This window comes from Diabrotica undecimpunctata, chromosome 6, assembly GCF_040954645.1.
Source record: "Diabrotica undecimpunctata isolate CICGRU chromosome 6, icDiaUnde3, whole genome shotgun sequence".
NCBI lineage: Eukaryota > Metazoa > Arthropoda > Insecta > Coleoptera > Chrysomelidae > Diabrotica > Diabrotica undecimpunctata.
Genome location: NC_092808.1, coordinates 115,247,344 through 115,360,842, shown reverse-complemented (window position 1 = coordinate 115,360,842; position 113,499 = coordinate 115,247,344). Strand labels below are relative to the sequence as shown.

General features: G+C 32.1%; 2 protein-coding genes across 8 annotated transcripts; both read right to left on the bottom strand.

Annotated features, from left to right (window-relative positions):
- Positions 1–16,940: 16,940 nt before the first annotated feature.
- Positions 16,941–70,597, bottom strand: LOC140443774 (uncharacterized). Of its 6 annotated transcripts, none has more exons than XM_072535211.1 (6): positions 69,973–70,595; positions 61,339–61,590; positions 52,582–53,250; positions 51,736–51,816; positions 49,870–50,103; positions 16,941–18,913 (listed from the first exon to the last, which is right to left on the bottom strand). In XM_072535211.1, exons 1-5 carry the CDS (start codon positions 70,109–70,111, stop codon positions 49,943–49,945), a joined length of 1,302 nt encoding a protein of 433 aa, XP_072391312.1. In that variant the 5' UTR covers positions 70,112–70,595; the 3' UTR covers positions 16,941–18,913; positions 49,870–49,942. The 6 variants fall into 6 exon arrangements, with proteins under 6 accessions (XP_072391312.1, XP_072391309.1, XP_072391314.1 ...); XM_072535208.1 differs by lacking the exon at positions 16,941–18,913 and adding an exon at positions 37,737–38,686; XM_072535213.1 differs by lacking the exon at positions 16,941–18,913 and adding an exon at positions 37,737–38,686 and having other exon boundaries at positions 52,750–53,250; positions 69,973–70,594.
- A 6,352-nt stretch (positions 70,598–76,949) lies between these two features.
- Positions 76,950–111,715, bottom strand: LOC140443773 (uncharacterized). 2 transcript variants are annotated; one of them, XM_072535206.1, is made up of 2 exons: positions 111,076–111,715; positions 76,950–78,596 (listed from the first exon to the last, which is right to left on the bottom strand). In XM_072535206.1, the coding sequence occupies exons 1-2, from the start codon at positions 111,212–111,214 to the stop codon at positions 77,698–77,700; spliced, it is 1,038 nt and encodes a 345-aa protein (XP_072391307.1). In that variant the 5' UTR covers positions 111,215–111,715; the 3' UTR covers positions 76,950–77,697. The 2 variants fall into 2 exon arrangements, with proteins under 2 accessions (XP_072391307.1, XP_072391308.1); XM_072535207.1 differs by lacking the exon at positions 76,950–78,596 and adding an exon at positions 80,526–81,830.
- Between the last annotated feature and the right edge of the window lie 1,784 nt (positions 111,716–113,499).

The following is a 113,499-nucleotide window of genomic DNA, read 5'->3' as shown; positions in this document are numbered from 1 at the left end:
TTTTATTTGACGAAAAAAGTCAAATTTTAGGGAATTATAATAGTTATTACATGTCTTTAAAAATAACTAATTATTTTGACGTTTTTAATATTGTTTAAATTAATAATTCCAGATGCATATTTCTCTGTTTCTCAAAGTAAAATCTCATAATATACGGATTAATAGCTTAGTTTTTTATGTAGTGTATTTGTTTGATAGTCAAACAAAGAAATTGGGTTAATTGCAAAATGTAATTTATATTAAAATATTAAATATGCCAAAGATAAATTCATATTAAACATGGAAAGAGTCCCAATTAGATCTATTTTAGTACAAAGCATTAATACTAAGAGTACTACGGTTTATTAGAAATAAATTAAAAAGAGTTACAAAAATATGAAATTTGAATTAATTTAATTTTAATTTCAATTTCAACTTGAAAACAAAGTTGAAATGCAAATTCAAAATGCCCCATAAAAGTATATTGTGACAAAAACTAGAATTTGTGATAAAATATAGAAATCCAAATCCAAAAACACGTGATGTATATGTGTTTAAGCAAGGTAATAGGAGAAAGAGGGAAAGAGGTAAAGAAAAAAAAAGATGAAAATAATATGAAACAATCAGCGGTGCTCTAATTGTTCTGCTGTTGATTAGTTGATTATTTTTCAAAGTTGTTCTACTTCATTTTGTTACTATTCATTCCATACACACACACACACACACATATATATATATATATATATATATATATATATATATATATATATATATATATAAAGTTTGTTTAGCAGAAAATGGTTGACTTTAATTAGTGTGGTCGTAAATATTATTGAATTTATCTGACTTGACCCATTGTTAAGACCGGTCCGGAGCGATAAGCAAACGAGATAGACATAGTTGGTCTTTTGACAATTAACACTGACTAGACAGTACTCCTATAATAAAGCAAAGGATCCACAAAATTTACAATAATTACGACGACAAAAACAAAAAAACGGATGTAAAATATATTGCTTTGCCTTACCTATATACTCGAAATTAATGTTTTCAAATGAGTTTTAAAATAAATAAATCTATTTCAATTGCCAAGAATATAGAAAAACAAACATTAATAATAATTTGTGGTTCTGAAAAGAACCGTTTTTTTTTTAATCGCAACATTTGTAGATTTGATGACAGGATCACTCCACACATAGTTCTGTTTCGCTATCGCTATCCTCTTTTCCTCCTCGCTACACTAAAAATTTTCTTTACTTATTATGTGTCGGACTGAATTTCTCCAACTACTTGGAAGAATATCATTGACACATTTTCTTATTAACTCTACAAAAGTACTACTTAACGTTAGAGAAATATTTTGTGAACTCACGTTAGACTTCAATTTGTGCCACATATGTTCTATGGGATTAAACATACAATAATAGGGTGGAAGCCGCAGCACTGTATGTCCCATTTCCTCTGTCAATATATCACAAACATACTTTTTTTTATAGAAAATGCCTTTAAAACTTCTAAAAGCTCTTGTTTGGTGTAACATTCTTCAAAATACATATCATTCGTCTCCATGTAATTTTGAATTTCCAATTTAGTCCATTACTATCACGCTATTCTAAGAAATGTTTGGCATAAGATTATTTTTGAACCATTCTTCAAAAAGTTCTGCCGTTGTATCTTCATTGTAGTCGACGCAGCAGTCTTTAATATTCTTTGCAGAAAGCCACAGTGCATTTGGAACCCAACCATTTTCTGATCTAGCATGTAAAATCGTTATTCTTTTCCCTTTATTTGACGGAGCTTTTGTCTTGCATTTACCAGAGGAATCAGCAAATCATTTAGGTCGCGTTGAATGTGTGTCAAACCAAGTCTCGTCGAGTTAAATTATCAGACGATTTTCAGAACGGAATTTTCTTATCGAAGTTATATACTCATAATGCCATTTTTGTAATCTATGAGATTCCATAATTACTTGTCTTTTGTCAATTATGCGATATCGAAAGCTCATTCTTTTCAAAATCTTCCATAAGCTGGTGAGGCTACAGCTTTTTTGGGTTTTGTCAACATTGAGCCGTTGCTTCAGAGCTCTTAATGTAGGTATGCGTTACTCTTCGTACATAATACAGACTTCTCGAAGTATCAAGTCCTTATCGGCTTCATCCATACATTTGGTGAAACTGGAATTATTTTTGTTTTTTTCTTCTTGTTTCTATGGGATTTGATGTAATTCTTTTTACTGTGGTCATAGGTATCTTCGTCAATTCGCATATTTCACTCGTAGCTTTTACAATTTGCTTTGCATCTACAGATAAATGTTTCTTCTTTGCCGGAATACTAGAAGAGGCTCCATTATTATTATCCCACAGACGCCACTTAATAATAGAAAACGATTTTTGGAGATTGAGGCATATTTCTATGTGTGAAAATAAGGGGAGGACGACATTTTGTAAAATTAACTTAAATGGCATTATATTTCAAGTAATATAGCATTTGAAAGCTCTTCTATCGCTCAATATGTTCCCAGAATATTGTATGATTCTCGTATTCAATGATGACAGTGTAAAAAGTATGAACCGCTCCCAATATTGCGGTAGTCGTCAGCATATGTCAAAAATATGACGTCATCGACATTTCTCTTAAAATAATATATAGAAAATGATATATCATTTGGATCTTCTATGAGTCAGTATATTTACACATTTTTGTGCGATTTTATTGCTCCGTTTTAAAATGGAGACGATTATATTTTAAATACTCTCTTAAACTGACTTCTAACCAAAGAGTAGCGCTTTCTTGTTTATTGTAGTATACTGAGTGAATTATGAGCTTTCAAATAATGTATCACATGCTATATATTATTTAATAAAAATGTCGATGGCGTTATATTTTTGACAAATTTTAATAAAAAATAAATAAATTCCATTCGAAGGTGAAAAGCTATAAAAATAAATCGATTTTATCCAGCATTTGCTTATAGATATCAAAATAATGGTACAATAACGTAACTGTATTTAATTAAATAATTAATATTTTCCTAAAGAGGCAAAATCGTTCACAATTTTATCTTTTCAAAAAAAATTATTATTTAAGAGCTTTATACTTGCTAAATAAAAGATTATACTACGCCCTTGGTTCTTCGGTTGCCAATGAAATGGCAGTATCTATTCAAATAAGGTATGGATTTTCCAGGTTAGTCTGACCTTATTTCGGTGCAATTCAAATTGAAAACAAGAAATGAGATCGAAGAGTCAGTAACCCCTGGTCTTGGAGAATTAATCACTTCTAGACAAATCTTGTTTATCCAAACAAGGAGTTCGATTCCTGCGATCAAGCGTATACAAGTTTTGGAAAATACTTTTAACCAACAATGCCGTTTTTAGAATATATGCCAAATGGTAAAAAATTGTTTGCAGCAATTATTTAATTTTATAATAAATTTATAATAATTCAAAAGTTCTTTCGAAATGAAACTAGTTAATTTGTGTCACTTTTAATTTATATATTTAACATAAGGATTACTAAATATTTTATAAAAAGAGATAAAACAACTAGTTCTTGGCATGAGCACGGCGGCTACAGACACACATGCAAGCTTGTCCAGCATGCTTGTTCAATATTTTTGTACAAGCACGCTTGAGTGGCTGTAGGGAAATGTGGTGCAAGCTTTGTGATTGTACAAGCTGCTTGAGGATTAAAAGTATCTTAATTATGTATGCTTGAATTAAGCGTGCTTGCAAACGCCTAAGCAAAACGGTACGTGTGTATCCAAGATTTTCAAGCTTGAACAAGTTGGCGTCCGTTTTATTGCTTTGTGGGGTAGCATTTGAGTAATTTTCGTCATGACTAGTGTTCTCAAAAAGGTTAACCGAGAATTATTGGAAGAGTTTATTTAAGAATACCAAAATCAGCCATGTCTTTGGCACGTTAAATCCAAAGATTATCATAACCAACCAATGCAGCATACCAAAAATCTTAGAAAGCAGTTGTTAAAAAAATAAATTTCTTACGGACTAATTATAGAAAAGAAAAGGTCTAAGTCTAGTCTAAGTCTGGTTAGCTAATGTGAGAATAGGTTTCCCATTTTATCAACCATTGTTTACACCACACTGCATGCTTTTTAATTCAGGATTTTCTTTTTTTCACAAGAACAAAAGAGGCCAAAGCAAGCGTATCGTCGTCCAAGCTCGACATATTTTATTAAACTACCTCTATTTTTATCAATCATGCTTATACGTGTGGTGCCAGAGGTAAATTGAGCATACTTGTACAAAAATATTGAACAAACATGTTGGACAAGCTTGCAGTTGTGTCTGTAGCCGGCTTTATATGAAATGACAAACATCGTCATTGTTGTCCTTGGATATACAATCATTTGTGGGTAAGACCTGTTTCAAGTATAGTTTTTGTTTCCATTCCATTCCATTCTGTTCGTCGCCTTTTTTTATTTGGATACTTATTATAAAGAATGATAAAAATAAGTAAGTAATATTACCTTTACATTAGTCAAGAGAGTACTTGTTTCTAGCTGTTAGTGTTGAGACCTTTGTACAAAAATCTTTTATTTTACTCCACTAAGAAGTACTTTTATATTCATTTTTTTTTTCAATCACTTTTGAATTTTTAAACTTTAGAACATTTAGGTAGATAGAACTAAGACAAGAGTTTAATTAAAAATTTATTTACAATTTTGCAGGCAATGACTAAGTAAATAAAAACTTGTTTGGGAAAAAATCGTAGTAACAAAAGTACCTAATATGAATGAATGAATGAATTTTCAAAGATGTGTTAAAACTACATTCAAACGAAGTACAAAATTTAATATTACTTTGGTCTTAGGAATTTTAAATTTTTGCAACATACTTATAAAGTTTTGTTTAACATTGTATGTATTATTGTTTGCTAAAAATATTCTCTCCGTCATTTTTTACGTCTAAATATTTGAGATTTTACGTACCTTATAAGTTCAATTTTAGACGAATAACCATTTCCAGTTAAATGTATTTATAATATAATCGTTTTATATTTAAATAATTATTAAGAGAATACAGTTCCGTTTTGGTCTAGGACTGCACCTCAATCCAAATAGTAAGTAACAACTGTGATAAGCATTTAAGACGACGCTTATACCTACCTCAACTTTCGTTCTTTTTTATTTCCCAACGAACGAGCGTAATATCTTTCAACTATAAATATAAGGGAGAGAAAATCAGACCCTGACAATGAAAAAACATTTCCTAAAGGAATATAGACTCATTTTATTATTCTAAGGGTCAAACAGGGATTCCTTACCCTATTTCTTCCCTCAGCCGAAAAAGAAGTTAAGATATAGTTAGAGATTTAGTTATAGATCCGTAGGATAGACAAAATTAACTTCTTCCCAGGCTAATAGTCCGGTGGTTTACAGTGCAAAAAGGCAAACAGTTACAGTTCCTTAAAAATGTCTGCAATAATACGTAAAATAGATAAAACACTCAAAATTATTGTTTTTATGTGTTTCTTAAAAAGTTTTGCAGACTTTTTAGAAAATTCAAAACCGCTTTTTTCGGCGTCACCGCATCTTATTTTAATGAATGATTTTAACATTTATACGAGTAAACATGGCTAAGTATTGTTGTATAATAATGTGAGTATTATTACTGTTTGTTTATAAATATTAATAAACGTGTTTTTACTATATAATAGCTACCATGATCTAAAACAAAATCAGTTAATGATTCTTTTTCCATATCTGAAAGATATGGAAAACATTTCTGGTTTTGGTACACCTTTGAATTGTTTCTCTAATTTTAAATTTTTTGTACCTGCTTAAGTTGTTCGTTTTACAGTGTGGTTTTATTAATTCGTTTTATATAAAAAACGAAACATTCGTCTATAAATGATCTACAAGAAAAGTAACAACTGTATAAAATATCCTATTGAAATCTATAAAAACGGATTACATATGTTGCATATTCCATGCAACCGTTAATTACTTATAGATAATTAAAGATAGGATACTCAAAAAAGATTAAAATTTAAGTAAGATAAGAGCTGAGATTTAGTTGCAGGCACAAAAAAATATCCATTATCCTACAAAGAAAATTAATCATTATATGTACTGTCTGACAAAATTCACTCTGTATTTGACATGAGCACAAAGAGAATGGAGACCGTGGAACTTGTAAGCGAGACAGGAAACGAATGTACACTCCGTGCAGGTATTTTACCTTGCGAGACGTTACCAAAAAAGTTCAGAAAATTCGGTTAAAAATATGTTTGCATGAATACATCATTGTAACATTAACATAAAAAAGTGTGTTGTTAAGAATTTTATACTGAGATTAGAATAATGTAAAGTAATTAAGATTTAGAAATCCTTTTAAGGTGGTATTATCCAAATAAGGGTGGTTTTAGCCGCTATATTTGTATGTATTGTATACCCAATCCATATCACCAGCACCATAACTATCACTATCCTCGGATTCGCTGTCACTCTCAAACTCATCGTCGAATTCGTTTTCTGGAAGGTTACTAATTATCTGATCAATTGCTGAACCATTGCTAGTTCCTGACACCTTTGTACATTTTAAACCTCGGTTTATGCATTTTTATAATATTATACAAATCGACCTTTAATATATCATCCGAATAGAGTACATTTTTGCTTCGTAACCAATATTTCATTTCGTCTTTTCGAGATGCAGATGTAGAAGCTTTTTCAGATTGTACATTGTAATACGGTGCATTGTCAATAACAACAAAACTATGCGGTGATAAAGTTTAGTCTCGAGCCATTTCTTGTAATTGGTAAAATTCATGTCGTCGTGAAAATTGCCCGACTTGCTTTTTAACTTAAAAATAAGCGAAGCATTTGGTATGAAACCATTTTCCCATCCAGCGTGAACTAAGACTAGTTGTTGCCCTTTCGACAATAGTTTTCGTAATCGTTTATTACTGTTATCAGTGCAAGCTTTTTGATTAGTGTGGAAAGAATGAATGTATGTTTCATCCATATAAATAATTGGTTGACTCTCCTCACGGTAATGTTTACTCTGTATTAAGAAAATTGTTCTTAGCTCTCGAGTGTTATGTTATGTCGCTTCATAAGTAACTTTAAATTACTTTGAATTTTGCGCTATCAAAAACCCAAAGCATGTGTAAGTGTTGTTTTTTCATGTATATACCAATTGTGAATTTATCTTCGAAATATTCTCGAATTAACATCATCTACCGTACCCAGACTAATACCAATTGCTTGTGCAACCTGTTTGTGTACTTGTGACAAAGGAACTAATGGATCACCACGCTTTGCTTCTAATTTCCATATTCAAAAATCTCAGTCAGACTGTACATTGATTTACAAAATAACGAAACACAAAGGCAGGTATTTATTTTGTTACCAAACTGCATAAAATCCTAAAAAACAAGTTGAAAAACGGATAATATAAAGGATTATTCAAACATCGTCTACCCATAATTACATCGATTAAACAAATTATTAATATGTAATAATGTAAAATCATACCAGCTCGTCATAGCCTACTTCCTGAGGGCTGACGCTTTTATATTCTTCCTTAGTGTAAATTATTAATAAAATTGAAGCTCAGTTGTAGACAAATCGCTTAGAATGGAACAAAAAAACAATTTTAGACCACGCAAATTCAAAACTCATTATATAAAAAAACATTGATATAATTCGTAATGACCAATTGAATTAAATAATTATTTTTTTCTCAAAACATTCAATATATTCAACCATGTTTATAGTAAACATTATAAAATATTTATTAAAAAAAGATGCACTTAAGCTGGAAAATCTGCTATAAGTTCGCTTATACATTTTAGGGAAAATTATCGAAATAATAATTTCCATTGTTATATATTTTCGGTAAAATCCGTAAAATATCTATACAATGAAAAATTTACAATTTTTAATTTTCATTTATATAAGTATATTGTTTATTACATAAGTTTAATTGGTAAACTGACTGACGATACTTTATTTTTATATTTTGCCTAACCCCCCGGACTATCACCACTCCTGACCTCTTAAATGTTAACTTGCACCGAAGCACCAAGCGCACTACTTGCACCATTTTTTGGTTTTTAAGGCACAAGTGATGTTAACGTATGGCTCAGTGGAATATTTTAATGTGATATATAATATATAAAAGTATGAATCCTGCCACAGGACTTCTACAGTGTTTTTTAAGTGTGACGTCATTAAAATCCTTGGTAGACTCCTTAAATCTTATAGCAATTATAATTCTAGTCAATTTCTAGTCAATCCAAGTTAACTTAGTTTAAAAAAGAAGAAACAGAAAGTAATAAAAGAAAATATCAGATGTAACTGATGCAATAATTTTAGAATTGTGAATAGAACTTTGTGATTGGTTGAAGTAAAGAGACACAATCAAATTATTTACCATATAACCAATCACAAATGTCTGTATAATTTATTTTTATTCTAGTACATACTTATTTTAATTTGTAAAATATTTTAAAAAATAAGGTTATACATTTTATTAGAAATAATATTTTGGTACAAAGTTTAATAAATCTATTTTTTATTTATATTGCGATAAATATATCTTTGTATTTTCTACATATATCATTCTTTGGAATAAGGATTGTAATCCTTGTACAATAGTCTTCCTTTGTTTACTTCCATATGTTTCTATCAGAGACAATTTGCAAATATATGCAAAATGTTTAGTCAAGAGTGTAGGCTTCCACCCTTATTGTATTACACCTCTAATGTACTACTTTTCTTGTCCAAATGTGGTCCATTGTTGGCCTATTTTCCGTGCTTTAATATATACGAGAGTTTCGCAAACACTGCCAAACAAGCCTTTTAAATTCTTTTTTACCATATCTCTAATATTAGGGGTTTGCTGTCTTTCGTATTTTTTATCAAAAAATTGGTAATTTCATTTATTTGTTGGGGCTACTTTATCTGAAGGACAGTCTGCCGTTACTCACCAAGGTCACACTTAAGAGTAAGGGCCTTTCCCCATTTATTAAAGCTGTCAGCACATTTATCACTGCTTGTTCTTATTCTGTTCAGCGTTGTCCACATATTGGGATAGTTCAAAGCCTAGCGGTTTCTAATCGATACAGGTCATTCGTCATTCGGTGTACTTCCTGTGGTTGGTCGCTCTCTAATTGTCATGTCCAGACGTTCGTGAGGCTGAAATGTTTCTGATGTAAGGAGGTGGCCAATAACAGAGGAGCATATCTAGAGTGCAGCCTATTCATTTCGATATTAACCTTGTCATGGTGGATGAATAGTTAATGGTTAGCATGGATTTTTCTATATTCTCTGAGAAGGAAATGATTCTTTGTAATTTCGGCGGTGTACTGTGACTCAGAATGGGAAACCAATAGTTCGGTGTTAGTCTAATAAATTGTATCTGAGAGCATTTACATTGTCTAGTTTAATTGGGTTCCAACAAACTTCGTGTTCGATTGATCTGCTGAGGGATTTTCCTATTGGAACAGGTGTGTTATCGATAGTTGTGATATGGTCTAATGGGCAATTTATATTTATTGGACCGATTTTTTCATATTTATTCGGAGTTTATTAGGGGGAAATGAATAGAGAGTACCTGTGCAAGTTATGGGAAACTACGGAAAACTAATCTTCTCGTTACGGAACAGATTCTAGGATGATCAAAATACTTGTTCATGACCAAGAGTGTTCAGCAAAATGGTAACAAGGAATCGAACTGTTGGTTCTTTGAGGTAGCAGACTCTTACTGGAATTAATCTTACATATGTTATAGAACAAGACTAATGGTTAATAAGTCTCATCATCAATCAGCCAATCCCGTCCACTGCTGGACATAGGCCTCCCTCAGTTCTTTCCAGTGTTCTCTACACTGGGCCGCTTGTAGCCAGTTTCCCGCTACTCTTTTTATGTCGTCGGTCCATCTAGTCGTCCTCGGCTTCTTTTATAATTTCTGGGCCTCCATTCCATAATTCGTCTTGTCCATCGTCCATCTTGTGTTCTGGCTAAGTGTCCTGCCCAGTTCCACTTAAGTCTCGTGGTTCTTTCGATGACGTCTTGAACTCCTGATCTTTGCCTGATTTGTCGGTTTGTTATGTGGTCTCGGAGGCTCACATTCAGCATTGCACGTTCCATGGCTCGTTGTGTAACTCTTAGTTTATTCGCAGATTTCTGCGTGAGTGTTAAAGTCTCTGCTCCATAAGTTTGTACAGGCAAAACACATTGGTTATAAACTTTTCGCTTGAGACACATGGGAATTGAACTTTTTAGAATATGGCTTAGTTTGCCAAATGCTGCCCATGTCAGGCCTATTCGCCTCTGTATTTCATTTGTTTGATTGTCTCTGTTTATTTTGATCTCGTGTCCCAGATATTTGTAAGTGTCTGTTTGTTGTATGGTATTATTGTCGATAGTTATATTTCCACTCATTACGAGATTTGTCATAAGTTTAGTTTTCTCAAAGTTTATCTTTAATCCTGCTCTTTCAGACAGACTTTTAAGCGAATGTAGCATAGAAACCGTATCCTGTAAGTTATCTGCGATTAATACGGCATCATCTGCAAACCTCAGATGATTTAATCTTTCTCCATCTATATTGATGCCCATATCTTGCCATTGGGTGTTCTTAAATATTGACTCTAGAGCTGCCGTGAACAATTTTGGTGAAATATTGTCTCCTTGTCTTACTCCTCGACCTAAGCTGAATTTTTCTGTGTCTTCGTGTAGTCGTATACTTGATGTAGCGTTCTCGTAGATGTTTTTGATTAGTGACGTGTACCTGTAATCTATTCGGCTTTGATTTAGGGCTTCCAGTACGGTTTCAAACTCTACAGTATCAAAAGCCTTCTCGTAATCGACAAATGCAAGAACCAGTGGTATGTTGTACTCGATGCATTTTTCAATTAAGATCTTTATGGTATGCAAATGGTCATTTGTGCCATATCCTCTCCTAAAGCCTGCCTGTTCTTTGGGCTGATAGAAATCAAGTTTAGGTGTTAGTCTCTTTGTTAAGATTTTCATAAAGAGTTTATACATATGTGTCAAGAGGCTGATGGGTCTATAATTTTCTAATTTAGTAATATCACCTTTTTTGTGTAACAAGACTATCACTGCATTGTTCCAGTCTTTAGGAATCGTACCCGCATGTAAGCATTTATTAAACAGTTCGCTTATTGATTTTAATAGAATTTCTCCTCCTGCTTTTATTGCCTCAATAACGAGTCCATCGTCACCAGGCGATCGATGGTTCTTCATTTCCTTTAAAGCTGATCTTACTTCTGACACAGTAATGGGTAAAAGTATTTCCGATCCCTGATTTAAGTCTCACTCTTTAAAAAATTTTACAAAGAATCATTATATCTTCAGCCACCTGTTTGACTATCTACGTTTAAATAATGCATAAATGTATACAAAGGGGACGCTTTTTATTGATGAGAGTTTTTGTATTTATTACGCCAACATCCTCAGGTTTCTGGCTTTACTTCTAACCCTGTCTAGGTTGTTTTTAGTATAGACATCCCAATTGAAAGTCTGTATTAATCAGACTCTCAATGAGGTTATTGTCGATTAAATGTTGGACCTTTCCCAATAGAGCATTAGGCAGAGTCTTCTGGGGTCTTTTGGCCTGGGTTTTGTAATGGTAAGAAGTATAGTAAAAAGTAAATAAACTGTTTACAAACAATTGTCAAAATTATCCACTTAACTCTTTTAGTTTAATCTTAAATGTTGGACCCTAACACTTTTTTTTCTATAGTAGGTAGAATGTTCTTTAAAGTAGTTTTAATTCTGGACTGTGCATGTTCTAATGATAAATTACGGATCTTACAGTAAAATATTCGATATTTCTTTTCCTAAAAGCTTAATGTAATCACCGTAGTAATGTACAGGATTGAGACATTAACATTGGGAAGCGTTTCAGTCAAGTTCAGAAATATTTACCGGAATATTTTACTTAATCTTCTGGACCTTCTTTCAGACTCAATGTTTTGAAAAATGGATGCTTCATGAAGGTAGTCAAAATAAATAAATCAGATCAAATTTCTCGTTAACCCTTAGTTTATGAACGTATCCAAAAAAAATAGATTTAGTAAATTTTGGGAAAATCTGACGTTTTTCTATATATAATTGTGATATATCTAATGTATTTTTAAATCGATAATTTAGCCGAATTTTAAGGCGTTAAGTTTGATTGTTTAAATTTTTAAAAGTTGTACAACTAATTCATATAAAGTACCTGTAGGGTAGTACCATTTTGAAACTTCTTTTGAACTTTACGCTTATAGTAGATAGATAAATATGTGTTTTCATTTTTATTACCATATAATTCCCCTGTACAATAAAGTAGTTTCAAAATGGAAAAGTATGAATTTAAGGAGTCAGTACTACGGAACCACCTGCACATAATATATGAAAATGTGAAAAAATATATTCTATAAATATAAATATATTTATTTTTTACGTGTTTAGTTCTAAAAAATACTAATTGTTCATATGAATGTTTATATTATAACAAAAAACACAATGCACTGATATCTTTAAATTTTCGTAGGTTTCATTATGAATGTCACAATGCACTAGCGCACAAAACGACGGACTACTTGCGGCTTACACGTTTTCTTCTTTCGAAATGTATTTTCTTCTATTCTTCTAAAACAAATCATTAAAAATCAAAAAAATTGTATTATTACTGAAAGTCTTAAAGTAATTAACGATTTCTAGTTCATAAGTAGATTAGGTAAGATATTACCGAAATAAACAACAACTTAACAAATATTAACGTTTAAAAAACGAACCAGCTTTTTAAAACTTTTGAACAAAAAGCATAATTTGGTATTTAAATTTTGCAATTAAAAGGTTATGTACTACTACATTGAAAAACAATAGAACAAGCGAAGACACTCGAATGTTTGTGAAACTAATAATGATAACTTTTAGTTACTTTTAAAATCAACACTTTATTTTTAGTTGTCTCTTAATGTAAAACTTACATATACTTACGGGAATTAAACTCTAGGTTCCATTGGTTTTACATAATTCGTTTTACTTTGTACAATTGTTGTGCTATTCTACAAAATACTGCTAAAAAAACTAAAAACTGCATAACAGAAACCCGTCTTTTAAATCGCTTTTATGCAAGCGTTTTGGTCGCCTGTCGCGTGGCGACAAAAAATGCTGCGTTCTCTAAGGAATTGTCTTTTGTACCCTTTTATGCATCAATGTCGGTGAGCTGCTCGATACCTGTGTCGCGGCGTTTTCCAAAGTCTGTCGCCCGGAATTAGAGAACGAGTTGCGACAGGCGTTTTATCAGGCGATGAAATCTCTGTGCGATTCATCATCAGATGATTACAAAATCCGTTGTCTTAATTCTTCATGTAGTATATGTGCGTCTGAGGATTTTTGCATTACTTATTTTTATCAATACACACTTCCTTATTGTACGGTACGGTGATCACTGATCTATTTAACAAATTTTGTGTGAAAGCGACACCCGACAAAAAACGCTGAACAAAAGTTCCATTCTGTGTTATCTACAAAAACCGCAATTTTGGTCGCCATATGACACGCGACAAAAAACGCGTGCATAAAAGCGGCCTATATTAAGTAATAAAATGGGAAATATTCGAAATAGTCAAAATATATTCGATCCTTTACTCGGGAGACGTCACCGAGCCTGCTGAATTTCTCTGTATTTTCTAGAAACTTTCTAGCATTTTTCTAATATGTTTTAAATATTTTTATTGCAGAGAATTTAGCTATGACCCTTTTGGTTTTTAATTCATTGAATTATATTATTTTTTAGGATGCATATAAAAAAAGTTACTTGGCTTGAACATACAAAGATGTACCTTAGGTGAAACTTGCAAAATACTGGACAACTAAAGCTTTTTGATAATAATCTCTTCTGAAAACGCATATATGAAATAAAAATGCAATATTTTAAAAGTAAATGTTTATTGTTCACACAATAATATTTGCAAAATTCCGTGTTTATTTTTTGTTGTGCTACAGAAATACTTGCCCAGTACCAGACACATTAAAAATATATTTTTCTAAATATTTTGTGAGTTATTTAAATAGTTTTGAATTTTATTTGCTTACAAATATTCATGTTTCGCAATTTTCATACTTATAAAAAAGTAGATTTTCTTGATCCGTGCACGCCAAGTGCGCCCACCCCTTGCATATAGTGCACTGTAGCCAATATACATTTGTAGTTTCTCCGCAGATGAGACACTCGGTAGTTTCTTCTTCTTTAGTGTTCAGTTCTAAACTTCCACTAATTGGTATCGTTGACGTGAAAGCTGTTTATTCACATCAAGACTCTTCTAGACCTAAACTTTGCAAGTTCCATCCTACAAATTGCTTCAAAAGCTGTTTTGACCAATCACGGAAGGGTTTTATTCACGTCAGATTTTAGCATATTGAACGCTACATTCATTTTAGTTTTATGGACGTCCTCGTTTTGGTGCTTCTCTATGCTGTATCAAATATTCTGTCGGAATTTCTAGAGATTGACAAAGTGCAGTTTAAGTATTCTCAGACATTATTATTGGACATTATACTCTAACCAGGAATTATCCAGTGCCATGTTAAAGCTTATCAACTCCTCCCATATTTTGGTTATACCTCCTAACAGCCGCAGGTTGGAGTACCTGAGGCCATTAGGTGTTTATCAGTAGGCATTATCAATATAATGTTTATGATATTTGTACCATATTTGGTAATTTCTCATTTGTCCTAGACCAACAAAGTTAGATGCAGCAATCACTGGTTTATTATCAAACCATTACGTGATGACAACTCCGTCATTTCTTACAACTGTATTACAAGTACCTCTTCCATCTTTTTTATGTCTTTGTTGGTTTTCAGTGAAGGTTTAGGATATCTGTTTACTCTTACAGTCCTAATAGAAAAACTAGTTTTTGAATTGAGGAACCTTAAGAGATACTAAAATGATTATAAAAGTACAGCCCATGGTTTTTTCTGTGATTCTCTCAGCTAGCTGCATTACTGTTGCAGCTCCTGCATCAAACTGCACATATACATACGTCGTCATCGTTGGACAAATATCCAATGACGTAGTCATCGTTATTTTCTAGATGCGCTTATATTTCTTCCTCAGTAAGTACTTTCTTTTTCTTTTTTACATCTCGAACGACTCATTAAATTTGTATATTAATTCGGCGCAGTTCATACAAAGACAATATAAAATAAGCGATATATAGTAAGGGATATTTATTCCGATGATATGTTGCTAGAATGGTTGACGACAGCAGGCGACAAAGCGGCGTAACCTTGACGATAAAATGTAGCGTCACTCATCACATATGTCTTACTGTATGCAACAACCGACTAGTAAGCTTTCCCTAAACTAACGAAAGAAATTAGAGAACTATCTTCTCTTCTTCCTGTCATGTTCACACCTTGAAATATCACTGATATGAAGCCACCGGCAAGTCAATGGTACGGCTGTAAACCTTATTTATTGGCTTCCTCTAGATTTCAAGTATGTATCTGTGCATATCGTATATTATTTATAACATACTTAGCTTATTCGCTCCGTGCGTGACCATGGTAGGGGTACCTTAAAACGATGTCAGCGTGTGTAGCGGCGAAATACGACAAAATTTGAATCTTTTTCCGCATAAATTTTATCAAAAATGTGTGCAAATACATGTTGCGTATTTCATTGTGCTAATAATAGCAAAAATAGTAAGTGTAGTTTTTATAGGTTCCCAAAGATTACATATAAATTAGAGAAAAGAAAAAGATGGATCCGTGCTATTAATATGAAAAAGTAAATATCACATAACCTCATTCTTATGCAACTGAAATAGGAAATATTTAAATAATTTACCTTAAATGATATTTTATAAGGCTTCAAGCTAACTACAGAGTGCCTGATGACTTTAGCTTTTATATCATACCTTTTACTATTACTGTTTTTAATTATATGCTCTTTCACGTGAAAAACTTGATTTGCCAGTACTAGATTTTTCCTTTTATTTTCCGTTTGGGGTTAAAAAGATATATTATGATGAATTTTGAGAAACCCAGTTTTTAATACTACATTTATTTTGTACATAATCTGAAAAAATATAATTAAAAAGTTAATTATTAATAATTGTCAATTTCGCCTGTATTTAACAATGTCAAACATATGTCATATGTTTAACCTGAAAATTGGTAGGTCCAAAACAGTCAGATGAAGGCGGTAGGTGTCGCGTCAGTCACGCACGGAGCGAATATCGCCTTCGCGAAGAAGCAAAATCAGTGAAATATATGAAATATTTTTTTAAATCTTTTGAACATTATCAGTACTCAGTCTAGTTTAGCATTTTCTGTAGATACGTTGAGATTATCAAATGTTTTTCTCCTTTGTTGATTTTTGTTGACCCATATTTTAATCTATCCATGGTTTCTTTTCAGTTATATTGCACCTGTAGTTTGGTTAATAGCATCTATTGCGATCGATTGCTTGATCTTTTGCTATAAATATATATCTTTCAATATCATATCATTCGTGATTTATGTTTTAATTTGAATTTTTTGGAGGGTGTTTTCTTTATTATATCTAAGTTGTTTCTAGTACATGTATATGCCTGGCCCTGTATGTAAATAACCTAGAATGTAAATCATGTTGATTAATTCTAAATTAAAAACCTTGATTCTTAGTTCTAAATATTTTTTGATTTTGAATGGCATTTGAAAATCTTCCAAACCCCACCTATCTCTTTGTTATTCTTCTGTTTATACTTATGGTTTGGTCACTTTTATCTGCTCTTATAGTTTGTTTTTCTTTGGCTGTTGCAATCAATAATATATCATCAGAAAACCTAACACGGTGTAAATTTTCTCCCTTGACGTAATATATATATATATATATATATATATATATATATATATATATATATATATATATATATATATATATATATATATATATATATAATATCTCAAACTATTTTCTCTGGCATTGAAACATATTTTTAAGTTTATGACTGAGACAATAAAAGAATCTACGTCAAGGGAGAACATGTACCTATATATAATTTATAATATTATATATAATAGGTGAGGTTCGATGTTTTCTATGCTGATAAATATTAAGATGATTGAAAATAAATGCTGATTTCGCATGCTTGCCTCGGTTATTTTGTTTTTTTTTTTGGAATAATTTCTATTTAATCTTTTGGATTCTCCGTTCTTGTCATCTTTTGTTTGAATTTCTCTCATTCGTCCGTTAATTATAAATTTCCTTTCGTTATCGATTCCTATTTGTTCTTTCTGGGTGTTGCTTTTACATTATTCATCTGCTCTTTAATAGTTTTCCACAGGACGTTTACGTTATCAGACTTGGTGATTCTATGTTGTTCATTATTTTCTAAATTTTTGTTTAATTTTTTCTGTACTGTCATACATTGTCATAATTGTATAGTATCGTTTTTCTTTGTTTATCGTGAGGTCTTTGTTTATTTATTAGTTTCCATCTAGCGTGTACTTGTACGACTACAGGATTATGATCAGAATTTACGTCAATTTCTGGATATGTTTTTGCACTGATAATAGCATTGATTGCAAATACTCTGTTTTTATTGTGTTGTGGTAAAGTCCAAGTGTATATTCTGTGGGGATGTAATTTAAACCATGTATTGTTGCTACCATGTTGTGTTGGCAGAATTCAGTCAGTTTCTCTCCTCTGCCATTTCTTACACTCAGTCCAAAGTTTCTAATCAATCCAGAAGCCTTCCATTTACCCAACTTAGCGTTAAAATCCCCTAAAGTCTCGTGTTTATTGATCATTTTAATCGATACTACATGTCTCAATAGATTTAAGATCATTGTCCATAAGTATTGCCGACTTGTTCTTTAGATTGGTTCCCATGGAATTTTGTTTTAAATCGGTTCTTTAATACTTTTGTAATTTATTATAAGTGACATCCACAATGAATCTACGTTCCTGTAGTTGGCTGTATACCATATATTAAAAAATTAATTAAAATCTTTTGTAAAAGGTATATATTTAAATATATACCTTTTACAAAGGATTAAGGAAAGGACTTAAAAAAGAATATTCGGTTTAATATATGTGTACAGCCAGTTTTTATATATATAATTATTGTAATAAATATGTTCCTGTTATTCTGGACATATTTCTCTTTTAATATTCCATGGACAAGAATGGAAAATATTTATATGAACTACACGATTACCTCCAATATTAAGCATTTCCATTGTCACTTCTTCTTTTCCAGGTTCATTATTATTTTTCAATTCTTTAAGACCTTTATTTTGGATTTACTGAATTTAATTTGGACTTCTGAGTTTTTTATTGCTGACTTCCATTTTCAGTACAGCTCGGTGTAGTAGGCGTAATTTTTTTTATAATAAATGAAAAGATAACAACCATACAAGGTATATAAGAAATTGTGAAGTAAAATATAAAATAAAAAATTAACAAAAATTTAATTGTTATTTCCAATTTGGTATTTTTAAAGACGGATATAAATAGAAAATAGCTGCCTTAAATGTCTTAAATTGTACTAGTTTTAAAATTATACTAATAAAAGAACGTGAGTTGACTAAAAAGCATTAAACGCTAAAATGAAAAAAAATGCTAATTGTTTATTGTATATATTATTATAATTTTTTGATCATTTTTCACAGCCAACGGAATCAATAAAATAGAAAATAGTATGCGCAATATCCCAGTAATAAATTACTTCAACGTATTAGATTAGATTATATTTACTTTTATTTACGAAGTAAAAAGAGTATTTAGATACACCAAACCCTTTTTTGTGTAATAAATAACAATGTGTGGAATGAATGAAAACGGATCTGAAAACGTCCATTTCAGCTGACCCACGTAACATCCGCTTCCGATATTTGTCAAGAGATCGAATCCTGTGTCCATTATCGTTGCTTCCGAAACTGCCAACGCAAAAGCTAGAAATAAAAATTGTTTTACCAACTTCAATTTTGACAGTTGTTTATTTCGTGAATATCGTTGAAAAATTGTAAATTCTTAGATTTTTGTGAAAAAGTCCTTTTAAATAAATAAAATAAATACTAATTAATGTCGTATGTAGTCCGCCTCAGAGCAATTTAGATAGTTTCATTGTCGCAACCTAAAATCCCGACCCCTTTTCCTCTCTATCCTGCTCCTTTTTCACCTATGACCCATTAAACGGCTATTTCCAGAGAGGCGAGCCAAGATGGCGTACAAAGTTAACAGATAAATCTATTCTGACGGCCTAAATATTTTTATAAATAGATTTGTTGACTGAACAATAAGCCTGTTAATAGTTTTCCGATAAAAAGTTGGCACGTCAAAAGGCCTCTCGGCTCGCTTTTCCGAAATTTGTCTAAACCCAGTTATTTTGGATTTTGTATGTAAAATCCTTGGAAGTAACGCCCTTTAAATCGTTACTTTTATGGAACATTTCTCTTCAAATAACTGGGCTACTAAAAGAGCTACTACATGTACATGAATATATTTTACTATAGTGTAATTATTAAGATGTAAAAATGATAATACGACGATAGTTAAAAAGAAGGTGCGCTAGAATGATGTGTAGAGTCTCCACAGGGATGTCTCTAAGAGTATGGGGTAACAACTACTATCTATCCTGATACCTATAATATTGTAAACAGTAAACCTGAATATTATAAATGTACAATAAATGCCTCAGCCAATAAAACTGCGTTTCTTTACAATTCCAGTTTTTCCAAAATTAAAATAAAACCACTCAAAATTAAAATAAAACAAAAGCAACCTATAATTGAAGAATTTTGTAGTGAGATTTAAAAGTTAAGCCCTTACTTCATACTGTGTCATATTCGAACCATGTTATATACGCATAGGCGTGGCCACAGCGGATGCCGTGGAACGTGGAACCCACACTAACATTCGAGGACATCGAGGATTGCAAAAATTGAGATCGTTCATTTCTATTAAAGAAACAACTAATCCGTGAACATTTTAAGCCATATTAACCCTTCGGAGGTCACGGTCATAAAGTGTACTGTATAGGACGTGGTGTATCTCAGAGATACATTCGTTTAAGTTTAATGTTTATTTTGAACATAACTAATAAAAAAAGAAACGGATTTAAATTAATTTATTGCGAAGAGAAAAATAAATGCAGTATTAAGAACACAACAAAATAAAAACATGTAATAACTATTATTATTGTTACTAATCTATGGCAAAAATAACCCTAACACATAATTAGATTAAGTAAACTTAATCAGATTCATCAGCGAAAGGATTAGTAAAACGGTTATAACAACTGTTGCAAACAATATTGCTATGCTCAAGACATAAAAATGTGGTACATTTACAATAGTATTTGGACAAACGCGTCGTCTTTGTCGCATAGCAAGAAGAACACCTTTTTCTTTTATTGTCCGTTTTAGCAACATCTGGATCTGCCCCACTGGTTGAACATTCCTCCTTATGTTTCTGAAGCTGAAGCTGCAATGGTATGTGAATACCTGTAGTAATATCCGATCGCCGTTTTATTTATTCTGACAATGAATAGTCTACGTCGTATTTTTGAATTCTGACTTAGCAAGTGATTGGACTGTGCGTTGATCCCAGCAACGTTCAAGACGACGTAAAATATCACCATAGGCCACCTAATGCTGTTTCTGGTTACATTATACGAACCAACCATTTGGTCTACAGTGTCAACCCCTGATTTCTTCTGATTGTAATATTTGATTATCTCTGGCTCGGGCGTATCTGAATTTACTACGTCATCGAAGTGCATACTAGATACTAAAATTACGTTTTTTTCCTTCTTCAGCACATGCGATACAAGAGTACAATCTTCACCACAAGCAAAAAAGTTAGATTGAATTGGTCTGTTTGCCGTACTCACTAATTCAGGTGGTAGTTGACGTTTGTTTCTTCTGACTGTCCCTACATATGATAGTCTGTTCTTTTTCAAATCGTTGACGAGAGTTAGATCGGTGAACCAATTATCAGCAGTGATATTTCGTCACGAATTATAGGTAGGTTAAGCTTATGACGTCTTGACCACATCTACTGTTTTATTGCTGACACGAAATTGACCTTCAAGCTGCAGTCCTGCAAAAATTTCCATATTGCCTGTGGAAAATAGCTTAGAATTAACCATAGAAAAATTTTTAATCCCATATTTGTTAGGTTTTAATGGGATATATTGCCTAAATCGCATCTGCCCCGAAAGCTTACGGACATCTCGTCTATAGTTACGTTTTGTCCCATAGAGTATCCTTTTTGGCAAATTTCTACAAATAGTGAAAAGATTTGTCTAACAGCTGACAAGTTATCAATCTTTAGTCGATCCGGTCGAGTTGTCTTGTCATCGAATCTTATATAGTTGTGAATAAATTTGAATCTTTGCATTGACATCGTAAGTCTAAATAATTCAATGCCACTACCATCTGTTGTCCATAAATCTTTCAAATTTGTTTAGCATTTCTTTCTCTGGAATATCTACTTGAAATAAAGTCTACATATTTATTTGTATACCTAATGTAAAATTAAATTTAAAAGTACTTCTGGCACGAAACAGCTTCAGCATTCATATTTAGTTTTTATATTTTTTGCAGTATTCCTTACTAGAGGCAATTGACACAAAATATTTTGTTTCTGTCGCCTAATTTTATTTCCGTAAACTGGCTTTTTTCCCCACGTTGTTACTTTGTCTTTTCCGAAAAAATACTCCCCGTTTTCATATGCGTTCTCTTCGCTCTCCTCACTAGAAGTTGTCTTATTCGCTGTCCGAGTTTTCTGATCGCTCTTCAACATAATCGATTTCGTCCACGCCACTTTCATCTTCAAACTCATTTCTTTCATTTCCATCGTCATAATCGAGAAACATACTCTTCAACATCCTTTGGATTGTCCAACTTATACATCTTTTTCGACATTCTGAATATAATATAGATCACACAACGAAATAAACACGAAAAAATATAGGTTCGATCTGCGAGAACGCGGTATCTGTAAGATACAACTGTTGTTCGGTTACGACATACGTTCACTTCTCAATCGCTAGAAATTACCTGAAAGCCGACGTTGTGTGTTTCCCCACTCCTAAGGTATAAATGTGAAGCTAGTCAGTGCCGTAGAATTATACGATGCACTTCTTTCAAAATATTTATAAAAATGTTTTCAATGTATCTCTCAGATCAGCCGCGACTTCCGGAGGGTTAAATAAACGAGAAATAAAGTTAAAACGTAAAGTTTTTGTAATAATTAAGTTAAAAATTATAAACAAGGTAGATATATCTAATACGGGCCACCACCGCTGATATTTTAAAATTGAACGCGGGGATACAAAATTGTTATATATATAAAAATACAACTTAAGAAGTTTTGATAAACGCGTAACAGTTAAAAAGATCTATTCATTTACAAGGGGACTTTTAATAATTTTTATAGCTCGAATTTTTTTGTTTTTTAATGTGAATAATAATTATTTATATTAAAAAACTAATCAAAAGTAATTTTGCTATATATAATGTTCCATTCGTTTTGTTTCAGCTTTTTAACCGTTTTTTATGAATAATTTTTTAGTAGATTTTAAAACTAAATTGATCTTGACCTTAAATTACTTAGAAAAAATAACACAATTCGCATTTAATGATACACTAAACACACTTCTGTGGCTAGAAGGCAAAAGGGGATAACTCTCATTTGGAACTTTTTCAGTACAGACATTTTTAGTTCATATGGTCTTTTTGTTACCTTATAGACGTAATATTAGTAACGTTTGTATATTTCTAGATCCGACTTACATTCTGTTACATATATTTAAGTGTTTTTTCTTAAATTAATATCTATGTGTCCAATATTTTGATAAATTAAAAAAAATATTTTAGGATATTTATTATTTTTAATTATTTTAAGAAAGCATAAGGAGATAAGTCAAGTTATAGTTGAAATGAACATAAAATCATCTTGGTAAAGAGGGTTATGTAGATTTATACCCTTATGCTCGGTAGTAACTTGGTTAACATTATATGTGCACTGTAGTGTTAACTGCAGTTATTTCTACTTACAAAGGGCAACCACAATAAAGCAAAGAAAATATTTTGTTCTGGATATAGCATTGACAGAACAAGAAATAAAACGTAAATTTTTTCAAAAAGTTTATTAAACATGGCGGTTTCTATAGCAATCTGATGATACGTTTACAAATTAACAATTGATCAAGATGATACTTAGAAAGAGAATTAAAGGCGCATCCTAAACACAAAATAAAAACATATATTCTATATAATACGAACAGAATAGCTTTCGCAGGAAGAAAAAAAAAATTTTGATGAAAACAAATATTTTTCGGAAGCTGTTTCTTTAAAATAATAAACTACACAAATATTTGTTTTAGAATATTTTATTAAAAATCGTCATCACTAAAATAATTATCTATGTCTGGATCTGTGTCAGCAGTATTATCCAGATCTTGTGAATTTCGTGGGATTTGGGCAAGTCCACGATAACATTCTTTTGCACTCTCATCAACTAACATAATAAGCTCTGAAAGATCGCTTACTTCTTTTTCACTTATTTGTCTTGGCTTATCATACAAATTATCTAAAGTAATGTTCTTGATATCGATGAGTGTATCTTTTTTTTTGTCTTATAAAATTTATTTCTTGAAATGGCTGGTATTCCTGAAGCGATGTTTTAAAATTAATAATGCCAAATTCCTTGGTGTATCTTAGCCATTTCATATTTCTCCAGCAAATTTCAGTCTTATTGTCTCTCTTCTTTCTCTTTATTAACATTCCTTTTAGCAGAAAGCATTTCAGAAGGTAAATTAGCAAAACTCTTAAATAAACAAGAAGCAATTTCGTTGGCATGTAAAACACGGTATTAGGTTGTAAGTAAGGAATAGGAAAAACCTGTTGTAAGTCAAATACAAATATTTTTTGAATTTTGCTGTTTATACATTTTAATTTGTCTAATCTCTTTGACTCGTAAGCAGTTTCAAATTCTATATGATGATCTGCTAATAAATTCTCATATTTTTTCCTTGCATCAGCTGTCTTACTGATATTAATATGATTCTGAAAAATATCACAATTGTTACAGGTATCGTTGCTTGGTTTTTTAAACTTTAAGCCTAATTTATCGATTGTTTGAGAGTAAACTTTATAAGAAACCGGTTCAGATGTTATGTCCTGGGTATACATTTGATACATCTTAGCTTTTGTTAATTCTGCTACTAGATACTTTTTACTAGTATGATTTCGTGAGTAGTGAGACTCACAGGCAGGAAATTTTGATATGTGGCTATAGACGAGTTCCATTCTAGATTCGGAAATTTTGTTTTTTGGTTCATGCCTGCCTCTGCTATCAGCCATATTAATACCACAGTTGGATGACATTTTCTTTTTTGTAACAGTTTCTATAAATTTATTACTTTTGTCAAAAATAGCACAAAAACATACCTTGCAGCATTGGATTCTTCCTCCTTGGATTTCTATAAAATATGTAAAACACTTTTCCCTATATTTTTTGAAGGTTTATCAGTATCACTTCTGTTAGTAGTAATCTTCTTGTCAGAAATTTGAATTAATGAGGCAATACAACTTACCCTTCTACCGGAGTTGCCCATTCTCCAGTAATTTTGAAACAGAGATAATCTATGTTCACCAAATATTTTTTTTTACACTTTCTTCTACAATCTCGCAGTGACCGTGACTGCCTAGCTTTATTTCGTTTCCTTTGTCTGTTTCATATCCTTTACCCGTATTTCGTAAAACCTGTCTATTTTTTCTTTTTCCTACTTTTCGTTTCAATATTGCGTGCATTGGTTGGCCATGTTCTTCATTGTTTTCAAAATTTGGTTCATCTGAGCCATTTTTCTCCTGTTCGGTGTCAGAATCACTATGGTGGTCTTCTTGAATGTGATCATAGGCCGGGTCTTTTACGCTGTCGTCTGAGTCAAAATCTTGCTGTATATTTTCTTTTACTAAAAAAAAGTATGGAATGTAGTGATCAATAATCAACAATTATACCACACGTGGAGGAATAATAATTGTTATTTCGAATTGCCATCGTAGTGAACGTTCCTTGATAAAATTTGCGTATGCTCTCTTCACAATCTAGATAAGTACTAACAAAAAACTGATACGAATATGATTTGCGTGGACACCGCATTCTTGCAAAAAGGGATAACTTCGTATATCCTAGCAATACTTTCATATATATTTCTTCTATCACATTCCGGCAAAAGGGGTTATCTTGATTTATTCTCTTTTACTAGCACACATTTCGAATAATTCTCAAGTTAACATGACTTAAATCGTTTTGCTTCTCAGTTAATTTCATAATGTTAGAAAATATGTGCACATATACCATTTTACTAGTAATTACTATTTTGCTCTCCAGAAGATATCTTGAGTTATATCCTTAAAACAGTCGTAACGATTAAATTGTAGCCAAGTTACCCCTTTTTGATCAATAATAATATTTTAATTAGTAAACTTTCACTTAACTCTCTTTACCAAGATTGTGCAGAATCAAAAATGCTGTCGAATGGTATACATAACACTATTTCGCAAAAAATCGACTTATCCCCTTTTGCCTTCCAGCCACAGACTTGTTCTGCGAGATATACCAATTTTATTTCGCATCAACCCATTTCAGAAAAAAAAACGGTAGTAATCTGTCTTGGTGATAGAACGATAAAATTGTCAGATGTAGAATTCAGAGAACAGGCGATAAACAAAGTAAAACACGCACTGTTAAAAAACAATAATTATCCTCACCATATCATACAGAAAATATTTAAATCTAGAATTCACAGACATAAATAAAACTAACTTAAAAATGCAAAAAATAACAATGTAAGAAAACATTAGAGGAATATTATTTCTTTAATTAATCATTAAGGCTAGTTAGTATGATTAATCATTAAGGTGAGTGTAGTTTTAAATTTTGTTCAATATATTGTAATATATGTTGCTTAATTGCCCCGTGTCTGTTTTATAATTTAAAGTTTGTTTATTTTTGTTAATGTGGTACATCTCCAAGACTAACCTACTTTTGTAATTTTCAGTCTGTGTAAAAATACGAGCATTGTTGTAGTCTAACAGATGACCGGTGTTTTTGTAGTGCTCGACTACTGCACAAGTATTTTTTCCTAAGTGGCAATCACTTTTATGCTGTGTGATACGTTGTTTTAGCCACTGCGATGTATGGCCAATATAGCTTTTTTCACATCCTAGACACGGTATTTCATATACCACATTACTCCTGTATAAGGTTGGTACTGTATTTAGTTATATTAATATCGGAAACATCTTTAAATATGGATATGACAGACTGAGTTAGACCGTTAATAAAGGGGAGTTTTTTATATTTGATTGACTCATTGTTAGAGTCATGTTATTTAATTTTTGTCAGTCATTCTGGTGTTCTCATTTGTTAGAGCAACGATTTGCTTCTTCCCAATGATTAATGCTTTTCTTGTTTTCTTATATTTTTTTCTGTTTTGGATTGCATTTTCTACCAGTCTTTCATTGTAGTTCCTTATATCTTCCTTAATATTTTTCAGTATTATCTTACAAAGTTCTATGTATTGTATTCTCTATATGCTAGTACTACTACTTTCATTTCCCTTCTTTGTTTAAGCTTTATTTTGGTTTCATCAGACAGTTCTATGATCATTTTGTTGTTGCGAGCCTCCGATTTTTTTGGTACTAAGGTATTAAGGATGATTTCCATTAATTAAAAGCTTGTTATGTAATCTTTCATCAATTGCCCTTTGGCAGTGATCTGAGTTTTCTTTTGGAATGTTAATAGTTATATCGGTTACTGTTTGTTTTGTTATTAATTGTATTTTTTCTAGTTTCAGATCTAGAACAATTTTTGTTCTGATTAGTATATGATTGCTGCTTATTTGAAATTTATTTATTACACTAAAATCTTTTATTGTAGCAATCTTGTTGGTTAGAATGAAGTCAATTTCATTCTTAGTGGTTCCGTTTGGCGCTACCCAAGTACATTTTCGGTTCGATTTTTTCTTAAGGAATGTATTTGCAATTGGCATGTTTTGGTAGTGTGCAAACTGAACCAGTCTTTCTCCCCTTTCAATTCTCTCACCGGCTCCAACTCCACACTTTTCCATGACTTGTTCCTTGGTGTTCCGCTTTCTTATTTTGGCATTCGCCAATTAAATACTTAAAGTGACTTTTATTGCTATTTAATGCTTCAGTTATATTACTGTAGAGTTGTTTTATTTCTTCGTCAGTATGAGTAATAGTTGGGGCATATATTTTCATAATTTGTATTTTGAATCTCTTTAATTGTTGTTAGGTTAAGCTAGCTACTCTCTTCGAGATACTAGTTATTTGTACTACTCTTCGTTTCCATTTATTGTTGATTGGAAATCCAATCCAATCCAGTAGAATGTGTTTTCTGACGCTAATTCCAATAGCTCTTCATCTTCCCGTCTTACTTTGCTGATTCCTACGAAAACGATTTAGTAAAATCGCTTTATGTTCCTCTGGGCTATCGAAATGAGTAAACGAAAAAAACTCTTATTATATTCATTTATTTTTATTTTTATTTTAAATTTATTACCAATTCTTTCATAATTTTTTCACATTTTTAATGAAATAAATACTTTTTTTATTTTTTAATAAAAACAATTGTCAACTTGTATAAGAAAAACTGTTTTCCAAATTATTCGACAAATGACATACGTAAAGAAAAGCTTGCACTGCAACCATCTCCTGTCGCCATTTTGCTTGATATTAGCACAACTTTTCTAAAAAAAACCTACCTTACAGAGGAAATAACACGTAGTATTAAGACTACATTAATAATCATGAAAATATTTCATATTGTTGGAATTATAAATAAACATTCACGAGGAAAAGAAATTCACTTTGTAATCGATATCAATAAATAAATTAAAACCAACTGATATGGATCAAATTATTAATATACCTACTTATTATTAATAATGAACCACCCTGTACTTGCGTATAATTCAAAATTTCCCCCAAAATTATCTATCTAGAAACGCACTATTACTTATGACCAATAATCGCTGTTCATTTACTAATAGTAGGTAATAGGGATATATCCCAAGGCACAAAGGGACCGCAAGCACGTTTCATAAACTACAATTAAATTAGAGCAGATGTAAATACTCCAACCATGCAACCTGATAATGAAGCCTTTAGGTAGTGATTGTTAATTAGAAAATGACAATAATTGCAGGATTGTTCGAAAATCGAGTTAATGTAACCTCTATTGAGAGACGTTATATAGTGAACATTTTGAAGTTAGCAATCCCTGTGAGGGTATAAGTTATCGCATATGGTGCTTCCATCTACTAGTGAGAACTGAAGATACTCGGATTTATTTAAAGTGCTCTATTTTAAAAACTTACAGGATACGATTGAAAATACACGAAAAATTTTTGAGCTCAAAATATAGAATAAGAGATAGCTGTAAATTAAAAAAGGAATGTGTAGAGTTCTCTAGAGCCAATTTATCCTCTACAAGTTCGGAGAACGGCATTTATTTGATAACACTTCTACTTTTTTTAGATGAGTTTTGGCTGCTTGGTTGTAAAATATACATCCGTAGTCTAAAATTGATCTTATATATGATCTGTACATTTTTAATGAAATATTAGCATCTGCTCCCCAAGTTATGTGACTTACTGTTCGTAATGCATTATAACCTTTTTCAGCTCTTGTTACAACATATTCAATATGATCTTTCCAGCTCAATTTTCTATCTAGTATCATCCCCAAATACTTAAATTTAGGTTGAACTTTAAACTGTAAGTTTTCCATTTTTACTAACTTTGGAAGTTTTTGTTTTCTTGAAAATATGCAAACTTGTGTTTTCTTTACAGATGTTGTTAAATTTAACTGATACAAGTCATCAAGTAAATAATTGTATACTTTATTTATCCTTTTGCAACCATTTTCTACCTCCTCTTGGTGTACGTAAATACATATGTCATCTGCAAACTGTAGGACTTTACCTTGGTTACTATGCTTTTACCTATATCCGAAGTATAAATAGCATATAATATAGGGCTTAGAATACTTCCTTGGGGTATCCCAATGTTTGTTATTCTGAGGCCCACTATTTTGTTGTCAGTTTGAATATACAAAACTCTATTACTGTACAGTTTATAAATTTTCTAGCACAGTATATCTGGGATTCCTATTTTCTTCATTTGGTAATATAGTATTAATAAATTAACATTATCATAGGCATTTTCTACGTCTACAAATGTAGCCACGACTGATTTATTCTTAGAAAATGAGTTATAGACATCCAGTATTAAGTGTGATAAGTTTTCCATTTTTGAGCATGATTTCCTGAATCGAAATTGCATTGTATAGGGTAGAGTTTAAAACAAACTTACTTACTTTGATAAAATCCTTTAATTTAGTAGCTATTTCACCGCAAACCATTGGTATAAACCCAGAAATCGTTGAATTTCCTACTCTATACAATGCCTCCAGAGATTTATATGAATCGCCCGTAGCCAAAAATCTAGAGTTATTTCCAATTTAGTCCTTGCTCCCTTTTTTTTGAATATTGCTTTTCATTTTTAATCAGTTCATCAAATTCATCAGGAAGCATTTTTTAATGGTTTCTGTAACCTTTTACATCTTTCAGTCTCATCTCTCTAAGTAAACAAGCTCTTGCTCCAAGATTTTCTCGCCTACTAATCCAATTTCTCACCCAAATTTTTTTCTTTTGAGTTCCGCTTCGGGTTCATTATTAAATTTCTAACAATATAAGTGGTCATTAGCAATATTTTCTTGTTAATTTCATTTCGAATACCTTTAATGGATCTCCTTTTTTTTTGTTGGAAACTTTGATTTATAAAAGGAAAAAAATACAAAACCAGTATTTTAGTTTTAGATGGAAACCACTCGATTGTTTACTATGTTTATTTTCTGACCAGGAGGAGTAGTTCAAATTTACCGCGCCGTAATGCTTGTTAATGCCGCGGTAGCGGGTAAGTACTCCTCCACAATCCCAGTGGAGGATAGACTTACTTCAGGGATGCGACCCTGCCCTACGCGAGCCTTGATTGTCTCTCAACTCCTATGGAGAGAAATCATGTCCTAAACCCATTCCTACCCAATACCTACTATCCTACCAATTTCCCAAACCAACTCACCAACCCGCCTGGCAAGCGTGGTGTTTAAATGCCAAAACCCCTCAGCATGAATAGACATTCAAGAAAAGGGCCCTCAGTCCCCGGCAGCTCGCTAGTTCCCAACCAAGGTAGTGGTAGGATTCACGGACAGCGGGCAGAGGGTACAAAGAATCTCCGGGATGTAAGAGGCTACCAAGAACGACGAACGCTGCACATAATTACGTATAATGTAAGAACCTTATCCAAAGATGAAAAAATGACGGAACTGGAGGAAGAACTCAGACATGTGAAATGGGATATTATAGGAATTAGCGAAGTCAAAAGAAGAGGTGAAGATCAGGTCAAACTAAAATCAGGCAACATATTCCACTATAATGGGGAAACAGAATCGACAACTGGAGGAGTAGGTTTATTAGTACACAAAAAATTACAGAAAATGATACAGAGCATTGGCTGCATTTCCCCAAGAGTTATGTATATAAATCTAAGACTAAATAAGAGATACAATCTGAAAATAATCCGGGTATACGCCCCCACCAGCGATTACGAAGATGAGATTGTTGAAGCCTTCTATGAGGAAATCGAAAGAGCAAAAAAGCAGGAACCGGCCCATTACAATCTGATAATGGGAGATTTTAACGGGAAACTCGGAAGGAAAAAGGACGAACACGAAGTAGCAATCGGAGATTTTGGAATCGGAGTAAGAAACGAAAGAGGCGAAATACTTACCAACTTTCTACTGCAACACAAACTGTATGCAATGAACACCTTTTTTAAGAAGAAACAGAGTAGAAAATGGACGTGGGTTAGTCCAGATGGAAGAACTAAGAGCGAATATGATTATATAATAACAGACAAAAAGCAAATTATTCAAGATGTCACTGTACTTAATAAACTATCAGTAGGAAGCGACCACAGACCAGTAAGAGCTAGAATAACGATAAACCTACAAAAAGAAAGAGCAAAGATGATAAACAGTGGAAAACGCATAGTTTGGAATTCACCAAATCAGCCAGAAGCGTACATAAAAAATATAGCAGAAACTTTACAGAGTAATAATCCCAAACCTCTAAGTATCGACGATCATAATAAATTAATTACAGACTCGGTTAGAAACGCACAACTCAAATTCTGCAAGAAAAATTACACCAAAAGTGAAAAGATTAGCAAAGACACAAAAGCTCTCATGGAAATACGACGAAACCTAAGCGAGAAAGAAAAGGGAAACAAAGAAGAATATAGAAAACTAAATAAAAGAATTTCAGCGGATATTAGAAGAGATATAAGAAGATATAATACTAATGTAATTACTCAAACAGTAGAAAAGAACAAAGGTTTAAAGATAATGAAAAGAGAACTCACACAAAGTAAAAAAGAAATATACAAGCTAGAAGATAAAGTCGGAAAGGCAACAACAGATAAACAAAACATTCTGAAAATAACTAGAGAGTTTTATAAAGATCTCTATACCAGCCAAAGATCACAAGAAAATTTACCGACACGAGTAAAGACTCTCATAAATCAGGGATCGGAAACACTTTTACCCATTACTGTGTCAGAAGTAAGATCAGCTTTAAAGGAAATGAAGAACCATCGATCGCCTGGTGACGATGGACTCGTTATTGAGGCAATAAAAGCAGGAGGAGAAATTCTATTAAAATCAGTAAGCGAACTGTTTAATAAATGCTTACATGCGGGTACGATTCCTAAAGACTGGAACAATGCAGTGATAGTCTTGTTACACAAAAAAGGTGATATTACTAAATTAGAAAATTATAGACTCATCAGCCTCTTGACACATATGTATAAACTCTTTATGAAAATCTTAACAAAGAGACTAACACCTAAACTAGATTTCTATCAGCCCAAAGAACAGGCAGGCTTTAGGAGAGGATATGGCACAAATGACCATTTGCACACCATAAAGATCTTAATTGAAAAATGCATCGAGTACAACATACCACTGGTTCTTGCATTTGTCGATTACGAGAAGGCTTTTGATACTGTAGAGTTTGAAACCGTACTGGAAGCCCTAAATCAAAGCCGAATAGATTACAGGTACACGTCACTAATCAAAAACATCTACGAGAACGCTACATCAAGTATACGACTACACGAAGACACAGAAAAATTCAGCTTAGGTCGAGGAGTAAGACAAGGAGACAATATTTCACCAAAATTGTTCACGGCAGCTCTAGAGTCAATATTTAAGAACACCCAATGGCAAGATATGGGCATCAATATAGATGGAGAAAGATTAAATCATCTGAGGTTTGCAGATGATGTCGTATTAATCGCAGATAACTTACAGGATACGGTTTCTATGCTACATTCGCTTAAAAGTCTGTCTGAAAGAGCAGGATTAAAGATAAACTTTGAGAAAACTAAACTTATGACAAATCTCGTAATGAGTGGAAATGTAACTATCGACAATAATACCATACAACAAACAGACACTTACAAATATCTGGGACACGAGATTAAAATAAACAGAGACAATCAAACAAATGAAATACAGAGGCGAATAGGCCTGACATGGGCAGCATTTGGCAAACTAAGCCATATTCTAAAAAGTTCAATTCCCATGTGTCTCAAGCGAAAAGTTTATAACCAATGTGTTTTGCCTGTACAAACTTATGGAGCAGAGACTTTAACACTCACGCAGAAATCTGCGAATAAACTAAGAGTTACACAACGAGCCATGGAACGTGCAATGCTGAATGTGAGCCTCCGAGACCACATAACAAACCGACAAATCAGGCAAAGATCAGGAGTTCAAGACGTCATCGAAAGAACCACGAGACTTAAGTGGAACTGGGCAGGACACTTAGCCAGAACACAAGATGGACGATGGACAAGACGAATTATGGAATGGAGGCCCAGAAATTATAAAAGAAGCCGAGGACGACCACCGACTAGATGGACCGACGACATAAAAAGAGTAGCGGGAAACTGGCTACAAGCGGCCCAGTGTAGAGAACACTGGAAAGAACTGAGGGAGGCCTATGTCCAGCAGTGGACGGGATTGGCTGATTGATGATGATGATGAATGCTTGTTTGCAATTGGTCCAACCGCAGGCAAGTTTACTCCACTAAATTATGACATTTTAACACTAATTTATAAAATTAATACATTTACAGACATTAATAAAATTTTAAAATTCAAAATTTATATCGACAATTTTTTGTATTTTCTACGTTATTACTTTAATTTTTAGATTTTTTGTTTGCATTTATATAAAAAACAGTTCCTTTCAGAACTATTTAGCGACGTATTAGTGTTATTAAGATAACAATATGGACTCAATGCCAAGTCACAGAATAATAAACAATCAGAATGCCCACTCTGCTTGAAAAAATAAGTACGCGCATCTCGTTCGCGCAGACGGAATCAGCCATGTTTTAAACGGAACCAGTGCTGTTCAGTGACATTTTATCTGGTGTGCATAGACAAATTAACCCGGTTTAATTTATTTACGGCAACTACAGACATAATGTGCACTATTTTATTGGTACTTTTAGTTGAAGAATAGATTTAAGAAGTTATTTCAAATGTACTAAATTATTAATCTCCAAAAATTCAAATAGTTCTGTCATAACCTGTCACAAATTTGTCAATCTGAGTCTGTGTTTCCGTCTAAAACATGGCGTTCGTGTGCTGAAAAACTTCAAAGGCGGCATCTGAGAGTGGACATTCTGATTGTTATTTATTTTGTGGCCAAGTACTAGTGGTAATTATCCTTCTCTACTCAAAAAACGCCGAGTAGATTTGGGTCATTTATCATCAAATGAAAAACAATGCATTATAAACATGCACAAACAAATAAAAATTGACAATCCTGGAATGTAAATAATAGCCATGGGACCAAAAATAAAACAGGCAACAGGTTGGTTATGCAGAATAGTTATTGTTACAATCAAGACCTACTAAAGTAATGTACTAATTTTAGGTATTGCGAATTCAACTATTTACAGAACAATTAAGGAATATAAACAGACTGGAACAGTGATGAACAAGATGTCCTAAAGAATATGTATGAACATAAGTCTATACTTGTATATTTGAAAAATGGGCAATCCCATAACAACTGGTTATATTCATATACAGCAGCATACAATATTTGTTGTTTAAGTTGATGCGCTGATGAAATATTGTAAAATTCCATTGGATGTTAGATATAATTCAATCACGAATATATCGCTTTCGTATACTTTCCGAACGATGTTCTTCTACAATGTGTTAAATAAACTAAATTTTCAACTTCTTCAAAACAATCGCAATGTTTTTTTATTGTGATTAGAAAAACAAAAAAACATGTATTGGAAAAAATTATTATTCAAACATAAACAAAGTTGTGTTAGAATAAATTACTGGATTACCGCAAGGCCGAGATAATCAACCAAAAAAGAAGAGGTATTTAGTGACTTTTCTAGTAACTTTCTTGGGTGTGAATCTGTCTTTTTAGTTTACTCCTCCTCGTTATAAAACAAACTCATAGCACTGGCATGTGTAAAAATCTACCCTGTTATTTCGCCTTATTAATTTTCTATATACCTATGTAGTAACTTTGTTTTCTCTATAATACTTTGTATATTTTTATGTTTTTAAAAGCTCCAATAAAATCATTTTCTTGTATAAGTGGTTTCCACTTCCACTATATATATACAGGGTGGTCCTTAAGTAATTCTACAAAAGGAAACAGTAAATTCTACACAGCAAATTGCTTTTATAAAATGTTGATATTAAGAAAGATACAGGGTGTTAAAGTGAAAATTTAAAATTTTATTTTTCGCTATAACTTTCATGTTTGTAAACATTTATGTATAAAAATTTACAACTGGGTACTTTTAAATATGAGAAATTATAATTTGATGCACGCTTTGATGTAGCTAATAGAGGACGCCACATATGTGGCATAAATTTGCACTTAACTTCTTTGCTCTTTAAGTTACCTGTATTTGTGATAAAAAATATTAAAGATACATTATTTGAACAAAAAAAGGTATACCTGTTAATGACTTCAAAACTCAACAGTTTTCGAGATAATCAGATTTTACAAATCAGCTGCATAATTCTAATTTAAGGCAATTACTCCAGGCAGCGAAGGAAAATGAAAAATAGACAAAAACATTAATACTTCTGAATTTTTGTATAAAATACCTTTCTTCTTCTTCAAGTTCCGCTCCTATCGGAGATTGGAAATCATTTTGGCAATTATAATTTTGTTGGTTACGCGCCTGAATAGTTCAATTAAACTGCATCCAAACCATTCACGGAGATTGCGTAGCCACGAGATTTTACGTCTTCCTGCCTTTGATTTTTCCCTGCATTATATTATTCCTTAGTAGTTTGTATTCCAAGTATTCCAAGTATTCCAATTTCCTGATTTTTATGGAATTTAAAACTTCGCATTCTTTTCCTAGTTGTTCGAGAACTTGTTCGTTTGTTTTGCGATCCATCCATGATATTTTCAAAATACGTCGGTAACACAACATTTCGAATGCTTCTAGGTTTTTAATGTTGGATTTTTTAAGTGTCCAAGCTTCAACCCCATACAAAAGGGTAGAGAAAATATAACATCGAAGCATTCTTATTCGGAGCGATATATTGATATCGCGATTACAAAAAAGTTTTCTCATTCTATTAAAAGTTGACCGTGCAATTTCAATGCGGCATCTTATTTCTTTTGTCTGATCAGTATCTTCTGTGATCCATGCTCCAAGGTATTTGTACGAAGATATTTGTTCAATTTCTGTATTATCTAGTACTAGCTTAACTTTGATTTTTTGTGCTTTTGTAAATACCATGAACTTGGTTTTCTTTAAATTTATTTTTAGTCCATAATCGTTGCAATATATATTTAGTTGTTCAGCAAGGTGTTGCAGTTCTTCTAGTGTTCCTGCCAGAAGGACGGTGTCGTCAGCATATCTTATGTTATTAAGTGGCTCACCGTTTATTATAAGGCCCTCACTGAAAATACCTTTAACTAAAGTTAATAGTTAACGAAATATTAAATAAAATAAATATATCAGCAGGATAATTAATAATTGGATTTGACAAAATAACAGAATAATAGGATTTGTTACATCAAACATGTCACGTTTTATGTTAAATTAAAGTCATAATCAAAACATTTTGTTTACAAACCAAATTAAGAAATAGTTAAACTAAATAACATAACTTTTTGTCAAAGTAAGTGTTCGATATGTCCACCATTTTTTTGTTAAATCATTTGTCAATATATTCCATAAAAGATCGTCTCATATTAAATAGCATTATTGGTTCTAAAGAAACTGCTGCAGTATTTATTTCTTCCCATAGTTGGTTGCGAATGTTTATGGGATTCTTATAAACACGTTGATTTAATGCACTCCATACACCAAAATCAAGCGGATTAAATTCTGGGCTACGTGGTGGCTATAATGTATAATGAATAAATATATTCTTTTGGCTACATATCCAAATCTTGTGGTATATTGTGGAACTACATCTTATTTGTCGCAGAGGTTAAATAATGTAGTAAACTGTGATGAATCTAACCATTATACTTATATACACACGGAACAACCTATCGATGATATTACTCATTTATATGATTACGTTACAGCTTACGAGTAACTATAATTACATCTCGAACAAATGGAATATTATGATTTACTAACGAACTAATATTATGCTGAACTAAATTGCCTGTGTGTTTACTGTGTAATGAATAATAAGTATTCTTTTGGAATATTTATGAATTAAATAATTATATCAATATATTACCATATTGCCAAGGAATATGGCCACGACCAAATCAACGTTCAGAAAAGTTGTATTTAAGTATGTTCTCACTGCTTTCTCTCTTGAATGTGGAGATATACCATCTTGCATAAACCACATATTTTGGGTTTTCAGCATTTTATAATAGAGAAAAAGTAATACAACGCCAGTATAGAAACTTAAGAAGCGATAGAAAAGGGAAATTGTAAACATAATGACAGCCAACGTCTGAACACGGACACGGCACCTAAAGAAGAAGATGAAGAATTTTTTCTCCAAAAATACATTTAGCAGCCCTAACAAAGCATTTTGTGGTGTACCATTATCATCTTTGAGTTGTTTTAATAAGAATAAACTATGAATTATGCTTATCTACAGATATTCAGTGCTTTACCGCACAAATATTATGCAGCTGGCTTATAAAATGCGATTATCTCGAAAACGGTTGAATTTTGAGGTTACTAACAAGTATACCTTTTCTTTGTAAAAATAATGTATCTTTAATATTTTTTAACACAAATAGAGCTAACTTAAAGAGCAAAAAAGTTAAGCGCAAATTTATGCCACACATGTGACATGTGGCGCCCTCTATGAGTTACATTAAAATATGTACAAAATTATAATTTATTTTACTCAAAAGCATCCAATTGTAAATTTTTGTCTAAAAATATTTACAAACGTAAAGTTATAGCAAAAAATAAAATTTTAAATTTCCATTTTAACACCCTGATTATTTCTTAATATCAACATTTTATTAAAGCAAGTTGGCTTAAATCGTAATATTTTAAAGAGCACAATCTACGGTTTCTGTTGGTACAATTACTTAAGGACCACCCTGTATATATAGTGGAAGTGGTATAGACCCTGTATATATATGTTACGATCAATGTGATAAGTCCGGTCTGTATTAATAATAACCGGTAAATATTAATAATAACCTTAGCAGTTGGTCAATGTGATTAATAATGCGTTTATAATTAGATTAACCGGTTATTATTAATAATATCCTAACATCTCTGGTAAACGTAATAAAAACGCATTTTGGGCTACTGTTTATTTATGAAACTTGGCAATAAAGTTAAACACTTAAACAGAACTTATTAATCAAAAAACCTAACTTAAAAAAGACATGTATTTGGTAACAAACAAGTAAAAATAGACTTGTATTTGGTAACAAAGTTAAAACACTTAAACAACATTTATCAACCAAAAAAACCTATTTAACGATACTTGTATTTGGTAACAAAGTTAAAACAACATTTATCAATTAAAAAAACCTAACTAGACAAGTAAAAACAGTTAAAACACTTAAGGAAAAAGGCGCAAAATGTCTCCTGTCAAAATTTTCAATGTGTTTTAAATGTATTTATTTTTTTGGAACCCTGAGAAAACTAAGAAGTATTTTTAAAAAATTTAAACGCAGAATGAAAGATTACGTTATTACCGAAGGTCTCAAGTCCATCAGAATAAATAAAAAGTTTCTTTTGGATGAAATATTTGCAATTAAAAATAGCTAACTTGCCCAAAGTAGTAGAACTCATCTTCAGTTCTACTAGTTTTTGGATATTTATGGCACTAGCAATATTTTCCAATCTCACTAGTGTATTAAAGTTTTCAGATTTTTCATTAGCTTGCCTTTTTCTCTTTTTGACTGTTGAGTTTTACTTTGTACCATCACTGTATGAAATGAGGAAGCACTTGCTGTAATTGTAGAAATATCCGTTGGCTGTGCTATTGCTGTATCTAGTACTGAAGTTGATTCTGATTGCTCTGCTTCAGATATTCAACAAAAGACTGTTGCAGCTGCAACAAAAAAAGTTTCATATTATAACTTACAATTTTTAAAAGTAATTTTTTATTTTTCACATTCTTATTAAAGAAGAATTTCAGCAAACAGAACATTGTTTGTCGAAATAAATGGAATTTTAAAGGATGTGTTGGAGCAATAGATGGGAAGTATGTAAAAATAATCATGCAAATATAAGCATGTAACGTCATTCTCCCGATGACACTTCAAATTTTTACAACTATAAAAGAAGTAACAGTATAGTACATCTAGCATTAGTTGATGATGATTACTGTTTTTCCTATATTGGCATAGGTTGCAATGGAAGAGTTTTAGATTGAGTATTATTTAAAAGATCAAGTTTGGGACAAGCTTTAGTTATTCCTGACCGATCTGTTATAGTAGGAGATGCAGCTTTCCCATCAAAAACCAATTGCTACACAGCCAACGAAAAGAGAATAGTCTTTAATTATCGGTTAACAAGGGCCAGAAGAATCATGAAAAATTCGTTTGGCATTCTTGCTTTCAAGGTTCGGGATCGTTGAAGCTAGTATATCCCTTTCACTATTATAGGTTAAAAGATGTTATAATTCCTATTGCAATTAAATGTTTTATTTATATGGGATTAGCCACAGTTATGTTGTAATAACAATTATACCATTTTTCAAAGTAAAACACTTGCACGTCACGATTTATACAAAGTGACGTCACTTGTATTTAAAATTTCCAGAACGTCAACCTTAGAGTTCAAATTTTCCTAACACAGCTAATAATATGAAACCCATATGGAACTGCTCGATCTTTCATAGGCGTCAACATGGTGTAATAATCAAAAAAATGTAATCATTATATTGAAAATTTTAGAATTATATTGATTAAATAACCAAAAACATTTGTTATTATTAATAATATAAGTTTTATGAAATAACTTTCAAGTCTAATATTCCACAAAATAATAATTTTAATTAAATAGATTCGACAATTGTACGCAACTGATACCGGAATACTTCAAATTGTATTGACAGTTCAGCATGTGGCAAAAGTGTATAAAGTGTTGCCGCTTTTTTAGAGTAAGAATTTTGTTTGTTTTGATTTCTTACACAATTTGATCATAATATAATATATATATATATATATATATATATATATATATATATATATATATATATATATATAATAAATTGTATTTATAAATACATATTAAATTTAGATTAATAGCTTTAAAAACTAATCATTGTTGTCTATTGTGATTGTGCTATGTCAAAACAAATAAATAGTCTGTAGAAAGCTGATGTAATGTATCAGCCACATACCCAAGGGAAACAACCCCACCCCCAAATGCAATCGTTAATCAGTTAGCCCGGTATGTAACAAGTCAACATAGCAAGAAAATAAAAGAAACAAAATAAGGGGTAGTTAGACTAGAAAAGAATAATTAGAATTAATTAAAAAAAAATCATTATATACTCCAAATTAAATAAAGAATAAATTCGACACAGTTTAACGTATACTTTTCAAATTAAACAAAGAATAACAATTTGACCTAGTTTTGACACAAGCTCCGAAGTTTGACACTTTAGACCTTCGTTGGAAATTACTACATCGAAGCGAGACTCCAACGATAAGAGTTGAGCTGAGTTAAGAGATTTCACATGGCATGATCCATTTTAACACGTGGAGCAGACGGCGCAATCAGCGGCAATTCTAGGGGAAAACGAAGAAGCAACGCTCCACTTCGGACTGTAACAAAATAATTTAGAGTACGCGTTGGCAGTACATGAAAACAAAAAGAAGTTGATCAACGAGGAGTAGAGTGCTGGCAACCGAGCCAGGCAGTAGAGTACTGGCAACCGAGCCAGAGAGTACTGTTCGGGCGACCGGGCAGTCAGTCAGCGGGGGGGGGGGGCGACCTACGGTGTGTTAATCGCTCAGCCGTCTCGGCAGCTCAATTAGCGCGATATCGTGTCCGACGGAAGGTAGAGAGTTAGCAGCGAATTTTCGTCTCTCTTAGTACCGCCATAACGTACAGTGCATTCCAGCGTTCATTCAGACTGTTCCTGAGTTCCAGTTTGGACTACAAGGCGTATTCGTTAGCTAGGGCCTAAGTAGGTACGCTAAGGTAACGAACAATATATACTAACCATTGGGGAAAACAATTAATAGTAGGTTGTCCACCTTTTAACTCCCTTAGTAAAATCTCTTCTCGTCTCCCTTCGCAAAATTTGATAACCAATACTAGCTCTCTTGTATATCTTGTTGTATTAGTTGTAGATTTACAACTTTGCAACTTCCGAAGCAACAAATAAGGATAGAAACATTTAGAAAACGCCATTTTAAAGGTTTTTATATGACATAAAAGTTTCTTTTCTTCTAAAATTTGTTTAAAATGCTTCACTTTTTGCTGATAGACGAAAAAAGCAAAAATTTTCCGTTTTTTGACTTTAATTTGTTAATAACTAATTAAGTCCAAAAAATCGGCTGCAGGAAACATATAGGTTTTTGTTACAGAGGTCCATACTACTCAAAACAACTATCGTTTGCCTGGCCGGACGAGTGTCATGAAAAAATGCTTATTTCCCTGCGCTAAATAGTTGACATTTTAAAAATTCCTCACTTACTAACTATTCTGATGTTTTGGCAAAGCTGTGGGGTTCTGACGTCGTAAATCTTGAATGACGTGTAAGCATTTTTATGTGAGAAATGCTATATATGTTTGTGTCGCCAAAAGCTTAATTCCGGCTTTACGATTGGTCAAATTACAACCATAATTGCAGCCAATGGTATTGCCCGAGATTGGATTTCGATTCCGGCTTTATGATTGGTCGAATTGCAACCTAATTACAGCCAATGGTATTGCCCGAAATTTAGCATTGGCTGTCGTGCAAGCTCCAATGGCAGAGCGCCATGGAGCACTTGACCTTTAGTTCCTAGAAACTCTGCTTTTTATTGCATCTAACCGCTATCCTTTTATTTCAGGATTTTTCTAAGTTCTCTAGCGAGATTTAGTCTAATTTATATTTAAATTGTATTTTATTTCAGCTTTTTCGACTTAGAGAATATTTCTCGTGAAATATTTATTTTCGAATTAAATGGTATTTTTAACTTAGTACAATTTAATATTTTTCCCTATTTTTTCAGGTATTTATCGACTTTAAAATATTTTCTGACCGAAAATAACTTAGTATAATTTTGCTAACATATTATTTCTCTTTCAGGGAGTTTGAAACATTTCTAATATTTTATTTCTCTTTATCGACTTTGAAATATTTTCAGAGCGAAAATACCTTAGTATAATTTTGCTAACATTTTATTTCTCTTTTAGGGACTTTGAAATATTTTTAGGACTTTATTTTTCTTTATTGACTTTGAAATATTTTTGGTATAAAAATAACTTTTTATAAGGATATTTTTCTACATTTTAGGCCTCATCGACTTTTCGATGTTCAAAATTTGCAATAACTTGCTTTGTGTCGATATTTTGTTACATGTGTTTGTTGATTCATCCCTAAGTCACCACGACGAACACTTCTATCATATTTTGGACGAAATCGACGATGAAATAGAAATTTCATCTTTTTTCGAAATTTTTATGACTTTTTACTTTTTTTGCTTAATTAGTCTTAGGTGTGATAACTAATAACTTTCTCTTACAGATTCTTAGTTCTAAAGGCCATATGACACTATGCATGTTCTTGTATCATTTCTTATATCGTTTCTGATATAACAAAAAAATGGATAGTGTCATACAAGCGTATAAGTTCTTATATTAGAAACGATACAAGAATTTGTGTCCGCTGCAGTTTTTTGTACAAGAAATACGCCAATTTGTGCGCAAAGCCGCAAAAGCAAAAACGTAAAACTTCTGGCGGCTGGAGGAGAACTTTGATATAGGGGAGGATGGGGCATCATGGACCATGGGGGTAATGTAAACCACATCGGTTATTTTGTTTAAAATTGGCAACACTGCATCTAGTAACTACTACAAATATGCGTAGACATCTTATCTACTTTTAGTATGAGTGTGAACGCACGGGGAGTACGTTCAGACGTGTTATAATTAAAAACACGTGTTTCGTCGCTGCTGATCTAAGGAATTTACTACTTTTGACTAAAGATTTCTCGGTAAGTAGACATGGTTATTTTAACTTTTTGATACTGTGGTGTTGCTTGTAAAATGTGCTTTTAATAATTAAGATTTGCTTTTGATACGTTGTGAACTGGTACGTTAATTTCCATATTTTGAATGTGTACTACGCATGGGGCAACGTGGACTAGGAGTGGTTCACATTGCCCCATTATATTTTCTTGACACTTTTTTAATTATATGCTTCTTTTGCAGTTAGAAATGGTACGAAATTATGTGATGAAAACTGAGCAACAATCCTGGTCTCTTGTTGCCTTGAAGAATGCTATCCGGACAGTTAAAGCTGGGGAAATGGGCTATTTAAAAGCTAGTAAAGTTTATGGTATCCCGAAAGCAACGTTAATTCGCAGATGCAAAGAAAAAGTAACAAGAATTTCTCCTGACGAAAAGGGTCTAGGTTTCTACAAAACGGTTTTTACCAAGGAACAGGAAGAAGAATTGTATAATTATATCTTAGATATGGAGAAGCGTTTATACGGAATTACTTTGCTTGATCTTCGTCACCTAGCTTTCCAGTTAGCCGAAAAAAATAACATAGACCATCCATATAATAAAACAAACAAACTTGCAGGTTTAGATTGGGCGTACGGATTTCGAAAACGGCACCCAGGGCTTTCATTACGTAAACCCGAATCAACATCTGCTGCAAGAGCTGAAGCTTTTAATCGTTACAATGTAAAACAATTTTTTGATCTGTATAAAGCTACTTTGGATTCTAAACATGTCAATCCAACGCGTGTTTTTAACTGTGACGAAACAGGTCTAGGTACAGTCCCCAAATGTAATAGTAAAATCTTGGCGCATAAAGGACGGAAACAAGTTGGATAGCTTACTTCTGCTGATAGAAGTGGAATAACAACAGCCGTTATTTGCATGTCATCATCAGGAATCTTCATACCGCCGATGTTAATCTTTGCAAGAAAGAGAATGAAAGTTGAACTCCAAGCTGGTGCACCTCCAGGTTCAATATTCGCCTGTAGCGATAGTGGCTGGATAAATAGTGAACTCTTTTTAATATGGTTTCAACATTTTCTTCAACAAACGAAACCAAGTGAAGACGATCCGATCTTATTGATTTTGGATGGACACAGCAGCCATACAAAAAACATAGAAGTAATTAATTTGGCTAGGGAAAAACATGTACATATCATTTGTTTGCCTCCACATTCCACCCATCGAATGCAGCCAACCGATGTTGGTGTCATGGCTCCTTTAGCACGATATTATGATATGGCATTAGAAAAGTTTCTTAATAACAACCCAGGCAGAGTGGTAACAGCTTTCCAAATCTCTAAAATTTTTGGTGAGGCTTTCTTACAAGCTGCAACACCTTTGACTGCTATTAACGCTTTTAAAAAAAGTGGGATAGTACCTTATGATCCCAATATATTTACAGACCTCGAGTTTGCACCATCTGCTACGACTGAAAGAGATTTGGAGAATAATAGTCTACCAGTGTCAAGTCAAGATGAGGCAATTCCTTCAACTTCAACTGCAGAGCCTCACTTAAGTCAAGATGAGGTAATTGCTTCAACCTCAGTTGCAAAGCTTCATACTGGTAACAATTTTCAATTGACAATTTCCCCTGCACACAATAGAGCAACAACTTCATTTGGAGCAAACAGCCCTAAAGACATTCGTCCTCTGCCAAAGAGAAGTAAATTAATGGAACCAAAGAGGAAATCCAAAAAAGGTAAAACGGCTGTACTGACATCTAGTCCGTATAAGCTAGAATTAGAACTTGAAATAAACACGAAGGAGGCAATAGAAACAATGAAAAAGGAAAAAGCTAAGAAAAAAATAAATGATGATAAGCACGAAGATAGTGAAAGAAGTAACAAAAAAATAAAAGTTTGTCCTTCCAAAGATGGTAAGGGAAAGAAAAAAAATAAATGTAACCATCAAGTACAAGATGATGGCAATGGTGAAGATGCTGAATGTTTTTACTGTAACGAGTGGTTCTCCTCATCAGCCAATGAAGAAGGATGGGTATGTTGCTCGGCCTGTCTGAAATGGGCTCATGAAGCATGTGCGGGAATAGATCCAGAAGATGATGAAGAATTTCAGTGTGAATTTTGTATTTCTGAATAAATATAACATGTGTCTATTTTTACTAATGTTCTGTTACCGGTTTTCTAAGTATTTTTAATAAAAAAATTCTTTTTACTTGATTTTATTTACCAAACATAGCCATTAGATAATGAAATAGTGTGACTTTCCTCAGTAGTTCACATTGCCCCACCCTATGGGGCAATGTGAACTTTTGACATATAGTCAGTTGTCATTTTTTTGTTGAAAATACGTTAAATAAATTATGTTTCAATTGCAACTAAATGACAGTTAAATGTTTAATGAACGTCCCTAATTAATTAAACAAAACAAAATCATTTCTGGTTTAACAGTATGTGCATATCTTCCTTAGATGGTTCACAATACCCCATCCTCCCCTACAATTAGACCAAGCAGACATCAGAGAAAAGTGCCCACCAACAATAACCAAGATTAGAACAGCAGTAGCAGTAGCCAAATTGAAAAACAATAAATCACAGGGATTGGATCAAATAGCATCGGAATTACTGAAAGTAGGAGATGTATTACTAAAAACAATACATAACCGCTCTAAAAATTCGTGATGAGTTTAAAGATTATTTTATATCTCCAAATAAGAGAGTAGAATTTCAAGAGCATGCCATTCAAACACATAATTTGTAAAAAAAAAACAAGTAAATTATTACAACCAAATTATTTATTATTTCTGTCTTCCATTACAGCCTGTTGAATATGTTCAAAAATTGTGGTTTCCAATTTAGTTTTAATATTGGGAAATTTTATTTCTTTCATTTTTGAACCACAGTATTTTAAAAAATAATCATTAGCATCTGGTTTGGGATCCTCAGGTACTGCCGTTCTATTTTTATATGTGTCGAAATTTCGACCAATCATGTGCCGAATCACATACAATTTCCGATAAAAGAACTTGCATAGTGTCATACAGAGCACAAATGTACGTGCAAGAAACGATACAAGAAAACATAAATAACTTTCTATATCAGAAACGATGTAAGAAATGATACAAGAAAATGCGTAGTGTCATACGGCCTTAAGACTAATTACCACTTTTATTGCAGATTCTTAGTTTTAGTTAACATTTATTTGCATTTGTTTTAAAAAGGTATTTCCCTCTAGCTTGTTGGCGTATACGGTCTATATGTCCACGGACCGTGACCCTTACCTGCTCCGGTCCATTTCAGCTATGGATAGTGCGACTGGACCACCTTCCCTCATTTCCGAGGGTTCAGGCCAGCGACATTTGGATATTATATAGGACATAGGACTTTTTATCAGGCGCCATGTTTTTCGTACAGACATATTTGACAATGACATATGTTACAAGGTTTAAAATCTATAAAGAAATATTTATTTGTTAAATAAATATTTGTTTGGTAGTGTTGAAATTTACATTACAAATGAAACATACGCAATCAAAAGCAATAAGAAATTTAAAAACTAATACTTAACAATTACCAAAAAAAGAAAAAGTAAATAGTTTTTAAAAGTAAATAGTAAAATATCAGTATAAATACAGTAGAAGTCCAATTATCCGGACTCCCAATTATCCGGATCGCCAATTATCCGTAGCAGATTGAGAAAAAGAAAAAATCTAGTTTGTATAGGCGCCACGTCCTGAGAGAAATTAATATGTATGCAGGAACCGCGCGCAGTAGTTGACCCTTCTAACTGTAAGCACACTGTAGTGTAGCGATAGCAACGGGCTATAGGGAGGGGGAGCGATGACCCACGCTCGCGGCACCTGCTACATGTTACATACCTATTCATGGTACAATGAATACACAAAGTATGATATTGCGCATGACATTTGACAGCTGGCCCAGGAGTGTGACGTAGTCAAGACCGCTCGAACCACCTCAAACCCATTAATACAGCTTAACGTACACATTAATTTTGAAATTATGGTCAAAAAATGATCTAATTTTTTTTAAATGTTTTGTTTTGGTTATAATTGAATAAAAAATATATCTTCAGTAGCGTAAAACCTTTACTTTTCCTAGGGATTCAGGCGAAATATTTATTTTTGTTTTCATACATATACTAATAATATAAGCACTATTTTTGTATGCAAATCCGTTGAAATTTAAAAATTTTCTACAGAGGAAATACTGTGAATAGGTAAATAGTAGTAGATTTGCTTATTCTGATTCACTGTCACTCACTTCCAAGCAGTTTTACTGAAATAAAAACAAAATAGATTACAATAAAGAAAAATCTGTTTTACAATTCAATATGGTATTTTAGATGAGTTATAATGAAATTTAGTAAAATAAAAAATATACACATTACTATAACCTACCGATTATTATATGCAAAATTTACTTATATGAAAATAAGACACAAATTAGTTCAAACGCAAAACACAATAAATATCGACTTCAGACGACTTTACACCGGCAAGACAGAAAGCTTGTATAAATACAAAAGTTCAACAATAATATCGGTTATCAATGGTGACTATTGCAAATTATGAGATAATAAATATATTTTAAAGTAACTCAATACTGACTGAGTCATCTATTTTATAATAGAGAAATAATTTAGATATATGCTTACATATGTGTCTTTATACAAATATCCACTTCGCAAGGGCTTAAAATATTTGATGGGTAAAATTTAACCGGCGGCCGTATTTCAGACGAGCGCGTAAAAAATTACCAGTAAGGCGCGCCTGTGTCTGAGACTTGTGGTGTTTAGTTATTGTTTATTTATACTGTATAGTATTTTTTTGTAAAACTGAAAGTTTTTATTTGCAATATACAACTACATTCAAATGTTGCGGGAATAAGCGTTCTTGACTACGTCATGCGCGAAAGCAAACCGATTTTGGAACATTATTTATCATACCTTGTGTATTCATTGTACCATGCTACATATTTAGTCGTTCAGTGCTTCTTCAACCTGCAGTAGAGTGAATTGATGTGTTGACTTGTCCGTGTTCCTTAGTGTTTTGATTATTGTGTTCAGTGAACTACGATGAGTTCTAAGAGGAAACGTATGGTATTATCGTTGGCCGATAAAATTAAAATTATCGAACAGTTAGACAAAGGTGTGTCGAGTAAACATTTAGCCGAGGTGTACAAAGTGGGAACGTCAACAGTATCTAACATTAAAAAACATAAATTCTCTATTGTAAACTTTGTATCCGTTCTCGAGAATGAAGACGGAAATTCATCGAGAAAGAGTATGAAAACAGCTGAAAATAAACAACTGGAAGAAGTGGTGTTTAAGTGGTTCTTGCAGCAGCGAACATTGGGGAACCCTCTTTCAGGCCCTATTATTTGTGAAAAAGCTATGCTTTTTGCCAAGAAACTGGACAGTGTGGGTTCATTTAAAGCGAGTAATGGGTGGCTACGAAATTTTAAAGCCAGGCACGGAATCTGGGAGTTGGACTTAAGTGGAGAGAAGCTTTCAGCTGACCCTAAAGCTGCTGAAAACTTCATTGAAACTTTTAAAGTTGAATCAGATTCTTATGACCCTGAGTTTGTATACAATGCTGATGAAACGGGCCTTAACTGGAAAGCCTTGCCAAAAACTACATTGGCTTCTAAAAGAGAATCAAGTGCTCCTGGTCACAAAGTAAGCAAAGAGCGCGTGACTACCCTTAATTGTGCTAACGCAACCGGAAATCATAGATTACCCCTACTCATGATAGGAAAATCAAAAAATCCCAGGGCATTCAAGAATGTAAAAAAACTTCCCGTGGTCTATAAAAACTAAAAAAGGCTTGGATGACTGCTACTTTATTTACAGAATGGCTCGATGAAGTGTTCATACCTCACTAATAAAGTCAAAAAACATCAAAAGACATTGGGAAAAGAAGGCAGCAAGGTGCTGTTACTTCTTGATAATACACACCCACCCCCCTGAAACCCTGCTAGAAAGAGAAGATGGAAGATTTCGAGCAATGTTTTGGCCACCAAACGTAACGAGTTTGTTGCAGCCGATGGATCAGTCGGGTATTGAAACAATGAAGCATCATTACAGGAGGCAATTGATTAGGAAACTGTTGATAGAAAATGAAAAGGGCATTATCGCTCACCACAAAAAAATGAATTTAAAAAATTGCTCGTATGGAAAAACGTCCGAAGTATTTATTTAAAAAAGAAATAACATTGCTTATAAAGAAATAAAGGCTTTGGAAAATTGATAAAATAATATATGTATTGTCTTTAAACGATGTATAGCGTGTATCACTCTTACATATTCTACATGCTTTAGACCAACAATAAATTCACGAAGAAATTTATGAATTTATTTATTAATTTCTGTGTCAATAAATTCGTGAATTTCTTGGATGTAAAATTTCTTTAACTAAATTTTTACATCAAGTGTCATTATTTCAGTAGTACCAATGGTTTTATTATTGGACGTTATTTATTGTTATTTGTTTGAATAATATATTTGGATTTGGAAATATAATCAGAAAACAATAATATTGTTAAAAAAATAGTGATTAGGTTAAGATTAGATTAAGGTTAAGATCGTACAAAGAATTATGTTGAATTTAGTAAAGAGTAAGAGTGTAACGGGATTTAATTAAGCATCAGATTTAAGTAATCTTTTTAATTACGTGACACACATTTGCCAAAATATATTATTTGTTTACGACATTGAAAATATCGTTGTAACGAGGACACACTCTGACCTAGTGAAATTTGCAATGTAGTCGAAAGATTATTAAATAACATGTATCAACTAACAAATAACAAACGTATTATGATAACAAACTCACGTGTGTTAAATAGCTGGAAATCACGGGATTAGGGTAGTATTGTCAATATTGTTAAGAATGAAGAATCAAGAGAACGGTCTAAGTTAGTCAACGTCAACTGAGTACTATCTAGTATTGTACTTTGATAACTAATAAACCAAATAATGAGTATCTAGTGTCTTTTAAATAAATGTACCATACGAGACCATAAGTAAAGCATTATTTATTACAAGAGCTGGAACAAGAGGTAAAAATTAGAAATTAGAAATTACCTATATGTAATTAGTGATTTGCTAATTGTGGCACTTTCATTTTTTTCAATAACTAGACTTTCTTTGGTATTTTTTAAATGTTGTTTTCTGTAATTCCTGAAGTTTTGGTATTTCTTCTAATACTATTCTTGATTTTTTGTACTTTCTGTGGTGTTCGACAACTAATTTGGTTAACACTATTGTAAACACTTTTGCTTGTTCTTTTACCTGATCTTATACCAAACAAACGGTTCACTAAAAAATAGAAATGTTTTAAAAAACAACAAGAATTGGAGAAAATAAAAAATCTATACTAAAATTCAATAAGCTATGGAGGTGACGCATTTGGGATTATCTTCTCGTTTGGCTAAAAGTATTATTTAGTAAAATACGAATTTTTTTAATTTAATTAAAATATTTTAATTTTGCAAAAATGCGAGACAAAGCACCTAATTGTTCTTAGTTGATATCCGACAATAGGAACCATTTATACAGGACGAAAAAAAACAAGAAATTATTTTTTATTTCATAAACGGCCAACAAATTTTATATACAGGGTGTTTTCAAAAAATATAAGTTTTATTTATAATTTTTGTTATAGTTGTTTTAACGATTACAAAAAGTTTAAATATTGCAAAACGGTCAAAGTGGTTCATAATTCGTTTGAGTTTGGCGTAAATAAAGGGTGAACCATTTAGAGGTACTTTTTTTGGTGTGGATTTGATTGGAGATCGTGCATGAATAGTATCAAACTGACATTTCGCTTTTGTTCAGTATTGTTTGACATTTCATGATGGAAAGACTTCGCCCGGCACAGCGTCAAGAAATTATTAAGTTTTATTTTGAAAATGTGAGTTCTGTGAGGAATGTGTTTCGTGCGCTTAGAGCAATTTATGGTCAACATAATCGGCCTACCGAACGTACAATTCGCTTTACGATTAGTAAGTTTAAAACGCCGTTTTCATTATTGGATAACACGCGACCAAATAGACCACATTCAGCACGTACTGAAGAAAATGTAGCGGCGGTAATGGATAGTGTACTCAAAAATAATGAAGAATCGATTCGTCGCCGTTCTCAACAACTTGGCTTATCATATGCAACAACTTGGCGTATTTTACGTAAGGATCTTGGTTTAAAAGCATATAAAATTCAATTAGTGCTAGAGCTAAAGCCAACCGACCTTCCGAGTCGTCACCGTTTCAGTCGATGGGCTCTTGATAAGCCTTCAGAAGATCCACTGTTTTCGAGAAAAATTTTGTTTTCAGATGAGGCCCATTTTTGGCTTAATGGGTACGTTAATAAACAAAATCCCGTATTTGGGGATGATGAACAACCCAAAGAGGTTCAAGAGTTGCCATTACACCCTGAAAAAACAACTGTTTGATGTGGTTTATGGGCTGGTGGAATCGTTGGTAATAACGGACTATTTGGTACCTGAAATTGAAGCTCGTGGTCTCAGCGGAGAACGATTTCCGAAGTGGAAATTGAAACGTCAATAAACGTACTTTAACCTTTAATTGTGGCTTATTACCATTTAAATAGTAATTATTCTAACATGCCACAAGAAAATAGCTTCAGAACAATATTAAGAAACCGTTATGGGCCCAGCGTTATTCAAAATTTTCGGAGATTGGAAATTCTTTACAAGAAACTGGCACATTGTCAAAATCAAATTTTTACGGAGATGTAGGAGAACGATTTCCGAAGTGGAAATTGAAACGTCAATAAACGTACTTTAACCTTTAATTGTGGCTTATTCCCATTTAAATAGTAATTAACCCTTTTAGAAGGTGTGCCATTATTTTAAAAATCCTAAAGTTTTTTTTTTGAAAATGAAAAATAATGGGGATTTGCCCATATGTGCACATAACACAATATACTTACATTTTTCTTCTGAAATATCAATAAAAGAGGGACAGTATACTTGTTTTCTAGGTTTTCGTTCTCTTGTCGACCTTCTTAAATCTGTAACATAAAATTGTTGGATTTTTATTCATTGCAAATCATCTGGAATCTTTTGCTATAAAAATGTTGACCTTATGATATATTGTACCTATCTATCATTATTTGGCATTACATAATGATATTATATATTACAAAATAGCTTTCTACCTGACTCCGCTTCGAAGATTGAAAGTTCTGAACTTCAACTGTCACAAATACAAAGAAAAGTAAATTCTGATTTATATATTACTACGCCAACATTCAAATTTCTTCTTCTTTAGGTGCCGTCTCTAATATAGGTTGACGATGACTTATTAAGATCAAATTCCGGGAGATGAAAAACTGTCTCATTTTAAGAAATGCGTTTCTGGCGAGTTCTTTATTTCTACATTTGACTTTTTGTTCTTAGCCTTAAGTCTCATTTATGCAGCAGCCTAGATCAATTAGTTTGTCATTTACTAATATGTTTGGAATAAGTATGAAGTAACACAATTGAAATACATCAATTCAATTATTTAAAAGAAATTTTTCCCAGTGTGTAATCTCTTACATAATCGTAACTGCTAAAAATAAGTCATTTTTTTTCACTGTGCACTTTCAAATGGTTTTTCAAATGATCTACCCGCCTAAATTGCTTAAAACAAATTTCACACTTGTAAGGTTTTTCTCCAGTGTGCACTCTCAAATGTGTTTTTAAATGTTCTGCTCGACTAAACTGCTTAAAACAAATTTCACACTTGTAAGATTTTTCTCCAGTATGCACTCTCAAATGTTTTTTCAAATTACCTGCTGTAGTAAACTGCTTAAAACAAATTTCACACTTGTAAGATTTTTCTCCAGTATGCACTCTTAAATGTGTTTTCAAATTATCTGCTCGACTAAATTGCTTAAAACAAATTTCACACTTGTAAGGTTTTTTTCCAGTGTGCACTCTTAAATGTGTTTTCAAATTACCTGCTGTAGTAAACTGCTTAAAACAAATTTCACACTTGTAAGATTTTTCTCCAGTGTGCACTCTTAAATGTCTTGCCAAAGAAACTGCTTGAGAAAATTGCTTGAAACAAATTTCACACTTGTAAGATTTTTCTCCAGTGTGCACTCTCAAATGTGTTTTTAAATGTTCTGCTCGACTAAACTGCTTAAAACAAATTTCACACTTGTAAGATTTTTCTCCTGTGTGTGTCCTCAAATGTTCTTTCATATGAGATTTTTGAGAAAACTGCTTAAAACAAATTTCACACTTGTAAGATTTTTCTCCAGTGTGCAGTCTGATATGTGTTTTCAAATTATCTGCTCTAGTAAACTGATTAAAACAAATTTCACACTTGAAAGATTTCTCTTTATTTGTATCTAATGTTTTTCCTTTGGAGTGTTGCCTCATATAATTTCCTTCGTAAGATGAATCTTCAATTAGTGTCTCCATATTTTCCATTTTGTGTTCGTCTTGGAGATAACCTAAAATACAAACCAACTATAATATGATATTTTACCAACCTCTTTGAATATAAGAGAAAATGAATGCAATAATCAAATTAGGGCATCATATATGGATAAAAATTACAACATTTATGTGAACCATTACAATTATCCTTTTTTTATTGCTCAACAGACCATGTAGGTTTAATACTAAAATACAAACAAATCCTTAGCATATTTCAAAAATATACACATTGTTCATAAGACTAGCTACTAGTTTAGAGTAGACATTGATGTTAAACCTTTTCTATATTAATATCATTAAATGTAAAAAATTGAATTTTAATTATAAGAAAAATATGGGAAATAAAGTTTTATTGGTGATTTTTCATTGATTAATGAGAATAATGGGTTTTGTGTTAAAACTAGGAAAAGGGGAAGACTTTCAAACAATAATAAAGTTTTAAAATGTGCTCCAAGCTTACTGCGTCGTCACATTAACTGAAATGTTTTCGCAAAGATTAGTCTAAACATGAATAGAATAGAAAAGAATACTTTACTCCAGATTCATTACCTAACAAGATTTGAGTGTGGTGTCGGTAAATTGAATATCATGCATTATTTTAAAGAAATGTTCAAAGTGGAACCATGCTGTAACTAAAGTTGCCTACGTTTGGTACACATACTTTAAATCAGATTTGTCTTTTTCTGTAGTTCATATTTATTTTGTTAACAAAATATATTTCTTTTGACTTTTTGGCTGCCAATTGCCAAAAGCCTTTTGACAATCATTAATATGCTTATTCAAGGTTAATTTGGAATCTAAGATAACGCCTAGATATGTAACACTGTTATATATAGAAATTTCCAGCTTTCAGAATTTTAAAGTACTAACTTTTGGTAGCCTGTGCCTCAAAAAAATCTATACCTGACTTCTTAGGTACATACATTGTTGAAAAGTTTTTTCTCAACATAAAAACAGAAGCAATCGGCATGTTGTAAAATATTACACTCCATTCCCATAGTATCTAGTTTAATTAATACAAGTTAAATAGCAAGGGGTTAAGAACTGAGTCCTGAAGTACACCTTCGTTAACTATCCTTAGGTCGATCAATAAATTGCTTAAAAGAAGATGGACTTGTCTATTTGTAAATAGATTGACAAGGACAAAAGCACATTTACTTTACACTCGTATTGTATAGATGCAAAATTCACATTCTCCACGTTTCTCTTTCGGAAAAATGAGAAAAACTGTTTACTATTGAAGGCCATGATTATAATGCTTAAATTTTTTTTGGTGTAACAACTTTGATGTAATAGAAACTGTTTGCCTAAACTTTATGGGTGTATTTACTTAAGATTATTTTGTAAATTTAATTTAAAATTCAGACAATGTGAGTTTTGTACCAAAATGTGATTAACTGTGAGTTTTGCACCAAAATCTCATGGATAATGTTAGTTATGATGTAAAATATTTGAACTTTGCTTTATTTATATTTTAACTTTGAATTAAAAACTAGAACCAAGAAAAAGAAGGTGATTTATATTGTTATGATTTTTGTGGGTTAGAAATAAAAACATTAAATAAATTATTTTATTTCAATTTTAATTTGAATAAATCATTAAATTTATTTTACAGTGTTATGATGTTTTACTCTTTAAAACTAATTGTTATTTATTTTGTAAATCAGACTTGCTTTGATTGTTTTAGATACACTATTTAGAATAACGTATTTATAAACATTAAGGATGTTGACTTCTTCGCTGTGTTCACAAACTGACTCGGGTTCTGCATTGTTATCAGCCCCATCGATGACATTTTTGTAGAAGAGTTAATCCTCACTGTCCGTCTACTGGTCTTTGTAATGCTTTTTCAACAAGTTGTTGACGTAAACTTTCTTCACTGGTTTTGTCGAGTTTGACAAAGAAATCAAGTTTGGGTTCATGTTCAAAAGCAGTTTTCCTAGCTTAGGACACCCACGTATGACTTGTACGTGTACTCACCTCTAACGATCTAATGAGAACATTTTTATATTTAGTTCTTGTCAGAATATTCCTTTTGCAGGTCCCCAGTTGAAAATGAAATTGTGCTGGTTTTTTCATGAATACATCCTTTTCTTTCTTCCAGTTAAAGACGTCACAGTATTGGCCAACCTTTACTACTTTTGAATGTTCAGCTAGAGTATCAATGTACTCTGATGGTTTGTAAATCACCTCTTTTTTTTTCATAAACTTTTCTGAGATTCCAAATACTCGATCTGGTGGAAGATAGCTATGACTTATGAAAAAAAGAACTCCACCTTTTTTACATTTACATTTCTTGCTGCATGTTTAGAAAACCAGAAACAAGCCATGGCCACGACTATTGAATTTTTGTTCTGGCCCCCACATCCATCACTCAGTAATCACACAATAGTAATAAGGCTTTTCATTTCTACTGTTTTAAGTGTATCAAAAACAAACGCAGCAATTTCATTAGATCCTTTTTTTAAACTCGTTTTCTGTCCAAATGTAGGATGTCACATTATCTGGAGTCAGTTTACTTTTAGAATTGCCTTTTTGACTACAGTGAAGTTGTAAAGATATTTTTGCCTACTATAGTAAGTGGCTTGATCTGGTAATTTGGGCAAGGGTAGGTTTTTTGGACAATCGAAACTGAAAATCAAAATTTTTGAGTCAGTGCATTTTAGTGATTCAAAAAAAAAACCTTAGCACGTAACTTATGAACACGTTTTTCAGTCATGAGCTCTTGTTCTTCGTTACCTTGCTATGCGTGTTTTAATCGTTCATCTAACTGTAGACAAGTAGAGCAAACGTCTACCTTAGGGGATCCGAAGCCATGATTGTACTTCGTATTGCAAATTGACCTAAAATACTAGTGTGCTACTTTCAAATCACTCTGATCTTCTGTGAGTGAACTGATATAAATTTTCCACATTTTTCTGATATTCAACTCAGCAGAAAGATATTTTCTGTCCGTGTTTGGCATTTGAATTATTTGAACATTTGACTATATGTATTTATAAAATTCATTACATGCGTTTTCTTACGAAAACTTTTAGTAGAAACCCTGTCACCTCCTCTGTTTTTTTACTAAGCTGACCAGTTTCTCTGAAACGTTTCAAAATACCATTTACCCGAAATCTAAAATATTTGGTTCTCATAGGTTGTCTTTTGTACCGTCCAGAAGTTGGTGTTCTTCTTTTAACTTCTACTGATGAGGAAAACTTCAGAATAAAATTATCTTGGTAAACCTCATCTTTTTGAGAGTAGAAGTTTTGATGGAAACGTCTAATGTCTTGGAAAGAAACGGTATAGCATTGAAATTGTCTTCCATCATGGTTACAAGAAGGAAAATCCGGTATACCTTTCGCAGAGTACCTACACAAGAAAAGTGTTATTAGCTTTTTATTCTTCCACAGCTAATGAGCTAATAATATTTTTCTTTATTCTAGATGTAGTGACAATGACTTAAAAACAACTTTGGTAAGATTAACCTACTAATATTTTAGACTAAATTAGATTTGTTTCGTTTCCACTTCTCGGGAACTAATTTTCTTTTTCCTTGTTTGACCAGTCAAGGGCTTTACTAGTTCATCCATTATGCACCAATAGTTTATTAACTAGTAATAAAAGTCGTATTATGTAAACCACAATCGTAACAGCGTTAATCACCCTTAACAAGCACATGTAAATACCACAAGTGAGGTGAAGTTAAAAAAAAAACCCTTGACAAAACATCACCAGAGTGACGAGAATCACGTGATGCGCCCTACGCACTCTGGTCGAATTGGAGAATGTTAATTTTGCTGCAAATCATGTGTTGGATAATGTGACTTATGTTTAAGAACTTCATTTTTAGTACTGTTTTTCGATATTAAAATGTGAGTTTTGGTTCAAAATATTATCACGGTTCGATTCGCCTTTAAAAATTGATCAAATTGTCCTATGCACAGACTTTTCACCATATTATAATGGTTCTGATTTTAGCAATTTCACATCTTATTTCTTGAGAGGAAATTTTGGTAGACTCTCTACATGATACCTTCCTGAAATTATCACATGCACATCCAAATAACAGAGATTTACTCTTTAAAATAGCAGATCAGATCACAAAATCCGTAGTTAAGCTAATCCATCACTACAAAGAAACTTTAAAGCGAATAAATGGCAATGCTGTATATTATTATCTCCTCAATAAATACAAATATCTGGGCGAATTTTACGATTTTCACAGGTATTTCTCTAAAATTACTAGCCAAAACTATGTTAACAACAATTAAAATTGAGTTAGTTACTAATACTTGTTGTAAGTATAGATATCTCAAATACACATTTTACAGGTGATTTTTATATTTAAAAAGTTGGTATACTATAATCAGTATCTGCCAAGGTATAAAAGGCACAAACATTTTTATATTGTAGGGTACCTTTAATTTACTACCGACCGTGCACAAACACCTGTTTCCAGGGAACTTTTTTTACGCCGTCTGTAGTTTTAGCCCGTAGTAAAGACACTGTGACAGTTCGGCGTGTTTTCCCATGTTAAATCCCATAAGAAATCGCTGAGATCCATTCTGGTCATTTTTGGCTCATTTTGTTGTGGAAGCGCGACGGCTTATCGGATCGTGACGTGTGAGGTATCGCCGGAAAGGGAAGGGGTAACGAATACGTTAACACAAAAAACAAAGATGGCGGCATTGCCAAAAAGACAGTAAGCTTGTAACTTCTAAACGGCCCAACGTACAACAACGTGAAAGGCATCGATGGAAAGGGGAGGTGGTAATGAATATGTTAGGACAAAAAATCTTAGACATTGAGCCTAAATTTAGCTTAGTAAATTTAGTACATTCCTAAATATTTCGACTGCAGCATTGGTCTTAGATTATATTCATGTTCATTGCCCTAAACTAATATTTAACCCCGAAGTTATTTCTATACTTCCAAATTAATATGGGGGGCTTAAATATAATATCTTGTTCCTAACCTTTTTCAGTTTTTTTTGGTATGCTTCAAATGGGTTAATATAACTTCCATGTTGTTCTATTTCAGTATTTATGGGACATTTCTTTATCTAGTCTAAATAATTATATGTGTCATGTGTAGTATGCCTAATAGATTCCTTCTGAATTTCACATTTAAAGCCATCCAAAAAACCATCATCCAATTCATTATATTCTATTATTATCATTCTATGTCGATTGACAATGACATATGTCACACATTTATAAATTTATAAAGAAATATGTACTAAATAAATATTTTTTATTTAATAAAGAAAGCATTGCTTTTAAAGAAATTAAGGCTTTAGAGAATTGATAAAATAATATATGTAATTTTAATGTATTTAAACGATTTAGAGCATATATCACCTTTACTTATTTTTTCGTACAGGATTCATTTACACTTGTCAAGTTTACTGGCTGAAAGTAATTGCGGCAACTAAACTTGCTTGTGGTTTTCCGTCTACATATTTTCAAGTTTATTTGCTAGTAATTAGAAAAGAAAATGTCTCCAAGTGCTGTAGTGCGTGCTGCTGTCAATGTTTTGGCAAGTGAAATTACCAATGGTTTAATATTTATGTTACAACGCAAAAAAACGAGTTTGGATTAGAGATTGGATAAGTCGTAGAAATACTTTTGTCGGTTAGAACTACTGTTAAAGGAGATAGCAGTTCAAAATCTCCATTCTTATAGGAATTTTATGACTCACCAAAAGTTTCAAGAACTGTTAAAACTAGTTGAACCTAAACTTACAAATGTAGATGAAGTGGAATGTTTTCCAAGAAGTAAAAAGACGCCTAAGCCGCCAATAAAATTAATAAGTGAGGATCAATTAGATAGGTTATCAGCATCGAATTAGAATCTATGGAGAAGCTATGAGCATATTAACGTGTGTATGAAGAACGGCGTCAGTAGGTGTGGCTAACGATCATACCAATATGGCAGTGGGATCAGGGCCTGACTCAATAATATTAAAACTACTATACAAACATGACTAGTTATTCAGAAGATTTAATCATAATCTAAAAAAGTGCAATACATTTTTAATAAACTATGGTTTATTTATCCCGCGGTAAACACTAAAAACACGACATTATACATAAAGATAAATTACTACAGTAAAATAACAAGTTGTATCTGAAAGAGATAATAATATAAATAATATTTTAAAGGGTAAAATGAATATACGGTATGAAATAAAATAAATACGTTCGTTTTACAACTCTTATATTTCATAACTACAAATTAACTGACACTTAAAAATTTAGTTCAATTAACAAAGTTAAAAAAGTTATTATTAAAAAAACAAAATTGAATATCTGCCGAATAGGTATTACAATGAAAATACTATGTGGAAATAAAAATAATTACGTTGCAGTAGTTAATAAGAAATTTTAAGATATTTAGGATAAAGATATTTGAGTATTTTCAAGAATAGCCTGATCTACCTTACTTATAAGATTTTTTATGAATACTATTAATTTATGAACAAGAAACCATTATTATGCACTATCACAATATAATATTACAGTTTTTATAAAAGTATTATAAAACTAAAAATATTCGAAAACCAACAAACGTAAACAATCATACACGATCTGTCAAAACGATCATAACAATATGGCCGAAGTGAGGTCGTTTTTAGTCACGTGATGCCCTCTCCATAGATTCTAACTCGATGGTTATCAGCAATGGCCGAATATGCAAATGGTATGAATGTAAATTGGGAACTGTAAGAATTAGGCAAAAAGATTTATTAAGGTTTGGGTTCTTGAATGTTGTTTCAAATCATAGGCTACGTCAAAGTATTTCAAGAAATTTCTCCAGTATGTAATGTCAATTGAAGTTTCGTAATAAATACTTGGGAAGAAAACTGCTTAAAACAAATGTCACATTTGTTCTTCAGTGTACACTTTCAAATGTTTCTTCAAATGATCTACCCGATTAAATTGCTTAAAACAAATTTCACACTTGTAATGTTTCTCTTCAGTGTGCACTCTCAAATGTGTTTTCAATTGTTCTGCTTGACTAAATTGCTTAAAACAAATTTCACACTTGTAAGGTTTTTCTCCAGTGTGCACTCTCAAATGTATTTTCAAATGATCTACTCGACTAAATTCCTTAAAGCAAATTTCACATTTGTAAGATTTTTCTCCAATGTGCACTCTCAAATGTTTTTGAAGTTATACTTCTATACGCGCGGTCGACGTTGGAAATTTGCACGGGAGTGAATCGGTGAAATCATTACATATGTAAGATATAGGTAAGAGAGAGACAGAAGTATATTTTCTCTCTCTTTCTCTCTCGAGAATAAAAATGTTTCTTTTGTAAACATATTTAATATTTATTAATATTATTATTTTTTTACTAATATTATTATCATGGTAAATTAAACATATGCATTCAACTCCTTTTATACATATATGAAAATAAAAATATACATTTTCATTAAAATATTGATTCAATCCTTCATTTACTTACTATATTCCTATTACGGGTCAAATGTTTATATACAGCAAACGATTCACCATATACCTGTATACCTAATTCTTTTTCTCTTTCTGCTCTCTCTTACCTATAGCATTACATCTGTAATGATTGTGCAGATTGACTCCCATATAAATGTGGAACGACGAACGCGTATATAGAAGTATAACTTCTACCGGCAGTCCCACTGGACTGCCACACCCGTTTTTTTAAAAAATCTGCATGAGACAATTGCTTAAAACAAATTTCACACTTGTAAGTTTTCTCCAGTGTGCACTCTAAAATGTCTTTTCAAATGATCTGCTCGACTAAATTGCTTAAAACAAATTTCACACTTGTAAGCTTTTTCTCCAGTGTGCACTCTCAAATGTGTTTTCAAATCATGTGCTCGACTAAATTGCTTAAAACAAATTTCACACGTGTAAGATTTTTCTCCAGTGTGCACTCTAAAATGTCTTTTCAAATTATCTGCTCGACTAAATCGCTTAAAACAAATTTCACACTTGTAAGGTTTTACTCCAGTGTGCACTCCTAAATGTGTTGTCAAAGAAACTGCATGAGAAAATTGCTTGAAACAAATTTCACAAGTGTAAGATTTTTCCCCAGTGTGCACTCTTAAATGTGATTTCAAATTACCTGCTGTAGTAAACTGCTTAAAACAAATTTCACACTTGTAAGATTTTTCTCCAGTGTGCAGTCTGATATGTGTTTTCAAATTATCTGCTCTAGTAAACTGATTAAAACAAATTTCACACTTGAAAGATTTCTTTTTCTTATTTGTATCTAATGTTTTTCCTTTGGAGTGTTGCCTCATATAATTTCCTTCGTAAGCTGAATCTTCAATTAGTGTCTCCATATTTTCCATTTTGTGTTCGTCTTGGGGATAACCTAAAATACAAACCAACTATAATATAATATTTGACCAACCTATTTGAGCACAATTCTCGCAGACAAGGGCACTGAATTCAGTTTCCTCGCTTCTTTTTGACCACACATAATCTCTGCTATTTTTACAGCAGCTGGTTTAGCCAAATCTTCACCAATAGTGTATGGTTTCTTATTTCGAGCAATCAACCAGGCTACTTCAAAGCTATCCCATGATGCTGAACGCTAGTTCAGCTAGAAGTTGCTATTCAATCTTTGTCTTTTAAGAGATATTTCTAAATTTGCAAAGTATTCTCGCGGTTTGGAAGACAGGTGTGAATGCAAATTATCTAAATGTTTCTTCAATTGACTTTTTTTGAAAGATTCTGAAGCCAGTACCTTGATACCTAAAACAATCTAGGATTTCATTGTACCATTGTCTTCTATTTGTGTAAAACCATAATTAAGGATGGTAATAAGGATGGAATTAAGTCTTGGTATGTTCTTTTTCTATTTGCTGCCATCTTAAGGGAGACAGAAAATAATAGTTGTAAAATACTTTAATTAAATTTTCAAATTGCTGCATACCTTGATCGATATATCGATGATTAATGAGAAAATGGTGGTTTTGTCACCAACTAACTAGTAAAAACTCGCTCTCTGACTCGTCAATGTATTTGTATCTTAACGGCATGGCACGGACAATACGGACTGAGCAGGTAGCTGGGGCTAGAGAAGTGACGATATTACAGGAACTGTTATTAATAACTGGTTACTGACAAATAACAGTGGCTAATAGTTATCCAATAAATAAGTTACTAGTTATTCAGTTATTTTTCATACCAAGTCAGTTACTTGGCTAAACGATCATGCGGTGCGGTATTACTCGCTTCTAATGCGTAATTTCCGTATTTTAACTATCTGAATAACCGTCTACCAGAATGTGGCCGTCTAACCGGCTGTATTTTACTGCGCAAAGATATAACACGAGAACAATTTAGTGTTGGGGAGTGAGATGGCGTGGCCTGCATATGTTGCTAAATTGTTTAAGTTGAAAAAAATACTAACAGGTTTATAAAATATCAAATTAAAAATATATACTTTTTACTCACAAAAGTTTCATTTTTACCCCCAACAATTTCATTTTTACCCCATTTGGGGTAATTTACCCCGGATCCCCAAGCGCTGATTTCTACTATCCTGTAGTGACTTCTATTTAATCTCTAATTTTCAATACTCTTTGTACTTTTTGTTGAATTTGGTTGGTTGATTTTAAGATTATATTAGATTAAACGCTAAACTTCGTACCGAATTAAATTAAATAATGTGTCTAAATAGGAAAGTTATGCTTGGAGATTGTAAATCCTCTCCTTTGTATTTTTCCTTGACGATCGTTGCCTCAATGGCATTATTCATTAGCCTTTTCACAGTCAGTCTCGTTTGATTGCACAGTCGAGGTTGATGAATGTTACGCAGCATAATGACAACGAATCCTACTATTAATTTTAAATTGTTATGTGGAAGTCCAGGAAATTCCAATGAATTCAAAAATTCTGCAGCACAGTTGACTACGTTATTCTGATCTATAACGATATCAACTGATCTGACTGAAAACAACTTCCTGGAAGAAAATTCAGAGTGGTATATTCAACAGAATATACATATAAAATCTCATAAAACTCGTTCAAGCCATTTGGAAGGAGTATGGAAACTAAGTCAGTGACACTTATTTGGCTATTAAAAGATACGGATTGGTGATAGAAGGTAAACAGTTTTCGGAAATGGCGTGGTCTGAATGTAGACATTTCATTTTGACATATGTAATAAGTTTGATGTTAAACAAAGAAGAGATAAAAAATAAAACAGTAAGGCGATCATTATCTATTCAATACAAACTAAAATGTTGCTCCCACATCCCACATGAGGGTTGTAAGAGTTTTTTCGTCACCACATTAAGCTTTAAGAAAAATAATGACAGGTTTGTGCATTATACAAATATTCCCAAAGGTGCTTTAACTCCACCTAGTGATAACAGAGGAAGACAGCCATCAAAACACATTTAATCATTTCATCCCACTTTTCCATTAAAGATGGGAGCATCCTCCAAATGTGCGGTACCTTCCAGGCGATGTTAATGTAGCACTTGTAGCACAGTAAAATCGTCAAAATATTTCCCGAGTTTAGGGAAAGTATCATATGATTTATACAGGCGAATCGTTAAGGAATAACATGTATCATTCGCACAACTAGAACACGATGAGTGCGAAAAATGCGAGCAGTTTACTTCGTCTCCACAAAAAAAATCTTATTATATCGTGTGATATTTATGGAAAGTTTATAACGAATTAGTTAGAGAAGCTAGGAATGCATGCCAAGAGTGGACATGTTCAAAAAAGTATTATTTGTAAAGCATTTTATAGCCTATCATGAAACCTTTGCATTGCAGTGAGAAAAAGTAAAGTAAAAGTTCACTCCAGGTTGTGGCATAAAGGAATTTCAGATGTTCAGAAGACAATATTAATTCTTTGTACATGTTTTTAAAGCAACACAGAGATGTTGAAAAAGTTGTTCTTTGATCAGACAACTGTTCTTCCCGAAACAAAAACTGGTGCATTTACACATTTTTAGTCTCTAATGATATTGTAGCTATAGAATTTTTCATATAAAAAAGATTGCACGTCATTCAAGATTTACGACGTCAGTAGTAATTCAAGTATTTTACAAAAATTATTTTCTGTCTCCCAGAAGATGGCAGCAAATAGAAAAAGAACATACCAAGACGAATTCCTTAATTACGGTTTTACACAAAAAGAAGACAATGGTACAATGAAATCACAGATTGTTTTATGTATCAAAGTACTGACTTCAGAATCTTTCAAAAAAAGTCAATTGAAGAAACATTTAGATAATTTGCATTCACACCTGTCTTCCAAACCGCGAGAATACTTTGCAAATTTAGAAATATCTCTTAAAAAACAAAGATTTAATAGCAACTTGTTTGGTACATTTGATCAGCGTTCAGTATCAAGGGCTAGCTTTGAAGTAGCCTGGTTGATTGCTCGAAATAAGAAACCATACACTATTGGTGAAGATTTGGCTAAACCAGCTGTTGTAAAAATGGCAGAGATTATGTGTGATCAAAAAGAAGCAAAGAAACTGAATTTAGTGCCCTTGTCTGCGAGAATTGTGAAAGAATGAATTTCTATATTAGCAGAAAATGTGAAAGAACAGGTTATTTTCGAATTAAAACAGGCTAAATATTTTTCTATTCAGCTTGATGAGGCAACTGATTTTAGTAGCAATTCAGAGCTAATGGTTCGCTACAAAGATGCAGATAATTTTGAAGAAATAAACAAAATTGATCATTTTTGACCTTAACCTCGAAATTAAAAAAACACAACAAAAGGAAATAATTCAAAACAAGCTGAATATGTTATAAGAGAAATAAAAATCTAATGTATATTTGTAAAATTAGATATATAAAAAATATTTCTTTGTAAAATTAGAGCAGGACTATAATTGTATAGCAAACGAGAAGAAAGCAAGGAGCACTCCTTTAGAGCTTCAGAACAAAAAATACAAAATAATTCCATAAAGGTGAGATGGCGAATGGGCAGAAAATCCGAAGCCAATAATGCACACACACACACACACACACACACACACACACACACACACACACACACACACACACACACACACACACGCACACACACACACACAAAAGTGAAGTCATATGTGTACTATATTAAATTTGACTCGCAATGATAAACAGCAGTTGCAAAGTAGTTACTACATGTGCACGCACAACTTCCTCTGTGACATATTTTGCTGTTTTATGATATGATACTAATACACAACCACATAAAAATGAGTAACAATAATTAATGTGTAATTAATAATCTTCTGTCTTTGTCAGGTAATAACTTAAAGTCTGAACTTAAACCCTTGTGAAAACCGTATCTGAAACTTTTAATATTGATGTCCTATCATATTTCTACATATCCTCCTTATAATAAAATTTCGTACAGAAGAATGTATGTAGGTTCAATTTTGAAAAATTATTATTACAATTCTTACTAATTATTATAATAAAATTTCGTACAGAAGAACGTATGTAGGTTCAATTTTGAAATTATTATTACAATTCTTACTAATTATTATATTGTAAAATATTAAATAACTGTTTTTTTAAGTTAAGTTCAATTTTATAAAAAGTTGTTTACTATTAACTATCAACTGTATTAATTAATAAAACAACATTTATTATTCATAACTCCAAAAAATGTGCTACGAAATGTAAGGATTAAACATAATTTAGGCTTTAATTAAAATATGAATGCTTTGGCTTATTGCAACTCTGTAAAACAGATCTTCAAATTCCTATCATGTACATAAGCATGTTTATGTTTTTTTTTGGTGCTCATCTTAAAAACGAATAGACTTTAGTGTCAGTGTTTGTATTAAAGCTGCAATATTGAAAACAGAAAGTAGAACAGAATAAGATAGCTTCTTTTTTAAGGTTAGCTTTTAAGTCTCATAATGTAAGAAAAATATGAATTACAAAATATAATATGTATATATATATATATATATATATATATATATATATATATATATATATATATATATATATTATATATATATAATGTATTTATCCAATCACTTGGGTAAAGGTAAGAGAAACCAATAACGCATATTGAACACAGCCCACGCCCATGTCAAATATTTGTATTCTTCGTTCAGTACAGAAAATGGCATCAAACGAGTAACTTCTGCTCGATTTAGAATCTGAATCTGAAAGTGACGAAAGATTTGTTATGTTGCATCTTCTAAAAAAAAAGAAAAAGAAGTAAAACTAATGAGTATTTACGAAAAAGGGAGAGTTATGAAGAATTCAAGTTATCCAGTGAAATTCCAGATAATGTCTTTAAAGAGTCATTTCGGTTAAACAGAAGACAGTTCAGTGAGGTTCATAAATTAATTAAAGAAGATATTACTGGTCAAGAGTGTAATGCACAAAAGCCCATTGGAAGTGAACAAAAATTAGCAGTATGTCTAAGGTAAATATTTGAAAAATTAAGTATTTTTAGAAAAAAAGTTTTTTTATTTAATATTTATCTAGTTAATTAACATTTAATAAATTTATTCAAAAATCTTCAAAATTTTTCGAGCAGTATGCTTCATTTCTCTCTTCTGATCTTAAAGACCCTGTATGTGAAGGAGAGAATAATTCTTTGTACTGCTGGCTTATCACATAATAACTACCAGATTGGCTGGTAGATGGAGTAGATTGCTGGTTGTACATCTCAGAATTCTTCTCAACTTCCTCCTCGGCCATATCTTCAGCCTGAGAAACAGCTTGGAATAGTTTTCTCCTTATATCTTTATGATATTTTTTCGGAAGATTTTTGGTTATGTCATACATTGAGAAAAAAAATTGGTATAAACCATCCTTATTTAGATCATCCTGTATTTTATGTTTTAACAGGTTTTCTCGTATTTCGTCCCTCTTCTTTGCCCTCTTCTCACTGTCCTCAAAAAACTTTTGAATAACAGGATCTGTGCGTACGGTGGATTTTTTAACCTTTTGGGGCTGTGGTTCTGAGAAGATTCTATTATTTCTTCATTATTTCTTTCTTCTATTATAATTTCACTCTCTTCCAACTGATTTTCTTCTGATGGAACAGAGAGGTATTCGACAGTATTTCTGTTTTTCATAAACGGTTTCAAGAAGTCCATTTGCTTTTGGTACTTCCATAACCTAACTGGTGTTGCCTGTTGTCCACTTTTTTTATGTTGTCTTCTAAGAGCTTCTCGGTGGCATTCCCTTAGCTTTCGCCTCTGTTCCTTAGCAGCTGCGGCTGTAATTAAAAAAAAAACTATTAATAATGAAAAAGGTTTAAAGCAATTAATTTTATATATGTATTTTAACAAATTAAAAAATTGATAGTATCAATTTCACATTTTTTCAGGTATTTGGCCACTGGTGACATGTTTAAAACTGTAGCATTAAGCTATAGATTAGGAGAGAGAACCGTATCGAATATTATATCTGAAGTATGTGCAGCTCTATGGCGACGTTTACAACCCATTTACTTGCCTGAACCAACAGTGGAATCATGGAGAAATATTGCTATGGAATATGAGAGAAAATGGCAGTTTCATAACTGTTTAGGTGCTGTTGATGGTAAACATATTGCCATTCGGAAACCGCTTCTTAGCGGATCTTCCTTCTACAACTATAAACAATATTTTACCATTGTTTTGATGGCGACTGTAGATGCAAATTATCGTTTTACAACTGTAAACGTGGGTTCTATGGGTAGGTTTAGTGATGGAAATATATTCGCCAATTCCTCGTTAGGAAAAATGCTAAACACTAGGTCTTTACAACTGCCTGAACCAAAAGCGTTACCTGGGCAAAATACAGAAACACTGTATGTCTTTGTTGGAGACGAAGCCTTTCCTCTAATGCCAAATTTAATGCGTCCATATCCCAAAGTGAGAGTGACTGGCAATTACCAAAGCAAGGTTTTTAATTATCAATTATCCCGAGCAAGGCAAACAGTAGAAAGTAGCTTTGGAATATTAGCAGCTAGATTTCGGGTGTACAAAAGACCTTTTGAATGTAAATTGGATACCATAGATAAAATAGTGTTGGCCACAATTGTGCTGCACGATTATTTGAGAACTGATATTCTCTCAAACGCCAGTAAACAGGAAGAATATGGCGAAATAGACAACAATTTGTGTGAAAGTAACTTGAGTTCCCTAGCACCAAACCGAAATAGAAGTTCTAATGAAGCATTTTCTGTTAAGCAATGTTTCACTGATTGTTTCAATTCTAACAACGGATCTGTTGACTGGCAACGTAAGGCAGTAGAAAGGGGACACTTCTGATTAAATAATATGCAAATTATTGTAAGATTATCTCAAACATAGTGCATTGTGAATAAATGATATATATATATATATATATATATATATATATATATATATATATATATATATATATATATAAATATATATATACATAAATGTTAAAGAAATAAATTTAAAGAACATGTCTGATATTTGTTTAGAACCCTCTACTTATAAACCTTTTAAATGACCAAAATATACATAAAAGAAAACTTTCCCTTACTTAAAGAAATAATTATTATTGCTTGTTTTTCATTACTTAAATTTTTGTAATGTCAAGTACATATTTTTCTTTACATTTCAAATTAAACCTTTAACAACAACTGATTCTAAAATAAGGAGATAGAAGCCAAACTACAATATCTTCGAATTTAATGATTTTTAAAAACGATGTTAACTGTACTTAGATGAACATCAAATAATATTTTAACAATTGTTGAATGTATTTGTCACACTACAGTATGTAAATTAATAATGTTGATACAACATCAAATCTAATATACTAGTACTAAGTTCAATTAAAAATAAAATTACTTACCATCTGTATAATTACATTCTTTGGCTATCTTCTCCCACAAACCATCCTATAGTTTTGTTTTCATGTAATCTTCATTACTAGTATCATACAAGACATTAAAGCTTCGAACAATTTCAATAAACTTTTCCATTTTTCACTAAATAACAACAAAAAATTGGTCACTTAAACAAAATAAGTAAGGTTAGGTAGCGACCCACGAAACTGTGTTGCTAGCACAACTCTATCCACGCCAACAAGTCTGGCATTAGCCTGGCTGTGGTTTAGGTTTAATATGTGTCGCTCCATCTAAAATCACGTTTTACAAAATAACCCACGCGTGTGCTGCACATGGGATGTGCATGGGCTGTGCTCAATTTGCGCCGGGCCTTACCATTGTGAGCTCAGTATGATTGAATTAATCTGGGTAGAAGTAAAAAATTAATATGATGAATATTTAATATGATGCAATAAATAATATTACTTTAACTACATGGCATAAATGCCATATAGTTGGACTACATAATAAAGACCAATATCAAATTAATAATACTAAATGCAGACGAAAGAAAAGTGCACATGTGCACATGTAACTGCTCAGACTCTAAATAATTTAAATGGTATGTTTGTATGTTTTGAAAAACTTATGATGATGATATTTTAGGCAAAATACTTTGTTATGTATATCTTACTTCATAATTATTTTATTTTAGCACATTTTTCTTCAATGGAACATTATTAAAGGTAAATATTTTTATAAATCATATAATACATCTCAATATGACCCTGTTTGGCTTTGACATGCCATTGTTTATCATTGGGAATATGTAATTAGAATGAACTGTAGGGAATTGTAAATTTTAAGATTTGCATTATTATTATTATTATCAGAGATAAATCTAATGTAAGATAAACGAGAAACTTTCTGTATTACGTGAATTTGAATTGTGCAGATTTTTTGGACTTACTTTTATTTCCTGTCTCAAGTGAATATTTGGCTGATTCATCCTTCAACTCTGTGAGATCTAATTCTGTCGATAGCTGACTGGCGACGTATCTTTGGTCATATTCATCAAACTCCTCCTTAACTTCAATTTTAACTTCCATAATTATTAAATTCCGCAAAAGAAAATATTATATCAAAGAATATAGACGATATTATTTGGTTTAGTTTACAGCATGCAGCATGTTTACAGTTTACCGAAAGTGCAAGCTGATTATAGCCGCAAATGTCAAACATGGAACAAAAAACTTCGGTATAGCAGTGTTGGCATGTTTTGGTAATGTAGATGCTCTATGCTTCAAATATAAAAAGATAATGCTTTATAAAAGTACATGTTAATTATATTATGTTATGAAATCTGCAATTTTTGATTTATATAAAACAACAATGAGTAAATATTTGTTTCTTTGGAAGTTAATTGCAGTTAATTAATAAAATTTTTTTTAGCAATTACCCTTTGATTACAACAGATGTTTGCAATTAATCTCGAAAGAGACAAATATTTACTCTTAATTGCTTCATATAAATTAAAAATTGCAGAATTCATAAAATAGTATAATCAAAATATACTTTTTAAAAGCTTTATCTCTTTATATTTGAAGCATACAACATAATATGCATTATAAAAACATGCCAACACTGTTAAACCGAAATATTTTTGACATTAGGGAGTTTTTGTAACTAAAAAGCGATACATTTTTACGCTACCAAATTTGACAGGCCGCTCCGGAAGTAGCGTATCGGTAGCGGTTTGATTTTGCAGACTTTTACTCAACAGTTGTGGAGCAGCTCCGTCTGCTGAACGCGCCCATTATCTCAAGTATTGCAGACTTCTTTCTTAAAAAAAAGAAGAATTATTCTAAATAGTGGAAGTGTATACTAAAACCATCAAATTTTGGGTAGTATATATTTAAAAAATATATTTTAGTTGTTATAATTTAACATAGCTATTTATTATATGGTGCAGAAAATAAATATTGATTGTCGGTAATTCGCAAAGTTCTATTTTATTAACTATTTAGTTTGTTTACTATTAATATTGGCTATGAGTACGTGTGCTTGGTTGTATAGTAATTTCCAGCCACTTTTAGTCTGTCAAAAAGTAACTAACTTCGCAAAAAAATAATTACTAAATTCATTAGACAGTTCGGACTGGGAATAGCGAACCGAGTTTACCTAACGCATCTCCCTATACGTAAATAACCAATGACGTATAATATATTATACGTCATTGTCATAGATAAAATTACACCTCTAGAACTAGATTGGTAACAGGGATAGCCAAGGTCAAATCACGTTCGGATTTCGCTCCCATTCGTTTGGTGGCGCTGCTAGTCTCGTTCCTGCGCGGAGGGAGTGTGCTGTGGTCAATTCAAAGTTGAGTTTAGACAAATACGGCGCCATATTTGTATTTGGTTTATTTTTTATAATTTAAAATTTTTTATATAAGTAGTGAAAAAGGTACAATTTTAGATGATTTTTTATTATGGCATCGAACACATTATATGGAATACCAATGGAAAAACGAAGAAATTAACAAAGAAGATGTCGTTTTGGAGATTGCATGGATACTACTAGCAAGCATTACCGTTTTCCAAGTCCACGAAATTATATGGTATGTTTGATAAATGGGTGAGTGCTGTTAAGAGCCCTAAATTGTAAATTTATGCGACTAAAATTGTAGTAAAATGCCTTTTGCTGAATTAGGCTTTTATTCACATAAAACTTGACATAAGAATAACAAAACAATTATTTAACTACTGACCAGTTGTTGTCACAACATTAAGAAAACTAAATTATACTACACTTGGCTTGTATTATTAATATTTCTTGTAAGACATATAACATTTCTTGTAACATTTTTATAAATAAAGATTTTATTCTTTAATTTTTTTAATCACTTTGACATTTTAATGTAATGGAAAATAAATATAGTCTCAACATAACAAGAAAACCCAAAAACTATACCAAAAATATTTATTATCGTATATGATAAGGATTTTTCTTGTTATTTTAGGATTATATCGATTTTCCTTTACTTTAAAATGAGTTCACAATCCTATGCAATATTACTAAACTTTTGAATTTAGCGCCATGTATATATAGTTACGCTCCCGGTCACTAAGTGATGCGCCAATCATTGTTTTATTCGTTAACACGGAAGTTTCAATGCTATGTGGTAGTGTGCTATGGTCATTGTAAAGAACTAACGTATCGAAGAAGATGAACGTTAAATTAAGAGTTAAAGTTCTGCACACAACGTAACGATGGTGTTGCCCTCATCGTATCGAATTAGTGATTAACTAACAAATTATAAATTGTCAGTGCCAGCACAGTCTAGGGTGCCAGTCCATGATACATACAAGCGATTATAGTATCATGTGTTCTTTGCTAGAATCTTCTTCTTCGTCTTTTGTTCTACTGAATATTCAGCCAGTACATTTGTTTTGTTAATTTTTGGGCATCGAGTTAGAATCTAAAGGCCGTATGACACTATGCATTTTCTTGTATCATTTCTTATATCGTTTCTGATATAACAAAAAAAATGGATAGTGCCATACAAGCGTATAGTTCTTATATCAGAAACGATACAAGATTTTGTGACTGCTGCAGTTTCTTGTACAAGAAATGCGCCAATTTGTGCGCAAAGCCGCAAAAACGTAAAACTTCTGTCATAATGGCGGCTGGAGGAGGCGGCCCACCAACAATAACCAAGATTAGAACAGCAGTAGCCAAATTGAAAAACAATAAATCACAGGGATTGGATCAAATAGCATCGGAACTACTGAAAGTAGGAGATGTATTACTAAAAACAATACATAACCGCTCTAAAAATTCGTGATGAGTTTAAAGATTATTTTATATCTCCAAATAAGAGTATAATTTCAAGAGCATGCCATTCAAGCACATAATTTAAAAAAAAACAAATTATTACAGCCAAATTATTTATTATTTCTATCTTCCATTACAGCCTGTTGAATATCTTCAAAAATTGTGGTTTCCAATTTTTTTTAATATTGGGACATTTTATTTCTTTCATTTTTGCTCCACAGTATTTTAAAAAATAATCAATAGCATCTGGCTTGGGGTCCTCAAGTACTGCAGTTCTTCTGCTTCTTATGACAGTGATGACAACTGTCAAACCTGTGTCGTCTACCCACAGGCACCGAGTCACAGCATAGGCACAGAATAATGGACTACCTAAATCTGACGTCACAATGGGCGGAGTTTTTCAAAACCTTTCCAAACATTTTTAATTTGTGTGTATTTATCCCATAAGAAGTTGAAAATATTGTTTTTTTTTTAAGAATAAATAAGGACTTTTGGTTATGAACATTCATTCTGTACGATTGGTATTACTTGTTGTTCATGAATTTGTGAGGTTAAATATTATTTTATATCTATCTCAAGCCATTTCCTCTTCTTGACAATATCTCTCGCACATACTATCGCCGCAACAGCCTTTCCAAAAGCTCCTATCTTACAGGAACCCAATTTCTTTCTAGTCGAAAGGATTTTCGCCTAATCGACTAGTATCAAATATACTATACACATTTTTGTTTATTACAGGATGTACTTTCGTTGTCCACTACTACCAATCCTTGGGTCTCGTTACACAGACACAAAACACCTTTCACAATTATTATTTGACAAGAACTCTGCTAACTTTTACTGCAGGATAAGGAACAAAAAATCAACTTGCTTCTTCCGACGTTCAAATCACAGTAATCTTCCTTTTCCCGAGCAAAACACGACTTCCTTCACTTCAATCCGTCCTTCTCCTTTTCACCAATCACACACACACACACACACTTCGTACATACCACGCCATCCCTTTCGACCAATCAAATTCTGTGACTTGTCAAGCACCAGCTCAACGCTAATATGATATCACATAACCTTGGTATTTCCAAATTTGACATAAATAAGATCTTTTCTTTGTTTCCAAGTTTCTAGACACAATACAGCAAATACTACTTCGGGTATTGTATACTTATTCCTGACTACAAAACTTTCTAATTCTTTGTCCAATTTTTCTGTAAACAAAAGACTTGAACCTTATATTCTAAAATTGCTATCTTTTGGATATTACCAATAATCGTTTACGAGAACTCCTTTATCTTATATATTATCGTACAAATGTCTATTCTCCTATCTGCCTACTTCCTACTAAATTAGAAAAGCCATTACTTATTCAAATATTTAAATCTTATAAATCTAACATTCCTATTTATAGGGTTAAACGACTTAACCGGTCGGTGAAGTTAGTGTTGCCGGTTATTTCGCTATTTCTACTTCTGTACAAATTATAGTTTTTGATTCATATCCTTGTATTATTGGTTTGATTAATATGTATATACATTTCGTGTGTTCTCTTTATCTGTCTACAGATTTTATTAGCTCTTCGTCTTTTGTTTTCAACTACCATTTTTCTTTCTCTAGTTCGTCTGGTCAAATATATTATACATTCTTTAATTGCCACCTTACACTCATCATCAAACCATTGGCCATCTTTCCTTTTTTAGTTTCTAGCATCAATTTGGCTGTAATTATCGTAGGAGCTGCAAAATTTTTTAGGTTTCACTGGTCTTCTAATTGTAGTTCTTCATATTTAGTCAACTTCCTCTTTATTTCTTCTTCAAATTTCTTTTAAGTTTTGGGTCTTTTTAGTTTCCCCAGATTTTTAGTTTCCTTTCTTGGTTGATTCTCTTTTGCATGTCGATTGATCTTAAATATCTGAAATGTACCTGAACTTGTAGGTGTTTTTTTTTTATTTTTTACGACTTTTTTATCAAGACGTAGTCTATTCGATTCACAACATCTCTTCCAAGTGATATCCAGGTGTCTTTTTGTACGTTTTTGTGGGGAAATGTGGTGTAACTGATAATCATATTTTTACCAGCTGCAAAGCCAATAACATATTGGCGGTTTTCATTCGTATCTCCATGTAGGCTATGTCTCTCAATTATTCCGATGTATTCTTTTTTCAGTTCCCAACTTTGCGTTTGTGTCACCTTCAACTCTTGATTTTTTTTGGAGTTAGGTCATATGTTGGCTTTAGTAATTGATAAAAAGTTACTTTGGTGTTCTCATCCTGTTCATCCATTGTGCAGTGAACGTTAATTATGGATAAGTTGAAGAAGTGAGTCATTATTCGTATCCTACAAATTCGTTCATAAACTGTTTGAAAATCTGTTATGAGGTGTTTCAGTTTATTATCGACTACAAATGCCACCCAAAATTCCTTATTTTCTGTATCTAAACCACTTAAATGGATGGTGTGTTTTTGTATCCTGGATACCCTTCCCTAGCCTTCTTGTTTCCTGAATTGCTGCCAAACCAAACTTATATCTTTTCAATTCACTGAGCAGTTCTAACGTTCTAAGTCTCAAAAGGGAAATCCATGTTCCGTTACCTTAAAATTCGTCCATTCTGAGGTTTGTTTTCGGGTTTCGTAGTAATGGTTTTTTTCCGGGGATAGGTTACTAGCTGGACGCCCAAGCATCCTCCTTTATTCGGAATTGGAACCGGAACTTGTAGTTACTGAGCTATTCAATCCACCCGGCACTTGCCAGAGGCGGAGTTCAAATGGCATATGCAACAAAAATTACATTTACAAATAAAATCTTGCAACAACCGTATGTTCCTTTTTTTACAAGTATGTGTTACATGTTTATCTGAAGTTATTGTTTCAACCGCAAACCATTATAATTAACATGATACACGACAACAAACATAAAAAATAAAGAGTCGTTTTATGTACAGTAGTTTATTTTTATACGTACATTGGTATACATCACAATAAAGATAAAACAATATACATAGTGTACGCCTATGCAAATTTCTTGATGTACATCGCTATTTAAAATACTGCAATAAACTCTATAGCAGTATTTTAAATTGCATGTACATCAAGAAATTTTCATAGGAGTATACTCATATGCAAAGATTTCGGGTTGAACAATAATTTGAAATAATTTTATATCCTCACTTTATATTAAAAAATCTAATTATGATTGAATATTCTGGGTTTTTTAACAAGTTGTTGGCAATGCCATCGTATTCATAAAACGTATGCAAGAAGATTTATGAGAAGAAACTAACAGTTTTTTATTATTATTCACGGACGATATAATTTTAAAGTAATCCATTAAGGCGGACGCGCATTATAACAAATAGCTGCATTTGAATTAAGATCTAAATTAAACAGAAGAATAATAATTGAAAAAGTCTGCTATGTTTTTGTATACACTTATGACAAATGACTGAATGGAAAAGAAAAGTAGTTTTAAAGTGTGTAAAATATTTAAAAAAAAAATACATAAAAAAGTTCCTCAATAACTTGATCTGTATCGCATATAGGTGGAACAGTATTTAGCTAATGTTGCTGACCAACAGATATGTTCACGGATATTATAAAACAGTTTATTTCCTTGGACCTTAAGTACTAACAATATCCAATGAACTGTCAACATCTATGTCTTTTTTCTCCAGTGTGAACTTTCATATGTCTATTTAATTGACTTTTTTGAGAAAATTGCTTAGAGCAAATATCACATTTATAAGGTCTTTCTCCAGTATGAACTTTCATATGTTCTTTTAAAACAGATTCGTAGGAAAACTGCGTAAGACAAATTTCACATTCATGAGGACTTTCCCCAGTATGAACTTTTATATGTCTTTTATATGATCTGTAGGAAAACTGCTTAAGACAAATTTCACATTTATAAGGTCTTTCCCCAGTGTGAACTTTTATATGTTCATTTAAATTATATTTTTTAGTAAACTGCTTAAGACAAATTTCACATTTATAAGGTCTTTCCCCAGTATGAACTTTCATATGTTCATTTAAAACAGATTTGTAGGAAAACGGCTTAAGACAAATTTCACATTTATAAGGTTTTTCTCCACTGTGAACATTCACATGTTCATTTAAATGACTTTTTTGAGTAAACTGCTTAAGACAAATTTCACATTTGTAAGGTCTTTCCCCAGTATGAACTTTCATATGATGCTTTAAATTAGATTTGGAGAAAAAGTGCTTAAGACAAATTTCACATTCATAAGATCTTTCCGCAGTATGAACTTTCATATGTTTCTTTAAATTAAACTTGTAGAAAAAGTTTTTATGACAAATATCACATTTATAAAATTGAACATTTTTAAGTCTTTTTTCTCCAGTGTGTAATTTCATATGTCTATTTAATTGACTTCTTTGAGTAAACTGCTTAAGACAAATTTCACATTTATAAGGTCTTTCTCCAGTGTGAACTTTGATGTGGTCATTTAAATTATTTTTTTGAATAAACTGCTTAAAACAAATTTCACATTTATACGGTCTTTCTCCAGTGTGTACTTTGATATGTATATTTAAATATGATTTTTTAGTAAACTGTTTAAGACAAATTTCACATTTATACGGTCTTTCCCCAGTATGAACTTTTATATGTTCAATTAAATCAGATTTGTCGGAAAACTGCTTAAGACAAATTTTACATTTATAAGGTCTTTCCCCAGTGTGAACTTTTATATGTTCATTTAAATTAAATTTTTGAGTAAACTGCTTAAGACAAATATCACAATGATAAGGTTTTTATCCAGTATGAACTTCCATATCATCATTTAAAACAGATTTTTGGGAAAACTGCTTAAGACAAATTTCACATTTATAAAAGTGAACATTCATAAGTCATTTTTCTCCAGAGTGTATTTTCATATGTCTATTTAATTGACTTTTTTGAGTAAACTGCTTAAGACAAATTTCACATTTATAAGGTCTTTCCCCAGTATGAACTTTCATATGATGAATTAAAATAGATTTGTTGGAAAATTGCTTAAGACATATTTCACATTTATAAGGTCTTTCTTCAGTGTGAACTTTTATATGTTCATTTAAATTATATTTTTGAGCAAACTGTTTAAGACAAATATCACATTTGTAAGGTCTGTCTCCAGTATGAACTTTCATGTGTTCCTTTAAAACAGATTTGTAGGAAAACCGCTTAGCACAAATTTCACACGTATAAGGTCTTTCTCCAGTATGAACTTTCATATGTATATTTAAATATGTTTTTTTAGTAAACTGCTTAAGACAAATTTCACATTTATAAGGTCTTTCCCCAGTATGAACTTTCATATGTTCAATTAAAACAGACTTGTAGAGAAACTGCTTAAGACAAATTTCACATTTATAAGGTCTTTCTCCAGTGTGAACTTTGATGTGGCCATTTAAATTATTTTTTTGAATAAACTGCTTAAAACAAATTTCACATTTATACGGTCTTTCTCCAGTGTGTACTTTGATATGTATATTTAAATATGATTTTTTAGTAAACTGTTTAAGACAAATTTCACATTTATAAGGTCTTTCCCCAGTATGAACTTTTATATGTTCAATTAAATCAGATTTGTCGGAAAACTGCTTAAGACAAATTTTACATTTATAAGGTCTTTCCCCAGTGTGTGTATTCTGAATTTTCATAATTTTGTTTAATGTTTTCTCTTCAGTTATTGAGTGTCGGCTTATTGGTTCTTCTTCTTTTTGAGACGGTGTTTCCATAATTTTGATTTTGTGCTCCTCTGAATAATCTAAAATAGAAACCAAGAATAAAAATTATTATTACAAGAAAAAATTAATACAGAACTTCAGAATGAAGAAATGTTTGTAAACAATATAATATATGTATATACATATATATATATATATATATATATATATATATATATATATATATATACAGTAGACTCCCTCTATAACGAGAACTGAAATGTCAGACTAATTACCTCGTTATAAGCGGATCTCGTTATATCCAACAACAATAATACTGTGCATACATATGAATATGTAGTTTTCTAAAACATTAACTTTCTATAGTGAAGCCATTCGAAGCAATATAAGATGCTAATAAATATTGTTTGAATGGCGTTTTTAAAACAAAGTTGTTTACTTTAATGTCAATAATATACGTTAAAACAAAAAATCTGTATTCTGTAAATATGTATAAAGCGTATAAAGTTATTTTGTCATTTTTGACTGCTTTAAATTGTCCAGTATTCTATCTATCATATTTTCTAAAGATGTGAAACAGTTTTATGCTTCTTCATTTGCGTTTTGTCCTTGGATAAAGTTTCTGACAACCTTTAAAACACGTGAGAATGGTCAACCCAATACAATGACACTTGTGAATCATAAATTTTACATTTCCGACTAAGAATCATAAATTGTAAGAAGTTTATTGCGGGCGGCCCGCAGTTAAAAAGGGTATTTATTTATAGCTACGACCGGGCCAAAACGTAAAAAACACGTTTTTCAATCTTATTTTTTCTCGTTATAAGCAAATTTACCTCGCTATAAAGGGTTATAGTTCAATAGAAATTTCACGGGACATCTAATGTACCTCGTTATAAGCGAAACCTCGTAATAACCGTGTTCGTTATAAAGGGAGTATACTGTATATATATATATATATATATATATATATATATACATATATATATATATATATACATATATATATATATATATATATACATATATATATATATATATATATACATATATATATATATATATATATATATATATATACATATATATATATATACATATATATATATATATATATATATATATATATATATATGTATATATATATATATATATATACATATATATATATATATATATATATATATATATACATATATATATATATATATATATATATATATATATATATATATATATATATATATATATATATATATATATATATATACTTTTATATATAAATGTACGCTTTTTAAACAAATTTTAATGTAGGGAGTGATTAAGGCAAGCCCAGCATAGTCCAACTTTTTTTATGGAACATCCTGTATATTTTTAAAAGCTGTTTAATTTAATCTCAACGAACTATATTATATAGGGACTATTATGAATAATACATGGTGAAATTTTGAAATTATAAAGTATGGAGACCACTTATGAAATACAATTGTTTGTGTGCTTATTTTAAAGAATTATAAAAAACGCTAGAGCATTTCAACTTTTAAATTCAAATGTGTGCTTTTTAAACATAAATTTAAATCTACAGGGTGATTAACCCAACTATAACATAGAAGGGGAGACCGGGGATGGTTGTCATAGATTCGCCTATTACATTTTTTTAAGATTATTATTACTTATTTTGAAAAGTGTGCATTACCGTAAGAAGTGAACATTACTTCAATATTACTTTTTTTTTCAACATACTTATATAAAATAATAAGAGTAGCTCTACAACCTATGTCAATTTACCCCATGATTGGGGCAAATTGCCATAGCCCTTGGGGTAGGTTGGCATATAGGTATAAAACATAACTACACTTAAAATAGATGCAAAGGAACAGTAATCAATAATAGGTAGATATATAAAATAATAGAAGCCGAAAAAATTTAGGTAAATGTATTTAATAAGAAGGTATGAATTGAAACAACTTTAATTTTTTTTAATTAATAAAATAATTAGAAATCTGTATTTAGAAATACTGTTAGTATTCATCACAATCGCAGTTTTGACATCTATATGGCAAAATATTGCCATCAGTGCATTCGATCCACTGTTCTCCAGGGCGACTATTGGAATGTGGCTCCATGCAAACTAGACAGAAACATTATCCTGGTCTAAACTCGTCATCTAAAAATACTGTTAATAGACGCTTCGCCTTTATTTTTCTCTTGAATAAATTTTTTTTGGCATTATCAACCATCCTTTTTGGTTGAAATGGAAGCAAAGTTTTTTGCGATTCTGTGCTGCCTTTTTTCCTATTCTAAAGCTTTTTTGATTGGTGTGTCTGTGAGAATTCCAGTGGAACGTCTTTTTCTTCCACGTTTGGTATTTGGTTTTCTGTTGCCAGCTTTAAGAAATGGTCTTAAGTTTATCAATAAATTATTGCTGGAAGGGCAGAGACAACATCAGAAAATGATTTAGCCGATGTATCGTTAACATATGATATAGGCGTAGTTGCTGATACTGCACAGTATAATTTGGTAGTTGATATTGTAGGAGGAATAGAACGTGAATTAACCTGAGTTGGCGGAGTAACTTGAGTCGGTACGAGTGGAGACGGATCACACTGATCCAAAGACAGATTTAAATCAGGAAGAGGATGGTTAATTGGCACAGTAACTTCATTTGGTTCCAGTCGAGATCGATCGAGATTGATCAATGAGTGCAAAAAAGCAGGCATAAACTCCTCAGGAGAGAATATATCCGAATTAAATGAACTTATTCCAGATACTGGAAAGCCAGTCATAATATTCTTTGAAGTAATTGCATTGGGTAGAGCTGACTTCACCACCGCTGGAATATCATATATGGTCATTGTTTGGCCCGGATTATTCGTTATCCATAAATCGCAAGCGGTGTTGATGTATTTTTTTAGAGGACCACTTCACTCTAAAGGCTGAAGTTTATGGCTGCAATGAGATGGAAACGTTTTGTTTGAAATTATCGAGTGCAATTATTAACAAATGAGAATTATGATTATCGAGCAACCATAACACTGGTTTTTCTTTTGAACATCTTACGTTGTGTATAAAATGCTCTGCAAATTTTATAAAATGTATCTCGGTCATCCAACCCGAGGGATTCGCATCATCTATACTGCTAGGTGGACCACTTCGAACAAAGTGCGCTCGATAGCTTTTCCTAGGAAATATGAAATATGGAGGAATTGAATTGTCTAACGCTGTAACAGCAATGGCCAGTGTCACTAGGGTACCCCGTTCGGTCAGCAGGCGTTTTTCCTCGCTCTGTTTTTCTTTTATTCGCATGGCTACGTCTGCAAATAATTAGATAATACTTTTGTTAAAAACAATTCGATTTCATAGTGATATACATGGCAGGTTGGCACAACGTGACAACCTGCCCCATTCATAAAATGCCAACCAACCCCGATGACGGTTTTTCAACTAAAATGGCTAACACTTGTTTACGAATTCATAAACTGTAAATTTGTTTACGTCAGATTAAAGAGCTATCAATATACTTTCACACCATCACTACAGAAAATAACTTTAAATGTTTATACCACGCTCGGACAAGATATTGAAGACGGTGACTAATACATTTGCATAGATTGCAAATTGGCAAATCTAGCGAGTGTCAGTAGCGTATTGTAGTGCACAGTGAGCGTGTGTGATTTTTGATACGATATTATAGTGAATAGTGGAAAGTTTCCACTGGAAACTCGTAGATATAGAATTCTATTATTGTTGTTAAACATATTTAAATATATTTCGTTATTTAGAGGTGAGTACATTAAACAGTTAGCTGTGAAATTTAGATTTATTGATTTGTCATAGGTACTTCTTATCTTAAATGAAATCATGAAATGACAAGTAACACATTAAACGCACTGTAAAATTTAATACAAAACTATTAAGACTTAGATGTCTAATAAAAAAATCAAGAATTAACTATTATATTGTAATAAAGCAAAACCATTACATAATACTTGATTTTTAATCGAAAAGTCAGTAATTAATTATTGTATTCTCAATTTTTTTTATTAAGAAAATTTCGAAAAATATATAGAACGGAAGAAAAAGTGTCCGGATACTGTTAAAAACTTTTATCGCCATATTTAAGTTAAGCTAAGAAATATTGTCCATTATGTCCTTTCAATTTTTGTTCAAGTTTACTGGGTAATAAAGCGACATTCAATAATAAAAAAACTTTAATTGACATTTCATTGACATTGTTTAATACAGAAGTTAAAACATGTACTAAATAATAAAATTAGAGTATATTTTCGTCTTTATAGAAATAAAAATGGATGCAGCTGCTGGCGCAAGTACCACAAAATCGCACCGGCACAAACCACTCTCAAAAGCTGAGAAACAAATCGTGTGGAAAGTGTATGATGGACTTAAGAAAACACATCCTACAATGGAAGCTGTAGATCGCTGTTCGATTTTAACAGGGGTGTCAGCCTTGACAGTGGAGCGGATTGTGCGTGAAGTAAAAATCACAAAAACTTTAAGTGCGCCAAAAACTCGCCAGCGTGGACGAAAACCTCTCGATTTAAACGAAACGCAAATGAATTTAATCCGGAGGACTGTGCATACATTCTTTTTAGAAAATAAGCCTCCAACGATCAAAAAAGTTAAGGCCAAGTTAGTGGAAAACGATATGATTCCTCCAATGAGCCCTGAAACCCTAAAAACAGTTTTACAGAAGTTGAATTTTCGGTATATGAAACGGTCTCGGCAAAATTATGAGGTACATATCTTCTTCTTCTTTTTTGTAGACTTGACTCAGTTTTTTAAATGTGCCTCCAGTCATTCCATCGTTCTCGTAGTTTTCACACTGATCGTCTTCCTATTGGGTAACCGTCTCTGGCCGTCCTTACTACTCTATTTATTGTCATTCAGTTTATGTAGTCGTTCCATTCTACCTATTTTTTATCCAGTTATTAATGTTGTCCACCTTGCATATCCGACGTATATCTGCACTTCTAGCCCTAACCCATAATGTCTTACCATCGATTTTTCTAAAGGTTTTTATCTCTGCTGTTTCTAGCATTCTTTATGTCATTTCTGTATCAGGTCGTGTTTCTGCCGCGTATGTAATTATTCGTCGGCTGACTCTTTTGTAAATTATGCCTTTATCATCCATACTGTTTCGAGCTTTCCATAGCTAGATAGACGAGGTACATACGTGCTTTAAAAATTAATTGAACCAGTCGCATTTACCAGTGTTGTGAAAAAAACTTATTACTCTTATAGTAACACAATCTCATTTTGATTCGTCTTCTTAGTCAGAAACAGACTCTGGATGAATATTGCATTGTGAATTAGGAATATTGGGGACACCACATAAAAATAAAACACAACAATAACTTTACCTCATGGGTGGTGTGGAAACAAGATAATTAGAGAGGTTTTATCTGTACCTCCTGAATTTATTAAAAAGTTGGTTTAGTTATGATTAATTGATTAGTTCTGCAAACACTAAAGATTTTATTGAGTAAAATCATGAAACAAAATAAAAAATCCTGAAAGTTAAAACATCATAAGGCTTTTATAATTACAAAAAAATTCACAAATTGGTTGTCTCTAAACTGGAGTCATTTTATCTTAAAGTTATTAGTTCTTACGTGGTTCAGTTGACTTTGGATATACTACAACAATGTGTTTATAAAAATTAGTATTTTAAAAATTGTAACCGCACTCTATGTATAGTAAGTAGTCAATAGGTTCAAATTAGATAAGTGACTTCTTCTTCTTCTGGTGCCTATCCGTTACGAATGTTTGCAATCATTCTGGCAATGATAATCTTATTAGTTGCTGCCTTGAAAAGCCCTGTAGTGGATGTCGCAAACCAGGTCCTCAAGTTCTTAAGCCAAGATATTCTTCTTCTTCCGACGCCTCTTTTACCATTCACCTTTCCCTGCAAAATGCATTTTAACAGGTTATATTTTGTTTCATTTCTTGTGATGTGGCCGAAATATTCTAATTTTCTTCTTTTCACCGTGCACATTATTTCCTTCTCTTTATTAAGTTTTTGGAGTATTTTGGCATTTGATATTTTGTCCATCCATGATATCTTAAGAATTCTTCTATATGTCCACATTTCGAACGCTTCCAGTCACTTCGTTGTTGCTTCCGTTAGAGTCTAAGACTATATAACAGAATATATAACATCGGAGGAGTCTGCGTGATTTGAACAGCTTGGACATTTGAATGAACGCTGCCCTTCGAGCTTTTATTTCTTGGGAGTGGTCCCACTGCTCATTTAATGTAGTGCCAAGCTACGTGTGTTTTGGCACACGTTCTACTACTTTTTGGTTGATGGTAAACTGTACCTCTCAATTCTTTCTTTGCTGATTATCATGACTTCAGTTTTAGAAGTGTTAATTTTTAGTCCATATTTGCTATTAACGTCTAAGTGACTATTGTTCTATAAAGGTGACAACTGTATTCTTTATTAACCACGTAAATTCATTTTTTAAGAATTTTACAATATCTACATAATCCATTATTCTAAGGGTATACATTATACTAAATATTTATGTCTATGCGGATACGCCACCGATTGATGGAATTTGATGGAATGTATATATTTTATGACTTTATTTCTGTTATCTGATATGCAACAAATTAATTAAAAGTAACACGCGTACTGTCGTTGACACTACAGTTGGCTAACTTTACTTAATGTCACGGTTGATACGAAGGACAATCAGAAGATTTTTAAGCGGTTACAGTCGATGTTTAGGTCTTGTAAATCTCATATTATAAACTGCACTTGGACAGTATTTTGACCAAAATTAAATGATGAGTAAAAATGAGTCACTGTCTTCATTTTCTTGTCCGAGTTTAGATTATATTAAAAAAGTGTACGACAACGAAAAATTACTCACCAAATGTTAAACCACAAATCAGCACTATATTCACTGGATAACGTTACAACTTTGACTGAAAGTATGGCAACACAAGCGCCAACGGTTTGTGCATGCACAGGTCGACGCGCTATGTTTTACTATGAACGGCGCGTAATTTAAATGCACAATGTCAACGTACCCCGTATGACAACCAAACCTGGTCTCCCCTACATCATCTTTATTTTTAATGAAACACCCTATATATTTTTATGTTTTTAGAAGCTACTAAACAACCTCATCTCAAAAAAGTATATTATGTAGTCATATATTATCAGTGTATCACCCTGTAAATAATGTTATTTTTTCAATAAGATAAATACAGACATAAATCTTCTGAACTAAGTAATAATATATTAGGTGTTGTCTTTAATTTCTTGACGAAAATTATACATAACTTCAAAATTTCATCGTGTTATTCATAATAGATGCTACATCATATAGTTAATTGAGCTCAGATTGTTAAGTAGCTTTTAAAAACATAAACTTATACAGGGTGTTTCATTAAAAATAGGGATGATGCTAGACTTGCGTGAATCATTCTGTACATTCCAAAATTGGGTGGGCAATGCGGCCAGAAGGACGGACGTGCGGTGGGCCCAAAAAATTTCAGTGTGAAGACCACGAGCTGACAGAAGAAGAAGCAGAGGTAGACCACCTACACGACGGACAGACGACGTCAAAAGAATCTCTGAGAATTGGCTTCATGAGGCTCAAAACCGACAGAACTGGAAGAAATTAAGGGAGAACTATGTTCAACTTTGGACGCAGAAGGCTGGATCATGATGATGATAATGATCGATTTGTTGACTTAATGAACACTGATTAAGTATAGGATTTTCTAATTTTATTTGGTTAGCTTTCAAGTGTTGTAGTATTGAATTTATCTTTTCGCCATCTTCAGCATCCAACTTTCCTGTAAGTGCTTTTAATATTAAACCAAACTCATCAAACCTCTTTTCTTCCTTGTTAAACTAATAACGTATGGTCCTAAAGTTTTGCGAAAAATTTCAAATGCATATTACTCTGACCACAATAATCTTATATTTTTATTAAATTATTCAACAATTTAACTTAACTATCCTTATTATAAATTAAAATTCAAATACAGACAAGAGACCATTATTTTCGATTTGCCTAATAATTCCACTGACACGTTGCACCATCCTTTGGCGACCTCGGCGTCAATTTCTCTAATTTTTGTATATATGCGGCGTCTTAACTGTTCCTGATTTTGTGCTTCCCATCCATTATTATAGACTTTCCGGAACTCTTCAATTGGACGAGCCTGAGGTAGGTTGGGGGGATTGTCTGCTTTCGGTACAAAAGTAATGTTGTTAGTTTCGTACCAGTCCCTTGTGATCCTCGCGTAATGACATGAAGCAAGATCTGGCCAAAAGACTATTTGATCATTTGCATGATGTGTGTTCACAAACTGAAGCAATTTAGAGAGACATCTTTAAATATAAATATTTGCGTTTAAGGCTTCGCCTCGAATAACACCAATGTAGGGCTGTGAGATAAAGCCAGCCTCAGAAATTGCACACCATACAAAAATTTTGTCCTAAAATTTTTTCTTACTTTTGAATTTTATTTCATCAGGTACATTTTTGTAATTGTTCGTGTAAAACCCATCGTTACCCTTCATCTCAGAGTTGGACAAAGTAAAATATTTTTCATCGTCCATCACGATCAACTTGTTGACGAAATGCACTCGCCTTAACGCGCGGCAACATCTCGAAATTCTCTCTAATTGATCCTCTGTGTATTTTGGAGCTTTCCTTCTTTTCCGGTAGATAATATTGTTACTCGATAGGGTCCTGTATACTGCAGTCTTTCCAACAAGAAATCTTCTGGCCAGTTTTCGCTGTGAGACCCCAATTTTGTTCTTAGCTGCTTCAATCAGTCATGTCTCTCTTATATGGTTCAAAATCCGCGGTCGGCCACTTTTAAGCAAGTTAACACATGGTATCCCTTCTTCACATTCTCTGATTGTGCGATAAATTGTCGATTTGCTTATGTTTTGATCTCGATAAATATTAACAATATCTCGTTTCGACATTCGCCCAACCATATTATAAACACCTCGATGAATATCAATTTTATAAGACATTTTGCAGAGCACAAACCAAAATATTCTGATTTGTTTATTGAATGTCAATAACTGATGACATTTCAATTCTATGGCCTTCTTTGTTAAATGCATTTTGCTTCTCAATCAGACCAGGTGAAATTTTTCCCAAAACTTTAGGACCATACGTTATGAATATTTAGATGGTCAAATTTCTCTTGTATGCCATTTTGGATACTATTAATAAAATTGTAGGTCTCTGATCTAAAAATTCCCTATTGGAAATGCTATTTTCTAATATTTTTCTAATAGCGATCTAATGTTAAAGATATTCGAATTACAAGTTTAGTTTTCATAGTTACTTACAAATGGTTTTAAACTATAAATATGCTTATACAAATGTATGACTATAATAGATTTTTGGAGTTTGGATATTGTATGTTTCGGCTGTTGTATGTCCGATAGTGACGAACTTGAAAAAATATAAGTTTTCCGTTTAGGTCGTTTTACATTTGAAAGGTGAATGTTCTCGGTAGTATTTTTTATACTTCGGTATTAATATACTAATAATATACTAATATACTACAGTTACCAATAATGCATAATTTACTTTTTGTTCTATTGGGTCAGTATTATACTCATTTTGATTGTTCAGCAACATATTCCATAATAGTTGAATGAAATCTTTTAGCTGTACCATTTGATTCTGGATGCTGGGAGGCGGTAAAGTGGATTTGTATCTTGGGCAATGCTAATAAGTCTTTAATGACGGAATTTTTTAGTTCTGTACCATTGCCTGGAATAATTTGCTTTGGAATGCAATGGTGAGTGATATATATATATATAATATAATATATAATTATGATTGTTATCAAAAATGTTTTTTGATAACGATCCTTACTTATACTAGAAATAAAATAAATTTAATAAAATTAATGACCAAACTTTAATCACGAGTTGCTTAAACTTACCAGTTTTTGAGTTGTGCCACTCCTGCATGCAGACGACAAAATAACAGTTATATTCAAAAATTTTCCTTATCATTCACGGTAAAATAACAACGCAATATTGTTATTTTACTGAAATGAACATGCGCTTAACCTTTTGTCTATTGTATATAAAACAAGATTCTAAAAGGTAATTATACCAAACTTAAAGACAACCCTTAAAACACAATGTCGCTAAATATAATGCTAGATCTCTAGCAACAGAAGAAAAAACCATAGGGATATAGGCATGCATTTAGCGAGGTAAAACAACGAAGGGACAGCATGAAAAAACTGAAATCGGGTCACTTGTTTTATCAGGTCGGTAGTGAAACTGAAACAATAGGAGCCGTTTATTCGTACACAGAACACACGAGCACAGCATTATGTCAGTAACAAATTTCTCTACTAGAGGTTTAAAAATCGTACAAATGTATGCCCCAACAAGTGTCTATGCTGACTATGAAATAGAAGAATTCTACGATGAGATTACTTTAGCCCTAAACAATACAAACACACGCACTTTACCATAATATGTGGTGACTTCAACGCTTAAACGGTGAAAAAGGCAGATAAGACAGAAACAGCAATGGGAAAATTTGGTTTGGGAAACAGGAAAAAGTGCAGTGAAAGTTTACTACTTAGCTTCCTGATTGAAAAAAATCTATTCCAAATAAACAGCTTCTTCTACAAAAAAAAAACCATGGGAGATGGACGTGGCCGAGTCCGAATGAAAAAACAGGAACGAGATCGATGTTATGATCACTGACAAGAGGCAAATTTTTCAAGATGTTACAGTCCTGAACCAGTTTCTAACAGGTAGCGCCCACAGGATGGTAAAAGCTTTGATAGAAATAGATCTTGGGAAATAGAGATACCGCATGATCAAAAAGAATTCTACACCTACCTGAACAGAGACTAATAATATAAATGCATTTGAAGAACACTTAGACACAAATAGACTATACAGCGTTCCACGTTAAGAAAATAACATTAGGCTTATGGAGATCAGTGTTGCCAAAACTCTCAGGCATGCGGTTTACTAGATTGTCGATATATTTTTCGAATTTCCATTTTCAATTAACATTTAACTGTAAAGTCAGAATAACAACTGAAGAACCACAAAGCCTTATTATCATTATGTAGTCTCAGAGAACGACATAAAATCGCTGACATACGTACACCGTATTATTTTAAGTTGCAATTAGTAATTAGATATATGCATTCCAAGTGGTCTGTTTATTTGCTTTTAAATCTTTAATAGCCGGCAAAGTGGATGATTTAACTAAGCAATATTTTCTACTCATTTCTATGATTCATGGTATATGATATTCTTACCGAAAAACAAATAAACTGTCGTTACTATAATTAAAATAAGATAAAATAAAATTATCTTTTGTAAATACTATTTATTTAATTAAAATCATTTTCCCTACTTTTCATCTCTTGTTTCGAATGGGCACTTTTGGTAAATTACGTTAAAAAACATTAATTTAATTCATGTCTGTGAAAACGAAAATACAAATTATTTACAACCCTGAATCGTGCTTGTCTTCGTTCATCGTGGCATCGCTGCGCTTCTATCGTCCATAAGAAATACATGGCCCTATCTCCGCAATGTTATTTTCTTAACGTGAAACGCTCTATAGAAACAAAATTAGATTTTTACCAATCTAGGTAACAGGCAGGTTTTAGGAAAAACTTTGGCATTAAGGACCACATCCATTGCATAAAAGGGATTATAGAAAAATCCATTGTGTTTGTGTTTGCAGACGACATTGTTCTGATAACAGACAACTTAAAAAAGATTGGAACTATGCTTACTGAGTTAACTGCCGCTTGTAATGAAGTTGTTTTGAACATAAATTTTGGAAAGACACAATACATGACAAATCTGGTACCAAGCGAAAATCCAAAAGTCGACTGCAATGTAATAGAATTAGTTCATAAATATAAATACTTAGGTAATGAAATCCAAATTGCCAGGGACAACCAAACTGCTTGATTGCAATGAATAATCACGTTAGCATGGGTCGCATATGGAGTTCTATCAGACATCTTCAAGAGCAACATGTGAAATTATTTGAAAAAGAAGAGATTCAACCAATGTGTGCTTCCAGACAAGTAGGGAGGAAATAGCGTAGGAGCAGAGGAGCACGGAGCACCTGCATACAGCTGTCCCTAATTTGCATACACCTGTCCCTAATTTGCATACACCTGTCCCTAATTTGCATACACCTGCCCTAATTTGCATGTGCTCCCTAACTTGCATACACCTGTCCCTAATTTGAATGTGCTCCCTAATTTGCATACACCTGTCCCTAATTTGAATGTACTCCCTAATTTGCATACAGCTGTCAATAATTTGAATGTGCCCCCTAATTTGCATACACCTGTCCCTAACTTGCATACAGCTATCCCTAATTTGCCATACCAGGGGTCATGCTCCCTAATTTGCATAAGCTTCTCATCCTAAATATAACCTGGTGTTAAAAGTTAGCCAACTTAAAGTAAAACAATTCCAATTGAATCAAGTTTCAAAATAATAAAATTAACTTATGGTACCCTAATGACACTAGTTTATAAATATCCAGGATTACTAAATGATAAAGTCCTTAAAGATATAAGACATATAGTTTCAAGAAACCCACTCAAAAATTATTAATTTTTACGAGTAGTAAAACAGAGAAATATTTTTTTCAATATACTTAAAGCATCAAAAATAATACTTAAATAACCCAAGCCCCTGGAATTAATTTATAGATAAGCAGGAAAACATTCATATCCTTAAAGTCCATGTATGCAGCTATTTTGTTATAAAGATATCAAGGACTATTTAATGGTCAACTTTAACGAAAATGTCCGTATCCACTACGTTGAAGAAAATTGTCCATGTAGAACCAGGTACTGGGAATTTGTTGCTTTGGCCGAGTAAGCTTCCGACTTAGAATAGAAAAAACCGCTAAAATATTAATCATGTACTAAATATAAAACAGAAAAATAAAATACATTCATAAAACATTTTTATTTATACTACTCCTTTCACTAATTTTGAGACAAATTTTACAAAGAAATTTAGAAAAAATTTTAATCACAATTAATACTGTTTGTATTAATTTACTACATAAATTTTAGACCACAAATATAGTATTGCCGAAAAGCCTCATATCTGTTTCATAAAGTTTCAAGAATAAACAGCCAAAAATCATTAATTTATAAAAAATGCATTCATAAAAAAACATTTTTTATTTTATTCTTTTCACTAATATTTACTGTATTTTAACAAAGAATTTGGTCACTATATAGCTATAACAACACATGTTAATTTTTTAAACACTTTGTACTTGTTCAGATGGGTCTCAAGGTGCAGGGACATTTGTTTTCAATTAATATTGTGTACTGGTGCAGTTGCAACTTCCAATAAATGAATCTTGTCTTTTAAGTAATATTTTGTTATATGGGTAGTATAAATTTTGCAGCCTGCAATAATTAAAGTGGCACCTTTTTCTTTAATTAGTATGTTATATGGGTGGATATAAATAAAGAAGTTAGCAAATTAACTACTTATGTTGGTACCAATGAATGTGGATACAAAGAAAATTAATTGTAGTAATATATGCACAGATGCAACTAGCATCTTGTCTTTAAGTGAGTAGGTATATAGAGGTACTTATAGATAAATTGTACAACAAGCAATAAATAAAGTAACACCTTTTCTTTCAATTAGTATTGTGTAGTTGGATAGGGGTACTGAATGCATAAACTTTGCAGTCTGCAATAAATGAAATACCCTTTTTCTTTCAATTAGTATTTTGTAGTTTTATATGGGTACATATGTAGCTGCTTGAAAGAGGCCTGAAATTAAGTTAATAAACTGCTGGTAGCACTACACAGGTGAGGTTCTTCAAGATTTAATTGATGTGGGTAGCAGGTATTGAGACACAAAGAAAATTATTAAAGATTATGTTTGTAGAAATTACCTTTAGTAAGAGGTAAGTAGGGAGTGGGTTGGGTCTAAGAAATAAGGTTTATTTTTCATTGGTTACACCACTACATAGCAATTCAGAGAGGGGTATAGGACTGTGAGAGGGATTAGGATCCTATAAAACCAATACTTGCTCCATTATATAATTATTTTTTAGTGACAAACCCAAACAATTCAAGTTAAAAAGTTTTAGTTTTCTGTGAAAAAACCAAAAGGAAAGTATCCAAGTTTAGTGTTCCTATTAATGGAAAAAAATCGGCGAAAATTATTTCGCATTTGCAAAAATCTCTGTTTCATGGTCTAAATTGATAAAAAATGAAAAATAATGACTTTTTATGAAATTTACATGAATTCTTTGACCCAATTTGACAATCGAAATCATGTTTTTGTATAAAGTATAAAAAATACTGTTAATTTTTAAATAAACCAACACATGAAATAATTTTTGTTTTGACTTATAGTTTAAAGCAAATTTCAAATACAATATTTGTATTATATTACAAAGTACTATCTATAAATCAATTTTGCTTGTTATTAAACATGAAATAATAATCGTAGATTACTTACTTTTTGACATAATTTTAAATAATCCAGATATTTCACAAACACCCACAAACAGACACACACACACACACACACCATTTTTTTACGAAAACAAACAGAAAAAACACCAGATTTTATTCAAATATATCAACAAACGAACCGCCATTTTATGTTATATTACTTAAGCGTCTATATTCTTTGCTAAAACAGACATGACCAGTAAAACATTTATTTATTATTTGAACACTTTTCAGTCATTTAGCTCCATCTATAAATTAAAACGATAACCTCTACTCAATGTTTAAATGTAATCTTGGAGAGTTTCGCCATTGAAATTAAAGATGGCGCCAGCAGTACCCTACCGTACTTCATGGATTATTTCAAATAAAATAGGCCAGGATTTTAACGAAATTTTTTAATTTGTCATAATTTTTAAAAATAAAAGGTTTTAGATAAAAATTAAATGTTTTCGAACTTGGAAATGAAAAGAAATGTTATTGGGATCTTATTTATATTATAGTTAAAGTCCGAAAATTGGATTTTTTAGTGTTTTTTAACACTTTATATCAAATATCTCTGGATCCTTAAAAGATAAAAGGCCCAAATTTTTACAGTATTAGTAGGTAGATAATATTAAGTTCCTGGTAAAGTTTTTTTTTTGAAAAATACGAAAAAAAAGTAAAACAAAGTTTTTTGGATTTTTTGCAAGTATTTTAAAAAATCTCTGCGGAACTAAACAATACATTTCAAAATAAAAAACTGCTTTGGGTTCAGAGATATGGGACATTTTGTTAACATTTTCATTAAATAAAACTTAAAGAATTAAAACAACACTTTTTTAAAAATTTATATATTTGTATAACCAAGTATAATACCTATTTAATTGTATAGTCTATGTATTACACAGAAGACAGTGGTTTATAAACACCACGGAATATAGTGTTGTTTCACACACAGCGCAATGATGTCCAGATATTTCATTATATCTCCCACTAACATGGCGGCTCACATGGGCAGATGGGACTTCGCTTGGTAGTCCTTGCAATACACTAAAAAAACAAGATATGCACAGTGGAGTATTGTCCAAAATGTAATAGTGTTCTGTAACGCATATAGGGTAACTTTGTTGATTAACTAAAAACCATCTATTATCAATATCACTAATATTAACAATTTTTTCGTCAATTTCGGAATTATCTACTTCTAAAAATTCACTGTCAATTATTTCGTCAAGATCAATTGTTGATGCCTCACTACTTAAATCGTCTTGTTCCATGATTTCTCTGTCTGCTATGGTAAAAGTTTAACTGACCGAATAAGTGTCTTATTTTATTTTATAAAGCCGAGGAGCACCTCTCCTATATCTATTATAAGTGGGGAACTTGTGTTTTTAACCTATCCCCATACACAAAGGGTTAGCATATAACTGTCGTTTACCTGTCAAACATCTGCTTCCTGATTTACATTCACCTATCACTAGTTTGCAGGTGTAATTTACATACAGTTGCCGCCACATGATAATTTACATACATACGGGTCTGTATATCAGCCCTTACAATATAATTTGCAAATATACGGGTCACATAGTCGCAGCTTTTCATTTGTGTTATTTATATAAAGAAAGGTGGAAAGCAAAACATCTGCGCACCCACATAGAGGCTATAGCGCAGAAGTAGGGGTAAAAAAGGGTATTTAAGCTTGGGTGAATCATTCTAGATGTTTAAACATATAAGATGAATCAGTGTACGTGCGGTAAAACTTTTTCGCGGTCTTATAACCTTCGTAGACATATGACTGTATGTAATAAGAGTCACTCGCGTGTGTTTATCTGTAACAAATGTGGAAAGACTTTCACACGAGGTTCTAATTTACAACGTCATGAAGTTAGTTCGTGTTACGCCGCTTGCCCGATTCCGAGAAAGAGACTAAGACCAATAGGTGTTGAAGTGCTTGAGAATGGTGTTACTAAACTAACACATGCATTTAAAAATAGAATAGCATCATACCGATTTATGAGTAAATCTAACAAAATTTCCTATTCCGGCTTCATGAATGAGGTTAAACCAAAAGTAATAAAAATTCTTAGTGACTATCTTCTTCAACACACGGCTCTTAAAGTTAACTGTGAACTGTTTGCGATGTTTTACAAACCCGAGAATGAGATGTCAGATATTAAGTCAATGAATACATCTAATAAAATCTTCACTTTGAGTAGTCACATATCCGACATGTATGATGACTTTGCTGAAGCGATAATGACACAAGCATCAGAGTTCCAGGAGAAAGATTCCAACTGGGCACTTCAGGGAATTCTATTCCTAGATGTCAACATTAACAAATTCAGTACTGTTTCTGCATCAGCATATATTAATCTTCAATCGCAGATTAAAAGAAAAGGTGCAATTTTAAATATTCAAAACAAAGATAGCATGTGTTTTGCTTATTGTGTGATGGCTGCTATATTTCCTGCTAATGGTGATCCAACAAAACCAGAGTCATATCCTCCTTGTGACACACTTCTAAATTTTGATGGTATCGGGTTCCCGGTTAAGTTAAAGGACATTAACAAGTTTGAGATTTTAAACAATATATCAGTTAACGTTTACGGTCTTCAATCATATTTTAAAGAAAACAAGATGCAATATGAAGTTGTAGGACCACTTCACTATACTCAACAACGTAAACTTACACATGTTAATCTTTTATTAATAAGTGACAATAATCAGAGCCATTATTGTCTCATGACAGACTTGTATCGCTTAGTAAAAACTCAAAAGACAAAATATGACGGAAAACAATATTTCTGTGATGGGTGTCTTCAAACTTTTTCAACCCTTGAAAAGCTGAAAAATCACCAAGAAAATGATTGTTTACACATCTCTACAATACTCCCAACCAGTGAATTGAGAGTTAACAAGTGTGGTGAAACTCTTCCATCCAATATTCTAAAATTTATCAATATTGAAAAGACAAGCCAACACCCGTTTGTAATTTATGCTGACTTTGAGTCGATTCTTAAGCCAATACATCATTGTGATCCATCAGATGGACAATCCTACACAATCAAAGTTGCAGAACACCAGCCTTATTCATTTTGTTTCTACCTCAAGTGTTTTTTTGATGATAGTTTATCAAGATTGGAAACATATCAGGGTGAGGACGCTGCTAAAGTGTTTGTTCAAAAGTTAGATGCTTTAGCTATTAATTTATACCAGAATCATTTAAAGCATATCAAACCAATGGTGTCTTTGACTAGAGAAGAAAACAAGAATTTTCAGAATGCCATCAAATGCTCCATTTGCCAGAAATCGTTTTCCTCGTTCGACAAAAGAGTTCAAGATCATGATCATCTTACAGGATTATACAGAGGTGCAGCACACAATTCCTGCAACTTAAATTTTAAGGTACCTAATTTTATTCCAATTCTATTTTATAATTTAACAAATTACGATTGCCACATGTTTATTAAGGAATTAACAACTAATGGGGAGTATTTATCAGCTATTGCGCAAACTAAAGAAAAGTATATTACATTTTCAAAATCTGTTCTAGTACACAAGAGTGATGATTCAAAAAAACATAATGTTTATTTAAAATTGAGGTTTGTAGATTCATTTAAATTTTTAGCAAAGTCTTTAGATAAATTAAGCCAAACATTAGAGTCTAGTCAATGCAATGAAATAAGGAAATATTTCCCAGGTGAAAAAGAGTTCGGTTTAATGCGCCGTAAAGGTGTATTTCCATATACATATATTGATAGTTATATCAAATTAGAAGAGAAACATCTACCATCTAAAGAAAAATTTTATGATAATTTAAGGGGAGAACATATAACTACAGAAGATTATAACAGAGCACAGGAGGTCTGGGATCATTTTAACTGCCAATCTATGGGGGATTATGGAATGCTGTATTTAAAATCAGATGTACTTCTACTAGCTGACATATTTGAAAATTTTAGAAAGGTATGTCTCAAAGAGTACAAATTGGATCCTGCACATTATGTTACAGCCCCATCTCTAACATGGGATGCTATGTTAAAATATACCGATATCGAGCTTCAGCTTTTAACGGATGTTGATATGGTACACTTTTTCAAAAAAGGGATCAGAGGAGGCGTGGCTACCTGTACGAAACGTATGGGTATTGCAAACAACAGATTTTTAAGTAATTTCGATCCAACAAAACCGGAAACGTACATAATGTATCTAGATGCCACTAATCTCTACGGTGCCGCCATGAGCCAACCTCTTCCTTGGGGAAATTTTAGATGGTTAAATGAACAAGAAATTGACCAATTTAATGTTTTTAATATTGATGATGATGGTGAAAAGGGGTATGTGTTGGAAGTAGACTTGCATTATCCACCCAATATGCATGATCAGCATAACGACTTACCATTTTGCCCCGAGTCAATAGTACCACCTAAAAGTAAATACAAAAAACTGATTCCTAATTTATACGATAAAAAAAAATATGTCATACATTATAGAAATTTAAAACAATGTATACAGTACGGATTAAAGTTAGAAAGAGTGCATAGAATACTAGAATTCTCCCAATCACTTTGGTTAAAAAAATATATTGATCTGAATACTTTTCTCCGAAACAACGCCAAAAATGAATTTGAGCGTGATCTTTTTAAGCTTCTTGTCAATGCTATATTCGGCAAAAGCCTGGAAGGAATATATAAAAGAAAGGATATACGTCTTGTTTCTCAGTGGGAAAATAGCAAGGGAAGGGTTGGAGCAAAATCTTTAATTGCCAAACCAGAATTTAACTCATTATCAATATTCAGCGAAAATTTAGTTGCAATTCATTTAAATAAACCCAAAATTATTTACGATAAACCTTTATATATTGGTTTTTCTATTCTGGATGTATCTAAGACATTTATGATTTCTTCTACGGGTATATAAAAAACAAGTACCACAATAATGCTAATCTTCTCTATACAGATACTGATTCGCTCATTCTAGAAGTACAAACACCAAACTTTTATGATGATATGAACAAAAATCTACGTTACTTTGATACATCTAATTATTCGGAAAATAATCAACATGGGGTAGACAAAACAAGACAAGAAAAAATACTTTATTATGCTTTTTGGAGGGGGTAAGTCTCCATAAGAATCAAAGTAAATTACGTTAGACTTAGATTTTGCGTAAGCTACCCAGTGGGTTCCGACTCCACGATTAGAATCTAAATTTATAACACCACACTCGTTTTTATGAATTTTTTTTTGGCATATTATTTCTCATATACACACCTCTAAACAAAGAAAGAGCTTTACCATGCTTTATTATATCAGTACTTGTTAAAGCATGATGAGGAAGATTTAGTTTTTTGAATAAGGCTTCAAGTATAATCCATAGCCCTTATAAGGTCTTAGATATAATCCTTTGCCTTTCTGTTCCATGGCTAGATTATGGCGTTTTTGTTCTTCAAGACTAATTCGATTAGCTTTCGCATCTCCAATGGTCTTGTAAATAGTAGTACCAAGGCCCCCAAGAGCAGATAAAGCACCGATCAGTGGGAGAAGTAGGAGAAGGAATCCACCTTTCTTTGGTGTTTTAATGATCCTTTTTTTCTTATTTATTCTTTTACGAAGAGAACCACCTTTTTTGCGTCTAAGACCCATTCCCAACTTACGCTTTCCTTTCATAGCTGTTGTAACAAACCAAGCAGCTGCCTTCTGTCCAAACGGTGTGTCTTTAGATTTTACAATATCCCAAGCTTTGTTTTCTAAAATCTGATCCGCCTTGTGTCTGGTTGATAAATCAGTACTTGTAGAGTATGCAATATCGTGGTGTTTACAAGCCTCGTCTAGTTTATTAATTCCCTTATCTCCCCGCTCTAATCTTTGTTGTAAACGAGTTCCTGGTCCACAATATGAATATCCTGGAAGATGGAGTTCTAATGGAAGCTTATTTATAATTTTGTTTAATAATCCACGCCCTTTTCTTTTTATATGCCCTTGAATCTTTTTTTTCATGGTGTCTCACTTATATATATATATAGTAGATGGGCTATATATACCCCAAAGTTTTAAAAACATTTTATTAATGAAGATTGAAAAGCAGAAACTCTCTCTTCCTATTTCTAACCATGATGAGGTTACAGAGGAACAACATGTAAAACATGGTTATCTTTTTGGTGGCAACAGAAGGTTTTTAGTTGTTGGACCAAGTGGTTGTGGCAAGACGAATGTATTATTGTCTTTAATTGAGCATCCAAATGGTCTAAGATTTGAGAATATATATTTATATTCCAAGTCGTTGTATCAACCAAAGTATGTATATTTGCGAAACTTGGTTGAGCCAATAAAAGAAATTGGCTTTGAAGGATATAATGATCCCAATAATGTACCATCTCCTGATGATATTAAAGAAAATTCAATAGTTATTTTTGATGATATTCCATCGTGTGATCAAAAAAATTGTACAAAGGTATTTTTGTTATGGGAGACATAAAAATATAGATTGCTTTTATTTATGTCAAACATACAGTGCTATTCCAAAACTATTAATTAGAGATAATTCTAATTTACTTGTAGTTTTCCAAAAAGACTTTACAAATTTAAAACATATTTTTGACGATCACGTTAATATAGACATGACTTTCCAACAATTTAAAGATTTGTGCTCAATCTGCTGGAAAGACAGATATGGATTTCTTGTCATTGACAAAGACTCTCCCAAATCAATGGGTCGATATCGATATGGGTTCGATAGGTATATAAGGCTTTAAACTAACATTCCTAGTACACAATGGATCCTAAAGTTACGCGAAAACTGCTTTTATCACGACAAGCGTTGAAGAAGAAGTATCTTAGTTTAAAACATGACATAGCTCAGTCTCAATCTGCTTTAGAAAAAAATTATAAACCTATTACACAACCACTTAATGAACTTTTACATAAACTGGAAACTGTTCCGTCTATTAAACAAGAACCACAATATTCGTTTGATAAACCAATCAAGTTGAGTACACCAAAAGACTACAAAATGCGAAAATCCAATTATCGCTTAGCATTTTCTTCTCCAAATACGAGTGTACTTCCTGGGGGATCAAAAACACCTACCAACTTTGGTGATGAATCTATTATTCCAAGGGAAAGACAACCAGAAGAAACTTTTGAGTCAGAAGGACAAACTAATACCACGGATGAGGATATTAATCGGTATTTTGAGGATACGCTTAGAGAATTTAATCAAATTATTACAAATCCAGATATAATGAATCAATTTTATGAGAATTATACATCACCTTTACCAAAGAAATATATTAAAGCTAACATTGAAGACACAAAAGGTAATTTTGACCATGATTTAGGAGTTTACCATGATTTGGAAACTGAAAAATTTTCTATTGGAAATTCTCTAATTGATTTTGATGGCGCGGATCTTATTATCAATAATATAAGATACAAGGGAACTCCAGGGCTCTACGAGCTTTTATTTAAAACGAATCCAGTATCGTTTAAAAAAACAGATGTTAATGAATGTGTTGATATTTTACGTAGAACAAATGCGATATATAGAAACAATAATCCTGACTTACCTATAAAAAGTATTCCGTCAAAAATAAAGGATAAATATAATTTTATTATTAAACCAGCTTTGGAAACGAGACCACAACCATCTAGAGTTCGTTTAAGTTCACTTCCTGGAAATTTAGCGCAGGGACCTGTTACCCGAAATTTAGCTAAACATTATAAAAAAAGGGGTGGTGCACTTTTCAGAAAATATAGTGGGAAGCCATTGGAGTATAAATACTTTGATAATTTTATTGAAATAATAGATAGATTAAGGTTATTAATCGCATCACAAGCTGCGGGAAACGACGGACACGTGAATGAAATTATATCTATAATTGAAGAACTTCGAGAAGGTGGAATAATACAATAATGCCAATAAATCGTTTCGGAACTCACTTTTTATCCGAGTCAAAAACTTGTAGTGATGACATTTCGGTACCCTTATATTTTACAGCTAATCCAGAAACTTTTTTTAGCAAATGTTTTTATCGTATAAGAGGACATGAAAATTTAAAAATTAATAAAAATTATTATATTTTGGAAAACATGGAGACCACTTTTCCATTTCCGTTTAGTTGTATTAATTCTAAAACATATAAATTGAATGAATTGGTTGGTGTTCAAATAAAAAAGGATACAATTCAATTCAAGTTAACTAATTTACCTTTAATAATTGTAGACTTTATTCTCCAGTGTCCTTTAGAAAAAGATATATAAACACGAAAGTGTAGATATAATTATCAAAATGCCTGTAAGTAAATTTGGTAACCATTTTTTAAAATCATGTAAAAATTTATCAAGACCGAGTGAACTATATTTTGTTTGCGACGCTTCTACATTTTACAGTAAATTCGTTTTAACACTAAGAGGAGAAAAAAAAATTAAATTTGAATAAAGAATACTACGTTCTTGAAAATGGTGGAACAGCTTATGTCTTCTCCGTAAATGGAAAAATAGAGAGCATACAACATTATGCATTTGACGCTCCAGTAATATTAAATTCTGTACAGTATAAATACCATGAATTAATAGGTAAAACTTTTCAGAAAGGTGATAAGATTTCATTTCAATTAGGCACTCATCCCAACGTATTGGTGCATATAACTATCCAATGTCCTTTAGAAAAAAATGTCTAAAAGTCAAGTAATTGAAGAGATACATAGACCAGCGAGAAAAAATTATAGAAGAAGACATGTAATCATAAAAGGGTTAAATGATTTGGTTCAAGCAGATTTAGCCGTAATGATTCCTTATGCCAAAGTGAATAAGGGATACCAATATATTCTTGTTGTTATAAATGCATTTAGCAAATTTGTGTGGGCAGAACCTGTTAAACGAAAAACGGGAATTGAGATAACAAAAGCAATGGAAAAAATTTTGAATAAAATGAAAACATTTCCAAAAAACCTTTAAACAGATTTGGGAACTGAATTTTACAATTCCAATTTTAACTCTCTTATGAAATCACATAATATTAACCACTATAGTACATTTTCCAATCTAAAGGCAAGTATCGCGGAAAGAGTAATAAGAACCATAAAATCAATGTTGTGGAAGCAGTTTAGTTTACAAGGGTCTTATAAATGGGTAACCAATCTTTCTGATATTGTAAAAAAATACAATAATACTAAACATTTAACTACAGGTTTCGCACCTAGCCAAGTCAATGAAAAAAATGCTGGGAATATAACTGCCTATAATTACCTTAAAACCATTGATCCCAGGAAACATAAATTAAAAGTTGGTGATTACGTCCGAATTTCAAAACATAGGAGTTTGTTTACTAAGGGTTATTTGCCCAACTGGACAAATGAGATTTTTAGAATAAGAAAAGTTAAGCAAACCAATCCAGTAACTTATTTGTTGGAAGATTCACGAAAAGAAGAAATTCAAGGTGCTTTTTACAGTGAAGAATTACAAAAAACCCGGTTTCCTGATATTTATTTAGTGGAGAAGGTGTTGAGGAGGAAAGGCAACAAGGTATATGTACAATGGATGGGAATGAATAGTTCTCATAATTCTTGGATTAACAAAAATAATGTAATAAATTAAAACAATGTAATAAATTAAAATATATTTTTTAAAAATGTTTTTTATTTTTGTTCTATATATTACAAAGTTCCTTATCAAAATTTGTCCTAATATTAGTGAAACAAATAAAAAAACTTTTTATGATTGTATTTTATTTCTATGTCTTATATCTAGTACAGGATTAATAATTTTAGCAGTTTCATCTATCCTACGTCGGAACCTCATTCTGTCAGCAACCATGAATTCCCAGTATCTGGTTCTGCATGGACAATTGGCTTCAACGTAGTGAATACGAACATTTTCGTTAAATTTGACCATTGAATAGTCCAGGGTATCTATAGAGTAACTCTAAAGCTATACCATAAGTCGTCTTATTTATATTCTTAATGGGCTCCATAATCTTAACCCCGGATTCAATCGGGTTGTTGGAATCCACCCCCAGCTTTAATATTTCTAAGGAGTTGGTAAATTCTTCCTTCTTTAGGGTTTCTAAATGGTAATTAAGAAGCGGTAGTATTTTCCATATTGATGTTATTGAATTAGCACCCAACATGATCTGTGAATCACCTTTGATAATTTTTACAACTAACATGCATGGAAGCTGCATGAATTCTAGCAGAAAATCTCCATCTTTAATTGGTTGTTGGTGATTTCCCGCCATAAAATTATCGATCACATTTTTATGGGATAAAAATTTGATCCAATCGGTTTGACTGAATAAGACACAATCATGTTTGTATCCACTGATAATAACACTTGGTTCAAAGTTAAATTCGTGGGCTAAACAGATGGACACATATTTGGTATTTGATGGGTTTAAGTAAAATCGACGTTCACTAAAAAACACGTTAGACATCTGCACTTTACCACTCATTGTTAAAAACTAAATAACACACACAATACAAGACTTCTTATACCCCTTTACATGTGTTCACATATCTAGGGTGGGAGGTATACGCAAATTAGCGAGCACATGCAAAGCTGTATGGAAATTAGCAGCACCTGTGTGCAAATTATGGACAGGTGTATGCAAATTAGGGAGCACATTCAAATTAAGGACAGGTGTATGCAAATTAGGGCAGGTGTATGATAATTAGGGAGCACATTCAAATTAGGGACAGCTGTATGCAAATTAGGGCAGTTGTATGCAAATTAGGGACAGCTGTATGCAAATTAGGGCAGGTGTATGCAAATTAGGGACAGCTGTATGCAAATTAGGGCAGGTGTATGCAAATTAGGGACAGCTGTATGGAGGTGCTCCGTGCTCCTCTGCTCCTACGCTATTTCCTCCCTACTCAGACATGAGTTATAGTGGCGTAACACTTTCCTTAACCCAGACTACATCAACCAGACTTAGAGTAGCCCAAAGAAGAATGGAACGCCCGCTACTTGGACTGACTCTCAGAGATAGGGTTAGAAATGCAGAAATAAAAAGAGAGACAGGCATCACAGATGTACAGCACAAAGCACGGCTGAAGTGGAACTGGGCGGGACATGTGGACAGAATAAATGACAGGCAGTGGACTGAAAAAATTAAGGTGTAGAGACCACGATCAGATAGAAGAATGGGTACCTACACAATGAACAGAACACGTCAAAAAAATTGCTGGGAATTGGATGCAGAAAAAGCTTAAGACCTACAGAACTGGAAGAAATTAGGAGAGGCCTATGTTTGACTTTGGACACAGAAGTCCTGATCATCAGCATATTGAAGTATTTTTGTATGGTGTAGTATGCTATGTTCTAAACCTTTACTATTTTTTAAAAGTAAGTCTGTTTGCATATAAAAATTAATTCTAACAAAAAAGCAAATGAGTTAGGTATTCCAATGTACCTAAACAACGTTCGTAACATTTTTTTTTTGGACAGAACATCTAAGTTAACATCAATGATCATATCAGCTGTGGACTTATTTGTTGTAAAGTTAAGTTGGATAGATGAAACCAAGACTGCAGTTGCATCTTCAGTGGATTTAGACTTGCAGCAACCATATTGGATGCATATCATGTTATAACCAGTTTTCAAATCTATTTTTAACTATTCTTTCAAATATTTTTAAAAGACATAAAAGCAGTAATATTGACTGAGAAGAACTTAAAGCAGCTTTGGCTTTATCAGGTTTTCTAATCGATATTATGAACTTATGAGTAATATTAATATTACTGAATATGTTCACTAGTGAAATTTTCTATTTTACTGGTAAGTTGTATAATAGGGAATATGGCACATTGGCGATACCTGGAGAAGAATGAAGTATTTCTTTATAATATTTTTTTGTAAAATGACATTTTGAATCCAAGCTAGAGTAATTTTATTGTGGAATTCTTTCAACAATGTGGTTTCTGAATGAACAGGTACTTTATTTACTTGTTTACAATTTTTAAAGCAAGTCACTTTCTACCAGACCTCTTTTATTGGTATTGTTTATTAGCATTTGATGCTAAAACAATAGCAGTTTAGCATTTGTTTAGAATTTAGCGTTTTCGTCAAAACCTTGTTTCCTCAGGTACTTAAACATTGTCTTCACTGTGCCACTCAAGTCTTCTAACTGGACTTTAACATGAATGAGTAACTACATAATTTTCAAGAAAACTTAAATTTCAAATTAAAAGAAATTCATTATTATTTAAGTAAGTATATAAATTGATTTCTTAATTGGAAATTAAAACATTATAACAAATATAAAATGTAATTCTCAATAGAATCAACTGTTATTTAATCCCAAATAAAATAATATTGGCAATGATGTCAATGTCAAAAGTCATATAAAAATGGTCATAAAAAATCCCAAATAGTCATTCTGAAAAATTCAACACCAACAGAGGACTAACACAGGGGGATGTGCTAGTGTACCTACTTTTTAATATTGTGCTAGAGAAAGTTATAAGAAATGCAGAACTTAGCAATTAAGGTACAACATTTGATAAATCTATCCAGATATTGGCTTATGCAGATGACATGGACCTTTTTGGATGCACAATCTATAACTCCAAGATGTTCACTAATGCAGTGGATAATACAAGTCTAGTGGTCAAAAAATTCAAAATCAAGCTCATGGCATGACAGAGACAGACTACATAATCAAAAACATAAGACAAAACTTTAACATTGGTAACTATAATTTTGAAATGGAATAACAGTTCTCTTACATTAAAAGGATGGTAAACTCGTTTTCATCGTTCTTGGCGTGTGCCTGAAATAAGCTACTACGGAATTTTTAATATTCGTCTCTCTCTGATACACAGATGAGAAGGGAATGAAGAGACCACTCACGTCTCCCAGTATTGTAGCAATAACACCGATGCGTTTGGCCGATACGGTGTCGGTGATAAGTTCGGCCTCTTTACGAATACAGATAGCTGGCAGTGACGTGTTTATTTTTTAACATGTTACCCTGATCTTTGCAGGTTTGAAGTAGCTGATGAAATAGTTTTTATAAGTAAACAGTTTTTAATTAATTAATAGTTTGAGCTCTTACTGTGTGGAATTCCATTACATAAAATAATACTCTCGACACTTTAAAAATTCCAGTTTATTATAAATTAACTCTCTCTCTTCCGATACCCATTGCAATAATGACTTGTGGCATTGTTCTTGAATGAGCTGGCTAATAGGTTTATAATTGTAGCAATTACCATTGATATTTTATGTTGTTTTAGTCGATTTTAGTCAGTCATTGTTGGAATTTGTTCCGAACAGTTTTACTTATTATTTTTTGTTGTGAATAACTTATTGTTCTATTTAATAAAAAAAATGCCGGGAAAAACGATAACAGGAGAAATGCGACAATGTGTAGTTCATTTATTGGAGTATTTTAAAAAAGAAAACAACGGACCTTTGCTTTCGTTAGCATCGGTACATGAACGAGTAGCGGACGCTTTGAAAATCAGTCTTCGCACAGTGACAAGAATAAAGAGTGAATACAACACAGGGGCAGCTCTTACTACACCAGGAGAGTCACGTAATGTACAAAAAAAAAGACTAATGATGTCAGCGATACTATAAAAGGAGAGATTAGAAATGTACTGTATGGCATGAAAGCAAAAGGAGAGCACGTTACAATTAAAGTTCTAAATACACAACTAAGAAACAAGCATCTCTATGACGGTTCTGATACAAGTTTGTGGCGTCTTATGAAAAATTGTGGGTTTTCATACAAACTAGAAAATAGTAGACGAGTGCTATGTGAGAAACCATGTATTGTCTCCAAACGACTGTATTTTTTGAGGCATTATATGAGAAATTTTTTAAGTCCAAGCCCACTTCAATTCGGTTTTTTAGATGAAACATGGATATTCCTAAAAGGGGCATATAAACGTACTTGGCAAGATGACTGTGTGAAAAGCATCAGAAAAGGACACGAAAATACAGGTTAACGCTTTGTTGTTTTACATGCAGGAAGTAGGCAAGGATTTGTTAAAGATGCTGGATTACTGTTTTCTACGAAATCGAAGAGTGCAAACTATCATGATTCTATGGATAAAGAGTCTTTTAAAAAGTGGGTCTCCGAAAAGCTGATACCAATGTTGGAGGAACCATCTCTAATTATTATGGATAATGCCTCATACCATAGCTCTTTAATAGAAAAGTTACCGAATGCCAGTTGGAAAAAATTGGACTTACAAGAATGGTTACGAGCGAAAAAAATAATTTTTGACGACGATTCGGACAAGACAGAGCTATTGAGTCTTTGTCGCCAGAATAAACCACAAAATACCAGGTACGTTATAGACGAGCTACTCCAAGAACATGGGCATCAGGTTTTGAGATTGCCTCCATATCACTGTCAATATAATCCGATTGAGTTGGTCTGGGGCATTTCTAAACAATACTATGATCGTCATATTGGAGAACATGGACGTGGAGATGAAACAGTGAAAAAAGTTTGGGGCGATGGATTAGCTGAGGCAACACCTGCAGTGTGGGCGAGTTGTGTTAACCATACTGAAAAATTAATTCAGGACGACTGGGCAAAAATGGTCACATATGATGAAAATGAAAGTAGGATTATCATCGATTTGGCGGAAGATTCCAATGATGAAGACAGTTCCAGTGAAGACGCTGACTGATTAGCTAATTAATCAAGGTCAGTACGTTGTAACAGTTCAGAATTCGCTACAGTGCTTAAAACTTAAAAAATCTGTATCATTTTTTAATTAAAGTGGGTTAAATAATTAACACTTTTTTGGGTATATTTCAAAATCCTTTTAAAATGTACTTTTCGTTATATCCTGTCCTATTGTACTGCAAGCTAGAAAAATACTTTTATACGCAATTTATATGTATATTCCGTTATTAGAAATTTAATGAAAAATAATTTATAATTTTCTTTTATAACTATTATTTCGTTTGACATGCCACATTTTGCTCCGCCACTGGAGGAGGTAAACGAATCGAGCTTAGACAAGGAAAGACAGATGAAACAACTTATTGCAAGTGTTTTTACACGAACGATGAAAACGATTATAGACAAAACAGTATCTAACTTAAGAATAACACTTGCAAAGAGATTTCATTAGAAACTTATCAAACACCTTAAAGTCTATTTTCTAACAAGAACAAAAATAAAGCAATACAAAACCTTAATGCTCACAGTTCTAATGTATGAATCTGTGTCCTAGGTGCTTGCTAATATATATCAAAACAGACAATATTTGAGAGAAAAATGAATCTACTCAGCCTCTGTAAGACATACTCTATTGACAAAACCTAATGAGACAATGTGGTACATCAAAGTTAAGATGAACAGATGGTATGGATAAGGTTACCAGAAAAATTGGTGTTGCAAAGTGGCAACATAGTAAAAACAATACATCTAAATAAAGAAATATTTTTAGAAAGGTCTAGGCTCAATTAGGGCTCTAATGATGATGAAAATGATTCTTTTTAAAAAAGTTGAGATTAACTGAAATTTATTATCAACATTAAACCACATTTGCCTCCATAAAAGGATGTTTCATTTAAAAATATTTACTGCTGTGGTTAGAATTTAAAAAGGCATGCCATTTATAAATACCTTATAGTTAAAAATCAAATTCTTATGTGGTTTTCTAAACGAATATTATCTGCTCTTTGTGTACACATTTTATAGCTTTTCATGATATAGTATTTATAAATAGATGAGGTAATGATATTCAAAATTTTGTCAAAAATTTAACAAACAGAAAAAGAGAATATATCAAAGATGATAGTGACCAACATTTTAGATGTGAATGTAAAACACAAAGTAGATCATCACCACAGTGCAACAGCCCTTAAGAGCGTAGGTGCAAAATTTCGGGCCAATGCTTTTTAAATGCATTCATTTTTTTTTTTCGAATCCTGAAAAAACTAATAGGTATTTATGAAAAATTTAAACGCAGAATGAAAGACTACATTACTGAGGGCCGAAAGTCCCTGAAAACTTCTATAATGTTTATTTTAATAAGTTACAGGGTGAAAAAAAAAAGAGAAAATTTAGTGTGATTTTTAATTTCAAATATCTCATTCAAAAAAACTTTTTGTTTATTCTAAGGGACTTTCGGCCCTCGGTAATAATGTAATCTTTCATTCTGCGTTTAATTTTTTCAAAAATATTTGTTAGTTTTCTCAGGATTCGAAAAAAATAATTGCATTTAAAAAGCATTGTCCCGAAATTTTGCGCCTACGCTCTTAAAGGGTTTCAACCTTCCCAAGCTTTTTGCAACATTCTGCCCTTTCCCTTGCTTGCATTTTAAAGTTGGCAACACTGATCTTCTCAGAATTCTGTGTCTATACACCTCAACTTTGGTCTACCTCATCTTCTCATTTCTACCAGTTGCTCTGTTAAAACCTTTTTTATCATATTTGATTCCAGGGCCTAGGCTACATGTTCTAACCACTGCAGATGGTTTGGCTTGAATTTAGTGGCAATATTGTTTCCACCAAACTTATTCTTGTAGATATTCTGTAGTTCAAAGTTTTATCTAGGATTCTAGGGTCCATGCCTCTGATCCATATGTGAGAATGGGGACTATCACTGTATCAGACTATCAAAATGAGTTTTGTGAGACACATTTGTTAATTAAGTACTTTGATAAACCATGATAACACCTATTTGAAATTATAACTTGAGTTTCTACTCCTGATGTGTTATTATTGGAGTTAGCTGATGTCCCTAAATATATCAACTCTTTGACCACTTCCAAGTTTTGGTCATTGACAATTCTATCTGTCAACATTTCTGGCTCCTGTGCTTGTGTTAGTCTTCACCCTGGTTCTTGTTATAATGTACACATCAACAGCATATGCTAGAATTTGGACTGATCTATTAAATATAGTTGCCTTGCTGTCTAAACTAGCTTCTCATACAACTTTCTCGCAAGCTATGTTAAAAAGCTGACATGCCATCGCCACATTTATCATGCATGTGAGTTGTTTTTGAATTCCTAACTCATTCATAGCATGTAAAAACTTGGCCTTATGACACTACAACAAATGTCAGGCCACTTTAAAATCGAAAAACAATGGTACACACACACACACACACACACACACACATATATATATATATATATATATATATATATATATATATATATATATATATATATATATATATATATATACTACTAATACTCTCCTAAGAATACTTCAATTACTCATGCAAGATGTTTGAAAATATCTTGTATACTGTATTTAGGCGAGTTATTCCACTGTAATCATTGCATTCTAGTTGGCTCCCCTTTTTGTGTAATAGATTAAGCCTAAGCTCCATTTTTCATGCATTTGCCCATCAGAAATAACTCTGCTGGGATGACATCCCTGCCTGGGGATTTGTGGTTTTTTAGTTTTTTTTTTATTTTCACTTCGACTGAGGGGGTTCCACAAATTCTTTATTTTGGGTACTTTAGTTCTGTTGTTAGTGGGTTCCTCTTCCAGCTTCTGTCAAAAGTGTCTTACCCATAACAGGATAATACCAACATTTTAGATGTGAATATAAACCATGAAGTAGATAACACACTTATATAGGGAACTATATTGGCTGATATGAGACATGTGTCAAAAAAATACTTTTAAATTTGCGGACATCAAAAATACTTTTTATGATGCAATAAATAATATTACTTTAACTACATGGCATAAATACCATGTAGTTGGACTACATAATAGAGAGCAATATCAAATTAATAATACTAAATTCAGACGAAGAAAGTTGCACATGTAGCTGCTTAGACTCTAAATAAGTTAAATGGTATGTTTTTATATTTTGAAAAACTTATGATGATGATATTTTAGGCAAAATACTTTGTTATGTATATCTTGGTTAGTGAATATTTTATTTTATTTTATTTCACATGCCATTGTTTATCATTGGGAATATGTAATTTAAATGAACTGTAGGGAATTACAAATTTTAAGATATTATTATTATCAGAGATAGGTCTAATGTAGGATAAATGAGAAACCTTCTGTATTAAGTGAATTCGAATTGTGGTGATTGTACAACATTTTTTTGGACTTACTTTTATTTCCTGTCTCAAGTGAATATTTGTCTGATTCATCCTTCAATTCTGTGAGATCTAATTCTGTGGATAGCTGACTGGCGACGTATCTTTGGTCATATTCATCAAACTCCTCCTTAACTTCAATTTTAACTTCCATAATTATTAAATTCCGGAAAAGAAAATATTTACACTATGTTCGGGGCCGGGCCTCCAAAGAGCAATTGCCAGTTTACAGTTTGTCACACTTATATCTAGGCTAGTTCCTCTTCTAAGCTAGTCTCGAAATTTTAGCCTGGGAAGTGTCAGCAAACAGCAACAATCCAAAGGATTTTTACACAATATAACAAACAAAACTATGATACTAGTTGCATAAAAAGTTCCAAACCACAAATTTATATCAATTGATACCACTTCAGTTAATTATTAATGTAAAGTGGCTTTTATTGAGAGCTTAATGTTAACTTCTATGTTTTTTTGGGCAATGATTTTGTTGGTTATGTTGAGTGCTCTAAACTAATCATTGCCCGTTTTTTTCAGCTAAAATGTTTTGCGTTTAAAATCTGTGTGTGTATGTACTATAATTATTTATCTATGATAATCTAGAATCAAAATATGTACACTGATCTGAACTCTGAATCAAACCTAGAGTTGACGGGTACCAGCTGACCGGCTTCTCTTCTTCTGTTTTTTTGTCACCTTGCCACTTGCCAGTCTGTCTTTCGGTACCGACGTCCACTCGCTTCAACAGCACGGTCAACCCATGTGCATAGTATATTATGTACTATGACCCATGTGTGGCATGAAAGTGGTATCAAAGAATATAGACGCTTAGCGTCTATAGGTACTAATTTAATAAACCGGAACCGTGTCTACGGAGATGAAATTTATATCAATGAATTCTCCTTCACTTACTAATGATTGTGCAATGATTTTTATTCGGTGCAAAGCGTTCTTTTTTATATAATTCCGATTTAAAATATGTCCGATTTTTAAAAGCCACCGCCATTATTTACCATGAAACAACAAGAAATGACAGGAATGACAACTGTTTCTTATGATCAAGAAGGGTAATTTTAACCAGTGTTGCCATAGTTATTCAAAATTATGTTTTCTAATGAAAAATAAAAATTTACCTAAAACTTAAAACGAATAAATTATTACCTACTTTTAACTGAAAAGTATAGCTTTTTTACAAGGGTCAGTTTAGATTTGGTTACGTTACTATACGTTTATTATCACGTTTTCTTATGAACAATAAAAATTTTGATAAAATTTTATTCTTATTACTGCTTTTTTACCAGCGTTAGGTCAGATTTGGTTACGTTGGTTTAGTTTTAATTTCATGTTTTCTTATGAAATATAAAAATTTTGATTTTTAATTATACAAAACTTTATTCTTATTACTGCTTTTTTACCAGCGTAGGTTAGATTTGGTTACGTTGGTTTAGTTTTAATTTCATGTTTTCTTATGAAATATAAAAATTTTGATTTTTAATTATACAAAATGTTATTCTTATTACTGCTTTTTTACCAGCGTTAGGTTAGATTTGGTTACGTTGGTTTAGTTTTAATTTCATGTTTTCTTATGAAATATAAAAATTTTGATTTTTAATTATATTATAACATTTTATTTATTTATATTCCTGCTTTTTTTTACCAGTGTTAGGTTAGATTTGGTTTTTTGGTTTACATTTTTAATAATAAAATAAGACGATGGTTAACTCGTTTTGCACGTGGTTATTAAGATTGTATCCACCTGTTTTAATTAAGGTAATTTTCATGAAATTTTTAGATCTTTTAAAGGTTAAAACTGGCAACAATGTCAAAAGTACATAAAATTTAACTTCTTGCGCATGGCCCCCATATTGTTTTGAAATATTAAAAATCTTGATTATTTTAAACAATTTTACCCATTTTTTCATAATTTAACAGTAAAAAACAGTGAGATTTAATATGTTTTAGTTACGTTTTTTTTATTAAGACATATATACTTAAGTATTAAGTATATATACTTTTCTTTGCTTTTTATGTAATTTTTTTTTTTTTATTCATACTACTTTTTTTGTTATTTTTTCTGTATTTTTGATTATTTGGGCACTTTTACTAGTTTAAAGCAAAGAAAACATTAAAATTTGAGGGTTTTTTTTCACTTTTTTGGCTAAGTCCACAAAAAATTTGGCATTTTTGAGGCGTTCCGGCTCACTAAATAATTACCCGTCTATATTCTTTGGTGGTATATTCGCGCCTCCGAGTGATTTGCTCGCTCCTGAGGAGTGCGCAAACCAATCGTGGCCCTGGTCTTCCTACCTTGCGGCATACGACCTGCCCATGTGTGGTAGGCGGTGCAGAGATATGTATACTTCATCTAATTTACATACCGTTGCACGTCATTATCATTGACAGAGATCGAAGTTGACATAGTTGCCAAAGTATAAAAAAATC

What these genes read in the sequence shown, in the direction of transcription:
- LOC140443774 (XM_072535211.1), bottom strand. Translation starts at nt 70,111, where the DNA reads ATGGAAGTTAAAATTGAAGTTAAGGAGGAGTTTGATGAATATGACCAA. An exon ending in TAAGCAGTTTACTACAGCAG is followed by an intron (nt 53,251 to 61,338) that starts GTAATTTGAAAT and finishes TTTGTATTTTAG; the next exon opens with GTTATCTCCAAGACGAACAC. An exon ending in TGATATTTCAGAAGAAAAAT is followed by an intron (nt 50,104 to 51,735) that starts GTAAGTATATTG and finishes TCTATTTTTTAG; the next exon opens with TGAACCGTTTGTTTGGTATA.
- LOC140443773 (XM_072535206.1), bottom strand. Translation starts at nt 111,214, where the DNA reads ATGGAAGTTAAAATTGAAGTTAAGGAGGAGTTTGATGAATATGACCAA. An exon ending in ACTTGAGACAGGAAATAAAA is followed by an intron (nt 78,597 to 111,075) that starts GTAAGTCCAAAA and finishes TTTCTATTTTAG; the next exon opens with ATTATTCAGAGGAGCACAAA.